The sequence below is a fragment of the Astyanax mexicanus genome, chromosome 1, assembly GCF_023375975.1.
Source record: "Astyanax mexicanus isolate ESR-SI-001 chromosome 1, AstMex3_surface, whole genome shotgun sequence".
Classification (NCBI taxonomy): Eukaryota; Metazoa; Chordata; class Actinopteri; order Characiformes; family Acestrorhamphidae; genus Astyanax; species Astyanax mexicanus.
Window position 1 is genome coordinate 56,237,338 of NC_064408.1, and position 144,179 is coordinate 56,381,516.

Consider the following 144,179-nt stretch of genomic DNA (forward strand, 5'->3'; position numbering starts at 1 on the left):
GTGTACAACAGCACACCCAACAGAACAGTAAATTATATACCAGTACACAACAGCTGTATGAGCTTGAGTACACATGTAGCTCATACCAAATTTCTGACGCGCATCAATATTTCATGAGTTTTACAGGAGCAAACGCTGAAGTTTAAAAGCATAATGTAGAGTTTGGTGAATATGTCAGGTAATATAGGCATAGGCCTTTATTTCCATATTTGCAGATTTGTTTGGCTTCTTATTCACAGCCACGTTTTCCCTGGCTGAAGTTGGTTTGATATTCGCAGCTGCCGCTTCTCTGAAGCACGTGAACTAAAGGGAGCGTTCACACAAACCCGGTGCTGCTCAGAGATTATATTAAACACCTCATAGACTAATACTGAAGGAGATTTGATGAAGGAAAGCAGTACAGCTGTTTATTAACCCTTTCATGCATAGATGTCACTACAGTGTACAGCTGTTTAAAATAGTTTTTTCTTTAAATATGCTTGCAATTTTGGGCACTGCTGCATATAGTCCACTGTAGTGGAAGCTATTGCATCATCCTATACAAAAAAATCCCATTGGTTGGTCATTGTAATGGGAAAAAGAAGTCAATGAAATCAAGATGGCCGGCAGACAGGGAAAACCACCAAACACCTTGGCTATTTTTGTTTCTACCTTTTATAAAATTATATCACTGCAGGTAAAAAAATATATAATTACATCAAGTAACATCTAAGGTGACATATTATGTAAAGATTTTCGAAATTTTGATTTTATATTTGAGGGAATTGTAGATTAATCATCTGTCCACTTAATTGTACATCATGCATCATTAGCTATTTTTCAACTTTAATGCAATGTCAATTACTTCCAGTGTTGTTTTTAAAATAATTCATATTGTTTAATGTTTTGGCTGTAAATCAACTTCTTTAATTGAGGAATGTCTGCCAGTACAGACAGTTGCAAGCAGAGAAGTAGGGTCAAGCAGTGATAGTGAAGGTGAGTCTGGAAATGTTACTGAGGGAGTTGAGGCTGAGGAACGGAGATGAAGGAGATGAGGCTGTTGAAACTAAGGGCACCCCAATATCCAGTATGCCCCTGGAAACCACTGGCCCCAGCTCAAGAAAGTATAAAATGCCAGCACACGAAGAACCAAGTACATCTGCATGCAGTGTCTTGTAGCTTTGTGCCCTGTATGCTTTGGCAACCATCATAGAAAATAGTCTCAGAAATTAGCAACAAGCATGATCTGACAGGAAATATGATACATGCTATAAAATACTATAAGAGAATATGCTCACTTAACAGTTCAGAGACTTGACAAGAATACAGTATGATAATACCAGTCACAATCAAGATTCTATAAGGTTCTACGGTTCAGAGACATTTTCTTGTCACAATATCCTCCTCAGTTCCACTATTCCAACAGAATACCATATTACAACTGTATAACTGAATTACATTTGTGTTTTTTTACAACAAAAAATGCATGAAGTACACTTGAGTGGACAGATAAATATTTCTTTATCGAATAAAGATAGAATATATATATTTTTCAAACCTTGTTTTACATCCCTAAGGATGTATAAAAACACTTAGAAAAAAAATCCTGACTGAGTTTATTATAATTCATGCATGAGAGGGTTAACATTATAAATATAAAATATGTTATTAAATATAATCTTATTTACACAATGTTCCATCATTAGTGTAATTCAATTAGTAAGTAGGAAATATTCTAAATAAAGTTCTACTCTCCTATATTAAGGAAATCATGGCATTAGCCTGGCCCGAGATGATTTTATACTTTTTGATTTATATTTTGATTTTTTTTTTATGTGAAATTATTAGTATAATAATTAATAATAAATATTATATATTTTTATACTTTAAAAACCAATGTGCACAAAAAATGAATCTACTGTGATTTTAAAGGACTTTTAAATCTTGGGCCAAAATAAATACATATCTCAATAAAGAGTTCTAGTTTTCTATTTTAAGAAAAAAACAGGAATTAGCCTGGCCTGAGCAGATTTTATATTGTAAAATTAATTGTCAACTTTGCATATCAAGCCATTTTCCACTAAATAAAATTAATATGATGCTGATGTTCCAGCACAAACTAACCAGACTCTCCAGCAAGAAAAAAAGCTGGGTCCGGTTAAGCTGCTGACTGCAGGACATTTCTGACCAGAAAAAGAAGCGAGAGCAAATTCAACTATTCCTACAAACTGTTCTCACCAGTTCCTTGTAAATAGCATTTTAATAATTATAATGAAAAGACAATAACTATATAAATAAATCAATCCTGTCTTGTTCTGCATCATGGCTCGATATGCCAAGTTGTCCTGTTGTGTACTGGTGTATAAACCACGGTCCTAGGGTTTACTGGCGTATAAATCACTGTCCTGTAGGGTTTACTGGCGTATAAACCACTGTCCTGTAGGGTGTACTGGTGTATAAACCACTGCCCTGTATTACTGTATAAAACACAGCTGCTGTACTGTTAACTGTGCCGGCACTCGAGCCAGCCGCTGTACTGTTTACTGTGCCGGCGCACGGATCACTGTGATGCTATGTGTGCCGGCGCACATTCCACTGTACTGTTTACTGTGCCGGCGCACGACCGCGGTCACGCCATCTGCACTTAGAAAACGCTCGGTCGCGCTATCCACACCGAAAACTGAAGTGCGCGTCTAAACCGTGTTTTACTGTAGCAGCGTGCACAGCGCACCCGGAGGAGCGGAGACTGGCGCTTCTCGTGCAGAGACTTAAAATGGAACAGAATTTTTACACCTAAATAAAAATGATTTAACGAGATCTAATCCACAAATATACACCAGAAAGACCACTTCTTATCTGTAGAACAGTGTAACGTTTTGAAAAGGTTTGGAGTGTTATTAAATAAGTAAATCAAATTGTTATAAAATCACATCCCTAAATTCTTAAAGATCTTATTCTCATGTATCCCAGATATATGTTTGAAGTGATATTACTGTATCATTTTTGAGTAATTGAATACCAAAACTATCTATTCGGTTTTGTATAAAAGGGATTTCGGAGTGCTATAAAACTAAAAGAAAATCTAATTCTTCTTAAATCAGAACATGAAATCCTTAAAGAATACCTTCCATACTATTTATGTCATGCATGTATACTGATTGTACAGTATCATTTTGGAGTAAATGAATACCAAACTTAGGAAAAATGTATATTCGGTTGTGCATAAACCAGATTTCGGTGTCCTATAAAACCTTCAAATCAAATTGTTATCCAATGAAACCAAGAAAGTCTTGAAGAAAACATTCCATTCTATTAATGACATGAGTAACAAGTGATATTACTGTATCATTCTGGAGTAATTGAATACCAAACATAGGAAAAATGTCTATTCGGTTGTGCATAAACCACATTTCAGAGTCCTATAAAACCAGCAAATCAAATTGTTATCCAATGGCACTAACAAAGGCTTGGAAAACACATTCTATACTATTAATAACATATATATCAAGAGATTTTACTGTACCATTTTGGAGTAATTAAATATCAAACATACAAAAAATGTTAATTCACTTTTGCATAAATCAGATTTCAGAGTCCTATAAAACAAGCAAATCAAATTGTTATCCAATGCCACTAAGACATTCTTGAAGAACACATTCCATACTATTAATGACATGAGTAACAAATGATATTACTGTATCATTTTGGAGTAATTGAATACGAAGCTTAGGAAAAATGTCTATTTGGTTGCGCAAAAACCTGATTTTGGAGTCCTGTAAAACCAGCAAATTAAATTGTTATCAAATGCTACCGAGACTGTCTTGAAGAACACATTCCATTGTATTATTGACATGAGTAATAAGTGATATTACTGTATCATTTTGGATTAATTGGATACCAAACTTAGAAAAAATGTCTATTCAGTTGTGTATAAACCAGATTTTAAGGTCGCATAAAACCAGCAAATCAAATTGTTATCCAATGCCACCAAGACAGTCTTGAAAAACACATTCCATACTATTAATGACATGAGTAACAAGTGATTTTACTGTACCATTTTGGAGTAATTAAATATCAAACATACGACAAATGTTGATTCACTTTTGCATAAACCAGATTTCAGTCCTACAAACCATTAAAACAAATTGTTATCCAATGCCACTGATAAAGTCTTGAAAAGCACATTCTATACTATTATTGACATGAGTATCAAGTGATTTTACTGTATCATTTTGAAATAATTGGATACCAAACTTGGAAAAAATGTCTATTCGGTTGTGCATAAACCACATTTCAGAGTCCTATAAAACCAGCAAATCAAATCGTTATCCAATGGCACTAACAAAGTCTTGAAGAACACATTCTATACTATTATTGACATGAGTATCAAGTGATTTTACTGTATCATTTTGGAGTAATTGAATACCAGACTTAGGAAAAATTTCTGTTCGGTTGTGCATAAACCAGATTTTAAGGTCCCATAAAACCAGCAAATTAAATTGTTATCCAATACCACCAAGACAGTCTTGAAGAACACATTGCAAACTATTAATGACATGAGTAACAAATGATATTACTGTATCATTCTGGAGTAATTGGATACCAAGCTTAGGAAAAATTTCTATTCAGTTGTGAAAAAACCTGATTTCAGAGTCCTATAAAACCAGCAAATTAAAGTGTTATACAATGCCACCAAGACAGTCTTGAAAAACACATTCCAAACTATTAATGACATGAGTAACAAATGATATTACTGTATCATTCTGGAGTAATTGGATACCAAACATAGGAAAAATGTCTATTCAGTTGTGCAAAAAACTGATTTCGGAGTCCTATAAAACCAGCAAATTAAATTGTTATCCAATGCCACCAAGACATTATTGAAGAACTCATTCTATTCTATCAATGACTTGAGTAACAAATGATATTACTGTATCATTTTGGCTTAATTGGAGACCAAACTTAGAATAAATGTCTGTTCGGTTGTGCACAAACCAGATTTTAAGGTCCCATAAAACCAGCATATTAAATTGTTATCCAATGCCACCAAGACATTCTTGAAAATCACATTCCATACTATTAATGACATGAGTAACAAATGCTATTACTGTATCATTCTGGAGTAATTGAATACCAAACTTAGGAAAAATGTCTATTTGGTTGTGCATAAACCACATTTCAGAGTCCTAGAAAACCAGCAAATCAAATTGTTATCCAATGCCACCAATACAGCCTTAAATAACACATTCCATGTTATTAATGACGTGAGTAACAAAGAATATTACTGTATAATTTTGGAGTAATTGAAAACCAAACTTAGGAAAAAATTCTATTTGGTTGTGCATAAACTAGATTTGGGAGTCCTATAAAACCAGCAAATCAAATTGTTATCCAATGCCACTGAGACAGCCTTAAAGAAGACATTTCATACTATGCATGACATGAGTAACAAAGAATATTACTGTATCATTTTAGAGTAATTGGATACCAAACCTAGGAAAAATGTATATTCGATTGTTCATAAACCAGATTTCGGAGTCCTATAAAACCAGCAAATCAAATTGTTATCCAATGCGACTAAGACATTCTTGAAGAACACATTACATACTATTAGTGACGTGAGTAACAAAGAATTTTACTGTATCATTTTGGAGTAATTGGATACCAAACCTAGGAAAAATTTATCTTTGGTTGTGCATAAACCAGATTTCGGAGTCCTATAAAACCAGCAAGTCAAATTGTTATCCAATGCCACTGAGACAGCCTTAAAGAAGACATTTCATACTATGCATGACATGAGTAACAAAGAATATTACTGTATCATTTTAGAGTAATTGGATACCAAACCTAAGAAAAATGTATATTCGGTTGTTCATTAACCAGATTTCGGAGTCCTATAAAACCAGCAAATCAAATTGTTATCCAATGCGACTAAGACATTCTTGAAGAACACATTACATACTATTAGTGACGTGAGTAACAAAGAATTTTACTGTATCATTTTGGAGTAATTGGATACCAAACCTAGGAAAAATGTATATTCGGTTGTTCATAAACCAGATTTCGGAGTCCTATAAAACCAGCAAATCAAATTGTTATCCAATGCCACCAATACAGCCTTAAATAACACATTCCATGTTATTAATGACATGAGTAACATAGAATATTACTGTATAATGTTGGAGTAATTGGATACCAAACTTAGGAAAAAATTCTATTTGGTTGTGCATAAACTAGATTTGGGAGTCCTATAAAACCAGCAAATCAAATTGTTATCCAATGCGACTAAGACATTCTTGAAGAACACATTACATATTATTAGTGACGTGAGTAACAAAGGATATTACTGTATCATTATGGAGTAATTGGATACCAAACCTAGGAAAAATGTATCTTTGGTTGTGCATAAACCGGATTTCGGAGTCCTATAAAACCAGTAAGTCAAATTGTTATCCAATGCCACTGAGACAGCCTTAAATAAGACATTCCATAGTATGCATGACATGAGTATCAAGTGATTTTACTGTATCATTTTGGAGTAATTGGATACCAAACATAGGAAAAATGTATATTCGGTTGTGCATAAACCAGATTTCAGAGTCCTATAAAACCAGCAAATCCAAATGTTATCCAATACCACCAAGACAGCCTTAAAGAACACATTCCATGTTATTAATGACATGAGTAACAAAGAACATTACTGTATCATTTTGGAGTAATTGGATACCAAAGATAGAAAAAAATTATATTCGGTTGTGCATAAACCAGATTTGGGAGTCCCATAAAACCAGCAAATCAAATTGTTATTCAATGCCTTTGAGACAGTCTTGAAGAACACATTCTATACTATTATTGACATGAGTAACAAGTGATATTACTGTATCATTTTGGAGTAATTGGATACCAAACTTAGAAAAAATGTCTATTCGGTTGTGCATAAACCAGATTTTAAGGTCCCATAAAACCAGCAAATCAAATTTTTATCCAATTCCACTGAGACAGTCTTGCAGAACACGTTCTATACTATTATTGACATGAGTAACAAGTGATATTACTGTATCATTTTGGAATAATTGGATACCAAACTTAGAAAAAATGTCTATTCGGTTGTGCATAAACCAGATTTTAAGATCCCATAAAACCAGCAAATCAAATTGTTATCCAATGGCACAGCCTTAAAGAACACATTCCTTACTGTTAATCACATGAATAACGAAGGATATTACTGTATCATTTTTGGAGTAATTGGATACCAAGCTCAGGAAAAATGTCTATTCGGTTGTGGAAAAACATGATTTCGGAGTCCTATAAAACCAGCAAATTAAATTGTTATCAAATGATACCAGGACAGTTTTGAAGAACACATTCCATACTATTAATGACATGAGTAACAAAGAATATTACTGTATGATTTTGGATGAATTAGATGCCAAACTTTAAAAAAATGTCTATTTGGTTGTGAATAAACCAGATTTCGGGGTCCTATAAAACTAGTATGGAATGTGTTTATCAAGAAGGACTTGGTTCCATTGGATAACAATTTGATTTGCTGGTTTATAGGACTCCAAAATCTGGTTTATGCACAACTGAACAGGCATTTTTTCCTAAATTTGCTATCCAATTACTCCAAAATGACACAGTAATATCACTTGTGACTAATGTTCTTGGTAGATTGGAATATTTTCTTCAAGACTGTTTTGGTTTTATTAGACAATTTGATTTACTGGTTTTATAGGATTTGGTTTATGCACAAACGAATAGACATTTTTCCTATGTTTGGTATTCAATTATTCCAAAATGATACAGTAATATGACTCGATACTAATAAAATTAATAATATAGAATGTGTTTTTCAAGACCTTATTAGTGGCATTGGATAACAATTTGATTTACTGGTTCTATAGGACTCTGAAATCTGGTTTATGCACAACCGAATAGACATTTTTCCTTAGTTTGGTATTCAATTATTCCAAAATTATACAGTAATATCATTTGTTACTCATGTCAATAATAGTATGAAATGTGCTTTTCAAGACTTTATTAGTGACATTGGATAACAATTTGATTTGCTGGTTTTATAGGACTCTGAAATCTGGTTTATGCAAAAGTGAATCAACATTTTTCGTATGTTTGATATTTAATTACTCCAAAATGGTACAGTAAAATCACTTGTTACTCATGTCATTAATAGTATGGAATGTGTTTTTCAAGACTATCCTGGTGGCATTGGATAACAATTTGATTTGCTGGTTTTATGTGACCTTAAAATCTGGTTTATACACAACTGAATAGACATTTTTTCTGAGTTTGGTACCAATTAATCCAAAATTATACAGTAATATAACTTATTACTCATGTCAATAATAGAATTGAATGTGTTCTTCAAGGCAGTCTCAGTAGCATTTGATAACAATTTAATTTGCTGGTTTTACAGGACTCCAAAATCAGGTTTTTGCGCAACCAAATAGACATTTTTCCTAAGCTTCGTATTCAATTACTCCAAAATGATACAGTAATATCCTTTGTTACTCATGTCATTAATAGTATGGAATGTGTTCTTCAAGAATGTCTTAGTGGCATTGGATAACAATTTGATTTGCTGGTTTTATAGGACTCTGAAATCTGATTTATGCAAAAGTGAATTAACACTTTTTGTATGTTTGATATTTAATTACTCCAAAATGGTACAGTAAAATCACTTGATATATATGTTATTAATAGTATAGAATGTGTTTTCCAAGCCTTTGTTAGTGCCATTGGATAACAATTTGATTTGCTGGTTTTATAGGACTCTGAAATGTGGTTTTATGCACAACCGAATAGACATTTTTCCTAAGTTTGGTATCCAATTACTCCAAAATGATACAGTAATATCACTTGTTACTCATGTCATTAATAGAATGGAATGTTTTCTTCAAGACTTTCTTGGTTTCATTGGATAACAATTTGATTTGAAGGTTTTATAGGACACCGAAATCTGGTTTATGCAAAACCGAATATACATTTTTCCTAAGTTTGGTATTCATTTACTCCAAAATGATACTGTACAATCAGTATACATGCATGACATAAATAGTATGGAAGGTATTCTTTAAGGATTTCATGTTCTGATTTAAGAAGAATTAGATTTTCTTTTAGTTTTATAGCACTCCGAAATCCCTTTTATACAAAACCGAATAGATAGTTTTGGTATTCAATTACTCAAAAATGATACAGTAATATCACTTCAAACATATATCTGGGATACATGAGAATAAGATCTTTAAGAATTTAGGGATGTGATTTTATAACAATTTGATTTGCTTATTTAATAACAATCCAAACCTTTTCAAAACGTTACACTGTTCTACAGATAACAAGTGGTCTTTCTGGTGTATATTTGTGGATTAGATCTCGTTAAATCATTTTTATTTAGGTGTAAAACTAGTTTCTGTTCCATTTTAAGTCTCTGCACGAGAAGTGCCAGTCCCCGCTCCTCCGGGTGCGCTGTGCACGCTGCTACAGTAAAACACGGTTTAGACGCGCACTTCAGTTTTCGGTGTAGATAGCGCGACCGAGCGTTTTCTAAGTGCAGATGGCGTGACCGCGGTGGCGCACGGCCGCTGTACTGTTCACTGTGCCGGCGCGCGAGCCGCTGTACTGTTTACTGTGCCGGCGCACGGCCGCTGTGCTGCTATGTGTCCCGGCGCACATTCCGCTGTGCTGTTTACTGTGCCGGCGCACACTAGTGATGGGTCTGACGACCCTGAACCTCGGCACATGCGCCGAGGTATCAAGGCGAAACCCCGTGTCGGTGCGCGTATCAAGTTAAGGAAAACCACGTGATCGATATAATTCCTGTTTCGTTTGATAGCGATGGGTCTGACGACACTGAAACCTCGGCGCATGCACCGAGCAAACAAGGCGAACCCCTGTGTCGGACAGCGTATCATTTTAAGGAAAACCACGTGACCGATGCAGTTCCTCGCACAGTTGCTTGCAATGACTTTCTCAGTCCAGCAGATGTCGCCATTAAGGGATACAGCAACACAGTTTCAACACAGTGTCGATACAGTTTGGGAAATGTGCCATACACCCAATGAGGCTTCATCTGCCCTTCACTAGCGCACACTCTGCTGTGCTGCTCCGTGTCCCGGCGCACACTCCGCTGTCCTATACTTCCGGTATCAGTGAGACGGAACAAAATGGACGGCACAGCAACATCGCGGCTATAACCGCTACTGATTAAGCTGCCAGCCTCTCATTGGCTGATAGTATTTGGAGTGTTCTCATTGGTTGTTTTTGTGATCATGTGTGTTTTAAAAGCTGGAATGCTATTAACTTTTAATATTTATGAAAAATTCACTTTAGTTCTGTTTTCATTCTGTTTATTCTTAAAGTTGGAAGTGTAAAACTACAATGTACAATGCTACAAAACTTACTTTATACTACAATAGTCAATTTAAAGATAGATTTTATGTGAAGATGAATAAAAGAATGTTTTTAATAATACAACGATACATACATACAACATACATATTACATGACAAAAATATGTGACACTTGAGGCATGTTTGGTTCAAAATGTGAGTGCATTCAAATGTTTAAGTTGGATTCATGCATAATATAAAAAGCAGGTCTTAAAAACTCATGTTTGCGCGACAGAAAAGTTTTTAATTCAAAACAACGCTTAAAGCACTTTATCGCTGTAAGGTGAGAGAGGAGCTCAAAACTATACGCAAAACGATTATCTCAGCTTAAACCGTCGGAAAACAGACTTTCAACACACAAATAAACCCAAACACTTAAGAAATGTTGAAAACGAGATGTTAGTGCATTTTACACAGTTATTATATGTTTAAGATGTTAAAAACTCATTTCTGATCGAAAGAGATGTTTCCATTTCAACTTGAAGCAGTTTATCGAGAGATGAGCTCAAAACTAAGCGCAAAACGCCTCTCTCAGCTTAAATCTGAAAAACTAACTGAATTGAAGGAGAAAGTGTGAAAACAAAATAATATTAAACTATAATGAATTTTTTTTTAAACTATTACAACCTTGTAAGTTACAAATTAATCTGTCTTAAAAAGGTTCCACCAGTTAGAATGTTATAATCATGCAGCTTTGGGCGCAGTGAGCTCCTCCACTTGTTTGCGTTTGACTTGCAGCGCTGTGTATCTGTTCTTAAAATATTTTTTGTAAATAGTAATTCTATGCTTCTTGCAGTGTTAATTAACATAATTCTAAACAGAGTTCACTCATTCAAACAGCCCGAAAAACAGCCAGTTTTGGGGTCGGGTCAGGCTCAGGCTCATAATAACATAATGGCTCATAATGGGCTCGGACAGAAAGTGTACGGGCTTTGTATTTGTATAGCACTTTTTATAGCTGATGTTGTCACAAAGCAGCTTTACAGAAACATGATCACAGGACAAAGAATCAGGCAAAACATTAAACATAGGAAATACAGAATACAGAACCCCCAGTGAGTGCAGAGGCAAGGAAAAACTCCCTCAGAGCTGGAGGAAGAAACCTTGGGAGGACCAAGAATCACATATAAGAGGGGACCATAAATTAATTTTAAAAAGTCTTTATGCACCATATAGGTTTTATATATAGGAGAATAGCAGCACCACTAAAGGAAGCAGTTAGAGTTCATGTAAGCTTGAATGTAATCTGTTGTGGACAGTGAGATGGATGATGGGCAGCTGATCTGTGGTTGGTGATGGAGAAGAGCTGACTTCCAGAAATTTCCATCGATCTGGCCGACAGGAGACATGAGATCCGGAAGGTCCAACTTCCATTGGTATCGGGGGTCAGACAGGTGGGCAGTCAGTAACTCTGAGGAAGGCAGAGAGATGGGCTGTATTCGGAATGGCATACTACTATACTGCGTACTGCATACTGCACTAGTATGTACTGCATACTACACACTGCCCAGTATGTAGTATTCGGTACTGCAACACTTTTGATTGTAGTACCCTACATGGCCCCATGACACACCAGTCAGTCCTCTGTAGTGCTCCGAATTCCTCACAGTGAGTTGTAAACAGAAACAACCCAAGAAAGTTCCAGTTATATTTAAATACGTTTTCCTATTTAGTTTAGTAGATTACTATTTTCATCTATGTAAGTACCATCAAGAAGAAAACATTTAAACAAACTCTTATTCATATTTACACAATCTCAACTATAAAAGAAATGAGACACGTTGCACAAGTGAAACAATTTTATTAATTTGTATTCAAATCATTCCCTTATTTAAAAGAAAAATATGTAGTAAAACTGAGGGAATTATTTATTAAATCAAAAGAACGATTTTTTAAACAAAGGTAATTATTTATTAAATTAACAGAACGATTTATTGGAATTATTTATTAAATAAAGAGAACGATTTATTAAAACAGAGGGAATTATTTATTAAAATAACAGAATAATTTATTAAAACTGAGGTAATTATTTATTAAAATAACAGAATAATTTATTAAAACTGAGGTAATTATTTATTAAAATAACAGAATAATTTATTAAAACTGAGGAAATTATTTATTAAAATAACAGAATAATTTATTAAAACTGTATGTTGCTGCACACTGCGGAGGGTCCCGGCCGCGGAGAGCGTTCGGCGCGGCAGCGGAGGGTCCCCCGGCCGCGGAGAGCGCTCGGCGCGGCAGCGGAGGGTCCCGGTTGCGGAGAGCGCTCGGCGCGGCAGCGGAGGGTCCCGGCCGCGGAGAACGCGCAGCCGCGGCGGAGAGCGCTCGGCCGCGGCAGCGGAGGGTCCCGGCCGCGGAGAACGCGCAGCCGCGGCGGAGAGCGCGGCCGCGGCAGCGGAGGGGCTCGACAGCGGTGAGCCGATACTTTCCAAAATAATTCCCTTAATTTAAAAATATATATATTTCCATAATTTGAAAATCTCTCGCACTCGCCACCATCTTGTTTTTTTCTGAAGCGAGCTGGAGGAGCCAGCCGCAATGCATGTTGGGATGCAGTACACCACGAAGACAGCTCTCCATGCACACTGCGAAATCGGAGCGGAGTAGTACACCATCCGGGTACCTGTAGTGCACTACAGATTCTCAGTTTGGTCGCATACTGCGTACTGCATACTAGCTTTAGGCAGATTTAGTACGCGAGTAGTATGTAGTATGCCATTTCGAATACAGCCATGGGACCAAACTGAGGATCTGTAGTGCACTACAGGTACCCGGATGGTGTACTACTCCGCTCCGATTCCGCACTGTGCATGGAGAGCTATCTTCGCCGTGTACTGCATCCCAACATGCATTGCGACTGGCTTCTCCAGCTCGCTTCAGAAAAAACAAGATGGTGGTGAGTGCGAGAGATTTTTAAATTCTGGATATATATATTTTTTTAAAATAAGGGAATTATTTTGGAAAGTAATGGCTCACCGCTGTCAAGCCCCTGCACTGCCGCGGCCGAGCGCTCTCCGCCGGCCGCGCGTTCTCCGCGGCCAGGACCCTCCGCTGTGTGCTGCGGAGGGTCTCGGCAGCGAGCCATTTCCTTGATGTAGTAAATAATTCCCTCAGTTTTAATAAATTATTCTGTTATTTTAAAAAATAATTCTCTCAGTTTTAATAAATTATTCTGTTATTTAAAAAAAAAATAATTCCCTCAGTTTTAATAAATTATTCTGTTATTTTAAAAAATAATTACCTCAGTTTTAATACATTATTCTGTTATTTTAAAGAAAAAATTCTTCAGTTTTAATAAATTATTTTGTTATTTTAAAAATCAATTCCCTCAGTTTTAATAAATTATTCTGTTATTTTAAAAAATAATTACCTCAGTTTTAATAAATTATACCGTTCTTTAAAAAATAATTCCCTCAGTTTTAATAAATTATTCTGTTATTTTAATAAATAATTTCCTCAGTTTTAATAAATTATTCTGTTTCTTTAATAAATAATTCCCTCAGTTTTAATAAATTATTCTGTAACTTTAATAAATACTTCCCTCAGTTTTAATAAATTATTCTGTTATTTTAATAAATAATTCCCTCAGTTTTAATAAATTATTCTGTTACTTTAATAAATAATTTCCTCAGTTTTAATAAATTATTCTGTTTCTTTAATAAAAAAATAATTCCCTCAGTTTTAATAAATTATTCTGTTTTTTAAAGAATAATTTCCTCAGTTTTAATAAATGATTTTGTTATTTTAAAAAACAATTCCCTCAGTTTTAATAAATTATTCTGTTATTTAAAAAATAATAATTACCTCAGTTTTAATAAATTATACTGTTCTTTAAAAAAAATTACCTCAGTTTTAATAAATTATTCTGTTATTTTAATAAATAATTTCCTCAGTTTTAATAAATTATTCTGTTTCTTTAATAAATAATTCCCTCAGTTTGAATAAATTATTCTGTTACTTTAATAAATAAATCCCTCAGTATAATAAAATATTCTGTTATTTTAATAAATAACTCCCTCAGTTTTAATAAATCGTTCTCTGTATTTAATAAATATTTTCCCCCGGTTAATAAATTGTTGTCTTTATTTAACAAATAATTCCAATAAATCGTTCTGTTAATTTAATAAATAATTACCTTTGTTTAATAAATCGTTCTGTTGATTTAATAAATAATTCCCTGAGTTTTAATACATATTTTTCTTTTAAATAAAGGAATGATTTGAATACAAATTAATAAAATGGTTTCACTTGTGTTGTGTAAATATGAATGAGAGTTTGTTTAAATGTTTTCTTCTTGTTGGTACTTACATAGATGAAAATAGTAATCTACTAAAATAAATAGGAAAACATATTTAACTATAACTGGAACATTTTGGGGGCTGCTGCTAAATGGTTCTTAGAATTCCCATGTAGGGTACTACAATCAAAAGTGTTGCAGTACTGAATACTACATACTGGGCAATGTGTAGTATGCAGTACATACTAGAGCAGTGTGCAGTACGCAGTATAGTAGTATGCCATTCCGAATACAGCCATGGAATTAGTTTTGACTGCATTTATGTAAAACAGAGATTATAAAACATTAAAATAAAATAAAACAGCCTAACTAAAGGCAGAGAGACAGAAAGTAGCATAAATACGGAGGCACCCTAAAACACTGGCATCCACCAACTCCAAGTCCACAAACCTGAGTGACTGAGTGCAGTGGGTGAACAACAGCACCAGCATTCAGTTTACCACAATTTCCTATGTCCGTGAACCCCTGGATCTGCAGCCTGATGTAAAGGGAAAAAACATTAATTACCGAAAGCTAGACCAAACAAGTACGTTTTTAGTCTAGACTTAAAGATTGAGACTGTGTCTTGGGCCCTGAACATATTCGGGAATGTTATTCCAGTGTTGGAGTGTTGTATAAGAGAAAGCGTTTCCTCCTGCAGAACTCTGAATTCTGGGAACTACTAAGTAACCAGCACCCTGAGATCTATCCAATTGGGGTGATTCATAATAGGAGATAAGGTCTAGCAAGAACTCAGGAGCGAGCCCGTGTAGGGCTGTATACTTTAACATGAGAATAGTCTGTGTGGACTTTGACGGCAAGCCAGTGCAGTTTTGATAGGACTGGACTAATAAGGTTAATTGTTTTAGTTTTAGGAAGGACCCTGGCTGCAGCATTTTGAACTAACTCTATCTTTAAGTTACTGTAGGAATATCCTGACAGTAGTGTATTACTATAGTCTAGCCTTGAGGTAATAAAAGCATGTACTCATTTTTTTCTGTGTCATGCAGGGATCAGGCATTTCTTAGCCTGGCAATGTTACAGAGGTGTAGAAAAGCTGTTCTAGTAACATTAGATGTGTGTTTAGCGAATGCCAGATCTGAATCTATGATAACGCCAAGATTTTTAGCTGCTGAAGCAGGTGTGATTGAGGAGTCGGCCAGATTCAACATTACGTCTGAAAATGTCTTTCTAGCAGCTTTGGGGCCTAATAGGAGAAATTCTATTTTATCACTATTTAATAGGAGAAAGTTGTGCAACATCCATAATTTCACATCTTTTACACAATCCTCGATTTTCTTTATTCTCACTCTGTCATCAGGTTTGGCTGATATGAAGATCCACAGAACAATGAAAATTAATGTCATGTTTTCTAATAACTTTGCCCAGTGGCAGCATATATAATGTGAATAATAACGGCCCTAAAATAGAGCTATAGAGAATAGAGAATTCCATATCTTACCTTAGTATAACTGGAAGGTTATCTTCACAAACTGATGTAAATATGATTTAAACCATGATAAGGCAGTTCCAGTGACACCGACCATGTTCTCTAATCTTTCTAAAAGGATAGTATGATCTATTGTATCAAAGGCTGCATTCAGATCGAGAAGTACCAGTAGGGAAACACAGCAGCCTTGGTCGGCAGATTGTTTGTTATTTTAACTAAAGCTGTCTCAGTGCTAGGATGAGGCCTAAATCCAGATTTAAATTTTTCATAGATCTGGTTTCTTTACAGGTAAGAGCAAAGTTGTTGGGCTACAGCTTTTTTTTTAAATCTTAGAAATAAACGGTAAGTTTGAAATAGGTCTGTAGTTAGACAGTACAGTAGGATCAAGATTTGGTTTCTTGATCAGAGGTTTAATAACAGCTGTTTTAAAGGCTTTGGGAACATGGCCTAGGGTGAGCGATGAGTTCACTATCATTAAAAGCGGTTTAATTATATCTGGTTGTATCTGTTTAAGTAATTTTGTGGGAGCTGCATCAAGTGTGTAGATTGTGTTGTTTGAAGAGGAGATAATTTTCTTTAGTTCTAGCTGTGGAAGTGGGTTAAAGACTTCCAACCTAACTTCAGTAACATCGGTGACAGAGAGGATGTGCTGTAAAAGACGTAATTGAATGTTTCATAGAGTAGCTAGGGGATGTATGTATATTATGACTAAGATGTAATTTAAATGAAATAAGGTAATGATCTGAAATTGTGGAGGTTGAAGACAAATATTCTATGCTCACACCCAGGGTCAAAGCTAAATCCAAAGTATGATAAAAGCAATGAGTAGGTCCTGAACAATACCAACTGGGTATAAAATTGATGTGAATGCCTTTTTTAATGGATCACCCAATTCTTCTAAATTCATGTTTAAGTCTCCTACTACAATCGCTTAATCACTACATACTGCTAAGTCAAAATCACTAAATTCCTTAAAGAAAATTCGAAAAAGGAGCCCAGTTTTTTGTAACTGGAATAATTATAGTGGTGTAAAGGAGCTCAAAAGAAGTAAAATTATCATAGTGCTTCTGACAGTCAGTTAAGCCTCTCTGTCCTGGTCCCGGCTCTGGATTATCAGCAGCTTCTAACACTACTCTGCCGACTAGCTAAAAGGCTATGTTCTATGCTGCACGAAAGTAAGGCAGCACCCTCCCGCACGGGGTGGACACCATCCCTACCTATAAGACCAGGCTTGCCCTCGAACTGTAGCCAGTTATCTATAAAATCCACATGATGTTCTGTACACCTTTTGGACATCCAGCAGTTCAGTAAAGAAAGCCTGCTGTAATCTTCATCACCACGTCTCACTGGAATGGGGCCACAACAGATAACCTCCTTGGACAGCGTCTGGGCCTGTTTGATCACTTCTTTAATATTAGCCTTTGTTACTTTACTAACAGTCTAAGGTTGCCACTAATGTCTGGTGCTCTGGCTCCCGGTAAACAAGTAACAGTTGCTGCTGGTGCCCCTAAAGGAGTAGCTAATTTCACGTGTTGGACAATAGAGTCTCCTATCCCCAGAGTACCTTTAACAGGTTCCTCAGTGTATTAAGAGACCACTTCAAAATAATAATAATAATAAGTTTCTCTGATTTATATGATCTATAGGAGGGCGGCACGGTGGCGCGGTGGGTAGCACTTCCGCCTCACAGCAAGACGGCCTGGGTTCGATTCTGGGCTAGGGCGACCCGGGTCTTTCCGTGTGGAGTTTGCACGTTCTCCCCGTGTCTGCGTGGGTTTCCTCCGGGTTCTCCGGTTTCCTCCCACAGTCCAAAGACGGCACGTTCAGGCTAATTGGAACTTGTTGAAATTGCCCCTTAGGTGTGAGTGTGTGAGTGTCTGCCTTGCGATGGCTTAGATCGTAGAACCTTGTGAATAAACAGTACCTATCCACGAAATAGCCGACGAGCTGATGTGGCGTTAAGCTCGACTACCCAACCCAACCCAACCCATATGATCTATAGGTATATGTATGAGCAAAATGAACATTGTGGTTTTATTCTAAAAACTACTGACATTGCTCCTAAATGACAAAAATATTGTAATTTAGAGCATTTAATTGCAGAAAATGAGAATTGGTCAAATTAACGAAAAAGATGCAAAGAAAACAAGTTCATATTCATTTAAAAACAACAACAATACTAAAGTTTTATCTAAGGAAGAGTAATTTTAATTAGGTAGAATAAGCAATATTTTTAATCACAGCTTTCATTTCTCTCGACATGCTCTCCACCAGTATTTTACATTGCTTTAGGGTGAACTTATCCCACTCCTGGTACAAAAATTCAAGCAATTCATCTTTGTTTGTTGGCTTATAACCATCTATCTTCCTCTTGATTTCATTCCAGAGGTTTTCATTGGGGTTCAGGTCAGGAGATAGTGTCATGGCCAGCCCAGTCTTGATTTGGTGGTCCTTCAATCACACCTTAATTGATGTAGCTGTGTGGAATTGAGCATTGTCCTGCTGGAAAAACAGTCCTCAGAGTTGGGGAACATTGAAAGAGCAGAAGGAAGGAAGTTTTCTTCCAGGATAAACTTGTATGGGGCTTGATTTATGCATCTTTTGCAAAGACCAAACTGCCCAATTCCAGCTTTGCTGAAGTGTCCCCAGATCATCACCGATCATAGTGGGTGCAAGTACACCTCTGCAGGTCTCCATCTAAACATTTTATGGCCAGGTGTTGAGCAAAGCTGAACATTGAACTCATCATAGAACATGACTTTACTTCAGTTCTCTATGGTCTGATTCTTTATGATGTTTTGCAAACTTCAGTCTGGCTCTTCTTTGCTTCTCACTGAAGTAGGTCCTTTGTTAGTGAGTCCTGCCTTAAAAAGAGATTGTTCTGAACTGTTATTTCCATCTGCCATTTTCCAGCTGCCATTGCCATTTTTTTAGAGGTCTCTTGATGTTATCCTGCGGTTGATGACTGACGTTTTAATAAGTTGAAATATATATTAAAATATTTACAAAAATCTGAGGGTCGTAGTGGAACATGATAATAAGTAAACATTTTTGTGGAATAGTCCACCTCCCCCAGCATTTTGAAATACTGTGCTTATAGTTGATGCTTCCAACAGGCTTACAATGCTAGCAATACAACCCGCAGTTTAAAAGCCTACATCTCTGATGTTATAAGGTTGGATTATGTATTTTTTCCTTACAAAGTTTATTGTTTGTGATTGCATTATACATACATCATCATGGTAATCTGAGTTTTTTATACTTCTGGACTATATTCAAATAAAATGAAAACTTCACATAAACATTCATATGTAACAGTGTGTCCTGTGTCTACACCACACAAAACTTTGTCCACATTAAACAATACTCTGTTCATCTTACATGTACAATCACTACAGGAACATACTCCAAAAATTCCAAAAAAGGGAAATACACAAGGAAAAGAAAGTTTACACTGGTTTATACTAGTCTGTGTCAGTGTCATTATACTGCCCAATTCCAGCTTTGCTGAAGTGTCATAGTGGGTGCAAGTAAACCTCTGCAGATCTCCATCTAAACATTTTATGGCCAGGTGTTGAGCAAAGCTGAAAATTGAACTCATCGTAAAGAGTCATCAGAACCACAACAGTCACATTTTAAAACTTTGAAAAGATTTATGATCTGTTTAGGCTGTAATGTAAGCCTTGCTAGCAATCAATCTAAATGTAAAAGGTAACTAATCTTATTATTAACTTTTTCACTAGTAATGTAATGGATGTTAAAGTTACTGTTAACATTTACTGATTACTAAGCATTACTACTCATTCTTCTTGAATAACAATTTGTAATATAGAATACCATGATGCTAAAAAGCCTTTTAATCTGTCTTTTTCCATGGGACTAGAGAATATCACTATATAAAACTACAGATTAAAGTAGCAAAATTGCTCAACGACAATTTAAGTTTAGTTTATAGAGTACTATATGTTATGCGGGTGTGTCATATGGTATTGACCATATGACACATATATACCATGGACCTAGTGATTTAAAAAAATGAATTGTGATAATAGCAGTATTCTTTTTTATAGCAGTCTATTATTTACTGTGATGCTTTAAGGGTATTGTTTGTAGTTGAAGTTTACATGCATGCACTTTAGTATTTTGGTAAATATTTTGTTATATTATGTTATTTTTGTGCTCCATTATTTTGTTACATTATGCTTAAAACCTTGTTTCAAAGTTTTATTTTTCCCTGAAATAAAATGCAACATTATTTTGTAGGAATACAAATAAGTAATAATATCAAATGATGTGCCTCCAGATTTCAAATCTTAGTTGTTTCTTGGTTTATTTCCCTGTGGTCACTTGCTGCAAATCATGTACATCTTCATTGCAGCTTTTGGCTAAAATTAAGTTTTCAATTGTTCGGCAGCATTTCATCAGGTGAAGGACAAGACACGCCATTAGAAACATTACCACAGCAGAACAAACAACAATTGTTCCTGCAAGACCTGCTGTGGACATAGATGAAGGTATCTCGGTTGGGGTAAGGCTTATTGGTGTAAACAGGTCAATTGTTGTTGAAGTTCCTGATCCGTTAACAATGTCTGTTTTTAAACATTTTGTACTACCAAAAACCGTAAACCCTTCATCACAAGAACAGATATAACCTCCAATAATATTTCTACAATGCTGGTCGCAATACAACATTTCACATTCATCAATGTCAGTGCAAATAAGACCTGTGGGTCTCTCTTCTAGAATAAACCCACGTGGACAGTTACACTGAAAAGGGTTGTTAGGGTCACAGTCCACAGCTGGGCACTCCCACTGTGGACAGTAAAGAGCACATATATGTCTATCCTCTGATGACACTTTGTATCCCTCCCAACATTCACAATGATAACTTCCTATGGTGTTATTGCAGGAGTGGTCACAGGGTCCAGACTCACATTCATCATCATCTATACAGATGTCCAGTTCTTTTTTAAAGCCATTCATACAGCGACACTCAAAGCCACCGATCATGTTGACACAATGGAAATGTTTTCCTGGACACAGTCTATCATCATCACACTCGTTAATATCTTTGCAAGTCTTTCCATCCACATCAAGGGCAAATCCACTGCCACACAGACATGCATAATCTTTTCCCTTTGATAAGCAGCTATGTGAGCAACCTGCTTTGTGACATGGGTCATCTTGTGCCTTTCCACAACTGACCGCATTACTTTCGAGTTTATAGCCAGGTGGGCAGGTGCAAATGTACGAGTTATTCCTTTTGTCGCAATCATGTTCACAACCACCCTTATACACTTCACAGTTCCAAGGTGCTTTAAGCCACTCGCCCTCTAAACAGATGTATTTAGTGCCCAGGTCCAGGCGTGTTGCGTTGCTGCTATGGGGCACTTCACCTAGGTCGTGTTTGGAAAAACCAAAAGGAGTTTCATACAACACTGATGATTCAGATGTGAGCTGTGTGCATTTGTTAGTGTTCTGGTGCTCACACAAATACCCCTCAACGTCTGTTGCATCATTACAATGTCTTTCTGCCCACTGTGGGTCATCTTTAGTTATTGACACGCAACGCTGAGAGCAGACGCTGTCTTTGTTTTTCCAGTTTTCGAAAAAAGTTAGACTGGGTTCGTCGCCTGTAATCCACGTGTATCCTTTGAGATCAAGGGACGGGTCTGAGCAGCTTTCACCCCTGTGTATTAGACCAATCCAAAAGTGCCCAGAAAATCCAGTTAGCAGGTTTGAGATGAGACTGTTTGCCTCCGGCGTTCGTACGGTCATTAAAGAGCCCCGTTTGCTCTCGCAGGACTTCTGCGCAGAGTTAAAATCCAGCGTGCCTGCGTGAGCTGTGAAGCAGCTGCTGTGGTCGCAGTAACCAATGCTCGGCTTTCCCCCCTCTACTCTCAGAAGCACGAGCGCGAGAATCACTCCCATGAAAATCTTCATCTCTGTGTAAAGAGAGCGTCGCGGGCTACGTTGTGAACGAGGTCAACTTCGACTAAACAGCAGCTTTCCGTTTGTTAGATCAAGCTATACTCACATCCCTGGAGTTTGTAGAGACTGCCATGTTTGAGGGACTGAGAGGAAGTTCGTTTCAGCTGGCGCAGCTCCCGCAACATACTTGGGAGTGTGGTGCCGAATTCTGACTCCCCGCCGGAATCCGACTCCCCTCCGCGTGCACGCGCAGTATGGGCGTAACAAATTACGCTCGCGATTCCAGTCGTTTCTCTTTGATTTGATGTAAAAATGATCAAACCGTGGCTGCGTTTTACTGATACCTTATTAATTCCTTTTTGTTTTACCTAAAGTAAGTAGTTTCATTACTGAACTTAAATTAAGTGAACGCACGTTTTATTTATCTATCTGTTTATTTATCTGTAAATGCGCTTGTAAAAACTGTTTTGATAGTCTGAAGTGCAGTACTAGTGTTAGTCAGAGTGCCAGAGCTCCCACTTGAGTGCGTAACAGTGTTCAACCTCTGCTCCAAATGGTGGTGTTGAAATGTGTTTCTACTTTCTCTCTGTACCCACGTCTGGCTGCTTTTATGGTTTTACAGAGAGCATTATCAATCTGATTTTCAAGTGCTAATTGATGGTGGCAGTAACATTTACTGCAATAAGAGTGACAAACAGTATACACTGACATAAAAACTACAAAAAACTGCTGAATTAAGTGGGAGCACTGCAGTCATGTCTTGCATCATCTTGGTCAAATATCTAAATTCTGTTAATATTTGCATCTCATTTTTAAGAATTTTAACTCTCTTGTTATGTTGATTTGTCAGGAACAGCAGTGGTGTTTCAGGGTCAATTTGACCGATGCATGTTTAACTATCCAAAAGCATCTACAAAAAACAAAAAACAAACAAAAAAAATCCCAACAAGCCGTGTGAATCTCTTTTAATTCTATCAATATTTAGTGCAACGTTGTTCCTTACCTCTAATGGTTCAATCAGGATAATGAACTCTTTTTTAAAAAAAAAAAAAGGTTCAAACTTTTTTTAATGTTTCACTACTTAATTACTTTTAGAAGACCAACATATAAAACATAATAGCTTTACATAACACAAAAAAATTAACTAATTGAGGCAAGCAGAAGAAGTTTCCTACTAAGTTTCCTAGATCTTCAAACTTTAAAACGGGTCATTTTGACCCGTTACATAACAGGAGGGTTGAGCAGGGCTGGTATATTTTGTTACAAATCAAAAATTTTCAGCTATTATTGTATAAAATGGCATGTGTAATTGCAGTTTAATTTATTTGCCTGGAAATGCTCTTATAAAAACTGTTTCGAATGTCTGAAGTGCAGCACTAGTGTTAGTCAGTAAGGGCGTTTTTACACCAGCACTATTGGGTCCGGTTAAAAAGTACTCTGGTTAATTGGTACCCAGTGTGGTTTGATTGAGTAGGTGTGAAAACAGTAATTGCACTCGGTTGAAGATCAAAACATCCGGACCGAGACCTGCTAGTGGAAGTGGTCTCAGTCTGGGCCCAAACGAAATCTGAAGCGGTTCACTTGTGGTGAGAAAGTAATCCGGTCTCGATCCGACCCAACTATCAAATATACTCCTTTTATTTGTGCCTGTGTGAAACCAAACTAAACTGTGGGAGAAAATGCGCCATGTAAACAAACTCATCAACTAATTCTGACCAAAGAAACAAACTCCAGGGGTGAAAAAGCCCTAAAAGTGCATCAAACTATAAAATTGGTCTACTGTTGTAGTTCAGTTTATTCATTCATTTGCTCCTCACATAGAATTTATTTGAAAGTTACAGTTTATAAACTGTAATAAAAGTGCTAAATGTGATTAACTGATGATATAATAAAACAGACACGTTTGATGACAAATCTTCTGTTTTTATTGTTTTATTTATAAAAATACATACCTATGTTTATTTATACTGGAAGAAAGGTGCCCGAATTGTAATTATACATAGATATGAACAGAATTATTTTGTGTGATTGTACCCCATATCAGGAAGGTGAGTTAAAGGTTGCAGGCGTTTTCAAGTTACCATCAGATATCAGTATTAATGGGTGCACACTCATGCCACAATCGTAACATGACATGACATGATATATATTAACACAAGAAAAGCAGTGGGACAGATGACTGAAAGAAGGAAACAAAAAGGTACTAAAAAGAACCTTCCTCTTATTGGAATGAGTAGCCAGCTGATGGAAGGCCCCCACACCACTTTTCGATGAACTTTAGTACGTCTTGACACTCTGGACTGTGACTGGTCTGCAAAACACACAAACAGCAGTCATCAACACCCCAGTCATAAAGACTGGTATAGTATGTCATTAAAATGAATGTGTGGCTTGTAAATAAAACAAATGTTACTTAAACTGCTTTTACTTAAACATATACCCTATTAAGAGAATGCATGCAGTTTTTTAGGACTCAAATGTACACCAGTGCAGTTGAAAGACTACATACTAAAAAACAAAAACCTGCTTCACACCTTGGTAGCCATCAGAAATTTATTCCAATCATCCTTGTTGGCTGCCATCCCTGGTCTTTTGAATTCAATTTTATTGCGTAGGACAGGGTAACCTGTGGACCATAGGCAATTGTGCAAAGGCAAAATTAATAGATAATCAGTGCATTTATTGGAGTCTATACCAACATACCTTCTTAAAACATGTGCTACCCAGTCATTTACATATACACAAATGAATTATCTCGCTCTCAAAAATGTACACAAACACACTCCCCTCTAGCTACAGCATGTACAGGGGTAAGCCCAAAGAATTTCCACACTTAGATTTAATAGAGATTGAAATGAAAGACGTGACCAACAGACTTTGCTAAACCCATCAATTGGGGAGCAAATGAAAAAAAGAACTAAAATAAATTTTAAAAAGTGCCTGTTAGTATCAGTTTCAAGAATGTGTTATACTGTTCGAGAGTTCATATGGTCTAACGTGTTTATCGACATTGTGATCTGCCTAATGGAATACTTAAAATGGTACCTATAACCAGGGCTGAATGGGGCTATAGGTTATGGAGGACCAAAACTGCCAAAATTAAAAATAAAAAAATAGATAAAACCGTAAGTAATTCATTAGGTAAAAGTATTATGGTAATTAAAACAGTAAAGAATAATTATAATTAATATAAAAATAAAAATAAAATAAAATAAAAATAAATACATATACATGCAGTTTTTTCTCTTTATTAAGATTAATTTAAGTTTAATTTTTCTTTTCATTTATTTATTTATATAACTATTTATTTTTGCATTAATTTATTTCCCAATGTATTTATTTCTGCATTTATTTATTTCCCGATGTATTTATTTCTGTTTTTCCTTGTCCTTATATGATAATAAAGGGGTGCGTTTTTCACGTACAGGCTTAGCAATCAAGCCCAGAGGAGCTGATATGAGAAGTGTTCAGGAGCTGAAATGTCGGGGTGAAGTTCGGTATTGAATCTGCTCAGAGATGCAGCTGCTTATGCTGCTCGCCTCTAATAACTGGATCAGAGTCTGTATTACAATTTAAGTAATCTTTTTTAAATAATTTTCCACGTTACCAAAGTTACAGCAAAGGAGCGAGACATGTACAATTGATCTAGGGTATCTGACATTAATCAACCATTAGGAATGCTAAGACACCGTGACATCATTGTTGGACAGCCCCTTCATTATCATTTAAGGACAAACAAAAAAAAAAAAACAAGGAAAAACAGAAATAAATAAATTGGGAAAATAAATGAATGCAGAAATAAATACATCGGTAAATAAATAAATACAGAAATAAATAAATTGGGAAATAAATAAATGCAGACATAAATAGTTATATTTATATAAAAATAGTAAATAAATTAATAAATGAATCAAAAGAACAATTAAACAATGTTAATAAAGAAACCCATGAATTATTAAGATATTTTATGTATATGTATTTATTTTTATATTAATTATAATTATTCTTAACTGGTTTAATCATCATATTAGTTTTACTGAGTGATTTACTTACGCTATTTATTTATTTATAATTTGGTTTTGGTCCTCCATAATAGGTAGGGCTGTGGAGAATTTATGCAAAAATGTACGAATTTACCTGTGATGATGCAGGGGTGTGAGCGGATGCTGGTGTTGGCAGCCAGCAGTGAGGCCTCATACGTGTTCCTCTCATCTCTGGGCAGGACCTGCTCCACACGCTGATCCATGGATACAGTCAGAACCCAGTCCCTGATCTCTTCCCTCTTCTCCACCTGGCACACATTTACCATTTTACTAGTTACATACACAGACACTGTTGTCTATACTAGGACTGATATCACAAACATTGAGTTTACATATTAATGTACATCACTCTACCACTAACACCACAAGATGGCAGACAGCACTCTATTTTATCAACAGTTTTGTAACTGTGATGTTTTGCCATCATTTATACTAACTCCTACAATTTTTCCACACTGCATTTGTTAGTCATTCTGTCTACATTAGAAGTCAGTTTATTTGTAATTAATTTTGTCTGATGGATTCCCCACAACCCAACAACAATAAAACACTAATATCCAAACACTTGCTCTACTCATACCAGATGAATCCAATTAAGATGCCACAACTGATGTTCCTGTCATGCTAAGAATTGACAATCACCTAAATAGTGTCTGTTCAGTGTCGGTCTCGATCCATTGGCAGATGGTATAAAAATAACACCAAATTTGTAGTCACTGGAAACATGAAATATGAATTACTTTGCTTAAGCAAGGAAAATGGCAGGCCAAGAGATTTCCCAACAGATGAAACCCCAAAAATCAATGTCTCAGAAAATTTGACCAATTGTTACTTTTGGCAGTATGCCAAAAAGTCCTTTCAAGTCCTGCTGGTCAATGAAATTCCCATCTCCATAAAAATTGTTAGCAGAGGTGCTGTATCCAGAAAAACACTGATATAATACAGTGGACCAACACCAGCAGATGACATGACTCTCCAACCAACACTGATCATGAGTACATTTTAAATTTAATTTGTAAATCAAGGGACCAGAGTCTGGAGGAAGAGTAGAGAGACACTCAGTCCAAGCTGTTTGAGGTCTAGTGTAAATTATCCACAATCAGTGATGGTTTGGAGATGCATATTATCTGCTGGTGTTGATTCACTGTGTTACATCAAGTCTATTTGTGGCATATAACTGAAAAGCTCCAACATAGGCAAGTAGATGTCCCCCAGTGTACAGTGTCCAGTTGTAATGCTCCGGAACCGGTCTTGGTTCAGACTTTTTTTTTCTACTCTTTACTTAAAGCTATTTTTTGTTTTGATACATAGGAATCACAAAAGTAGAGAAAACAAAACAAAACAAAAGGAAAAGAAAAGAAAGAACTTCAAAGTACAATCACAAATATGCACACACAAAAAGAAAAGAAAACATGCACAGTGGGGTGACGGTTCCCATAATTATAAGTCTTTTGCATTAGAGTTCTTGTAGGATGTCCATTTCTGCCAGCTCTGCTCAGCCGCATTTTTTTGGATACGCAGAAGGAATGTCATTTTTTCCATGTTATATATCTCTTCCATTATTTCCATCCATTGTTTTATTTTTGGTGACTCTTTTTTCAACCAGTTCTTTGTAATAACTTTCTTTACTGCCATAATCATTATTTTAAAGATATAAACATCCGCTTATTCAATCGAACCTTCCGGAATCAGGCCAAGATATAAAATCCTTGGATCTCTCGGAACTTCATATTGGAGGACTTCCTCTATTATTTCTAATACTTCCGACCAGAGTGGCTGTAATTTCACACATGACCAAAAAACATGCAGGTGATTGGAATTGATATGGCCACATTCTCTCCAACAAATCTGGTTTACTTTAGTTTGTTTACTTTTGATATAGGGGGTAATAAAGTACCTTAGTAGATTCTTCCAACCAAATTCCCTCCAACTTCTAGAGCTGGTTGAAGTGAGTTGTATTTTACACATCAAAAGCCAGTCACTCTCAGAGATATCCAATTGCATTTCTTTTTCCCATTTTTACTTTTACGGTGTATGTATTATTCCCATTGCAACTTTGAAGGCAAGAATAAAGTTTAGAAACAGTCCTAGAGGGCATCTGTTTGATTGAAACCAACAACATTTCCACTAGCTTGTTGCAGTTGTCCAATAATTGTGATTTCACCTGGGTATCATAGAAATGTCGTAACTGCAGATATCGAAACAGATCTTTGTTTTCTAATTTGAATTCCTTTTTAACCTTTTCAAATGACTTAAAGTTGTTTGCCTCAGTCAAAGTACCTATGGCTGTTGTGCCTTTTTCTGTCCATCTTTTGAATGTCTGATCCGTCTTCCCAAGTTTGGAGGTGCTAGTATATGAGGGCCAAAGGAATAATCTGCAATCTCCCTCCAACTTGTATCTCTGTACTATCTCTGTCCATATTGCTAGTGTTACTGTTACTGTAGTGTTATCGTCCTCCTGAAATCTACTCTGTTTCTCTCCCAGTCTGGCCTGTGGTTTGACTTTGCTTTGGGTCAATTCTATCTGTTTCCAGTATAGTCTGAGGAACAGCAGGATACAATATATCTCATTTGGGCAGAATAGAAATAATCCCTTAGGTTCGGTAGGGAAAGTCCTCCATGATCTTTCCCCAACTGCAATGTCTTAAATTTAATCCTCGGCCTCTTGCCTGCCCAGATAAACCTTGATATTTGTCTGTCCCAGATTGGGAACTGAGAGTCTGGGATTTGGACTGGTAGAGAGCTAAACAGGTATAACAATCTGGGGAGTATGTTCATTTTTATCACTTCTATTCTAGAACTAAAGTCCATTGGCAGTAATGACCATTGTGCTAGATCTCTTTTTAGGTTACTGTTGAGATTTGGGTAGTTTGCCATAAAAAGTCCCTTCAGATCTATAACCAACTTAACTCCTAAATATTTTATTGCATCCAAATCCCATTTTAGCTTTAATTTCTTTTTAAGTAATTTACTTGGACTGTAGTTGATAAAGTACCTGCGTTTTTGTAATATTTAGTTTATAACCAGATTTCTCTCCGAACTCATTAAGAATTGTAAAAAGCTTAGGAAGGGAAGATTCCGGGTTTTGGATGTAAGTGATAATATCATCTGCAAATAATCCTATTTTATGTTCTTGCTGTGCTATCCTTATGCCTTCAATGTCCTTGTTTTCTCTAATTTCCTGGGCCAATGGCTCAATAAATAGGACAAAAAGTGAGGGGCTTAAGCAGCATCCTTGCCTTGTACCTCTATAGAGACTGAATCTAGTTGAAAGAGTGCCATTGATCTTTATTCGAGCTATTGGATCCTTATAAAGGGCTTGTATACTCCTTATGAATTGGCCCATTCTCTCCATAACTGCAAACAGAAAGGGCCAGCTCACTCTATCGAAGGCCTTTTCAGCGTCAAGGCGTATTAAGACCGCGCCTATTTTTTGCTTATTGACTGTGTCTATAACTTGAATTGTCCTTCTGATATTGTCCTGGGTTTCACGGTATATTATAAATCCTGTCTGATCCTCATTTATCAAGTTGAATAGAAGCGTTTCCATTCTCTTGGCCAATATTGAAGTATAGAGTTTATTATCAACATTAAGCACAGAAATTGGTCGATATGACTCACAAAGTTCCTTGTTTCTACCTTCCTTAGGGATTACGGAGATTATCGCCTCCCTCCAAGATGGTGGAATGGTAGCTTTTTTAAGTGTCCAATTAAATGACTCTAGCAGTAGGGGTGAAACTTCCTGCCTAAAAATCTTGTACCACTCGTTTGGGTATCCATCACCCCCTGGACTTTCATTAGTCTTCAGTTTACTAATAGCTTTATCCAATTCTTCCTTTGTTATTGGGGAGGTTAATGCTTCACTCAAGTGAGGGTCTATGGTTGGGAGGTCCAATTTCTGCAAGTAGTTTTGAATTTCGGTTTCATTTAGGTATTCCAATGGAGAATATAGTGTTTTATAATAGTTCTTAAAGATTGTATGAATGTCCTCTGGATCAAAAGTTAATTTATTAGTAGAGGGGTCTTTGATTTTGTTAATAAAGTTCCTAGTTTTTTGTGTTCTAAGGCGCCTTGCCAGAATTTTTGTTGCCTTTGGTCCAGATTCATAAAATGTTTGTTTAGTAAATCGCAGATTCTTTTCAAGCTCTTCACATGCCTTTTGGTCCAGTGTTTCTTTTATTGTTTTTATTTGTTGTGCCACTTCTTCCCTGTGGTTAAGTTGGTATAGCTTTTCAAGTTCTCTTAACTGTTTTTGTAGGTTGTCATATTCAAGTCTCTGCATCTTTTTTATATAAGATGTTTTTGATATCAAGTGACCACGCATTACCGCCTTTACCATATCCCAAAGTATTGTAGGTTCTACTTCATCATCTTTGTTTAAGGTTATGCATTCTTTAATTTCTCTCTTTATATCCTGTACTACTGTTTTTCTATTTAATAATCCTATATCCTATAATCCTATATATATAAGTTTCCATTGAGTTTCTCGTCTCATGTCTTCTATGTTAATTGTCAAATATATAGTGTTGTGGTCAGAGATATCAGCAGTCCCAATTGAACAGTCACAGACCCTGCATCTATCCGTGATGTTCATTAAAAAGTAATCTATTCTAGAGTGAACTTTATGCGTTGAAGAGTAATGAGTAAAATCTTTTACGTCCGGGTTGAAATCCCTCCACACTTCAAATAGCCCATTATCCTTAATCAGGTTCCTCATGTTTTTAGATCTGTTTAGCTTATGTAGTCTATTACTTGTAGTATCCAGACTGTGGTTCAATACAGTGTTCCAATCACCTGCACAAACTAAAATGCCTTCACTCATGGAGAGTATTTTGTCAAAAAGAAGACTGAGGAATTTCAGGTCACTCTCTGGAGGTATATATACATTAACTTAAGTGAACACAACCTTATTACATCTGCCCTTTACAATAACATATCTGCCATTCTTATCCGTTTCTACTGTTATCACTTCAAAATTGACATTGTTAGATATTAACGTAATGACCCCCTCCTCCTACTATTCTTACATGAGCTGTAAAAAGAGTTAGTGAAGCCTAGTTTTTTACATTTTTCATGCTCATTTCTCGCTAAATGTGTCTCTTGGAGAAACACCATATCTGATCTTGTCTTTCTCAGCTTTGCAATTATTTTACTCCTTTTTATAGGGTTACCTAGGCCATTAACATTCCAAGACACAATTTTAACCCCCTGCGCCATACTTATATAGCAACGTAAGTGCTACAGACACCCCTTTAAACACTATGCATGTGTTATAGAAAACACAAACTGTAAAATGAAATCTAGAACAAATTAAGAACAAGCGGTACCTCCGATGATGGAGAAAAAAACTACCCTTCTCCATGACCCTGCTGGTGGGTAGCCAATCATAGTGAAAGGGCCCCACATAGGTGGTTAACAACAAGATATGCACCATCCTATATGTCCAGCGATCCATACTCTTTCTGGTGCTGCTCCCAGCTGTGAACAACTGAAGCTCCTTTACTCATCTGACCCGGCACTGCTCCCACACCTTGACTTGTCAGACCTTTCGAATCTCCGGAGCGATTCTTTAGCTCTCTCCGCGGCTGCCGATCGTCTTAATCTCCGGGACTTTTCCTGACGCTTCCAGCCAAGGACCTCCTCCAATCGGGTCCCAACCGAGTCCACCTCTTCCCTTGCCTCAGGTACGGCCACCGTAAATCCTCACCTCCTTAATTCCAGCCCTGCTTCATGTGCGCTGTTGTAGGTTTGGGTGCCGTCATCCAAGTGGATTCTCATATTAGTGTAAGGCGTCTGAAATCGGATGTTTTTCTCCTTTAGAGCTTTCTTTAGCCCGTTGGATTCTCTGCGCTTTTGAACGATCTCTGCGGCATAATCATGGTCGAAAAACAGCGTTCGGTTTCCCAGTTGAACTTTCCCTTTCTTCCAAGCCTCCCTTAGCACGATCTCCTTTGTCGTGAACTCCTGAAAGTTGAGAATAAGGGGGCGCGGGGGAGCCTCAGACCTTGGTTTGGGAGCGAGGGATCTATGGGCCCGCTGAATTTTTAGTTCCAGCTCCGCAGTCGCTGGAAATTCACGCTTTATAAGCTCCGACACAAAATGTGTTACCGAGCTACCTTCCTCTCCTTCAGGCACTCCAAATATGCGGATATTATTCCTCCTAGACCTCGATTCCAAATCTGTGAGTTTCCGCTGCATCTTTTCTTCCCTCTGCATAGCAGCCGTGAGGACTCGAGAAACTTCTGCGGCCCAGTCCTCCACCTGCGCCATGCAGTGTTCCATCTCCCCCAGTTGCTCCTTCAGCCCTTGCACTTCCTCGGTTAGGCTGTCTAGTTTGCTGCTCATCTCTCGACGTATTGAATCTATAGACTTTCTTAATTGGTCATTGTCCCCTTTGAGGTCGGACTTAAGCTCCTTTATGGCTTCCAGGAGATCACTCGGTGTTACCTCCGCACCAGTTAGCTTTGGTGTTTCAGTTGAGTTAGCATTAGCCAGTGAGGGTGCCTCGTTAGCTTTTGAAGTCTGGCCGTTTTTCTCCTTATTTTTAGGCATGGTCGGTTCCTAAAGCTAGCTTCTCGCTGTCCTGATTTCCCTTTTATTGTATTAAAACTCTCTCCCTTCCTGAAAAACGAGTTTTAAGTACGAAATTATCAAGTTTTGGCTGGAGCACGATGCACTCACGTCTGTCTACTCCGACCGCATACCGGAAGACCGGTTCAGACTTTTAGCTCCAACCCAGACAGAGAGCTTTGGGGCAGGTAAAACCAAAGGACATGGAGCAGATATGATATTCGGATTCGCACTGGCGGTATTCCACTTGCTTATTTATTAGTTCATACATTAACTAATGCAGCACCAAAGCACATTTATGGTGTTACAGAAATAAAATAAATAAAAGAAAGGAGCTAGATCCAGTGATCCTTGTGGTACAGCACAACACACACTCTGGTTCCCTATGCTCTCAGCGCATTTTCCCCCGAGGTCATTTAAATGCTCCTCCCCCATGCTCATCACCAAGCTGAGATGTTTACAATAAAGTAAAAAAAAGTTTCCTCTATCCAATTTGCATGTGTTAATGCATTCTTTGTTTCAGATACCCACGTTGGCTTTATCATCTCACAAATATACAAGTATATACCAATATTTTAATTGACTTCACTAATGTAAATATTATTGCATTTTACATTTCATACCTTCAGTCTTTTATATGCATTTAAATATCTACAATAAAAACATCTTAAGAAGAACAAGTGTGATTAAGTTGATCAATATTTACTAATAATATTAACCACTACTGAAAAAGGCCTTACAGTCACATGGAGCTTTGATGGCAGAGGGACTTCAAAAGGAATGTCTGTATCCTGAAAATCTGTATGGTCTAAGGCATCCAGTGAACCTTCATCAACACCCTGCAAAACATACCACAACAAATTTTCTCTTTATCAACCAACTGATTCCAACCCGATATGCTTTAATTCATACATACATGAAATTTGGCTCATATATGAAAACTGAACTTACATCAGCCAAATCCAGAAAACGATTAAGGAAAATAAAGGCCATGCTCTCCCACCCGACAGCCTATACAGAAAGCATTAGCAGATTAGTTTCCGACAGCATAAATAATAAAAAATGTCTAATGTTTCTAGACCAGCCCTACATTTAACAGCATAGAGAACATAAAACAATTATATTCAGTTTACATTATTGTGCTTCAAATTGTTTTGTACTGGTGCTTGATGACTTAAAAATGTAGAGACTTATTTTAGTTTATTAACTCTCTGTAATGCAGACCACAACAGTGCTGGGCATAGTGCTAGATGATATGGGCAAACACTTCTATCACAATGTATTTCTTAATGTCTGTACTCAGGATTCTGCAACAGCAATAGAGCTGTTGAACCACAGGCATACTTGGGGCTTACCTTGGCAGCAAGGCCAGCTTCATAAAAGACCTTGTCTGCTGGAATGACATCTGTGTGCCTCAGTAGTGAAATGGACAGCCTGGCTGTCAAAGTACTCTGGATAGAAGTGTAAAAAAAAAATTAATAAATTAAACTTAATACAGCTACAGTGCATCAGGAAAGTATTCACAGCGCTTCACTTTTTTTTTACATTACAGCCTTATTCCAAATTGTATTAAATTAATCTCTTTCCTCACAAATCTACACAAAATACCCCATTATGACCATGTAAAAAAAAGGTTTCTTGAGAAAATTGAGCTCAGGTGCACCCTGTTTCCAGTGGTCATCCTTCAGATGTTTCTACAGCTTAAATGGAGTGCATCTGTGGTAAATCCAGTTGATTGGACATGATTTGGAAAGGCACAAACCTGTCTATGTAAGGTCCCACAGTTGACTGCATGTCAGAGCGCAAACACCAAGCATGATGTCAAAGGAATTTTCTGTAGACCTCCGAGACAAAATTGTCTGAAGGCACAAATCTGGGGAAGAATACAGAAAAAAATCTGCTGCTTTAAAGGTCCCAATGAGCACAGTGGCCTCCATCATTCGTAAATGAAAAAGTGTGGAACCACCAGGACTCTTCCTAGAGCTGGCCGGCCTAAATTGAGCGTTTGGGGAGAAGGGGCTTGGTCAGGGAGGTGACCAAGAACCCGATGCTCACTCTGTCAGAGCTCCAGCGTTCCTCGGTGAAGAGAGGAGAACCTTGCAGAAGGACAACCATCTCTGCAGCAATCCACCAATCAGGCCTGTATGGCAGAGTGGCCAGGCGAAAACCACTCCTTAGTAAAAGGGACTTTGCCAAATTTTGCCAAATGGCACCTGAAGGACTCTCAGACCATAAAAAACTAAATTCTCTGGTCTGATATTGAATTCTTTGGTGTGCCAGGCGTCATGTTTGGAGGAAACCAGGCACTGCTCATCGCGAGGCCAATACCATCCCTACAGTCAAGCATGGTGATGGCAGCATCATGCTATGGGGATGTGTTTCAGCAGCAGGAACTGGCAGACTAGTCAGGATAGAGATAAATGCAGCAATGTACAGAGACATCCTGGATGAAAACCTGCTCCAGAGCGCACTTCAGACCTCAGACTGGGGCAACGGTTAATTTTTCAGCAGGACAACGATCCGAAGCACATAGTCAAGATCTCAAAGGAGTGGCTTCAGGACCACCCTGTGAATGTCCTGGAGTGGCCCAGCCAGAGCCCAGACTTGAATCCGAATGAACATCTCTGGAGAGATCTAAAAATGTCTGTGCCTAGACGTCTCCCATCCAATCTGATGGAGCTTCCGAGGTACTGCAAAGAATAATGGGCAAAACTGCCTAAAAAGAGGTGTGCCAAGCTTGTGGCAAGCTTGAGGCTGTAGTTGCTGCCAAAGGGGGTTCTACAAAGTATTAAGCAAAGGCTGTGAATACTTATGTAAATATGATTTCTTTGTTTTTTAATTTTAATAATTTTTTAAAACTCTCAAGAAAACTTGTTTCACATGATCATAATGAGGTATTTTGTGTAGAATTTTGAGGAAAGAGATTAATTTAATACAATTTGGAATAAGGCTGTAACATAACAAAATGTGGAAAAAGTGAAGCGCTGTGAATCCTTTCCGGATGCACTGTAAATGACACCATGTACAAAATAACATATCTAGTTATATATTATTTTTACTGCAATGTTTCATTAATTATTTAATTAATATCTTGTGCTGTTTCATTTTAGCTGTATTATCAAAAGCCTATTTTATAAATTGTTGCTATATTTCTGCATAAATTTGACCTAAAACATGATCAGATTTTCTTAAAGTAGATAAAAAGAACCCAGCTGAGACAAAATATTATACTTGGTTATTTATTTATTAACGTAAATAATTCAATGTTTTATTCGTGACTGGAAAAATTAGGTGCATCTCTGTAATATAAAATAAAGAGGAAGATGAATGATCACGAGCCATCAAAAGAAAGCTAAATTGCTTACATTTTTGAACCAAGAGTGGCGTTAAATCATCCAAAAGCAGTGAGAAAGACTGGTGGAGTGTGCCATGACACATGACTGGGTTATTCCACCAAATATAATACTAAAACATTAGTATTGTTGTATAGTATTGTTTCTAAATTAACACTAATAGTGCACATTTAAACCCTGACTACTATCAGATGCCTATACTCATCTTAGCTACAGAGGTGCTCTGTGCACGCTCAGTGCGTGTACACTCCCACCCCCCACTTGTTACACACATGGACACTGAATACTATATAAACAGAATACTATATAAAATAACAATAAAATAATTGCTGTTCCTGTAGATGACCTTCTCATGCATTTTAACAGCGAGAACAAGCTGAGCAATTTCCTCTGCTGAGAAGCACATAAGCGTTGCGCACCATTTGCTCCGGCCTAAATGAATTGGCATTGTGCATATTGAGCTGCGCAAGGCGTATCCTACACGATACCAAAGACATGCCGACACTGACACTGACATCAAGCTGCATGGTGCACAGTTGATGGCTCGCCTATAGATCTCTAATATGTGATCATTCTATTTTAAAAATGTAACACTGCAACACTGGTTATATATTATATACCATAACACAATACTGAGTAGCAATATTTAAAAGCACATACCAATTGGTCAACACCCTTGGCTGCTGAACGGGTAGCATAATAGTGAGATATAACTAGCATCTGCTCAAAGTCCTCATGGGCTGGAGAGTTGGCTTCTGAAGACTTGGTCAGGTTTTCACACTGGCCAAAAGAAAAAAATATAGGTTGAAATCCATTATACAAACAAAAACTTACCATAACAGCAATAACTCACCAGCAAATATAAAACATCTCTCAGGTCAGCCCACATCCTGTAGGCCTCAGAAATGTCCTTGTCAGGCAAGTTCATGCACTCCTGGAACAGGCGCTTGTAGATGTTGAAATTCTGTAACAAAAAGGAAATGAAAACCGAAATCTAGTAAGGTATGTCCTGTTTCCCTGAACATCAGAGAACATCTAATAACCTTTAAGTGTTTTGCCCCTTCATTTATTTATTTTTTTTCATATTTTTCACTCTTAAATGTTTCAGATCATCAAACAAATTTAAATATTAGTTAAAGACGACACAAGAAAACACAAAATGAAGGTATTTATTATTAAGGGAGAAAAAAATCCCTGTGTAAAAAAGTGTTGCCCCCTAAACCTAATAACTGGTTGGGCCACCCTTAGCAGCAACAACTGCAATCAAGTATTTGCATTAACTTTGGAGGCACTGTGGAGGAATTTTGGCTTAATTAATCTTTACAGAATTGTTGTAATTCCTCTAAATTGGTCTCCAAATTCCAAGTAAGTTTTAGCTTGAGGTCACAAAAAGATGGCCGGACATTTTCCTTTAGACTTTTGGTAGACAGTGGAAATCATGATTCCATTTAGCTCCTGAAGCAGCAAAACAGTCCCAGACCATCACACTACCACCATCATATTTTACAGTAGGTATGATGTTCTTTTTCTAAAATGCGATGTTGCTTTTACACCAGATGTAATGGGAGAAACACCTTCCAAAAAGTTCAACTTTTCTCTCATCAGTCTACAGATTATTTTCCAAAACGTTTTGGGGATCATCAGTTTCTGGCAAAATTGAGATGTTCTTTTTGCTCAGCAGGTGTTCTTGTCTTGGTACTCTGCCATGCAGGCTATTTTTGCCCAGTCTCTTTCTTATGGTGAAGTCATAAATTCTGACCTGAACTGAGGCATTTCTTTAAATGTTTTAGTGGGGTCTTTTGTGACCTCTTTAATGAGTTGTTTGTGCTCTTAGGGTAATTTTGGTCAGCTGCCCACTCCTGAAAAGGTTCATCAATCGTCCAAGTCACTGCGATTTGCTGGAGTCCCAAAACTTTAGAAAGGGCTTTATATATTTTTTCCAGACTGATAGATCTCAATTTTTTTTTTTCATGTATGTTTGCATAAGGTCTAGCTTTCGAGTATCTTTTGGTCTAGTTCGCTTTGTCAGGCAGGTCCTATTTAAGTGATTTTTTGATTGAGAACAGGTGTGGCAGGCCTGAGTGTGGCTAGAGAAATTAAACTCAGGTGTGATAAACCACAGATATGTTTTAACTGTAGGGGTAAAACACTTTTTTTCTCCCTTGACAATGAAACAAAATTTTGTGTTTACTTGTGTTGTCACTTTTTCACAACACTGTAGATGCTGCTAATAATAAATAAAAGTGAAGGAAAAAACTGCAGGAGACTATAATTTACTTGCTTACATGTTACCAATAAACAAGATGTCTTACATACAGACATGCACACAAAAACACAGAAGGGAGAAAAACTCGACTAATATTCTTCTGTTTAGCAGTTCTCTGATAAGAACTGTAAGCTGTGCTACATTATCGCCCCTGTGTACCTGTGGGTTTGCTGGCACGCCATGCTGAACATATAACTTGAGAACTTTCTCTGCTTCGCCTTCTTTGATCAGATGGGTGGCGTACAAAGCAAGGTATTTATGCAGGATCTTAAAATTCTGCTCAAGAGGAGAGAAAAAAGAAAGTAAAGGAGAAAAGGGAACATTCTTTACATAACAGGAAAAAAGAGATAAAGAGATTAATGGAAGAAGTAGCTGTGAAAAAAGGATACTGACACAGCGAACAGTTTTATTTAAAGGTGAAGCTAATGGAGCTTGTGAAAAAAACTATTTAAGTTTACAAATTTGGTGGCAGGCATATAAGAGATATATAGAGACAGGTGTTGGGGGTTTTGAAGCAAAGTCTTTGCTGTATGAACTTGGATTCAAAGAGTGTCAATAGTTGAAAGAGTGTGTCAGTGGTTGTGGATAAGATGGTGGGATGTAAATAAGAGTGCAGCATGTTGGGACATATAGGCTGTTTTTTTACACATGCTGCTGATATAGTGTGACTGAGGTTGTGTGCAGCCTTTCAAATTTAACAGGAAATATATTATGGACTGACAAGAATGACTACATGACTAGAGTAAAAAAAAAAAACACAAAGAAAAATCCTTGCAGTTCACATCACTTTGAACATAACACATTTCATAGACTGAATTTAGTGGCCAAGACAACAGTGGAATACCTGCTTAGATGCAGTATCAATGCACTTTTCCCACTGCCCCCTCTCAACGTATATGTCTAATGCAGCCATGACATCCACTCCAACCAGCTATAAAAAGAAACAAGTTAAAAAAGCATTCCTGGCTTCAGGTCATAAATGTAATCTGCCAGAAGACCCAAGCAACTGTAATGCCACTATAGAAAAAACTACTGCTAATAAAATTACAGTGTTTTCTTTTGTTTTAAGTAATTTAGCAATTCTGAACAATTCTATTATGAACTGAAGATAAAACAATTAGGTTATGCATCAAGACAGAAAAGCAAATGCAGAAAGTGTTGTGTAACATAGCAACAAACTTACTGAGTCCACCTTGCCTTGGTTCCTCAAGTGTTCTTTGTAGCATTGGTCAACATATCCTTCCAGCCTAGTGGGGGTAGTTAAGCAGAAGCTCAATGAGACACACAAACTCTCAAACTTGGAGAGTGACTGACACACACAAACACACACACACTCACTCCCGCTCACACTCACTCACGCATACACTCACACACTCACACTCACTCCCACTCACTCACTCACACACTCACTCACACACACACTCACACACACACTCACACACACACTCACACACACTCACTCACACACACTCACTCACACACACTCACTCACTCTCACACACATTCACTCACTCTCACACACATTCACTCACTCTCACACACACACAAACACTCACACAAACTTACTCACACACACTTACACTCACTCACACTCTCTCTCACTCACTCTCACTCACTCACACTCACTCACTCACACTCACTCACTCTCTCACACTCTCTCACACTCTCTCACACTCTCTCACACTCTCTCACACTCTCTCACACTCTCTCACACTCACACTCGCTCACACACACTCAATCACACTCACTCACTCTCTCACTCACTCACACTCACTCACTCTCACTCACTCTCACTCACTCTCTCACACTCTCTCACACTCTCTCACACTCTCTCACACTCTCTCACACTCTCTCACACTCTCTCACACTCTCTCACACTCACACTCGCTCACACACACTCAATCACACTCACTCACTCTCTCACTCACTCACACTCACTCACTCACACTCACTCACTCACTCACACTCACTCACTCTCACTCACTCTCACTCACTCTCACTCACTCTCACACTCACACACTTACACACACACACTGACTCACTCAAAGAGAGACACAAACACACAGAGACAAACACACACACTGACTCACTCAGAGAGACACACACACACAGAAAACACACACTGACTCACTCAGACAAACACACACACACACACACACACTGACTCACTCAGAGAGACACACACACACTGACTCACTCAGAGAGACACACACACACAGAAAACACACACTGACTCACTCAGACAAACACACACACACACACACACACTGACTCACTCAGAGAGACACACACACACTGACTCAATCAGACAAACACAAACACACTGACTCACTCAGACAGGCACACACACAAACACACACAGAGACAAACACACACACTGACTCCCTCAGAGAGACACACACAACACGCACACAGAGAAACACACACACTGACTCACTCAGAGAGAGACACAAACACACACAGAGACAAACACACACACTGACTCACTCAGATAGAGACAAACACACACACTGACTCACTCAGATAGAGACAAACACACACACAGACAAACACACACACTGACTCAGACAAACACACACACAGAGATACACACAACACACACACACAGAAACACACACACACACACACACACACACAGAAACACACTGACTCACTCAAAGAGAGACACAAACACACACAGAGACAAACACACACACTGACTCACTCAAAGAGAGACACAAACACACACAGAGACAAACACACACACTGACTCACTCAGACAAACACACACACACTAACTCATTTAGAGAGACACACACAATACACACACAGAGAAACACACACACAGAAACACAAACACTGACTCACTCAGAGAGACACAAACACACATGGAGACAAACACACACACTGACTCACTCAGAGACACACACAAACACACAGAGAAACACACACACTGACTCACTCAGAGAGACACACACAAACACAGAGACAAACACAAAAACTGACTCACTCAGAGAGACACACACACACAAACACACACAGAGACAAACACACACACTGACTCCCTCAGAGAGACACACACAACACGCACACAGAGAAACACACACACTGACTCACTCAGAGAGAGACACAAACACACACAGAGACAAACACACACACTGACTCACTCAGATAGAGACAAACACACACACTGACTCACTCAGATAGAGACAAACACACACACTGACTCACTCAGATAGAGACAAACACACACACAGACAAACACACACACTGACTCAGACAAACACACACACAGAGATACACACAACACACACACAGAGAAACACACACACACACACACACAGAAACACACTGACTCACTCAAAGAGAGACACAAACACACACAGAGACAAACACACACACTGACTCACTCAAAGAGAGACACAAACACACACAGAGACAAACACACACACTGACTCACTCAGACAAACACACACACACTAACTCATTTAGAGAGACACACACAATACACACACACAGAAACACACACAAACACACACACAGAAACACAAACACTGACTCACTCAGAGAGACACAAACACACATGGAGACAAACACGCACACTGACTCACTCAGAGACACACACAAACACACAGAGAAACACACACTGACTCACTCAGAGAGACACACACACACAAACACACACAGAGACAAACACACACACTGACTCAATCAGATAGAGACAAACACACACACACACACAAACACACACACACACTGACTCACTCAGACAAACACACACACACACACTCACTCACTCAGAGAGAGACACACACACAAACACACACACAGAGAGAGATACACACAACACACAGAGAAACACACACACACACACACACAGAAACACACTGACTCACTCAAAGAGAGACACAAACACACACAGAGACAAACACACACACTGACTCACTCAGAGAGAGAGACACACACACACACACACAAACACTGACTCACTCAGAGACACACACACACAGACACACACAACACGCACACAGAGAAACACACACTGACTCACTCAGAGAGAGACACAAACACACACAGAGACAAACACACACACTGACTCACTCAGATAGAGACAAACACACACACTGACTCACTCAGATAGAGACAAACACACACACAGACAAACACACACACTGACTCAGACAAACACACACACAGAGATACACACAACACACACACAGAGAAACACACACACACACACACAGAAACACACTGACTCACTCAAAGAGAGACACAAACACACACAGAGACAAACACACACACTGACTCACTCAGACAAACACACACACACTAACTCATTTAGAGAGACACACACAATACACACACAGAGAAACACACACAAACACACACACAGAAACACAAACACTGACTCACTCAGAGACACACACAAACACACAGAGAAACACACACACTGACTCACTCAGAGAGACACACACACACAAACACACACAGAGACAAACACACACACTGACTCAATCAGATAGAGACAAACACACACACACATACAAACACACACACACACTGACTCACTCAGACAAACACACACACACACACTCACTCACTCAGAGAGAGACACACACAGAAACACACACACACACACAGATACACACAACACACACAGAGAAACACACACACACACACACACACAGAAACACACTGACTCACTCAAAGAGAGACACAAACACACACAGAGACAAACACACACACTGACTCACTCAGAGAGAGACACACACACACACACACACAAACACTGACTCACTCAGAGACACACACACACAGAGACACACAAACACACACATAGAGAAACACACACACTGACTCACTCAGAGAGACACACACACAAACACACACACAGAGACACACACAAACACACACACACACAGAGAAACACACACACTGACTCACTCAGAGAGAGAGACACACACACACACACACACACAGAGACACACACTGACTCACTCAGAGAGAGAGACACACACACACACAGAGACACACACACTGACTCACTCAGAGAAAGACACAAAAACACACAGAGACAAACACACACACTGACTCACTCAGATATAGACAAACACACACACAGACAAACACACTCACACACACTGACTCACTCAGAGAGACACACAGAGACACACACTGACTCACTCAGAGAGAGAGACACACACACACACACACACACACACACAGAGACACACATTGACTCACTCAGAGAGAGACACACACAGAGACAAACACACACACACACTGACTCACTCAGAGAGAGACACACACACAAACACACACAGATACACACAACACACACACAGAGAAACACACACACACACACACACACACACACAGAAACACACTGACTCACTCAGAGAGACACACACACTGACTCACTCAGACAAACACACACACTTACTCACTCAGAGAGACACACACAAACACACACAGAGACAAACACACAACACGCACACAGAGAAACACACACACTGACTCACTCAGAGAGACACAAACACACACAGAGACAAACACACACACTGACTCACTCAGAGACACACACACAAACACACACAGATACACACACACACAGAAACACAACACACACACAGAGAAACACAACACACACACAGAGAAACAAACACACACACACACACACACAGAAACACACTGACTCACTCAGAGAGACACACACACTGACTCACTCAGACAAACACACACACACTTACTCACTCAGAGAGACACACACACAAACACACACAGAGACAAACACACACACTGACTCCCTCAGAGAGACACACACACTGACTCACTCAGACAAACACACACACACTTACTCCCTCAGAGAGACACACACACAAACACACACACAGAGACACACACAACACGCACACAGAGAAACACACACACTGACTCCCTCAGAGAGACACACACACAAACACACACACACAGAGAGACACACACAACACGCACACAGAGAAACACACACACTGACTCACTCAGAGAGAGACACAAACACACACAGAGACAAACACACACACTGACTCACTCAGATAGAGACAAACACACACACAGACTCACTCAGATAGAGACACACACACAAACACACACAGAGAGATACACACAACACACACACACAGAGAAACACACACACACACACACACACACACACACACACACACAGAAACACACTGACTCACTCAGAGAGACACAAACACACACACAGACAAACACACACACTGACTCATTTAGAGAGACACACACAATACACACACAGACAAACACACACACAAACACACACACACACACAGAAACACAAACACTGACTCACTCAGAGAGACACAAACACACATGGAGACAAACACACACACTGACTCACTCAGAGACACACACAAACACACAGAGAAACACACACACTGACTCACTCAGAGAGACACACACAAACACAGAGACAAACACAAAAACTGACTCACTCAGAGAGACACACACACACAAACACACACACTGACTCACTCAGATAGAGACAAACACACACACATACAAACACACACACACACAGACTCACTCAGACAAACACACACACACTGACTCACTCAGAGAGAGACACACACACAAACACACTCAGAGAGATACACACAACACACACACAGAGAAACACACACACACACACACACAGAAACACAAACACTGACTCACTCAAAGAGAGACACAAACACACACAGAGACAAACACACACACTGACTCACTCAGAGAGAGACACACACACAGAAAACACACACACTGACTCACTCAGACAAACACACACACACTGACTCATTTAGAGAGACACACACAATACACACACAGAGAAACACACACACAAACACACACACACACAGAAACACACACACTGACTCACTCGGAGAGACACACAGAAAACACACACACACACACACAGAAACACACACACACACACACAAACACACACACACAGAAACACAAACACTGCCTCACTCAGAGACACACACACACTGTGTCACAGAGAGACACACACAAAGACATACACACAAACTAACACACACACTGACTCACTCAGAGAGAGAGAGACACACACACATACACTGACTCACTCAGAAAGAGACACATACACACACTGACTCACTCAGAGAGACACACACACACACACACTGACTCACTCAGAGAGAGACACACACACACTGACTCACTCAGAGAGAGAGAGACACACACACACTGACTCACTCAGAGAGAGACACACATACACACACACAGACACACACAGACACATACAAACACATAGAGAGACACATACAAACACAGACACACACACACTCAGAGAGAGACACATGCAATCTGTGGAAGGTATGCATTTCCTAATATATCACCAAATCCTTGATGCAAGACAAAAGATTCTACAGAAGAATAATAACTCAAATCCATATCGAAATTCATCATGGACTACCTGAAGAAAAACTTACTGAACGGTCCTCACATCAGAGCATGTGTGACTATGGTTAAAAGAGTTGTCAGAATTAAATGATTTCTTCACAAGAGTAAAAAGAACCATGGGTGAAAAAAAATTGTCCAAGGATGGCCATGCTTTATATAATTGATATCTCAAATCTAAGTTGTTTTACTGTCAGGGATGATTAGCACACACACGACTTACCTTGGGTCTAGCTCTTTGGCCACTCTCTTGGCTTTGTTCCATTCTTCCCCCTCGATGAATGCATCTACAGCTTCCTTAATGAGATCAATGTTGAGGTAGAGCTCGGCAGCCTGTGGGGATGGAGAAAGTGGAAATTCATGAATATTATAGAGATATTTTCAGCAACAGCTAAAATCCTGCATTTCCACTTAATTATTTTTGCAATCTGTATCCATATTCTACCTATTAATAACTTAATTTAGAGATGGCTACTTCAAGGTACTGTGTGTATAAGAAGTTTCTTATTATCTTAGTACCTCATTTTAAATGTCAGGGCCTCTGTATTCTACCAATGAAGTATGGAGCAACTTTGAGCTTGTTAGTGGTGTAAAAAAGTGATTACTTTGTATGTGTATTAGGGGTGTGACGAAACACTAATATCACGAGACGAGATGCGATACTGGGTTCACGAGAACGAGACGAGGCGAGATTTTTAAATAAAATTTTAAAGAAAACATCAAAAATGAAAAATGGCTAGAAAACTACAGTTTTATTTATATATATACATATCACAAACTTAACAGACAAGTTTCTCTCACACATTGATTCTTTAAGAAATAGAAATACGAATAAGAATAAAAAATAAAAATCAAACTTTTCTTATATAGTGCAAACAGTAAGTGCAAACCACAACAAATCATAATAAGCCAATGGTTTGTGTTTTTTTCTCCTAAATTTCTTGTAATTTAACTATGCATAGCCATAACCAGTCATATTAAGACTATGGTTAGATTTTTTTTTCTCCTAAATCTCTTGTAATTTAATGCATAACCATAAGCAGTCATATTAAGACTATGCTTGAAGTGCAAACAGAGGCAGAATTTTTTTAAAATACAGTACAGAGCTAAGGGATTAGTAGGGCTGTGAATCTTTGGGACAGTAAGAGCACTGCCGCCTGGAGCTCATTAATTGTACCGCGGAGCTCATTAACTGTCGCGCGGAGCTCATTAACTGTCGCGCGGAGCTCATTAACTGTCGCGCGGAGCTCATTAACTGTCGCGCGGAGCTCATTAACTGTCGCGCGGAGCTCATTAACTGTCGCGCGGAGATTTTTAAATGTCCAGCGGAGCTTTTAGACTGTACCGCGGTGATTTTTAACTATATCGCGCTATGTCTTAATTGCGCTATGTCTGTATAACGCTATGTCTTAATCACTAGCATGCTAAGACTAAGGGAGCATCATCTAAAACCATTTTATTTCTGAATGCTGGGGTGAATGTAGGTGGGTCATTTGACACATTACTGATTCTATAGTTTCAGTAAACCCCAAATCCATTTCTTATGCAATGCACATACCGCTCTGTATTTTCTGTGCTGCACCAGGCATGGGCCGACAGCCTGGATGACATGAACAGATTTTTCACGTGATAAAAACTTGATGGCCAGTTCTGCTGCCTAAACAACATGAAACAGTAAAACATATTTTAGAGGTCTATTAATACTCTGTTACAATAAAAAAACGTGTTTAATATTGCTAAAATAAGTCTTGGTTTCTATTGTGGAGCATGCAGTCATGAATACACTACTGACTAGCTAATTTCTCACCCAATTTTCTCTGGGATGACTGGATTAAAACTTAGTTAGTCTAAACAAGACAAACTGTAAGCACACAGTATGCACAGAACTATTACCTTCATCTGACACTTCACCAACAGGGCTGTGTTGGAGGAGTCCTTCACCTTCAGGTAACAGTCTACTGCTCTAGCATATTCACCTGATTGCTCCCACTTGCAAGCCTGTTCCACCATGTCCTCAACTCCCCTGCATGCATGCATAAACATATACACTTAAATATAATGTAGAATACCTTGACTTCATTCAAAAAATCATCAAAAAGAGAAATTATTACTGAAGAGTTAGAGCCAACCTGCATGAAAAATGATTCATGTTAGGGTAGAACAGCAATTACCTTTTTCTCAGGATTTAATAGTCCTAGATTTAAAACTGCCTTATCATGGTTCAAATCATATTTAACCGAACATTATCAGTTTGTGAGGGTAAATGATATACCTTCCAATTACACTAAGCTAAGATATGGAATTCCACAAGGCTCTATTTTAGGACCGTTATTATTTACATTATTTATGCTCCCTTTGGGCAAAGTCATAAGAAAATGTGACGTTAATTTTTTTATTTCATAATTCACTGAGCTCAAACCAGACTCTGTTTTCCTAGGTGGTCGCAGTCAACGCTTGCAAGAACTGCGCCTCTTTCGAGAACTGCGACCTGCTTTCCAACCTGTAGTTCTAACAGTTCTACATGGACTACAAAAACCTGATTGGTTAATTCTTTACAGATGCTAACTAATAGTGATGGGCACAGCAGCTCTTTTAGATGAACTGAATCATTAGAATCTGATCACTAAAAAGATTTGTTCAATAGATTAGTTCATCTGAACGAATCAGTCGCAAACGACATAACACTATTTTTTTTTTTATATATATTTTATTTGTTCATTTTGTATTTTCCATAACAAACATCAACAGTTAAATCACAAACCCCAACCCGACAACCACAAATACAAACCACACAAAACAAAGGGAAAGAAAAGAGAATAAAAAAACAAAAAACAAACAAACAAAAAAAAACAACAGCTCGGCTCACTTTACTGTCCCTTGAAATAGTCCATTACGAGTTTCCAGGTTTTGTTGGGATGTTGTGCACCCTGGCCATGACTGCGTAAACGTTCCATTGAGGCGAAAGTAAGCATCTCAGACAACCAACGTTTAAAGGATGGAGCAGTGGACAATTTCCAGTCGAGGAGGATCAGTTTTTTGGCCACAACCATACCAGCCATTACCACTTGTTGTACAGGATATGGAAAAGCATCCAGTGATGTAGAGTAGCCACAAATTGCAGTTATAGGGTCAAAGTCCAACTGTACATTAAGAGCTCTTGAGAGCCAATTAAATACATTTGTCCAAAAGCCTTGCAGAACAGGACAAAATAAAAACAGGTGAGCCAAAGTACCCTCCTCTAATTTACATCTTTCACAAAGTGGGGATATTGAACTAAAAATTTTATGCAGTTTTACCCTCGAATAGTGCAGTCTATGTAAAACTTTAAACTGGATTAGTCTATACCGTGAACTTATTGAACATAGTGAAATCCTTTTTAAGCTTTCCTCCCATACCTCCTCTGTTATCTGACTATTAGTCTCCCTGGCCCAAGCCTCTCTGTACTGTGTGGAATCAGGAGTTGAAGACAAAACTGAAATAAATTGAGAGACCAGGTGTCTAGACTGGGGATCCACACAAAAAAAATTATATAGTGGATGATCATTTGGTTTAGATTCAAAATTAGGAATATTTTCTCGAACATAGTGCCGAAGTTGCAAATAGCGAAAAAAAATTTGAGAAGGAAGATTAAACTTAGCTTTAAATTGTATAAATGAAACAAACTTTCCCTTCATATACAGATCCCCTATGGATTTCAAACCTGCTCTTTCTAACAAAGAAAATGTCCCATCCATTTGAGAAGGTGGAAAATGGTGATTTTGAAGAATTGGAGTATAAACTGACGTTTTTGGCGCGCTTGTAAAAGATTTAATTTGATTTAGGATCCTAAGTGAATTATTAATTATGAAATTGTTCTCTATTAGTATTTTATTAGGTACTACTCTGGAAAACAATAAAACTGGTAGTGAGGACTTTGGGACTGAACTAGCCTCAAATTTTATCCACAATGGGGAAGAATCTGCTGCCAGTCCTACCGGCGAACCAAGTTGCCAAAAAGAGAGAGCCCTGGCATTTGCTGCCCAATAATAGTGTTTAAAAATGGGCAAACCAAATCCTCCATCTGATGCTGTTTTTTGTAGATGACTTCTAGAAATGCGAGGCGTCTTGTAAGCCCAGACAAATGGCAAAATAATAGCATCAAGCTGCTTAAAAAAAGAATTTGGCAAATAAATGGGGAGATTTTGAAATAGATACAAAAATCTTGGGAGTGTAACCATTTTTATTGCGTTTATTCGCCCAACCATAGATAATGGAAGTAATTTCCACTTGTCAATGTCTGCTTTAAGCTTATTAAGTGCCGATTGGAAGTTTAACTTAAATAAGAATTTGGGATTTTTGCAGATCTGAAGGCCAAGATAATTGAAATGCTCTCTAACTACTTTAAAAGGCAAGGAGGCGAGAAAATTATCATCTAAAGTTTCAGTAAGTGGCAAAAATTCACTTTTATTCCAATTAATTGTATACCCCGATAGCCTACCAAAGGAATCTATATAATTTAGAAGACAGGGAATCGAGGTAACAGGGTTTGAAACACACAATAATAAATCATCTGCATACAAATTAACCAGACTTTCCAGCTCTCCCATTTTAACTCCATGTATGTCAGGGTGTATCCGAATTCCCAGAGCAAGAGGTTCTAAAGCTATGTTAAACAAAAGAGGGGATAAAGGATCACCCTGCCGAACACCACGCTGAAGCAAAAATGGCCTGGACCGATCTCCATTAGTTAATATAGAGGATGACGGTTGTAAGTAAAGCATCTTAATACAATCTATAAAGGAGTCCCCAAACCCAAATTGACTCAATGTGTGAAACATATACGGCCATTCGATTTGATCAAAGGCCTTCTGAGCATCAAGTGAGACAATGGCCGCATTGTAATTGTTTTTGTGTGCTGCCGATATAACATTAAAAAGCAAACGCACATTACAAAAAGAAAATCTGCCTGGAATAAAACCAGTTTGGTCAGGATGAATAATTTCTGTTATGTGTTTAGCTAACCTTGAGGCCAATATCCTGGATAGGATTTTTTGATCCACATTAAGCAAGGAGATAGGTCTGTATGATGCAGGATCTGTTTCCTCCTTCCCTTTTTTCAATAAAAGGCAAATATTTGCTTGGTATAAGGAGTCAGGAAGCTTTTTGTTTTTGATGGAATCATTAAGCATCCTTAAAATAAGTGGACCAAGTTTAGCAGAAAAAGACTTATAGAATTCACAGCCAAAACCATCAGGGCCAGGCGCTTTACCAGTAGTAAAACTTCGAATGGCTTCAACAACCTCTGCCTGGGAAATTGGGGAGTCCAATGCAATTTTAGCTGATTCAGAAAGCCTTGGTAGAGTCAAATCATTAAAGAAAGTCTCCAAATCAGAATCTGTAGCTGAATATTTAGAGGAATACAAATTTGAATAAAATTCTCTAAACCTTTTATTGATCTCTTTATGGTTAGTGATTATTCTCCCTGAATGTGACTGTATTCTTAAAATTGCTTGTTTTGATCGAATTCCCCTAAGCTGTTTAGCTAGAAGCCTCTCAGGCTTGTCACCAAGTTCAAACTGTTGCTGTCTAAGTTTAAGTAAGAGATGTTCAACTCTCTGACTAAGGATAGAGTTATATTCATATTTAAGATGTAAAATTTTATTATAATCTGATGCAGAAAGAGAAGCTTGATAATTCTTTTCTAATATTGTAAGGTCATTCTCAATTTCAAGAAGCCGACGATTATTTTCTTTTTTCTTAGAAGATTCAAAGGATAAAATATGACCTCGAATGACTACTTTGAACGTTTCCCATAGAGTGGAATCAGACACATCTCCAGTATCATTGAATTCTTTAAAGTCTTCCAGCCAGATATTCATATAATTAATGAAATCAGGGTCTGACAACAGGTTCGGATTAAATCGCCAAGCATATGCCTGTTTAGGAAGGACACAATTTAGCTGGAGTGTGACAGGGCTATGGTCAGATATTAAAATATTATGATATTTAACACTATTGATCTTGGAAACTAACTCAGAAGATACGAGGAAATAGTCAATTCGCGTATATGATTTGTGTACATGTGAGTAATATGAAAAATCCTTAGCAGTTGGGTTATGCAGCCTCCAAATGTCAACCATATTTCCGCCTTTCATTAAATTGTTAAGAGTCTGAACTGAAGTCAAGGCGGGTGGAACCTTGGTAGATATTCTATCAAGATATGGATCTAGATAACAATTAAAATCACCCCCCAGTATAATGTTATCAGAAAAGGTATATGGAATTAAATTAAAAACCTTACGAAAGAAATCTGGGTTATCAAAATTTGGTCCATAAATATTAACCAGAGTAAGAGGAAGAGAGTTAATCTGACCAGAGACAATAATGTATCGACCCTGTGGATCAGCAATCATCTTCTCAAGGTGAAATGGGACACTTTTCTTAAAAATTATTGCAACACCCCTAGCTTTAGCAGAAAAAGGAGCTTGAAACACCTGTGATATCCAGTTGGCTCTAAGTCTAAACTGATGATTCGGGCCAATGTGTGTCTCTTGAAGAAAAATTATGTCAGCCCTTAAGGATTTTAAGTGTGAAAATACTCGTCCCCTTTTAACTGGATGACCCAAACCTCTAACATTCCAAGATGCTATCGTAACACCAGCGGTGCAAGTATCACTCTTAGATGTCATTTAACCTGGTGTGCGGATATAAGTTAACCATAATTGCAAGTGACAGAAACCGAGCAAACAAATAAACAGACAAACAAGCCAACAAACCCGTAGTACCACACCCCCCAAACCCATCCCTTAAACAGACTCACTTCCACCCAGAAGTGTCCGAAAATACCCAAATTATTAGGGTCGAAAGCCTAGCAGACTATATATCTAACTTAACTGCTAAACAGTAACTAAAACAACAACAAGGGGGCCCCAGAACTTAACAAAACAATGGAAAGAAAAATCCACTCAGTTATTATTACCCAACTACTTAACAATTACCTTCGAGATAAACATTGATAACCTAGCAATGCAGAAAAACAAACACGCATCCCAGTGTCAATGTACTTCCATAGCCAAAGCAGAAGAAAATACAAATGTAAAAAATAATAATAAAAAAATGGTTCGGCTATTTACCCTCTTTGTCGAGGAAGGAAAGCATCACACCCTGCATTGACTATAGGTCTGTACCAGTTGTGGAGTTCTTCAGCGCGGAGCTCACAAATGCCTTAGCTTCTGAACTCTCAGTGAAGCTGTGCGACCGTCCGTCGTGCTCAATGTGAAGCTTTGCCGGGTAGCGAAGCGAGTGCTTTATTTTGAGGTTTCTGAGCTCTTGAAGTACATCCACAAACTGTTTTCTTCTTTCCATCACGGAGCTTGTATAGTCCGAAAAAATCAAGACATTGTTACCACGGAATTGAAGAGGACTGCGAAGCCTCCGGAGCTGCATTATCTTCTCCTTAACTTGAAACAGGTGGATGCGGGCAATAATAGGACGAGGCCGGGCGCCCTCGGCCGGACGGGGCCGAAGCGACCGGTGCGCACGGTCTACCACCAATGGCAAGTTAAAATTTTCCTCACCAAGAAGCTTGGGCAGCAGCTCAGCAACAAAATCCGTGGGTCGTGTCCCTTCCGCTCCCTCTGGAACTCCAATGATCCGAATATTGTTGCGCCGTGAACGGCTTTCCAGATCCTCAATTTTTAGCTGAAGCGCAGTGTTGACTCCCTCCATTTTCTTCACGGCCGACTCCAGCGAGTCAATTCGCGCATCATGAACCGACACAGCCTCGGTGAGTGAACCCAAAGTTTCTTTAAATTCTTTCACCTCCGTCCGGACAGCTGACATAGTCTGTTCCAAGTTGCTCAGCCGAGATGAGATGTTGTCCAGCCCTCCCTGGATAGAAGTTTCCAGTGTTTTCGCCCAGGTTGGCGGAGAATCGCCAACCGCTCGACCAGACGCGGTAAGGCCGCATGGCGGCGAGTCTGAGGCTTGGATTCGCGTTTCGGCATCTTTGGAGGTTTTAGCCGTTTTTGGAGCCATTTCGAAGAAACAAGCGGTGCTAGATGTTATCAGAAGCAATTGAGTCTCGAAATTACTACTTTAGGTGGTGGAAAAAAGACCTTATATGAGCTAAATCTGGAGCCCCCCGCTAACACACGTCTACTCCATTTGGTGCTCTCTAGCGCCCCCCCACGACATAACACTATTAACTAACACACAGACACTATGGCAGAAGCTAAAAAGAGACCAAAGACGTCTGTTAAAGCCAGAAAGAGAAAATGAGAGCAGTACAGACTGGTTGTAGTTATTTTGTGCTTTTTACTTTCTGATGGAAAAAGTAGCTTATATTCAGGTGGATTTTTTCACTATTTTTGTAGCACATTTTAGTAGTGTTAACAGTCTACTGTAAATATATATATATATATATATATATATATATATATATATATATATATATATATATATATATAAATGTAAAAAAAAATATATATATATATGTATATGCGGTTTGTGCGTCTACATAAACAAAGGTTAGTGCACAAACTGCGTGTTGGTAAACAGCCACTGCTCCAAGGCGACAGAACAGCTGACTGTGAAGTGTCGCCCTCACTATCTGCCTTGTGAGTTTTCGGCAGTGTTCGTGATTGCTGTTTACATAGCACCATATGCTAATGCTAACAACGCACTGAAGGAACTTTATGACAACATCAGCTCGCTTTAGAACAAGCTTTCGACCACATCTCCATCATGCTGGTCCCCGCATACCACCCCCCGCTGCGACGCTCCAAAATCACACAGAAGATCATCACTGTGTGGCCCAGGGACGGCAACGCTGTGCTGCAGGGGTGCTTCGACTGCACAGACTGGCAGGTTTTCAGGGAGGCTGCTAAATGTGAGGGGGAGCTGGATCTGGAGGAATAAACATCTGCTGTTCTTGGGTACATCAGCAAGTGTGTGGAGGATGTCACTACCACCAAAACTGTGACTTGCTACCCAAACCAGAAGCCCTGGCTGAACGCAGAGGTGCGTTCTCTGCTGAAAGCCAGGGATGCTGCCTTCAGATCTGGAGACTCAGATTAACTCAGGAGGGCTAGAAGAGAGCTGACTGTTGGAGTTAAGAGGGCAAAAGCTCCATATGCTCAGAAAATCCAGGGACACTTTTCCTCCCAGGATCCACAGAGCATGTGGAAGGGCATCAAGTGCATTACGGACTACAAATCTAATGTTGCACAAAGCTCCAAAGACCCATCCCTGCCTGAGGCTCTCAACAAGTTCTATGCCCACTTTGAGAATCCTGACACCCCCCCAGCACCAGACTCCCACACTCACCAAGAAAGGTGCCCCTCAGCGTGACACCAGCAGAAGTAAGGAGGACACTGAGGAGGATCAACCCCCGGAAAGCTGCTGGCCCAAACAGCATCCCCGGAAGGGTACTAAGAGACTGCGCAGACCAGCTCTCGGACATCCTTGCCGATATTTTCAATGTGTCCCTCATCCAGGCAGCTGTCCCCACTTGCCTGAAGACCACCACCATCATCCCAGTCCCCAAGAACTCCGCAGTGACAGGTCTGAATGAATACCGGCCAGTAGCCCTCACTCCGATAGTCACAAAGTGCTTTGAAAGACCCACATCAAAGCCACCATCAACGTCACTGTGGATCCACACCAGTACGCATACAGGAAGAACCGATCCACCCCCACCTGGAGCAGAATGATTCCTACGTCCGTATGCTCTTTGAGGAATCATGGTGTTAAAAGCAGATGTGAAGTCCACAGACACTGATAACCAAACTCTCCTCATTCGGACTGAGCTCTTCCCTTTGCAACTGGGTCCTAGATTTCCTGACCAACAGGCTGCAGTCTGTGAGGATTCACAACATCTCCTCCCCCACCCTAATCCTCAGCACTGGATCCCCTCAGGGCTGTGTGCTGAGCCCCCTCCTGTTCACACTGCCCACATATGACTGCTCACCTCTCCATCCACACTGTCATATTGTGAAGTTTGCGGATGACACGGCGGTGCTTGGATGCATCACGAACAGAGATGAGTACAGCTACAGGCAGGAGGTGGAACACCTGAAGGATTGGTGCAGAGAAAACAACCTCTGCATCAATGTAAAGAAGACGAAGGAGATGATTGTGGACTTCAGAAGGGGCCAGCATGCCCATCTCCCCCTGCACACTGGAGGATCTGAGCTGGAAGTGGTCGACAGCTACAGGTACTTGGGTGAGCACCTGAGCAGCAACCTCACCTGGAGCAACAACACTTCCACTCTGGTCAGGAAGGCACATCAGCGGCTATACTTTCTCAGGAGGCTGACACGAGCTGGACTCGGAAGCGCAGTCCTCACCTCCTTCTACAGATGTGTGGTGGAGAGTGTTGTGTGCTCCAGCATCAACGTGTGGCATGGAAGCTGCTCTGCTACAGACAGGAAAGCTCTGCAGAGGGTGGTGAAGGCTGCACAGAGGATTGTTGGAGTCAGCTTCCTCAGCACCACGGACATATACACCTCCAGATGCAGGAAAAGGGCCACCCGCATCAGGAAGGATCCCACGCACCCAGCACATGCACTTTTTGTCCCGCTCCCCGCTCAGGCCGGAGGCTGCAGAGCATCAAGTGAAAAACAACCAGACTTAGAAACAGCTTCATTCCGGAAGCTGTAAGACTCTTAAACTCCACCTAACAACACACTGCACTGACACACAAGGACAAATTACTGTTTACAAACACTGTCACTTTAAACCGCACTGAGACACTTTATCTTCTAATGCGCTAATTCCATATCATGCTGCTATAGCAAAACTTGCACTCTGCACTTCATGTTGCTACTACCTGTCTACTCTCTCTATTTATTTTTTCTTTTTTGCGGCATTTATCTTATCTATTTTGTATATTCTATTTTTTATTGTATTCTTTATTTTATCTATATATCTATTTTAATAAAAGCTCCTTTTCTCCGTTTCGCGTTTACTCGCCATGATCACGCAGCTGAGAAATTTTTGTTTATTTAACACTCAAATCTTCAGCGTCTGCCTTCAGAGTGCTGATTTGCTCCTGGGAAATTCAGAAAAAAATCTGATTGGTTGTTGCATGGTTGTGGAGAGACATGCCGAGAGACGTATATAAAAAAAAGTCTTCCCCGGGTCCTGAGCAGTCCTGACTATCGCTAACACACAGAATGTGTCTAAACAATAAGCACAAATAAAACATTAAAATTTTGTCACCAGCGAGCCAGATACCAGAACCAGATAGGGCTAGCTGGACAAACTCAAACTTTTTAGCAAACGCAAATTAAAGTGTTATTTCCTCTGTAGAAAGGAAAAAAACAGCTGTTGGGTGGGAGGTGGGGTTGTGGGGTGGAGACAGAGGAGCAGGGCTAAAAAGGAAAACATGTGTGTCTGCTATGGCCCTTTCTCTCTCGTGGAGCAAAGAGGTTCAACTCACTGCTCTTCCTGCTCTGCCCTGTGCTGAGTGTAAGTGTCTCTCGAGCTCTGCCCTGTGCTGAGAGTGAGTGTCTCTCAAGCTCTGCCCTGTGCTGAGAGTGAGTGTCTCTCGAGCTCTGCCCTGTGCTGAGAGTGAGTGTCTCTCTCGTGCTCTGCCGTGTGCTGAGAGTGAGTGTCTCTCTCGTGCTCTGCCCTGTGCTGAGTGAGTGTCTCTTGAGCTCTGCCTTGTGCTGAGAGTGAGTGTCTCTCGAGCTCTGCCCTGTGCTGAGAGTGAGTGTCTCTCGAGCTCTGCCCTGTGCTGAAAGTGAGTGTCTCTCTCGAACTCTGCCCTGTGCTAAGAGTGAGTGTCTCTCAAGCTCTGCCCTGTGCTGAGAGTGAGTTTCTCTCATGCTCTGCCCTGTGCTGAGAGTGAGTGTCTCTCGTGCTCTGCCCTGTGCTAAAAGTGAGTATCTCTCAAGCTCTGCCCTGTGCTTAGAGTGTCTCTTGTGCTCTGCCCTGTGCTGAGAGTGTCTCTCGCACTCTGCCCTGTGCTGAGAGTGAGTGTCTCTCGAGCTCTGCCCTGTGCTGAGAGTGAGTGTCTCTCGAACTCTGCCCTGTGCTAAGAGTGAGTGTCTCTCGAGCTCTGCCCTGTGCTGAGAGTGAGTTTCTCTCATGCTCTGCCCTGTGCTGAGAGTGAGTGTCTCTCGTGCTCTGCCCTGTGCTAAAAGTGAGTATCTCTCAAGCTCTGCCCTGTGCTTAGAGTGTCTCTTGTGCTCTGCCCTGTGCTGAGAGTGTCTCTCGCACTCTGCCCTGTGCTGAGAGTGAGTGTCTCTCGAGCTCTGCCCTGTGCTGAGAGTGAGTGTCTCTCGTGCTCTGCCCTGTGCTAAAAGTGAGTATCTCTCAAGCTCTGCCCTGTGCTTAGAGTGTCTATTGTGCTCTGCCCTGTGCTGAGAGTGTCTCTCGCACTCTGCCCTGTGCTGAGAGTGTCTCTCGCACTCTGCCCTGTGCTGAGAGTGAGTGTCTCTCGAGCTCTGCCCTGTGCTGAGAGTGAGTGTCTCTCGTGCTCTGCCCTGTGCTGAGAGTGAGTCTCAGAGTCTGCTATCCTAAACAGTGCTGCTTCACTGCAGGAGCACTTGGTTACAGCGTTCGTTCGCTTTGTAAGTGCACGCACCGAACGGTTCAATAAAATACAGAGAACCATTGCATCCCTACTAAACACATATCTAAATGTTACTAGAACAGATTTCCTGCACCTCTGTAACATTGCAAGGCTAAGAAATGCCTGATCCCTGCATGACACAGAAAAATGAGTACATGCTTTAATTACCTCAAGACTAGACTACTGTAATACACTACTGTCAGGATATTCCTACAGTAACTTAAAGATAGAGTTAGTTCAAAATGCTGCAGCCAGGGTCCTTCCTAAAACTAAAACAATTAACCTTATTAGTCCAGTCCTATCAAAACTGCACTGGTTGCAGTCAAAGAACACAGACTATAAAATTGGGCTTGCTCCTGAGTTCTTGCCTGACCTCATCTCCTATTATGAATCACCGCAATTTCTTAGATCACAAGGTGCTGGTTTCTTAGTAGTTCCCAGAATTCAGAGTTCTGCAGGAGGAAACACTTTCTCTTATAAAGCTCCCCAACACTGGAATAATATATCCCGGACTGTTCGACACTGTCTTAATCTTTAAGTCTAGACCAGCGTTTCTCAACCTTTTTTCTATCACGACATCCTTTAAAAGTATGCAAAATGTCAAGGCACCCCAGTTTACAATGTATTAAAAACATATACTCACTACTTCAAGTGAGAACGAGGGGTGCTGGCGGAATATTTTATTTCAGGTGAGGGGGGGGGGGGTGTAATTTACAATTAGCGGGAAACCTGTTGACTTTTCAAACGAGTGAAATACTCTGATACACTCACTGCTGAACTACCACTGGATGAAGAAGTTAATGGCTCCGATTCAGAGTTATCTCAATCTGCAGTCTTCTTTTTTAAAAAGCGTTCGATGCTAGCTTGAGTGCTTCACACAAATCTCGCAGTGCATCGCGTGGGGGAAAAAAACTTTACAGTGTGTCCCAATTTAGGGGCCGCATCCTTCGGAGGCTGCATTCGAAGGCAGATTGCGTCACAACTGCACAGAAGTACATCGCCTACCTCTGTGGGTCGCATCCTCTAGAGTATGCTGCCTGTGAATGTTATAATGTTACCTCCGCTATGTAAAATATTGTGGGAGTTACATTAAATTAAACTATTAATCCACACATTGAAGAGAGAACAGAACCAGTTCAGGTGCTGTCCCTGTTTCAGGCGGTTTACCGGAGTTCGCTGTTGTTGTGCCAAAAAGAGTCCCCTCCCGATCGAAAAGGAAAAGCAGACATGCGCAGACTTGCTGTTGACGTCAGCGTTTTCAGAAACCTCCATTTTCCCCGTCCACACGGCTCTGCTGGAGCGGAGTTTTCAAAAATCTCCACCTTGGGAGACGATTTCAAAAAACTTCGTTTTCAGTGTGGACGGAAGGCCAAAATGGAGAAAAAACCTCTGTTTTCAAAAATGCCAGGGATTGTGTGGACAGGGCCTTAGTTAGGCTGTTTTACTCAGAACTGCCAGAGTCATTAACCACACTCTGATAATGTTTTATATTCTCTGTTTTACATAAATCCAGTCAAAATTAATTCCATCTTTTTGCTTTTCTGTTTTCTCTATCTATCTCTTCTACATATATCGAGATACCCTGTTGCCCAGCCTGGCTCTCCACTGCTCGCTGTGTTGCATCCCTGCTCTACGACCCTGCACTGATCAACATGAACACACTCAGAATCTGTTTCTATATTAGCCATAGCTCTTCATTATCAATTATGTGCTCATCACCTTTTTACATTGTAGCTTAGTACCTGTTTCTACATTATCCATATCTCTCCATTATGTGCCCATCACATTTTTACATTCATAAATCAGTACCTGTTACATTAGCTATAACTCACGTTATCTCTCTGTACTGTTGTTTTGTTTTGTTCTGTTATTTGTTTGTTGTTTGTTATTTCTTCGTACTGAGCAGGTACACCCCAGGGGAATGGGTTCCTCTGACTGAGTCTTGGTTCCTCTTATAGTTTCTTCCTTTTAAAGGGAGTTTTTTTTTTTTTGCCACTGTGTCCCACAATAATTGATATCTCTGTGGTGCTGCTCATAAGAGGCATGGGCCTGTTTTTCTCTGTAAAGCTGCTTTGTGACAACTTCTCTTGTAAAAAGTGCTATAGAAGTAAAATTGAATTGAATTGAAAACAAAAACATCGGAAAAGCATGCATCATACAACTGTACTTCAAGAAAAGAAGCAATTATAATTCCAAAGTAATTCTGCCTTTCATACCAATTTCCCTTTTTTGCTACCTCCTTTTCATACTCTTCTTGGAGAACAGCTAGTTGGCTCGGTAGGTACTCCTTACAGATACGCATAGCATCACTCCACATCTTAGCATCCTAGAGCAAAAAAAAAAAAAACACAAAGCAAGGAAAAATAAAAGTTAAAAACAAACTGTTATAGATTTTTTTGTAAATAATAATGTTAGACAGCAAAAGCAAACAAAGAAAAAAATATATAAAAAAACTTTTCGGTAACACCTCCTTACAACAAAAACATTTAAATTAAAAATAAATGCCAGCTTAACAACGGAAGATTTCATATTGCTAATGACAGTTTGATTTTCAGTGCTGATGCTGAAACTTAAAGTCTCAGAAAGGGAAACAAGCCCAGAAGACCAGAAAAACTGGGTGCCTCAGACATGACACACAGTAGGCTCAAGGCTGAAGGAAACAGATTAAGGGACACAGGTTTAAAAGAAAAACAAAAAAATACAGGGTAACTTTATTTCAGCCTGGTTACAGAAAAATATTTACTGTATATTAGATCCAGTACCCACACAATTACTTAAACAAGCACTGCCAAAGGTGGGTAAACCATTACTTAAAATAATCAATTCATCCCTTCGCATGGGCTCCGTACTCAATTCTTATAAATTGGTGGTGATTAAGCCCATTTTCAAAAAGCCAGATCTGGACCCCCGCAAGTTTACTAATTATAGACCAATTTCTAATCTTTCCTTTGTAGCCAAAATTCTATAAAAAATTGTGTTTAAGCTGCTGTGCTCCTATCTACAAAACAACAGTATTCATGAGGTTTTTCAATCTGGATTTAGAGAAAACCATAGCACTGAAACAGCTTTACTAAGACTGACTAATGATTTACTTTCTGCTCTGCCATCCTTGTACTGCTAGATCTTAGTACTTCCTTTTACCCCACAGATCACGCTATTCTGCTTGATAGGCTAGAAATGGTGTCCCACAATGGTGTCCCAGAATGGTTCCACTATTCTCTACTCTTTACATGTTACCTCGGGGTAAAATCATCTCTAGGCATGGTACTAACTTTCACTGCTATGCTGATGACACGCAACTTTACATATCCGCTAAATGCAACGCGGACCTCTGTCTTAATCAAATAACAGACTGTATTAAAGAGAGTACACAATTTTCTCTTACTTAAGTCTGATAAGACTGAGGTTCTTCTATTAGGTCCTAATATTGATAAAAACATAAATGTTAATTCTGTAGACATAGACAGTCACTTAATTATACTTGGTAAAACTAAGGGTCATCTTTGACCTATTTCTCTCGTTTGATGCACACATACGTAGCATAGTTAAAAATGCATTCTTCCATTTACTAAATATAGCTAAAATCCACAGTATACTCTCTCTCGAAGATGCTGAGAAGCTGGTGCATTTATAACCTTAAGGCTGGACTACGTGTGTTGTTGGCCGAAAGTCCATGTAAATTACTTCATAAACTCCAGCTAGTTCAGAATGCAGCTGCGAGAATGCTTACTAGAGCTACAAAATTCCATGACATTACCCCTATTCTTTCATCCCTACACTGGCTACCTGTTAAATTTCATATAGATTATTAAACACTTCTCCTGATGTATAAATCCCTCAATGGACGGCACCGCATTATACCATGTTCACTCCACTCCCAAGATGCTGGCCTGTTATTAGTCCCGCGTATTAGAAATTTGGAATAACCTCCCTATTAATATTTAATATACTTAGACACACTCTCAATCTTTAAATCTAGACTTGAAACATTTCTACTTGATCAAGCTTTTGAAGAATGTCTCACTGCAATTTCTGTAATTTTCCTCTTACTGTTGCCCTTCTAACTATTTGTCTAAAATTCACCCAGCAAATATAAACCCAGCCCTAATCAATTGCTTTCTCTTTTTCTCCCACATTTCCTGAGCTGCTGCTTCCAAGTGCCCATCCCACTCCAGCAGAGTTTTATAAAACCAATCTAACTACTTTTTCTTGCCCTCCCCTCTTTGTTCTCTCTCTCTCTCTCACATGTGCTAAAAAAAATGCCCGGCTGGCCGGCCTGCCTGGATGTGTCCATTGTGGTTCCAGCTTTCCATGATCAGCCCTGTCCTTTCCTACTCAGCAAAATTATTACACAACCGTTCTAACTCAGGCGTTTTTCACTTCCTAGCCTTTCTGTTTTCTTTATCTATCTCTTTTACATGTATGGAGATGCCCTGTTCCTGATGTTCCCAGCCTGGCTCTCCACTACCCACTGTGTTGTACTCTTACTCTACAACCCTCAACTGATCAACTGTTAATACACTCAGAATCTGTTTATACATTATCCATAGCTCGTCATTATCAAGTATGTGCTCATCACCTTTTCACATTGACACTGAATTAAATGAAATTAAATAATATACTAATATTTAATATTATAGAAATGTATTTAAGAATTATCAGAATTATCATTATTTGTACAAGTCTTGTTTGCAGAAAAAAAATGTGAAGAGAAACACAGTAAAGGTGCTTACTTTGTAGTACTTGACGGCCAGTTCAGGCCTCTGGGCACGAAGGAGGAGGGACTCTGCTTTTTGAAAGTCTTTCTGCTCAAAGCAGCATTTGGCTTGGGCCATTAGCACATCTGCCATGCTGTCTGGGTCATGGCCTTCAGACACTCTCTGGGCTCCACTCCAGTCCTTGACATGGATGTACCTGTACACCAAAAATCAGAAATAATTTTATAAATATTGTCAGTGCTTAAAGAATACTGATTAAAGCTCTGTTAATTTGTTCTGTTTAATTGGATAAACTGCTGCATTTTTTATATCCCAGTTGGCATTGGGCAGAAGGCAGTATACACCCTGGAAAAACCACCAATCCAGTAAACTCAGCTTCAGTCTTGTAAATTAATCTACTAGTTTATTTTTTGTAATTATGGTTTACTTAATTTAATTTTATAATATTTAGTTATAGCAGCCCCATCTTTAAATGTCAATCGCTCTTATTCTGGAGAGTACCTTTCGGTTTTGCAAACAGAGACATGAATGGATTAAGTTCTACATTTGCTTTGTATGACACTGTGGCAACCAGACCAAAATGTTTTGTGTGTGTGTTGTTCTTAAAGGTGCTTCACTTGCATTTGTAAGAAACAAAAAAAACAAGACAAAGGCATTCAGGATCTAAAATACACCATATGACCAAATGTTTATGAACAACCCTTCTAAAACCGATACAGATTTGCAAAGTAACACACACAGCTTGGGCCCTATCGTACACCCCGCGCAAGGTGTGTAGTGTGGCGCGTTGCCATCGTACACCCCGTCAACAGCCTATTTTTACGCCTTGCGCAGGCGTCCTTAAAATATCAATGAACTTCTGGAATATATTAACGCTGATGGATGTGGTGTTCTGGAAATGACGTGTGTTCAGGTAAATTTCTGGAGTGTTTCTATGTTGGCGGCGGAAAAACGCGTTGCGCATTTGATCCTGTAAAAGGACGTTGAAATTCAATGGTCAGTGGCGCACCAAAAACTGAATCACGATCACCCTGCGCTACAAAAAAAACCCATACCATCACTTCTTTACCACAGTAAAAAAAAAAAAAAAAAACCTTACCCAGAGCCTTCAGCAAATAACTATAAAAATAAAATATACTTAAAAATCTGCATGACAGTTATAAGGACTTATATTTATGTTCAGTACACAGACTTAATAACTGTAATTTAATTTCAGCAAACACAAGCATTCTGCTGTTTGAGAATTTTAACAGATGCTTATTCTCACTCAAATGCTGGAGTTTTAGAAATAAAAAAAAAAACCATAATGGACAAATCAACTAAACATATTTTTTTTTTCACTTCGCTATTATTTAACTAAAAATTCACTTTTGTTATTATTATTTTTTATATATCTAAAAAAAAAAAAAAAAAAAAAAGGACATTGTCACCCTGGCCTCTGGGGCTGTCCGTCAATTATATAAAACTTAAAACTTTTAAAATACACAGAAATATAAAGCTATATGTTGGCGTTCGTTTCTTATCACCAGGACAAATTTATACAAATATTATTATCTCTCTCTCTCTCTCTCTCTCTCTCAGCGCGGAGCTGAATTCAGCACGAGGCTGCAAAACTCAGTTTAGTTAAATAAAATAAGATGAGTAAGGACCTGTAAAGTTAATCAAATATTCTCAAATATAAAGGATAGGTTGAGGTTTTTATGAGCTGTTTCAATTAATTAAAACTGAAACTAACTGAAACTTTTATTATTCTGCGCACAGAAAGCCTGTTTTAAATTATTTTTTAAATATGTTTATATTTTATATTATTTATTTTTTAATTCATTTTAATTATTTTAATTATTTTATTGATCAAATTATATAAAAAAAATGTTGAACATTTATATATTTTTCCCATGATTTCCATGTTCTTCGTTTACTCATATAAATTTTATAATTTTTTATCATTATCATTTTACTTCATATTCACTACTATTATTTTTTTCTTTATAAGATATACATTCTTTATTTTTTATGTATCAATTTTATGATATTTTAAAAATGTCCTATTTTTTCTTTTTTATGTATATATTTTAATTGTCTATAGTAAATGTTTTATTTCTAATTTTTTAAAAAATATAAACAATAAACAGAATAAAGAATAAAATAATTCTGGGGCAGATAAACATGAACCTATTAATACCATGCCTAATACTTGGTGTGGGCTAGAGTATATAAAGCTATCCAGCAGTGAGCTGTGGAGTAGAGGAACTGTATAGTGTTACATTCAATACTTGTGCCATATGTGTGCTTTAGGTCCGTAGGTTTTCTGTTCCTTTTGAAATTGAAGTAAGTAAGTACGATTTATTTATTTTATGCACATTTAAAACAAACCTCAAAGTGCTGTTCAAAGAATCAGTACCATACACATGTAAATACACAATGCAAACACAAGTAAAGCAGCTGATAACAGTACAATGTGGCACATAGAGAGACTAAGCAGGGGTATAATTTTGATTCTATTTCGATTTATACTAGTTATATGTTTATACATTTACATATAAGTAAAAAAAAGTTTTGAAAGATAAGCATTTACATGCATGGCGGTCACTTACATCATCACAGCCTCCTTCGGTTTTCCTGCTTTGATGAATTCCACTTCTGCTTCATCGAAATTGCCCTTGAAAAAGAAACCTCACTGTTGCTCTGGGCATCATAAGAACATTAATAATATTGTCATACAAATATGGAAATTTAGTAAATACACACTGCATAATACAACACCGTAAAGAGACAGAGACATATCAGTAAATTATGACAGAAAATGCTGTGTACTGTGGGTATACTGCTCGAGCAACATGTATTAAATAGGCAAAGCAGCAATACCTCATCTTCTAGGAACATGGCATTCTTCAGGTGGATTTGAGGGATCTTCTCTTTCATTGATAGCCGAGCCAAATCAAAGGCAAAGTCAAATGAACTAAAGGGAAACATGATTATTACTGTTAACATTTAAAAAGATTTGTCTACGCATACAAGAGTCTATGAAAACTAAACTGTAAATTCTCTGCTTTAAATGTCATCATGACATTTAACTGTACATGCAGAATAAAGTTAATAGTACACATTTAGGTCTGGACGTATTCGGGCAGTCTTTGTAATTTGGCTTCTAGACACCACCACAAAGGACATAAAATAAGGTCATCAATAGGGGTGGGAATCGTTTACTATCTCACGATTCGATTCGATTCCGATTTTGGGGGCCACGATTCGATTCAAAATCGATTTTTGATTCAAAACGATTTGAATTATAAAAATTTCTGCTTCTGGCTTATGAATCTTATTGAAAAAAAACCCTCCATAATATACACTGGTCCTGGAGCAGGTAATGTGTTACAAAAACAATAAAATGTGCAGGAATGTGGGTCCTCAGTGACAGAGGAATCACTGGGATATCACAATGACGTTAATGAACAATAAATAAATAATAAATAACACTGCTTTATTACCAGGCTACTAGAGGTGGTGTGTAGGTGACGCTGCTGGGCTGATGTGATGATAGCAGTGGAGCGCTAAAGTTCAGGAGCAGCTGCTGATTAACTAGTTAATTTAAGGTCGTTGTATTTCTTCAGAAAGGGGGCAGGAGGTGGAGAAATTAATTCATATGGTCCATTCCTTAATTCCTCTGTGATGAGGAGCTGAAATTAGCTCTGATTAGCTTATTGTTATTTTTCCGTTCCGCCTTAAATGCTGCAGCCCGCTGCCACCTGTAGCGTTATTTAAGGTGGAACTGGAAAGTTAGCTAGTTAGCTAGCTAACAGTTACTGAAACTAACTACTAGCGATCTTTTTTATGCTTGTTATGAAGCATTCTGCCATAAAACATTGAAACTACACGTTAATCTAATGTAATATAGTGCTTGTTCTGCCATCTTACCGGTGATTCTCAAACACCTACGCTCTGTGTGTGTCTGGAAGATCTCCGTTTGAAAGGACAAGCGCTATCCCCAGGGTTGCCAGGTCCAACAAAAATACCCAGCCCAAAATCAGTCTAAAACCCGCCCCTCAGAATCGATTTTGGGACATTTTAAATCGATTCTGAATCGTAGTAAATGAGAATCAAGATTCTTATGTGAATCGATTTTTTGGCACACCTCTAGTCATCAATATGTGTTTAATGTGTAGACTTTTTTATTGAATGATGTTTATGTTTAAACATGCTTTCTATCAATGGTATGGAAACACAAACAAACTTTGTTGTATCTGGTTTGAGCAGTGTGACACAAAAAAATGTGTAAATATTTTATTATCCCACTTATTTGCATTGCATTTGGTATGTAATACCCTTTAGGCTGAAAAAAAAACAACAACCAGAGAGATAAATGGAAAAAAGGGACACTACGTCAGCAAAATAATATTAAAAAAAGAAGCAGTGCATTGTTGAGCTTCCTACAAGACCACATAATTATTTCCCCTGGGAAAAAAACTTCTGCCACATTGGTGTTGTAATGGAATGCTGTTGTATTAATGATACTAAGGGCTGTTTGTGGGGGAGGATTGACGCAGCAGGGATCCAGAGTTTTGGTCACGTGCACCACGTAGGAAACGCATCACACATTGGAGCCTAAGGGGTGGGGGGGCTGGAAGAGCATATAAAAATGCATGAGGGGGGTAGCTAGGTAAGCCAAATTCTTTGTGTTTAGCACTCAGCACTGTCTGCCTTCAATAAAACTTTGTTACTCGCTTCGATCCTGAATCAGCATTCAGCATTATTCTTCCACTCCAAACCACCATTTTCCCACAGTTTTTTAAACTGGTATTGTGGATGACTTTCTCTTTTGCTCTTTCATGATGCTTTAGGCTCTAGCCAGAGTACGGGCTGCAAAATCTCTGCATCCGACCTCAACTGGGAGGCACCTCACACTCCATCCAGGCTGCTAACCAGTCCTAAATACTTGGAGAGCTTCCTCTTCAAGTACGCTTCTTTCAAGTGGTCTTCACATGGGAATTTCAGCTTCAGCAGCACAGCTGGCTTGGTTGACTCACACATTATGACAATGTCTGCTCAGAAGGTGGTAATAGCGATGTGGCTTGGGAACTTCAGCTGCTGTTTAAGGTTTACCAGCATCCGCTAATCTCTAACAGTTGTCTGGATACCTGCCAGCGAAGTTCGGTCGAAGGCTTTGCCCACACAAGTCCAGTGCTGATGGCTTCAGCGATGGTCTTAGGGACTTGCCTCCACCGGTATTGTACTTCTCAAACTACTGTAGTGAAGCAACTGAGCATAAGCTCTTAGGTACCCCTCTTGGGACACAAGGAAGCATGCTGGTGTTTCTGCTATCCCCATTGTGTGTAGGTTAAATGAGCTTGGAAGCACATCAGATACTGCCTGGATGAGGAACTTGATGCAGTAAGGCTTGGCTTTCCAGATCTCATTCCCACTACCTTGCATGATCTTACCTCCTCCACAGCTTGGCCACCTTGAGATCACAAGAGTCCCTGTACTGCACTTTTCTTGGCTCTTAAAACGTTAAATTCCTCTGCCGAAGATTTAAAAGGCAGCTGCAGTTTGTGGTTGCACCCATAGAGTCCAATGCTGCTCAGGCTGACTTTCCTCTCTAAGCTCTCAACGGTGTAGACAAGGAGGGGCCACGAGATCCTAGGCAGGACGCCATGCTGGTAGACCAAGGCTAAAAGCCTTTTCAGGTAGACCAGATTGCCATGGATTTCAGCCAGCCAACTCAGCACAGGTTAACTGGGTAGAAGTTGAGTCTTTCAGAAAGCTGTCAAAAACCTTGTCGAAACTCTTGACTGGCTTCTCTGTTATCACTGAAACGGTTGTACTTGAAATGTAAAACTTAAAAAATATGTAGAACTTCTTCACCTTTCCTTTTCTCAGCACCAACAATCTTTAGTTGGCAGGTTTAAAATGCATAGGGGTCCACTTCATTATTTTCTTTGAACTCTTCAGGATCCACTCTCAGTTCATGCATGAATGTCCTGATGGGTGCTTGTCGTTGTCCAGAATTCGTTTGGGGCCCTCTGTACGCTGGTTCTGCGGACTTGGTGAGCAAATTCATGGCCAGGGAAAATAAAGTCACAGAGATGGCGCACCCTGTGATGATACCGATCTCCAACTTATATGCCAACTACATGTAGTTGCTCTGGAAGAGACCCTCATCCAGAATAATTTGAGTATGGAGAAAAAATAATAATGCAATCATGCTTCTGATTATCTGTTTAATATATCTTTGGCCAGTATGGTAATACATGTTAGAGCTGCAGTAAAGGTCTGATAAAGAATCTCACCAGAGGTATGTCATAATTTGTTGATATCCTTAGGTTGTTAACAGGTTACAGTATTTTTTTTATCAAATAAATTTTTAATTCTTATACACATTTCAGATTGTTGTAAAAAAAAAAAAACAAAAAAAAAAAAAAACACTGTCTTACCGGTTTTCTGCTGCAAAGTCGATGGCAGTCTCTAGTAGGCCAAATTTTTTAAGCAGTTTGACAGCTGCCTCTCCCCCCAGATTTTTGCCCCAGAGGTATGCCACCTGCTTATGAGCATTAGCTGGTCCATGGCTCTTTGACACCTGTCATACACACAATACAGCAAAAAGAAATGCTTTCACATGTGTAGCCTCATCCAAGTGTTCCAGTTCACAACAATCCCCTGTCTAAATTATTCATGCATCATTAACACATGCGGATTCTGACCATTTATTCTTTATCATAAACCAAAAAAGTTGGTTTATGATAAATATTAAGGCCAAAATACAGTACAAAGTACTTATAGTCACAGTTGTTGCCATTTTGTTCTGCATACCCTATGGGCTTCCTCCCACATGTCATTAGTGCCATACATGTTGACTGCAGCTTTCCAGTCCTGGCCCTCAATGTAGTGATACTCAGCTTCCTGAAATCGTCCTTCAATCTCCAGTTCCTGTGTACAGTACAGTGTTGTGTAGAGGAGCTGTTTTGACTAATGTTGAAACTCTATACAAATTATCAGAGCAGAAATTATCAGTACAGTTGTTGAACACAATATGTAAGGGTATTTGTTATCTCACCTTAGCTAAATGAATGTGAGTTTCTAGCAGCAGGTCTTCGTGGTATCTGGCAACCAGACGGATTGTGTCGTCATACATCTTGTTCTTCTTGTACATAGTGATCGCCAAATCAGGCTCACTGACTGTGATAAACAACCTAAAGAGCATGAAAAAAAATCTGCTAAATAAAAAAATCTGCAAAAAAAAAAAAATAATAAAAATAAAATAAAAAATAATACATATATATTGCTTTGTCATGTTTGCTGCCTTTGTTTCTTCAATTGACCCCTTTATTGAGCTATCTTAGGATTTCTTGCTCCATAAGTGAATTTATGTGTTGTCCAAGCTTTCTGGTGTATCACGGACTCAAAGAAGACCTTCCCTGTGGATTCTGTTATCATTATTGGAAATAACTGGGTGGACTAAAGTACTTTGACTAAGATGCAAGCAAAGGACTATTGGTGAGCTACATCCATGTTAAAGCTTTATACCTGGAAACATTGAACTTTATGGGAAATTCTAATGGGGACTGGGATGACATGACCAATACAGGTCTGTAAAGGTGCTTTTGTTAATGCTGCTATTGTTTTTTTTCCTCTTTTGTCCTTACTGATTGAATTTGTAAATATATAATTTGCTGTTGGCTACAATACAGTTTTTGTATGCAGTCTTAGACTCTTTCTCTATTTCTCCAGGGCAATTAAGTTGGTTTTCCTCCCTTACATTTAACAGTGTCTCATTTTAACGAAGAACGTTACAAGTTGCTTTGTCACAATTTGTAAAGTGTATTAGAGTTATTCATTATTTTGTTTTATCCACTAAATGTTACACACCCACTGTGTGCCAAGAGTTAAAATGATGAGGTTTAATCTTGGTCAAGTATAATAATAGTATAATAAAAGTAAAGTTTAGTACAAAAAAGCTATGTTCAGTAAAGATTGTCACATGTAAATGAGATATAAAAAGTTTTTTTTTATAATTTGAAGACTAAACTTCACTGAATAATGTATATAATGTAAAGTAATTTTAACTTAGACTAGTAGTGTCATGTATGGGTGCATACCTTTCAGCCTCTTTGTACTTCCCGGCCTGCTCTAACTCATAAGCCCGGCGTATGTAGAGAGAAGATACTTCTTCCTGGGTCATGCATTTCATGGCAAGCTAGGTCAAAACACAGGATTTTAAAAGAAACAGCGCTTTACAGTTTATTTCACAGTAATGGTGATTGAGAACCTTAAGCTGTCAGAAACCATGCCCTATTCACTAAATAGCACATATAAATCACCAAATGCACCATAATATGTAGTGTAACTATGTACCCTAGTGAACATGGAATACTCATGCATTATTTGGTGTGCATATCCATGTATAACTTGGCTGCTGAAGACTGCTGAAACACAATACGCTGTTGCACAAATAACAAGGTGTAGGAACTCTTTCACTACCTTGTCAAATGCTTTTCCATAGTGACCTAGATTTTCACATGTAGGCTTTAGGGAGTAGGTTTTGATTTGGCAAACTAAAAAGAATAAAGCAACTTTACCAACAAACAACTGTGTTCTGTGGTTCTGCCATTCAAAGACAGCTGTGTTGTGACCTCTGTGTATAGTTAAGTTCTCCAGAAAAAAAGTTCTTGCCTTGTGTGCTTCCTCCCATCTTCCCGACTGAGTGTACATGTCAATAGCTTCTTTGATATGGCCTCCTTTTACAAACAGGTGCTCTGCTACCTGTAGATGGAATGAAAGTAAAGCTGTTATAAAAAAAACACTTTAAACAAAAACATTTAAAAAAAGGTAAATAGAGTTAGGGTCTAAAATGTAAGAGTTTCTATAGACTATAAACACATACAGCAGGAAATAGCTCAAGTGTCAAGAAATATATATATAATAATAAATATTTAAAAATAATACAATATAAAAATATTATATTTTTTATAATCTAATATATAATACTATAATTAATGGGTTGGACAAAGAAACTGAAACACCTGGTTTTAGACCACAATAATTTATTGTCTCGACGGACAGTTCTGGTGGAAACAGGAGAGTTGAGGTGCACTTTGAATCAGTTAATCCTGTTGGATGTGGTTGGTCCTTTTTGGTGGTATGCTGACATTACCCTGGATACCGTGGCTCTTGATACATTACAAAGACTTGCTCTCTTGGTCACAGATCCGCCAGCAAGACGTGCACCAACAATTTGTCCTTTTTTAAACTCTGGTATGTTACCCATAATGTTGTGTGCATTGCAATATTTTGATCAAAACTGCGCTTTTACCCTGCTTATTGAACCTTCAAACTCTGCTCTAGATAAAGCATTAATTTTGAATTTCTAACAACTTGGTGCCGTGACCCGGATGGCATACTGAAACCTACTTGGTGAGTAAACGTCATTTCGAACTGAAGAGATGTTTTGGCTGGATAAAATAGGAGTTAGTAACTTTTCCTCTCTGAACTGAGAGATGTTTGTTTGTTACTTCTAGAAGCTAGGCCAGGACAATATTTCAATAACGGTTTTTATCGCGATAAGAAATGTTTCAATAATGGTGATATCATTTTTGTGGCATATCTATATGTATTATTTACAGAGTCTCTCACAGACAGCCGTTTTTTAGCGACGCAATCAGCCTCCTTAGCCGGGCTACGTCAGTGCGGGATGACGTAATCATACAGGCACGTAGCCGGCTAGGCTAGGCTAGGCCTGGGTCGGCTCCGGTCTGCTCTGCATCGCATCTAAAATGTCCTGCGATGAAGCGAAACGGACACTAACCGAGCGGATCTCAGCCGCGCTCCGCTCTGCACCTAGAATCTCCTGTGATTAAGCAAAACCGACCCTAACCGAGCGGATCTCAGCCGCGCTCCGCACCTAAAATCTCCTCATGAAGTTATTTATAGTTGATATTTGTTTGAGGTTTGTTTATTTGATGGGGATATCATGTTCCCTTTATGTATATAAAGGCTTTTTGTTTTCCCTATCCTGGTTGAAGCACTTTTTTTTTATTTGTTAAATTTGTTTACAAAAGAATAAGAAGCTCTGCCTCTCTTGTAATGTAAAGTTATTTATATTGGTAATATCTATATAGGTTATAGGTTTGTGTTTGACAGAGATGTCGTTTTTATTTTGCTACATGCTAATAAAAGTGAGCATTGATTTATTCTGACCATTTTTTATTTCTAAAGTATTATACAGTTTTTGTGAGAGGAGGCTTTAAAGACTTAAATTAAAATTTCAGATAGCAGTGTACAGATTTTCATTGCAGGGATTCTTAGCAGTTTTTCTAAGGCCTTCAAAGTTTTTATATAGATATCGAAATTATATTGTATCGACCGAAATTAAGGAATATATTTTGATATAAATTTTGGCCACATCATCCAGCAGTACTAGAAGCTTAACATTAGTAACTGTTATCCTCTCTGAACTGAGAGATGTTTGTTTGTTACTGCTAAAAGCTTAACATCCTGAATCCTGAATTGTCTGAGAGTGACCTCTCTGATGGGTCAGAATCTGTCATCAGATAAAGATTCTGGCCATGCTACTGGTAAAACACACTTTCCAATCTGTGTTAAAATGAGACCTGTAACTGTTGTATCCTCTGAGGTACTTAATAGGAGAAATGCAGGTGGTGAATCTAGAGTAGAAATTGGGCACATTCCTTTAGATGCAGCAACTTTGGACACAATATCCAAAGAGTTTAAATCTCCAAGGGAAATGGGGCTCGACTTCAGCAAAGATGGTAGACAACTTGCTAAAAAGGTGTTGAATGCTTTGGGTGACAAAGGCCAGAACCTTGACAAAGGGTGGGAAGCTTTTGATGACTGGATTAAATGTAAATGCCGTGAAACAACTGATTGGGGGCAGATTACCAACTGAAGACACAGAAAGGGAGAGTCTGCAGCAGACTTCTGTGAGAGGTTTGAAAGAGTTTTTCTGCATCATTCTGGTATTAGCTTCTACAATGCTGATAACCTCAACAATACAACTGATGGTCCCCATTTTAGACAGCTGGTTGAGTCACTTTAAACAGATCTTAGACAAGCTCTGGTGACTGCTGTTCCAAACTGGGGGAAAACTAAATGGGTTGATCTTAAGAATGAACTGGATCATTTGGATGTGGATCTTGAACCAAACTATGTTCCTGCATCCATAGACATCCTCTCAAGAGAAATGGATCAAACTTGGGTTCAAATCAAACATTCTCTAATCAGAAAAAAAGAGTGCCACTACTGCCATAGAATTGGTCACTTTTCTCGAGCTTGTCGTAAAAAGCAGGCAGATAGACGCAAAAATGGATGCCAGTTCTAGAGGCAGCACAATGGGAAATTCTTTTGGCCGGCTCTCACAGGAACAGATGATCAAGATTTTACAGGGTGTCACAGGGCAGTTGGCTTTGATATTCAGTGCTCTACAGGGAGTCACACGGATATCTACAATTTCTAAGAACTGGATTTCAATGGTTTCAAATCACAAAGTAGAATCTTAAGTGTCTTATGAACACGCTAAATTTACCTATCAGGTTAAGCTCATCATAAGCTTAGTAGCATGTTAACAACTCCTTATTGAGATTTGAGTGCACTTTTTGAACTGTTTTTGTTTTATTCTAGCAAGGGACTTGAGGTCAGTCCTGATTTAGTTATGCTGTGCTGGTGTACAACATTTGTAAATGTGCCAGGCACATTTAAAGATCTATGATACTGTAGGTCTTGCATTGTTTTTTATGCAAGAAAAAAAAAGTTAAAAGACTATATGATCAATTTAAAATTGTTATACATTGAATAAACCACTATACGATCAATTTAAGTTTTATACTATTCAGTTACAACCTGTAGTTTGAGTTCCTGATCAGTGGAACTCTGAATATGGCTGAACTGATGTCTTAAAAGAGATCCAGATGGTTTCTGGATCAAAGGGGGAAGCTAACATAGCTTTACCAAAACAATTTGGTCACAGTAGGGTAATTCAAATAATTTTCTCACCTGTGGTGAGATGAACACTCAGACAACTAACGAGATTAGAGCAAATGTCTTGTTATTTCTGGTCAATGGGTCATGGTGAGGAAATCAATCTACTCAGAGTAGAATGTCTCATTGAGTTTTGTTAGTTTCTGCTTGTACCCCAGAATTGAGATCTAGGGGACAGTAAGAGAAGATGTGGATAATGCACAGAGCCTCTGGGAAGAACTATGTTTTTCATGCCATGTGGGCTACCCCAGCAGGTGAAGACATTTCAACACACTGTGTATCATCATAGCAGCCTCTTCTGAGGCACAGATAGTGGGGATAAGCAGATAACCTACAAAAAAATAATAAAATACATAATCAACATCAATGAACAATTTACTGCTCAGTGTTTTCTCTGTTACAGATCTGTTGGAGCCAGTACTCCAGCCAATCCAGCATGGCGAGAACAATTTGTGACGTGTCTGATGCAAGCCTCAACAGTTGAAGAGACATCTGTGGTTCAAAGTGGACTTCCCAGATGACCTGCCTTTCACCGACGTTGAAGCAATCGCCATGGACATACACACACATCCACACACACACCCACACACTGTGGCTGCTCACAAGCTGAAGTTGTGATGTCATCACCACATGGAAGCAAGCCTCTTGGAAAACCATGGACAACTACTGGAACTTTCTTCTTTTTTTCCTTCAGGAACATTTTTGGGACCAAGTAACAGCCATAAACAGCTCCAATACTTCACTTTAACTTTTCTGACATTTATGGTACAATCACAGTTGCATAGTTACAGCCCCTTTAATTGTTTATACATATGAGAATTTATTGTACATAGTTTTGTGATTCTTCATGTTGGGAGAATCAGAGGGAGCAATGAGAGATTCAGTCAACAACAAATTGTACTTTTATTAAGTTTAACATTGAGAGATTCTGTGAATAGCAAATACTGCTTTCCTTAGGTTCTAAACTGTCTCACTCCTTAACACCCGCTATTCCCCTATACACTCCTAACCTTTTGTCCTCACCCTTATCTCTCACATACGTCTCCTTTGTTTTAACATAAGTTGATAGAGACACCCCAAATGATGACACCCCACACATACTCCATAAACCCTTACCCTTTATCCCCTGCTGTGTTCAAATCAGTTTCTACTGTATGTAAAGTCCTGCTGAAATGTCTTTGACTGACTTGTCTGTGTAAGACTATCTGACTGACATACAGAGAGGGAGCAACGACCAACTAAGCCTGTGCCCGTGTAGATTTTCTGTCTGCACGAGAATAAACTTAAGTCATCTCTCAAGCTGTCTCCTGACTGCTGAATCTAACTCTTAATTCCTGATGCCTGAATTTCTAACAAATGGAATCAAAGTGATTCTGTGCAACATACATGTTCCAAATAGGATTTTATTAACGAAGTTAACAAGATCTTGGGTAACAAGGGGGACAGATTATATTAGTGGTTGATTTTAACCAAGTAATCGATGCCACTATTGATAAATGCTTGTTCAGGGGTGATCTAATGCCCCGGGATAGGGCAGCAATTCATGCCTTAATAGAGGAAACCTGACTAGTGGATATATGGCGATTAACAAATTTTTTTTCTCATTGTCACAAAACATATTCAGGGATAAAGATAACATCAAGCTCTAAACAGGTAGTTGATAAAACGATTGCTTCAATTTTATAGTCAGACCACGCATCAGTAGAACTGGATGTGGATTTAGAAAAGGGGCAAAGAGGGAGGTGGCGAATGAATACCACATTATTACAGGATGAAACATTTAGTGATTTATTGGCCTGGGAGCTGACTTTCTTTTTTTAAAATCAATTTAGGGACCACAGAAAAGAAACTCTGTGTGGGAAGCCTTCAATGCATATATCAGAAGGATATTAATTGCTCAAACATCTGCAGTGGCTTGCAAAAGTATTCATACCCCTTGAAATTTTTCACATTTTGTGTGATGTGCAAAAGTATTCAGCCCTCTATATCAATACTTTATAGAGCCAACTTTCACTACAATTACAGCTGCAAGTCTTTTGGGGTTTGTCTCTACCATCTTTGCGCATTTAGAGACTAAGATTTTTGCTCATTCTTCTTTATAAAACAGCTTAAGCTCAGCCAGGTTGGATGGAGAGCGTCTGTGAACAGCAGTTTTAATGTTTTGCCACAGAAGTTCAATGGTATTTAGGTCAGGACTTTGACTGGGTCGTTCTAACACAGGAATATTCTTTAATCTGACCAATCCACTGTAGCTCTGGCTGTATGTTTAGAGTCATTGCCTTGAATCTCCTCCCTGTCCCTGCTGAAGAAAAGCCTCCCCACAGCATGATGCCGCCACCACCTTGGGGATGGTGTGTTAAGAGTGATGTGCAGTGTTACTTTTTAGCCACAGAAAGCACTTTGTATTTAGGCCAAGTTCAACTTTGGCCTCATCTGACCACAGAACCTTCTATCACATGTTTGGTGAACAAACAGCACTTCTTATGTCTTTCTTTTAACAGTGGCTTTCTTCTTGACACTCTTCCGTAAAGGACAGATTTGTGGAGTGCACGACTTACAGTTGTCCATGGGCCTCTTGGCTGCTTCTCTAATCAGTGCTCTTCTTGCTCGACCTGTCAGTTTATGTTGAAGGCCATGGTAGGTTTGCAGGTTTGAATACTTTTTCTATTTTTGGATGATTGACTGAACAGTGCTCATTGTGATGCCTAAAGTGTGGGATATGTTTTTATAACCTAACCCTGCTTTAAACATCTCCACAACTTTAACTTTGATCTGTCTGGTGAGTTTCTTGGTCTTCATGATGCTGTTTGTTCACTAGTGTTCTCTAAAAAACCACTGAGGTTAATACACAACAGCTTTATTTATAATGAGACTAAATTACACACAGCCACACTCTAATTTCTTATTTAGTGACTTTCTGAAGGCAATTGACTGCACTGGATTTTATTTAGGGATTTTAGAGTAAAGAGGGCTAAATACTTTTGCACATCACACTTTTAAGATTTTTATTTTATAAAATTTTGAAAACAATGGATCATTTTAATTTCATTTCACAATTATGTGCTACTTTGTTCATCACTTAAAATTTCCATAAAATACATTTAAGTTTGTGGTTGTAAAGTGACAAAATGTGAAAAAAGTTCAAAGTGCAGGCCACTGTAAAAGAAAAAAGAACTTGATTTAGCTAAATAAATTGGAAACAGAAATTGCAATGTTAGAAAAGGACTTTACTCAGAGACATTACTCAGACCACTTGTATCAAGATATCTGTAAACATAAATATAACCCGCATGACATATATAATAGGAAAGTAGAGTATGCACTTTTTGGAAAAGTAGTTTCTATGAGGGAGGGGAAAAGGGTGGGAAAATCCTTGCCTGGCAATTAAAGCAACAGGATACAGGTAACATTATTCCGGTTATAAAGAATGGGGACATGACTAATCATCAAAAAAAAAAATTCTGTCTTCTAAATATTTTATGCAAAACTATATAAATCATCTAATTCTAACCCAGAGAAACTAAATCAGTTTTTCAAAAAATGACTCCATAGTTAGTTGCCTACTTAGATTTGCCAGTTACTGAGGAGGAAGTTCTGAGCTCTATGAAAGTAGGAACATTACTAGGTGTGGACAGCTTTTCAATCAAATACTATAAAAAATACATAGATATAATATGCCCTATACTAACAGAAGCATTTGAATATGGCTCTCTACCCACAACAAAAAAGCTAGAGATGTGACAGATCCTTCTAGTTTTAGACCCATTAATGTTGATTGTAAAATAATAATTAAAATAGTAGCTTCTGGCTTGGAGGAAGTTTTGCCCAGCACAGTAAATCGTGATCAAGTACGCTTTATACAAGGCAGATCCTCAGTCAATAATATGAGAAGATTATTACAACTAATGTGGTAGACTTCCTCAAATGATCACATGCTTCAGTGGTAACCATTTTTCTTGATGCCCTTTCGCATTTTGCCCTTTCACATTTTGGGTTTGGCTCTAGTCTCATAACATGGGTTAGATTATAATATAAGAACCCTAAAGCAGTTTCTTGATTCTTTAGGATATCAAAAGAGATGAGGTGAGGCGGTCCCCTTTCACCCCAAAGCAATGCCAATATAGCTTTTCCCAGTATAATCTGCTTCGGCTTTAAATGGGTCCCAGTTAGAATAAAGTACCTGGGAATAAAATTTAGAAGGAACTAATAACAGTGTTAAACTATGAGGCCCAGCTATACAAGATAAAAATTAACTTGGATAAATGGCAGAAACTGCAGTTGTCTCTCTGGGGTAATGTAAATGTTATTAAAATGGTATTTGTGACCCAGTTTAATTATGTTTCTATGATAATACCTTTGAATATCCCTGTATCTATGGTTAATGAATATGACAATCATTAAATAATGATGGAATAGAAAGAGAATGTATAATCTGTCATTCAAAATGGCCAAATTAGCTTGGACATCCTCTCACAATGTACAGAGAAAACCTCAAATCCTATACTATCCCATGTCCCAAGACATGTTTGGACGAAAATACATAAAGTACTTAAACTATCACGTTTCAAGCAAGCAAATGCCTCACTTTGGCAAAATCCTGAAATTCATTTTGGTAAACAAACAGTCTACTGGAAATGATGGCAATCTAAAGGGATAAATACTTTAAGTGACCTTTATGAAAAAGGGGCATTTATGTTATACACTGATATTGTAAAGAAGTATGATTTTGTTGAGCCAGTGGCGGTTTTGGGAAATATTTACAAATTAGGCACTGTATCAAACAAAAATTTTGCAATAAAGATAGCAATCCTTTAACGGAATATTTCAGTATGCAATATGAGTCACATAAAGCATCAACATTTTATAGGATAATTAATCAGTTAAATAGCAACACATGCGTGAATCTTATAATAATATGTCAGAAAGACTTCATGATGATGCATGGGAGGGAATTCTGTCTAGAGTAGGCAGAGACATTAGAGAGGTTAAAGGGAAATCTATTTAGTAAAAGATTTTGCATAGGTACTATTGGACTCCATCCAGACTTTTCAAAATAGGTCCTGTTGATGATTTATGTTGGAAATGCCATACATAGATTGGTACAGTGTTTTCATATGATATGGGAACGCCCAGCAACATACCCCTTTTTGGATAGTATCGTCGAAGTAATGGGAGAATGGCTGGGACTTACATTACCATAACAAACCTTGCTTCTGCTTTCTTGGAGATCGAACAGAAATCAATAAGTAACAATGAGTGTGCCTAATTTGATAAAAGTTGGATTAATAACAGCCACACAGAGTACAAACTTGAGTGATAAAATGATTAAATTGCATTATATGAGGTCATGCTGGGGAGACTTAATGGCGAGAGGAAAGTGAAAAGCCTATAGGACAGCTTTAGGAACCACATGCATTTGACTTGACCTGTATATGCAAACCTTAACCTTGTATTATTATATTGGTTTTATATGGTAATGTTTTACTGTACAGTGTATGACAAAAGTGAGCATATCTGAATTACAAAAACCACCACCATGTTTTACATGCAGTATGATGTTGGTACTTTTGTGACCTTCTGGATGAGTTGTCCATGCCCATTGGAATAATTTATTTTAAATATTGATGGTCTAAACGGTCTAAAGCGCTGCCACTATGAGCGGGAGGATGCAGGTTCGAACCCCCGCTTATGCAGCTTTGCCATCAAGCTGCCGGCTTTTAGAGGGAGCAAAATTGGCCCTGCTCTCTCTGGGTGGGTAGATGGCTCTAAAATCACTAAAGGGCTTCTGTGAGCTGATATATCGGGACCAAGTCGCTGTGCTTTCCTCAGAGTGTGCTGTGATGCTGCTCGGCAATGCTGCATCAGCAGCAGCTCGAAAAGAAGCGGTTGCTGACTTCACATGTATCGGATAAAGCATATGTTAGTCTTCACCCTCCTGGTGTGTTGGAGCATTACTAGTGATAGGGGGGGATAGGGGGGAGTCCTAATGAGTGGGTTGGCTGTGCAAAATTGGGGAGAAAATGGGAAAAATTAGAAATAAATAAAAAGATATATACATATATATATTTGTGATAAGCCCACAGAAAATCTGGAAATTCTGTGATTGAGCTGAAGAAAATAAAACTGAACAGTTTACACTTCTAAACTGATGCAAATGCTTAGAAGAGCAACGCTGTATGTAAAGTTTGTAGCATTCATGTAAGCATAAACCATAAGCTAAACAAAGAAATAAGCTATACAGAGTGCCGGTACTGCAAAGCAGTTAATGACTAGCATCCATGTCTCCAGACAACACCTTGCTGAAGACAGCAGCATGTATGATGTGTGGGATTATTTATTGCCTAAACCAACAGCAGCAAAATACCAGTAACAGCAGTATATTGAGGGGAGAAATTACCAGCAGAGACTTTAAAACTAGCATTTAAAGTGAAATCTTGCCAACGAACACAGTGACAAACACTCTGGCTAACACAGGTCAGCAGCAGTACTCAGAAGATGCATTCTACAGACATGACAAATACCTTCCTGACAGTGTAAAAGATAAACCAAAGAGTGTCGTTTTGGATGACCAGCCCTTATCAATCCTTGATAATGTGTGTTTTCACTGACTACATGAACCTTTAGAACCAAGTTACAATCTACCTACTTAGTGCTAACTCACAGGCACCACTGTACTGTGGCTTACGCTGTTTGCTTACGCAGCTGACCGTGATCTGCTGGCCACACTAACAGCAAATCAGTGGGGGCTGCTCAGGAAAACGCTCGCTGTTCATGAGCCAGTAACCTGCGAGTTTAGCACCATGTCTGCCAACATGATCCCCGCTGTTACAGACCTCAAACACACTCACACACAAAAAAAACTAAAAGTGCACTCAGTTGTGACTAAATATAAGCACATTTCCCCCATTTTAGCTTAATTTTACTGGCTGCCCATATATTTTAGGGTTCATTTTAAAATTATTTTATTTATTTTTTAATCCACACATGGTCTTACCCAGTCCTTGCTTTCGGGGCTGCTACACACCTACATGCCCATTTACTCCCTTAAGTCAGCTGATCAACTGCTCCTGAATGTCCCTTAAACTAAATATAAGCTTAGAGGGAACCATGCCTTCGCAATAGCAGCCCCTAGATTGCTGTTTGTTTTTGATTTTTGTTTTTATTTTATATCTCACACTGATATCACTATTTACTTTATTTTATGTAAAGCACTTTGTCTTTTTTTAAGTGTTAAAATGCTATATAAATAAAGTTGTTTTGGATATAACCTAGACATAGACAGTTAAATATGTTTCTTAATAGCTAGTTTTTCCACTACATGTGTAGGTTTAGCTGTGTCTTTTTATGTATATAGGTTTGCGTGTGCGTATGTTGGCTGTATTATCTAAAATATCTGAGCCCATATTAATTAAGGGGAAAAGTACTTGCTACAAAACAATACTTAAGCACGATTTTGTGTGTGATCCCAAAACAACCACCAAATCACACGCACTGCTCCTAACTTGGTGTGGTGCAGTGGATACCACCACCGCCTGCCAGTAAGCTACCATGTGGGAGACTGGGGTTCAATTCCAGGTGTGGGTAACTATGCTGTGCTACACCAATAATAGTCCTTGGGCAAGACTCCTAACACTGCATTGTAATTACTTTGTAAGTCGCTCTGGATAAGAGCGTCAGCTAAATGTAATGTAATGTAATTAAAAGCAAACACACATGCACATAAATTTACAACAAATATCTTATTTTTTTAACTTTGCATAATTATAACAAAATATATAAAATTTTAAGAAACTAAGCCAATTAACAATTGAAAAATATTCAAAATAATACAACATAAAGTCAACATATTAACACTATAAAATAAATTATTTTGCATATAACAAGGTCTATAAATAAAGGCAACATCAAATAAACACAAAATTACCCATTTCACACTTCTGTATTGGTTAATACAGAAGCGTTGATCGTATTTCTGTCCGTTCAGAGATAATCATAAACAAATGTTCTGCTTTGTAAAACTTGTCTGCCATAATTTGAAAAAAAATCTTTTAATATGAGAACAGCACTTTAGCACTATCAGAAGAGCGCCTGCTGCTGTTTCTCACAGTATGAGTGCATTAAAAAAAAAGCAATTGCAAACAAAGCTTTCACAATTATTCACTCAGAAAAGAGATGCATGCAAATAACACAGTCCATCTACAATTTGGAAAAGGTTTCCCTCGTCCCCCAGATGAGCCCAGAACCCGTCCTGAATGTGGCATTATTTACATGGGACAAGTGATTAAACTCTATAAAATGCTGCACAAAAATACATATATAAGAGGTGCAAAAATACTTCCAGAACAGTATATACCTTTTGAATATTTTTTTAATGTGCGATAACATTAATGCACATTGAAATGTGGAATGTTTTATTCATTAACTGGAGAACAAAGGGAGTTGTGACTAAACAGCCATTTCAATACTTCAATTTCTTTACTTAAAGAATAACATATTGTAAATGCATATTAAACCTGTGTCTTACTTGTGCAATAGAACATTTGAAATATTCAGAGAGGAATATGATGATGCAGGGACTTTGCAAAAAGGTCAATAGCAAGCTAAAAATTAAGATTGACATGTTACCCACCGCTGCAATGTCACCATGATTAAGCTTGGAGGAAAGTCACCAACTACCTTACCTAATTAGTATTTTTTCAACTGTTTAAAATGATATGTTACTAAGATTCTAGTATATGTTGAAATAAAGAGAGGGACCAAAAGCAAATCAGACACATCATGGTGTGGGCCCCTCTTGCAGTTGTGGCCCTAAACAATCGCATAGAGGGTTTTTGCCAGCAGCCGTCCCTGCTTGCTGTCTTTGAATGAAGGTCAGCTAATACAGTTTATTTGTTGTAGGTATTTCACAAGCTGAGCTTTTCAAATGTGCAGCTACTCAACCATTAAATGCTTTTTTTGTGTATTGCATCTAATTTGGTAAATGGAATACTGCCTTTTATTGGTGTATGCCCAATTTAAATGGTGTGAAGAAAAAGGTTCTTAAAGAGTTCAGGCTACAAACTGTCCAAGAAAGAAAACAAATGGAACAGAGTTATTTGCTATTCTTTATCAGAATTTTGATACAAGGGCTCTCCTACCTCAAACTCCTGTATGGAGGCGTAGTGCTGGGCAATCTTTAGGTAATACTTGGATGAAGAGCTGTCCTCCTGCAGCTCCACGATATGAAGTGCTTTTTTCCACTGCCGGGCTCCTATGGCCGATTCTACTGCTTTAAAAGAGCACCTTAATCATAGAAAAAAGGATTAAATAAGAAATCAAAAAAGAAAGAATATTGGACACGGATCTGAGAGGATTTAGGCATGCTTTTTTGATCGATCTCCCAAAAGTCCTGTTTATGATTACAATATCTCACAATGTAAGTAAATATTTTTAATACATCTTTTCATGGGACAATACTGAATATATGACAGTTTGGTCCAATGTATTCAGTGTAAATCCAGTGGCAACCTGTGAAGCTCTAGTGGACTCCATGACCAAGAGAGTTAAGGGAGTGTTGGAAAATAATGGTGGCCACACAACATATTGATGCTTTGTGTACAATTTGTCATTTTATTTAGGGGTGTACACATCTTGTTGCCAGTGGTTCAGATATTATTGACATTTTAAAGACACAGCAAATCAACACTGTTATACAAGCTGTACACTGACTGTATTGTATCAAAAGTGTTATATGAAAAGATATAATAAAACATTTGCAAAAATGTGAGGCGTGTACTGACATCTAATAAAGCCTCTAACATGTACTCATCTCACTCAATATGTGTGTCAGTGCAGGTAAAACACTGATTAAAATGATACCATTTATTATTAAGCCTCACCCAGCTTCTATGTAATGGTTGATAGCAGCATCCATTTGTTTCTGTTGAACCAAGTAGTCACCCCAGGCCTCCTCCAAGTTTACTACTTCCGAAGGGAAGGCCACACGAGCCAGCTCCACAGCTGTAAGGACGATTACCCATTGAAAAGGTCTTACTAATATATCCAAGCAATGCATGGTTTAAAAGAAATCTGGCTGCACTTCTACACAAACAACTCTCTGGGCTTTAACGTTCCATTTACACTGTTTTCACAGAGACAGATGCTATACACAAAAACTGAAACATCATTTCGAAAAAGTTTACTTGAAATGGGGAAAGAGTCTCTGCAGAAGCTTTTAAATACTATTACAAACACATTTTATCTCTTGTTATATTCTATCAATGTCATCTGAAAGAGTTATAATGATCCCAGCTAATTTGCCATTGGGAAAATAATAAGTTCAAGATACAAGCTCACCTTTTCTGAAGCTTTTGCCCTTGCAGTAACAATCCAGGGCCCGTTGATTATTCTTAATTTTTTTTAAAAGGTCACCCGCCTGTTGTGGTCAGAAAAAAAATTAGACCTTTGACAACTACAACTCAGCAATATATAATGGCTGCTTAAATGCACAGTTAGCTATAATTTGACTGTGGTGTAAATAATAATATTGTTATTCTATGTTACACATTAAAATTACAAATTTCAAATACAAATAAGCTTACATGTATACATATAACCATATAACCTGGTAAGTAAAGAAGGTGCTAGGCTTTTTGTAGCAAAGTCTGCCGAAAGATAATGGTAATGGGCTGAATGTTGTTTGTTCTCGCTGTTCTTGTGGTAATTTGTCACATACGTTTGTCTAAAGGTCTGAGCAGTTGAGGCAGTGGACCTAGTGCTACTGAACATAGTGCTTCTGGATCCTTGTCCAGCCAGTATCAGACTGTAGCTGTTGCAGAGTTCTGCTCATGCAACCCTAACGCATAAATGATTGTGTACTCATATTGTGCCTAAGTAGTGTTCTGAGGATGGTTGTTTTTTTATACTGTTAAAGCTATTGAGCCCAGAATAAGTAGTGTTATCTATTTGTTGTTTAAATACATTGTCAGTCTTGGATACATTTCTCTGTGGGTCTGAATAATTGGCAGTTGAGGCAATAGACCATGAACATAGTGTTATGCTGTACTTCTGGATCCTTGTCAAGCCAGTATTAGATTGTCATTGTGGTTGTTGTTGTAAGTTGAGCAAATAATAATACATCCTGGCTGAGACCTATGCGTAACTCCAGTTGTTAGGCTCATGATTTATCATCTTCCAGTCTTATGTTACTACAGTCAATGTGATGTTTAGCTATAAAACAATATAAAAACAGATGGAAACAAAATATCATATATATTTACCCTTTCATAGAACTCTCCTTTGATGAGGGCAACAGTAATGCGGTTGATGACATCGTTGCTGGTCAGGACCTCATCCATGCTTATGATGAGCCAGGCAGCTTTAGTTGGAAGCCCTGCCTTTAGGTACAGGTTAATAGCCCCTGTGTAGTCACCCTCTTTTTCCTTCACCTCCCCTGCCATTTCGTTCTGATTGGTCTCAATCAGCCAGGCGTAGTAATTGTGGCGTAGACTGTCCAACTCAGGATGACCCTGGAAAATGCCAGCAAACCTGCATGATTAGGCAGGAAACAGACAGCAACTAGAAACCACCTAAAACCAGATATGTATTTCCTAAAGGAAATACTGGAGCTTGCAAAGTAAAAGTCATAGATTAGACTGACATTTATATATGGACAAAAATAGTATGAAAGATAGATAGACAGATACAGCAGCTAGAAAATGATGTGAACCTTTTGAATGCATGTTTTCTGCATATTTTTGTCATTAAATTTAATCTGATCATCATTTAAGTCAAGAGTCCTGACAAATATAATGTGCCTAGTAATAATAAAAAGAAACTAAAAAAGTAGGCTTTGAAAAAAGCTCACCAATAATGTTGAAAAAGTGTATAAAAAGCTAAAATAAAACTGTACAAGCAAAAGTACAAAAAAAAAACTAAAAACTTAAAATAAATGGCCATCTTAAACCCAGTGCAATCGAAATTTCACTGTTACCTTAAATATGTAAATAGTAATAGTTCTTAAATTTGACAGTACTGATTAAAGCAGTGTAGAGTCCAAAAATTGTGGCTAAATTGTGCAATGCAGATAAGTCTGGATAAAAGAGCAATGTCCACAAAAAGAGACAAAAAAAACAGAGAGAGAAAAAAACAGAGAGAGAGAACTAGAGAGAGAAGAGAGAAAAGAGAAGTACAGAGAGAAGTAGAGACGTAGAGAGAGAGAGAAGAGAGTGAGTGACGATTAAAACAAGACAAGTAGAGAGAAATAGAAAAAAGCAGACAAGTAGAGAGAGAAATAGAAAGAGTTAATGAGAGAAAAAAAGTATAGTTTTATCATAAAAAGCACAGTTTTATAAAATAATACTAAGCATATATTTTACTAAGTACATCACCAGTATAAAATCAGCACAGCCAAATAAAGTATACTTTTTCAAAGTAGACTGAAATACAGATTAAGTAGGTAAAAATATACGTATAGTAGAAGAAGTATATTTGAATTATTGCACATATAGTTCAAGTACACTATTATTATGTTTAAATACACAACTTTTTTTTTTTACAAGGGATGTTGCAACCAAACTCTGTGCAGTAAAGAGGCAGCTTCAGACTCGCCTACACATTCGGTAAAACAGGTAATAGTGTACTTGAACTATTTGCAAAATAATTCAAGAATACTTCTTCATTTTCTGCTTATACGTATATTTTTACCTACTTAATCTGTATTTCAATCTCTTTTAAAAATGTATACTTTATTTGGCTGTGATGATTTTATACTGGTGATGTACTTAGTAAAAATATATGTGATTTAAAGCGAGCTGTTCATGATCAAAAACCTCCAAACCTATGGGCTAAATAATCCAATCAAACGCAGCAAAATGTTAGCTAAAATAAAAAGGGAGAAGATAGATATAATCTTCTGGCAGGAAACCCATCTCTCAGATGGCGAGCATGACAAACTAAGAAAAATGGGATATAGGAATGCATTTTTCTCATCATATAGAAATGGGAAGAAAAGGGGAGTTGTTATCCTTATTTCAAACTCTGTTAGGTTTGAACTGCTATCTGAAACAAAAGATAAGGAGGGCAGATATGTTTTAGTAAAAGGAAAAATAGACCAAAAAGAAATAACTTTATTCAATATATATGCCCCCCCAGGGAACCATACCTCTTTTTTTAGACAGGTATTCAATCTCATAACATTAGAAACATATGGCACCCTTATATGCGGAGGAGACTTTAATCTGCTCCTTAATCCTGCATTAGATACTACAAATAAAGAGAGAAGGAGAAACCCAGTCGAAAAATATGTAAATAAGGTCATTAAAGACCTAGGTTTGAATGATGTTTGGCGTTCAATACATGGATCAGATCCAGGATACACCTTCTACTCTGCACGATATGCCTTACATTCAAGAATAGACTATTTCTTAATGTTTGCTAGGGACTTACATAGATTGAAGCATTGTAAAATAGGTTCGCGGGATCTCTCGGACCACTCAGGGGTTTACTTAAATGTACATTTGGATGGTAGACGGCGTAATACATTATGGAAGTTAAATGTTGGCCTATTAAATGACCCAATGTTTAAAGAATCTATGGTATCTGATTTACAGGCGTATTTACAGGACAATGATAAAGGAGATGTTAATCCCTGTATATTATGGGACGCAGCTAAAGCTGTCCTCAGGGGAAAGATAATAGCTAGGGCAGCACAGAGGAAAAAGGTAAAAAATCTAAACCTGCTGACATTGCAAGAAAAATTGAGAGAGCTAGAACAACAGCAGACTGTAACTAAGGGTCAGCATATCATATCTCAAATCAGAGCTGTGAAACAGGAAATAGATAAAATATTAAGTGAGGAAGTAGAGAAGAATATTAGATTTATGAAACAGCGGTATTACGAGGCAGGACCCAGGGCAACGAAACTATTGGCCTGGAGGCTCAGAAAACAACAAGCAGAAAATGCTGTCCATAGGATAAAGGACCCCACCACAAATAAAATTCTTAACAATCCGGATGATATAGAAAAAACCTTTGAAGCATACTATAAGTCTTTATACTCTCAGCCGTATGAGACTAACAGACACGAAATCACCGAATTTCTCAATTCTTTAGACCTACCTACAGTAGGCAAAGAAAACAATGATAAACTTATTTTACCCATAACACAGGAAGAGATAGATAGGGCTATAGCAAGACTGAATAACAATAAATCACCAGGTACAGATGGATACCCTCCGGAGTGGTATAAAGCTATAAAGGAACACCTCCTTCCTGTGTTGGAATCCTGTTTTAATTATATCATGAAAGAGGGTTTTCTCCCTCCCTCTTGGAAAGAGGCTTACATATCAGTTATTGCAAAAGAGGGAAAGGACCGGTTAGACTGCACAGGGTATAGACCTATTAGCGTCCTAAATGCAGATTATAAAATTTATGCCTCTATTCTGACAAAGAGGATGGAAATTGTAATGCCCTTCTTGATAGACGAGGATCAAACAGGATTCATAAAGGACAGGCAGGCTCAAGATAATATAAGGAGAACTTTGCATGTTATTGAACAAATTAATAAAGAGAAGATAAGTTCCATTGTCCTCAGTCTAGATGCCGAGAAGGCTTTTGATTCGGTCAGGTGGGATTTCCTTTATCTCGTAATGGACAGATTTGGATTTAGTGCAGATTTTATACGTTGCATTCAAGTACTGTACTCCTCCCCTACAGCAAGAATAAAGATTAATGGTAGCCTCTCTAATACTATAATGTTACAACGGGGATGTAGACAGGGTTGCCCTGCTAGCCCTAGCCTCTTTAATATCTTTATCGAGCCTTTGGCCAAGTCATACGCCAAGAGAAAAGTAAAAAAGGTATATTAGTGGGAGGAGAGGAGTATAAAATAAGCATGTATGCTGATGATGTGCTTAACCAAACTGAAAGATAGCCCATATTGACTTTTGATTTAAAGTAAATATATGGAATTGTCAAACCCAGCTATTCTGTGACCTCATGTGTCCTTTTTTTTTGTTTTGTTTTTTCCCTCTCCCTTTTTCCTTTTAGCTTTCTCACTCACCTTATTATTTGTTCCCTTTTTTGAACACTGTGTCAGGTTGTTTTGTATCTCAAAATTGTGAATAAATAAAGAGTATAAAAAAAAAACCTCCAAACCTGACTGAACTGGAGATGTTTTGTTAAGAAGAATGATCCAAAATACCTTCAACCAGAGGTCAGACTCTCATTGGAAACTGTAGGAAGCGTTTAGAGACTAAAGAGCATCTACTAAATATTGAAGTCATTTTTCTGTTGGGGTGCCCAAATTTATGCACCTGCCTAAATTAATTATTGCCTGCCTAATTATTGCACACTTTCTGTAAATCCTATAAACTTCATTTCACTTTTTAAATATCACTGTGTTCTTCTGCTATATGATATATTTAACTGAAATTGCTGATGCCAACAACCAATGATTTATAAAGGAAAATCATGAAAACTATCAGGGGTGCCCAAACTTTTTTATACCACTGTACATAAACAGATGGATAGTTGTATAAAAGACAGACAGACAGACAGATAGATTCAGTTTACTCTTTAAAATGCATGCTCTATAGTGTGTAGACTGACTAGGTTCGAATAATCAATGTATCAGGACAGGTCTCAGCAACAACACACACCTGACAGTCACATGTTCCAGTACTTTATATACCTGTAAGTACCAGAAAATAAAAGCTGAAGATGTTGATCTTTTGTCTTATATTGGTCTTTTAAAATAGAACGCAAATGTGTTCAGTTAAAAGTAGAAATAATGTGCTTCATGAACACATAAAAACCTAGGCAGCATTAAACAACCTCCTACATCAGTGACTCCATCAGTCTTTAACGGATAACCTACACACATCCATTATATATCTATAACCATATCATCCATATATCACCGCTACCCGAATGTTTCTATACACACACACATGCACACAGTCACATAACACATTTAACATTTAAGACGTTTAGCTATTTTTATTTATTTATTTATTTTTTGTTATTTTGTTTTTTTATTATGTTAGGGATGGAAAAATGAAAAAATATAGGAAGCTTTCTTTTTTCTTTTTCTTTCAAGGGTACAACTTCTTCTTTTGTTTGTGCGTTTTTTTCCCCTCTCTTATTTTCTCTCTCTCATCTCTTCCCCATTATCTTTATTTTCGATTTGGTTTATTTTGTACATATATACACATCGTTATGTCCTCCCTCTGAACAAAGACCTTAGTTACCAGAAGTTTGTATAGTTTAATAAAAATAAAAAAAATAAAAAAATAATGGACTTCCCTGTTCCAATACTTTTGGAGGTAATTGTATGTACACCCCCTATCTTCTCTATGTAACATTCAATAATACAATTTACAGACCAACAAGTTCTTAAGAACTAGATAACAGACTCTTTAGAAAACCTTACAATCTAACAGAAAAAGCTTGCTAGTTGGCATAATGATCAACCTCATACCTTACAGCGATTAGTATGAAATTCAGAGCGGAAATGATGCTCAACCTAGCTGGAAAAGTTTTACTCTGTTTGGAAGGAAAAGTCTTGTCGAGTATAATGGTCCTTCTCAAAAAATGTGCATATTGTGATAAAGTCCATTATTTTCTGTAATGTACTGATAAACATTACACTTTCATATATTTTAGGTTCATTACACACAACTGAAGTAGTTCAAGCCTTTTATTGTTTTAATATTGATGATTTTGGCAAAAAAGTAAAGAAAAAACGAAAATCCTTATCTCAAAAAATTAGCATATTTCATCCGACCACTAAAAGAAAAGTGTTTTTAATACAAAAAAAGTCAACCTTCAAATAATTATGTTCAGTTATGCACTCAATCCTTGGTCGGGAATCCTTTTGCAGAAATGACTGCATCAATTCGTCGTGGCATGGAGGCAATCAGCCTGTGGCACTGCTGAGGTGTTCTGGAGGAACAGGATGCTTCGATAGCGTCCTTAAGCTCATCCAGAGTGTTGGCTCTTGCGTCTCTCAACTTTCTCTTCACAATATCCCACAGATTCTCTATGGGGTTCAGGTCAGGAGAGTTGGCAGGCAGTAATGCCATGGTCAGTAAACCATTTACCAGTGGTTTTGGCACTGTGAGCAGGGGCCAGGTCGTGCGGAAAAATGAAATCTTCATCTCCATAAAGCTTTTCAGCAGATGGAAGCATGAAGTGCTCCAAAATCTCCTGATAGCTAGCTGCATTGACCCTGCCCTTGATAAAACACAGTGGACCAACACCAGCAGCTGACATGGCACCCCAGACCATCACTGACTGTGGGTACTTGACACTGGACTTCAGGCATTTTGGCATTTCCTTCTCCCAAGTCTTCCTCCAGACTCTGGCACCTTGATTTCTGAATGACATGCAGAAATTGAGCAACAGTCCAGTGCTGCTTCTCTGTAGCCCAGGTCAGGGGCTTCTGCCGCTGTTTCTGGTTCAAATGTGGCTTGACCTGGAGAAACCTGTAACCCATTTCCTGCACACGCCTGTGCACGGTGGCTCTGGGTGTTTCTACTCCAGACTCAGTCCACTGCTTCCGCAGGTCCCCCAAGGTCTGGAATCGGCCCTTCTCCACGATCTTCCTCAGGGTCTGGTCACCTCTTCTCGTTGTGCAGCGCTTTCTGCCACACTTTTCCTTCCCACAGACTTCCCACTGAGGTGCCTTGATACAGCACTCTGGGAACAGCCTATTTGTTCAGAAATTTCTTTCTGTGTCTTACCCTCTTGCAATGATGGCCTTCTGGACAGCAGTTAGGTCGGCAGTCTTACCCATGATTGCGGTTTTGAGTAATGAACCAGGCTGGGAGTTTTTAAAAGCCTCAGGAATCTTTTGCAGGTGTTTAGAGTTAATTCGTTGATTCAGATGATTAGGTTAAAAAGCTCGTTTAGAGTACCTTTTTGATAATTTTGTGAGATAGGAATTTTGGGTTTTCATGAGCAAAATCATCAGTATTAAAACAATAAAAGACCTGAAATATTTCTTGTGGTGTGCAATGAATAATAAATATATGAAAGTTTAATTTTTATTATTTCATTATGGAAAAGAATGAACTTTATCACAATATGCTTATTTTTTGAGAAGGACCTGTAGAAGGGTAGTTAGTAAGGTACTAAGTGTACCTGGTCTCACGAGAGTTCTCCTTAGTGTTATTTCCAAACTGACCAAGAGTATTTTGACACCTGTAGTTGGTTTCTTTGGTCCAGATCAGTTGAAGAATTTGTTTACCAGGAGCGTTTTCCTCCCCTTTTTGGTGTTTTTGCAAAGGCACAAACCTAAATGCAGCAAAATATGCACCAATAAATCACGCAAGCATGCTTTCTCCAAATAGCGTCCAAGGTAAAAAAAACATTTAAAAACTGTTTTCTTATATCTCAGTAATGGACTGCACAATTGATAAGCTACTCAAACATACATTTCACAAGATTCAGATCTCTTCACACTTGCTCTAGGTCACCTAAGACATTATTGAGAGAGCCAAGACGGTTAATTAAGGATTCAAAGATTCAATATGAACGTATTGAAATAAAACATAGGGGTATTATAGTATAGAGAAGTGTCTTTTATGGTAAATTTAAGAAGATATGCAAAATGTACTTATAAGTTTAATAATTATAGGCTGAGTATTCCTTGTAAAATTACAACATTAGTTCAGATTTAATACAAAACCTGTAATTGTAACTTAATAATTGTAATCTAAATGAATCACTTTCAAATAGAACTAAAACAAAAATTGAATAAAATCAGGGCCTCATGAATCGGAATTGAAATTATTTGGAAATCACAGGTGATACCCAGCAACAGATTAGTCTTTTAAAGATGTGATTTTACCTTTGCCTCAGCCACTGCTATGCAGTCATTCCACATATGCAGCTCCTGGTACATTTGCATCACCTCATTTATTGCGTTCTGCAGGAACAGCATGATATCAATTATTTACAGATAAATGTCTCTCGATACCCTAGACAGTTTAACACAAAAGTTTAATAAATGAGCAATAACCTGTTCCATGTAGTACATTTCAGCTAGTTTGTAGTTTTTGTCAAGCATTGCTAAACGTGCTTTTGCTTGGTAGTGTTCTGTGCCATCATCACACTATATTGGGGAAAAAAAATGATGAAAAATAAACCAAAAGAAGAACATGGCTTAACATATCATATATTCACAAAGTTTTTCTTACAAGTTATAAGTTTTTCTTCCATACATACAGCAGCCAACATTTAAATAAAAGGTGTAACTTTAAGATCTTGTGAAGTTTACTTTAGTTCATACTTCAATACTAAATTGTTAATACTATGTTGTCTCAGTAATAATTAAAATGATACTTTTCTACATACATAATCCTTCGAGATGGAATCAGTCATTTTGTTGGTTTCATTCAAAAAGCGAGCCTTGGATACATCACCCAAAGCTGCAAAGCACCTGCAAGGCAATAAGAAAATTCTTTATGTTCCATTGGTAAGAACATTTTGCACTGTGGCTTTTCCTTATTAGTATCATCACTTAATCTGAAAAAATTGTCGAGATGCTATTATAATAAAAATCAGTTTAAACCAGAAAAATTCATTTTAGCAAAATCATGGGCCAAAAGCCACTGAATGGTAAAATCCTTCTTTTTAGTCCTAAACAGCCCCACATTTTTTTATCCTTCCTCTGCTCACCCAAACCTTGGCCAAAAAAGAAACAGCTAATACTGTAAAAAATCATTTTCATACTACACAAATATTGAGCACATTTGAACCAACCTTAGCCATCAAGGCTGCCTCCATTTGTATGACAGTATTCATTTTGTCCAGCCTCAGGGCTACTTGCCCAAAGCCAAACAATACAGACAAAAAAGCATCCTTGGACAAGAAGGCAGTATCAGGCAAACATTAAATTAATAACTAAAGGTAAACTAATACATTGCTCTTCAATTCTTAGCCTGGAGTACCACTGCCCAGAATGTTGTTCTTTCTTAGCTCAATTGCTGCAGCATGTGTGTGTGTGAAAATGATTTAAGCACAAAAATAATTCTTAAATGAGAAAGTTTACAGCATGCTCTCTCTACCAGTTAAGGCTATTTACATTCTAAATTAAATTGAGAAAAACTATTTTTTATTCTGCTTTTTAGAAAAATTCTCTCAAAAATCTTGCTCAGAAATCTTGAATATGCTAGACATATGTAAGGTGCTGCAAGGCTGACCTTTCTGCAATGTGCAATTGTCGTGCTTCTAGAGAGAGCTTACTCAACGTCTTCCACATAGCCTCGGTTTCAGAAGACATTTCCAGGGTCTCCAGGAATGCAGTTGCTCTGTAGCACACACAAACAAATGTTAGGGACATATATAGCAGTGCAGACCAAAGGCCACCTGTTCTTTGAACACAAAATTCAAAAAATGTATTTACCCTAAAATTTTGAAAGGAGATTTCTATCCAACTCATTTGTACCCTTGTCTTTACCTAAAGTCTTTCCAGTAATTGTACATTCAAATATATATGTTCATAATTTAGAGTCTACAACGGTCTAGTGTTAGTCTGGTTTAATGTGTAGACTTTACTAATGCTAAAGATAAAGATAAAAAGTTTGAGTGCATTTTATGTCCAATTTACCAGTTCACACAGTGTTGCTATAATTAGGATAAGCTGACACTGTCAACATCAAATTTTGCAAATATTATTAATATTTTTTGTGGACACCATTCATTTTCAGCACTGCACTCTCTTGGGCATGGAGTTTAGTAGAGCTTCAGAGGTTACAATTGAAATTCTCTTCTACTCGTCCATGGCAACATCACCGAGCTTGTGGATGTTAGAGACCTTGTGCTCTTCCACCTGCTGTTTTAGGATGCCCCATAATAAACTCTAAGTAGGGCTTAGGTTTTGAGATATGCTTGGACAGTCAATCACCTTTACCTTTAGATTTATCTTCATTGCAAGGCAGTTGTCATCTTGGAGGTGTGTTTGGGGTCATTATGTTGGAATACTACTATGCCCAGTTTCTGGAGGTAGGGGATCATGCTGTGCTTTAGAATTTCACAGTACATGTAGGAATTCAGCTCCCTAGTGGTGGAGTCACTCATACTGTAAGCAATGTTCAGTTGCCATGACACTCTTCACCAGGAAGATACCAAACATGCTGGACACCATCTGAGCCAAACAAGCATATCTTGAGCTTGTCACACCACAAGACTGCAATAATCTATGCTCTTGGACTGCTTGTCTTCATCCTTTTGTCAACCTTTCTTTTTAATCATTCTTTTTTCATGCAGACAGAGTTTATGCAGTGTGTGGCGGATGGTCTGAGCCCTGAAGGCTCACCTCTCACTTCTTTAAGCTCTGTAAAAATTCTGGCAGCACTCATGCGTCTATTTTTTTTAAACCAACCTCTGGATATTACACTGAACACGTGGACTTAACATCTTGGGTTGACCCCGAGGAGAAATGTTCTCAATGGAACCTGTCCTGGTACACTGCTGTATTACCTTCGCCATCATGCTGTATCTCAGTTGTATGGCGTTAGCAATTTCCTATAGTTTAAACCATCTGTGTTAAGAGCAACAATTCTGTTTCTCACATCTTTAGAGAGTTTTCTTGCCCTGATGTGCCACGTTGAATATCCAGTGGCCAGTATCAGAGAATAATACCCAAAACACCAAATTTTAGGCCTGCTCCCAATTTCACCGGAGACCTTGTAACACTAATAAAATCACATGACATTGGGCACCATCAGCCCACTAACATTTCAGTGTTGTCTGTTATGTTTTTCTGGAATGCTGCATGCTTCTGTGACAAGATGTCATTTCGTAATCTAGTTTGATACTGATTTTTGAGATTGTCATTATATCTACAATGTCAGTTAATCGGTCTCTCAAACCTTCTGCATAGTGTGTATTATTTAAAATACCTGTTAAAGTCTTCATCATCGATGGCTGTTCCAAACTCAATCAGTCCTTCATCCAAAGTATAGGAGACAGTGTTCACTCCTTCTATGACAATGACCTCAGTTTTGCCATTGTTCCGTTCCAAATCCACAATATCACCCTGCAAAAGAATGCAAACTTGAGGACTGTGCAACTTCTAGTGTGAGAAGTGTGAGACCTCTATCAAATGGAGGTCTGAATAAATAACAGAAAAGTTAAAAGATTTAAAATTCTCACTCTTAGAGGGAACAGGGTCACTCTTTCAGGGCTATCGATGTTGTACCACACACAGAGGTTTCCACGATTTTGTGCAACAACAACATCGCTGCCAGGCACCCATTGAACGTAGGAGCAAAAGCTCAGCACAGTGGTCTTTAAACCACTCTCAATATCAAACAAGTTCAGCTAGAAACAGAACAAAAAGTTATTATATTATAATCCCTAACAATAAAAATCTAATTTGGGACAGTGGAAAAGTGAAATAAAAATATAAATGCAGTGTTTCTTACACACTGCCTGGCCAAAAAAAAATCGGCATCTGGATTTAACTAAGCAAATAATCTGTGGTTTCTGCAGCTGGTCAGGTCTAGGTTCAGAAACAGTATGTGCTGAAATAATGAGGTCAGCTCACTACCTGAAAATACTGAATATAGACCAGGTTATTCCATCAATTCTTTCCTGATGAGACAGGCATATTCCAAGATGACAATGCCAGGATTCATGGGGCTGGAATTGTGAAAGAGTGATTCAGGGAGAATGAGATCATCAATTTAACACATGGATTGTTCACCACAGAGTCCAGACCTTAACCTTTGGGATGTGCTGGCGAAGACTTTGTGCAGTGGTCAGACTCTACAATCATCAATGCAAGATCTTGGTGAAACGTGATGCAATCCTGGATTGAAATAAATCTTGTGACATTGCAGAAGCTTATAGAATTAATGCCACAGTGAATACATGATGCAATCAAAGCTAAAGATTGTCCAACCAAATTATTCTTTTTTTGATGGTCGCTTTTTTTTTTGGCCAGACAGTGGAACAAGCCTAACCTTGTTTTACTAACAAATGAAATGAAGCACATCAGAAAAATACTAAAATATTATACTGTCTGCAATGAAATAATGATAATGTGAAAGCACTGAATTTTTCCAACCCATACGGTCCAAACTGATTTGAGGTTATAGATGACTTAAAATAAGGAGCGAGGCTGTATCAGACTGGCAATATAGTCTTCAATCTATTCTTTGCCCTTTGTTCTGTAACCCTATCTTATGGCAGACTGTGAACATAATTTAAAAAAAATGACATGTACCCGAAGTTTCTTGTCCCTGAAGAGCAACTTCCGTCCAGTCTCATTCAACTCCAGCCAGTCAATCTTTGAGTCATGGCCAACATTTCCAAGGTTACATCCACCAGATAAGTCAACTAGGAGCAAAAGGGTCATGGATTTATCAGGTATTAAGCACCTTTTCTGAAGATTACTATGCAAGCTGTTAAACCATTAATACTGATGATGGGTTGGATATTCATAACTGTTGTGTTTAACGTGCAAAAACTGACATATACAGGGGTTGGGCAATGAAACTGAAACACCTGGTTTTAGACCACAATAATTTATTGTCCCGATGGACAGTTCTGGTGGAAACAGGAGAGTTGAGGTGCACATTGAATTCTGCTGTGATTTGGGCAGCAGTGTTTTTTTTGTTTTTTGGATACAATCCGGGTTAGCACCCAAACATCCATTTCAGACAGCTTCCTCTTGCATCCACAGTTAATCCTTGGTGGTATGCTGATGTATCGTGATATTACCCTGGATACCGTGGCTCTTGATACATCACAAGGATTTGCTGTCTTGGTCACCGATGCGCCAGCAAGACGTGCACCAACAATTTGTCCTCTTTTAAAAATCTGATGTGTCACCCATAATGTTGTGTGCATTGTAATATTTTGAGCAAAACTGTGCTCTTACCCTGCTAATTGAACCTTCACACTCTGCTCTTACTGCTGTAATGTGCAATTAATGAAGATTGGCCACCAGGCTGCTCCAATTTAGCCATGAAACCTCCCACACTTAAATTACAGGTGTTTCACTTTCATTGTTCAACCTCTGTAGATTCAAATAACTTGTAAAAATCCACTCCTGAACAAAACAAATCTTAGCATCTCAGAAACGCTTCAATATTCAGTACAGATCTTGCATGAATGACCACTCTGAGGAGATACATCACTTAGGGCAGGAGGTGGAGAATTTGAAAGGGAAAAACTCTTTCCAATTTGCACTTTGCAAAAAGAGTAGTAAAAAAAGGGACTCTGAATAATTATCATAAGGGGGCTGGAAGTACCAAAAAATGTTTTTCTGGCAGCCGAAATGCTTCATCATCCTGTTTTTTTCTTTGCACGGATTTTTCATCAGTTTGAGAGTGGAGCCAAAGACACCACTGGGAGTTATCAAATTCGTTATACTCATCAGAGTGGCAGGTGCATTAGAATCACAGCTGTCTATTGGCTGGCATAGTTACTGAGGTACATGTGGAGGGAGCGTAGCCCATAGTGTGACACCAAAATGAAAGTTTAAATGAGAAGTCATGATTACACTTCTTAAAAAGCATTTCAGTACCCATGTCTCAAGGAAATGTAATCATTTTCCAATCAGAATATTCAAATAGAATTGTTTGAAAGTGTCTGTGCATTGGTTGAAATAAGCAGTAAAAATAAGCAATGTCTAAAGTCATGGCTACACTGCACAATATTTTGTTTGGCGAGTAAAATATTTTGACTTAGTAACAGACACTTATTTACCTAAACAATAAAAAAACAATTACAGAACAGTCACACATGTCAAAGGTTATTTTCAGACTACACATATGTCTTAAACACTACTACGCTCTTGAACTTGTTTAATTAATATCTGAAATATGTTGATTATAACGGTAAAGTCAAGGGCTCAACTGCTTTTTCCTGATTTAAGGCTTGGCTTGGTTATAATATAATTTTATGCTGCTGTTTTTATTGGTGAATATCTTGTTTAATCTCAAACAGCTTAAGATTTATTTGTGTTCAACTTTTTGTGCAATAAATCATAAATGGTAAAATACTGTAACTGCATTAAAAAACAATTTTGTTTAGTCTGTAGATTTTTTTTATTTCAAGTAAATTATGTGTGTGAATCATGCAGTTTGCAGGCTGGTTGGATTACAACTGTAACTAAATGATTTTTAAGTTTTGCACTAAATTACTACAGTAAACCAACAATGTTGTAAACCTGCATTCTAGCTGGTAAGGTTTCACAGGTGTAAAATATGCCTCTCTTTATGCCATGCCCTCACTGCAGCCCAAGTGTCTGCTTGAGGCGTGAGCCTGCTCCCATTGGTGAGAGACAATTTAAGGTCTTAGAAGAGATGTGCAGGAAGACCATGCTGGAGAGATTGTGAACCCTTTTAGTATGGGGAGGTACTTTTTCGTGCCCATGCAGGTTTGAGACAGCTTCTTCCCCTAATAAAGTAGAGTAAAATACCAGAGGAACACAGTGTTAGGTCAAACGATCATCCAAATGATCATGGGCAAACTTAAGACGGGCTAGACATGTGCTGATTTAAGCAGGGGAAAGTTCTGTGCCACGCATGACTTTAAACTATGACGTCTTAGTGTATTACCCACAGTAACCTTGGAAACAGTGGTGCCAGCTCTCTTCAGGTCATTGACCAGCTCCTCCTGTGTAGTTCTGGGCTGTTTCCTCACCTTTCTTAGGATCATTGATGCGCCACGAGGTGAGATCTTGCATGAAGCCCCAGTCCGAGGGAGATTCAAATTTATGTCAAGCTTCTTCCATTTAACAATTGCTTCAACAGTTCTTTTCAACAGATCTTTTTTCACCAAGCTGCTTGACATTTGCCCTGTAGTCCTTTCCAGCCTTGTGAAGGTCTACATTTTTGTATCTGCTGTCTTTGGACAGCTCTTTGGTCTTAGCCATGTTAGTAGTTGGAGTCTTTCTGATTGTGCAATACTTAATTGCAGCAGTAACACATAAAATTATTATTTTTTAAACCATACATTGTGATTTCTGTTTTTTTTTTTTTTTTAGATTATGTCTCTCACAGTGGACATGTAGCTAAGATGAAAAGTGGGAGAACTTGCAAAGTCGCAGGTTGTACAAATACTTATTTGTACAACCGGTTTAAATTAGCAGCTTTATGTTGGGAGAGTTTCAGAAGTAAATATTTTGGAAAGTTACAGTCCTGCCCTCAATGCAATTGCAAATTGCAATTTGATCACAAACAAGTTTTTGGAAGCTTACTGAACATTTTTTTTAGGGACTTATTTTGACAATACGTGTCATATGTGTAAGTTAAAATTATGGTAATTCTAGGTCCAGCAGAGTTAATCTGATCTGACTTAATTGGCAACCATTCAGAATGTGGGTTTGCTGCTAATAGTAATGTGATAAGCTGTGACCACTGAGGCAATCACTATGAGTTATGTCAAGTGTGCTGAATCTAAAGTGGACGATTACAGTGCTTTATTTTTAACCATATTTAGCTTATTATTCATATGTTTTTCATTATTCAAGTTCTGGTTTCCAATTTCGTATTTCTAAAAATATGTTAAAATCTCATTTTTAAGCATTTTAAGGGTGTAATGCATTATTAAAGAGCAACATATTTCAGCTATTAATGTAAAAATATTTTAGAGTGTACTTTCTCTTGAATACATATTTGAGTAGCCTAGAATCTCCTGAAAAATAGTTTCTGGCATATATGATCTTGTAAATTTAGGATGAATAAAGGTGCATCAAACTATAAAAAACTGGCCTTGGTTGTAAGAGTATTTACAGCATCTGTTACTGACTGATGTTCATTACAGGGAGTTTATGCCAGTTATATCTGGTTTGTCAGAACGCATTCATTCTTTCAAATTAATCTCTTATCTAGTTAAGATAATTTGTATGTAAATCAGTAAGAAATGTATCCTAATGTTCAAAATCTAAGCATGTGTTGACTTACCAATTGCAATGGTTTTCATGTCAATTAGATAGGCTAACTTCTTGTTATCCTCCATGCCCCTCTGCCTCCTCTCATTCAGACGCACACTGCACACAAACCACAGCAAGTAAACACTGAGGATGCAGTTAAAGTGAGCAGGCCAGACCAAGCTATACAATAAAGAGTCAATACAGATGTATACGAAATTAAAAAAATATAACAGGATTATACACAGTGAGCTGGATAGTTGAGGAGTTGGGGTTAAGGTGTAGTGTTGATGATTCAACATCTTGACATCAATAACATTCTTGTCAATTATTGAAATCAAATCTTCAGTGTGCCAAAATCTAGTAGAAAGTCTTACAGTAGACAGTTACTCAAACACAAGCAGGATAAACTTTCTTTAAATACCCTTGATTTTAGTAGAAATTAACAGGTGCCCCAATATGTCTGTCCATACACTATAAGCAGAGAATACCTGATAAGGTGGGGGTTCATAAACTCCGTGCGAACAGATCCCAAAATCTCATTGTTGCCATACTCCACCAGGGTCAATTCTCCAGCATTGAAAACCATACACACCTGTCCCAAAAAAAGCCAGTGCATTTTCAAAAAACAACATCTGAAAAGTACAGCTACACAAATTAATGTGGTGTTTTACTTGTTAATGTAAAAAAAATGCTTTACTTGTAATGTCTACATTTCATGCAACAGTAACATTAAATAATGCAGTTGTTGCATGTTTAATAATTTTACTTGAGTATTGTTAATGTATTACCTCATGTCTTGTTCATGTTAACTAATGCATTCATTTATTTTAGTTAGTCAACTTAACGTAATTAATGTAAAGTGTATGAACATTTCAATATGACAGTGAAGAGTAACACATGCCTCCTCCAAAATATGTGAAGTCACCAACCACTTGAAACAGCCAGTGGAAGGGGTTCAAAATTAAACTGCTCGGCGTGAGTACTATTACTTGCTGTAAGAATTCTCTCACGCAATTGCTGTTGTTTTTAGTTGTCTCCACAGGTGGACAAAGAGGCTGCGTGTGAAAACATACACAAACCATGGCAGTCTGCAACAACACCCAGAGGCATTAATCGCTATATATATATATCCACATCACAATGGATTCCACAATGACTTCATTCCATTACCAGATAAAACATAACACCTGACCTCCTGTATACCAAGTAATTCATACACTGCGATTCCTCTGCATCCACTTGTAAAATCAGGTTTTTACAACTGTTACAAGAGAACAACACGGGGGAGGAAAATCACTGGTAGAAACTGAAGCTGTTGGAGTTGTGTTGGTACCAAAAGCCATGCAGAGGCACAGAATAGGGATGATGACTGGACTGACAGAAGCAGGTGAGGCTTCAAAGATAAGACAAATATGGCCACAATTGGCAAACAGGAAACATACATGCATTGGTCAATAATCACGAAAATTTAAACATACATCCACACAGGCACTCTCTAGTTAACTATAAATTATAAACTCAGTTAGCCACGAGCTCTGTTTTACAAAAACGTATTCCCAAAGTTGAAATGGTAGTATACAGTTGCAAGAAAAAGGTATGTGAACCCTTTGGGATTACTTGGATTTCTGCATAAATTGGTCATTAAATGTGTTCTGATCTTCATTTAAGTCACAACAATGTGGATGTGATGAGATTGGATGTGTTGGTTAAAGCTGCTCTGCCCTATAAAAAACACACACTAGTTTTGAGTTTGCTGTTCTTAAGAAGCATTGCTTGATTTGAATCATGCCTTGCACAGAAGAGCTCTTAGGAGACCTACGTTTAAGAGTTGACTTGCATGAAGCCGGAAGGAAAGGGTAACAAAAGTATCTGTAAAAGCCTTGATGTTCATATGTCCACGGTAAGACAGATGGTCTACAAATGGAGAAAGTTCTACTCTCTCTAGCTGTGGTCATCCTGTAAAGATGACTGCAAGAGCACAGCGCAGAATGATCAACGAGGTGAGGAAGAATCCTAGAGTGTCAGCTGAGTGTCAACTTACAGAAATCTCTGGCACATGCTAACATTTTTGTTGATAAATCTACAATAAGGAAAACATTATACAAGAATGAAGTTCATAGGAGAACACCACGGAGGAAGCCACTGCTGTCCAAAAAAAATCAATGCTGGAAGTTTTAAGTTTGCAAAAAAGAACCTGGATGTTCCACAGCAGTACTGGCAAAATATTATGTGGATAGATGAAACCAAAATTGAGTTTCTTGGAAGAAACAGACAACGCTATGTGTGGAAAAAAAAGGCACAGCTCACCATCATCAAAACCTCATCCTAACTGTGTAATAGATCAGGAGAGTCTCTCGAGGTCTTTAAGAAACTCCTGAAGACAGACTCTTCAAAGAGCACTTACTCTCCTAACACTCCTAACAAACTAACTATTACATTTTCTTCTTTCCCTCATTTACTCCTCTATCCTATTATTTCCCTTTGACCACCTTTAGGCACTATTTAAATATGTTTTTACCTTTACCTTTAACTTCTAATGTAATGTAATGTAATGTAAAATATGGTGGAGGGGGCATCACGGTTTGGGGCTGCTTTGCTGCATCAGGACCTGAACACAAGGCCAATTTTGCTCCCTCTGAGCGCCAGCAGCTGATGGCAAAGCTGCATGAGCGGGGCTTCTAATCTGTGACCTCCCGCTCATAGTGGCAGTGCTTTAGACCACTGGACCACTCGGCGCCCCCTTGATGTTAGTTTTAATTCTGTTTGTAAAATACAAAAATATATAATAATTCATATCTATCTTTAGGACTGGAAAACAGCTGAAATCCTATGTGCTTTACTAATAATCAACCTAAAGACTCTTCAGTTTGTTAAATTAAATAATTGCACCATGAGATGCATGAACTTGCCATATATTGCTCCCTGTCATAAGACTCACATTAACCCTCCCTTCTGTGTATTTATATGAAATGTTCATGCCTTACATCTATTCAATATACTACATACATTATATAGAATACTACATTCAATATACATCAATTTACAATATAACATTGACATGAAAGATGTTAAAAAGGGTCCAATACATACTGTTTCATTTTCGAAGAAAAACTTTTCATTTCCTCCAGAGCCTTGCCACACTACCTAAAAAACAAGGGCAATGTTTTGCAAGAGTGAAATAGTGGCATTCAATTTTCATGTTACATATTCACACGCAAAACAGGTAGCCACGCCATTATCCTTAACGCCACATTATGAGCAAACTGAACAACATCGAATTAAAAAAAAAAAAAAAAAAGTTAAAATTTCTCAGCACTCTCCAGAGAAACAGAGAAAACCCTAGAGGAACGTTTGTCACCTTACAACCCCAAACTTAAATGTGTTTTACTGAGATTTCAAGTGATATATCAACACAAAGTAGCACACAATTGTGAAGTAGAACAAAAATAAAACATGATTTAAGTAAGACATGTAAAAGTATGCCCCTTTACTCTGAACCCCCTAAATAAAATCCAGTTTAATGCCTTTAGGAGTCACTTATCATCATCATCATCATGAAAAAAAGCTTGATTGCAGTTGTAATTAATTAGGATTGGGGGCAAACACTTTTTCACACAGGACTAAATTGGTTTGGGGGGTGTTTTTCCTTTAATAACAATAATAATCTAATACTGATAATCTGAAAAATGTCAGTATAACAAAAAAGCCAAAACAAAAGAAATCTGTAGGGCCTAAATGCAAAGTGCTAAGTGACAAAGTAACACTGCTTGTCACTCTGAACACACCATCCCCACTGTGAAACATGGTGGTGGCAGCATCATGCTATAGAGATGTTTTTTTTTCAGCAGGAACAGGGAAGTTGGTTATAGTTATTTGGGAAGATGAATGACATTAAATACAGGGCAATCCTGGAAGAAAACCTGGTGGAGACTGCAAAGTAACACTGGGAAGGAGATTTACCTTCTAGCAAGACAATGACCCTAAACATACAGCAAGAGCTACACTGGAAAAGTTTAGAACAAATAATATTAATTTGTTAGAATGACCCAGTAAAAGCACCAGTTGATAAGATGCACTGTCGATTTCTGGTACATTTAAAGAATTTTATGTGCGCCTTATCGTGCAGCTTTATTTGCAGTGAAATGTAAAATACATTTAAATTTGTGGTTGGTAAGGAGACAAAATGTAAAAAAGTTCAAGGGTTATGAATAATTTTGCAAACCGCTGTATGCCTAAGGAACAGCTTAGACAGTTTAGCCAATCCTTAGGATGTAAAAGGCACTGAGCATAAAACTGTATGTACCTTGACGTAGTTGTATACTGAGAGTTCAGTACACAAAGGTGATATTGTTTTTCTTTTTATCCACAACATTGTCTTAAGGTGAGTACTTTCCTAAATGCAGAGCCAAACAGAAGGAAAACGGCAAAACCATGGGTAAAATTTTCAGCTTTACTACCTCACTCAGTTTGTTGCATCCCAGGTCTCCCAGAAGCAGAGTGTCAGAGGTGTGTGCAACCAGGTAGCGGTCCTTGCCCATGATTTTCACTTCAACAATTTCATAACCATGATGTGACTTCAGGACCACTCGTGTGCCTGTAGAGAGGTTCTTCACAATCACCTATGTCACAAAAAAAACATAATTGTCCATAAATCATCAGACAAAAGTTCTAATAAATAATAAATATGTTTAACAGTCTATTAGAAATGTAAGGAGTTAATGCTGTGAAATGCATTGCATCATGGAGCTTGTAGGGAATCTAGTTGTCGTAGTCAGGTGCTGAAATGGAGCACAAAATGGCCCCTTTCTCGCTTTTGCAACCTTGCTTATTTCAGAGCATATTACACACAATTTTAACCCTTACATTCTATCTGGGAAAACTTCCAGTATCTGGAAACAGCTATTGTTATTTCTCTGCATAAAAGTGGTGACCACAGTCTTCTCTGGAACACTTGCATATGATCGTTTTTAACAATAACACAATACAGTGGGCCCAAAATTACCTCTGGGTACAGTCATGGGTACAGTAATTACTACCTTCTACTCATTTAGCAAATACATATTTAGGAAAATCTAAAAATTACAAATTGTTCTAATATTTGTGGATTTGTTAAAATATTCCAACAATATAAGTATCAAAATATTTACCAGAGTGCCCTGATCAAGATTTATTAAAACATATTGATTTTTATTAACATCGCTCGATCTAAACACAGTCTTTGATACAATAGATCATACTATCCTTCTAGAAAGATTAGAGAACATGGTCGGTGTAACTGGTTTAAATCATACTTTACCAATCGTTATCAGTTTGTGATAAATGATATACCTTCCAGTTATACTAGAATTTATAGTTATAGTTAGAATTCGCTAAACACACATCTAATGTTACTAGAACAGCTTTTCTACACCTCTGTAGTCAAATTCTACATAAACTATAAAATTCTCATGTTAAAGTATACAGCCCTACACGGGCTCCCTCCTGAGAATTTGCAAGACCTCATCTTCTATTACGAATTACCGCGATTGCTTAGATCACAAAGTGCTGGTTTCTGCAGGAGAAAACGCTTTCTCTTATAAAGCTCCCCAACACTGGAATAACATTCCGGAATATGTTCGGGACTCAGACACAGTCTCAATCTTTAAGTCTAGACTAAAAACCTACTTGTTTGGTCTAGCTTTCGGTAATTAATGTTTTTCCTTTAGATCAGGCTGCAGATCCAGGGGTTCACGGACATAGGGAATTGTGGTAAACTGAATGCTGGTGCTGTTGTTCACCCACTCAGCCACTCAGGTTTGTAGACCAGTCAAATCCAGTCAAAACTAATTCCATCTTTTTGCTTTTCTGTTTTCTCTATCTATCTCTTCTACATATATCGAGATACCCTGTTGCCCAGCCTGGCTCTTCACTGCTCGCTGTGTTGCATCCCTGCTCTACGACCCTGCACTGATCAACATGAACACACTCAGAATCTGTTTCTATATTAGCCATAGCTCTTCATTATCAATTATGTGACCTTTTTACATTGTAGCTTAGTACCTGTTTCTACATTATCCATATCTCTCCATTATGTGCCCATCACATTTTTACATTTATAAATCAGTACCTGTTACATTAGCTCTAACTCATGTTATCTCTCTGTACTGTTGTTTTGTTCTGTTATTTGTTTGTTGTTTGTTATTTCTTTGTACTGAGCAGGTCCACCCCAGGGGGATGGGTTCCTCTGACTGAGTCTTGGTTGCTCCTAAGGTTTCTTCCTCTTAAAGGGAGTTTTTTGCCACTGTGTCCCACAATAATTGATATCTCTGTGGTGCTGCTCATAAGAGGCATGGGCCTGTTTTTCTCTGTAAAGCTGCTTTGTGACAACTTCTGTTGTAAAAAGTACTATAGAAGTAAAATTGAATTGAATTAAATGAAATACATCTCTAGCCCATTTAATAAGTGATTTATAAAAAAAAAGCATGTCTGTGGTTTAGTAAAGTAAAAAACGAAAAAAAAAAAACACTCGAGCGTCATGTTAAAAAATATATATTTCTAATCAATGCAGTTGCCATATAAAAAAATCCTATTTTTATGTGGCTGCCATTTTAAAATTAGTCCTGGATGTGAGCCAAATTCATTCCTCGCACTGAGAAAATAAAGTTTATAGCTTCTGCTTACTTGCCCTTTTTAGTCTTTGACTAAAGCTCATTCCATAAATTCGAAAAAACTTCCCTTAAAGTTCCGCACTTTTCAGCATAACAATTTCTTATGCATCTTCATTTAATAGGCATAATTCGGTCTAATGTAGTATGCTCTTCATTTATTCCAATGTCAAATAAGTTCACTTTGACTTTGACAGAAAATAATTATAAACATCAGACATAATTAAAACTACATTAAAGTTTAAAAAAGAACCTACCTGATTAAGGCCCACATAAGTAATCTCAAATTTGTTCTTGTAGATGCTTCTGCGAAGGCAACAGTCAAATTGCTCCACTCCACCACACAGCGTACCCTGGTCAAAAATAAGGATAAAAGGTGTTGCTTCAATAATGTACTACAACAGAAGCCAGCCTTTTTTAACAGGCAACTTTAATACTCTGGCTGGTCTGTGGGTAATCCAAAACACACCGTGCAGAGCCGTGAGCCATCTTTTTTCCACGCAAGAGCCGTAATGGTGTACAGGTTGGGAATTTCTTTGGGAGATGCCTGATCCCAAGCACCTCTTTGAGGACTCCAGTTGAAAACCCTTAATCTGCAGGACAATGCAGGAAAATGTTATTAAATCTATGATACAATAAATTATGATTAATTCTTATTATTTAACATTTAACATACATTATTATATGATTCTAATTCCTTCCCCTAGCCATTGTTGTTTAGTTATTTTTGCAACCAACAAATGTGAATTGGGTGTGGTGAAAAGAGGAAGGGTTACACTTCTGCACAATTACTTTTTTTTTCCACTCATGAGAAAAAAAAATGTTGTTGCACTCCACAGATGATTTAATGTAATTGTACTCGTGTGTATGTATGCATGCAAACAGTACAGTATATAACTTTTAAAAAAAATCAATTGCAACTACTTGAGGATTAAACTAAAGTTCCATGGTGTGACCGAACGCATGACATTAAAGATTTACTAGAAAACGTATGGAAAATAGCATGTAAATAGCATACTCACCTATCATAACTGCCCAACACTACTGACTGTCCACTGGGGCTGGTGGCTGCAACAGTAAACTCCTTCTCTGAGCAATCCCGGCTGTAGTCAAACATCTGCAGAACATGGCCCTCCTTGCCATATGCCACAATCTTCTTATCAGACCCAGCCACAATAATGCTGTTGCTTCCCCATGCAAGAGCATATGGTGGGCAGGTGTGTGTGAGCAATTTGCCCTTAATAAGCACAAAAGATTCCAGTTAATCTTCTACTATGTACCGTCTTATCCAAAAGGAACAGTGAGACCAATCACTTTCTTTCTGCTGCTAGACTGATTTTTCATCTTCTCTTAGCTTTACAATTGCTTGTTTTTATCCTAGTCAGTTCTCTGGTTTTCATGTTGGTTACTCCTGTAACTACAAATTCACAGTCTGCAAAAAGGGGGACTGGCCTTACTGTTTCATAGTGTAAATGTGCAAAAACAATATTTAGAACTTTTTTGTATTCATTTTTTTGTACTTATTGTTTTTGGTTGTGATACCTGGGATTCACCAGAACCTTCATCCTCAAAGAAATACCGCACAACAGTCCCATCTGCATGGCCTGAAAGGATTCCTTTACCGGAGACACTAACACATACAGTTTGGGATAAAGTAAGTATGTGCAAAACCAAATATAATACAAAACTTCAAAAAGATGGCAGAGGTACAGAGAACTATAAGAAAAACATATATGGGCATACTTTGAAGTCAGCGAGACAACATAGGATTCTGTTCCATAGACTGTAGATGATTTGTTGTTTTTTGTGTTGGCCACACGAATCTGCATGTCAACAAAATTATTAATTAATGATGCAAATGCATTTTAAACACATTTTTTAAAACGTTCTGTAAAACTTAGGGCACCTACTTTTCCCTCTGCCAGTCCAAAAACTATAGAGTGTTCTGCTAGCCAAAGCAGACATATTACAGCACTCTGTAATAATGGAATAAATGAGAAGTTAACATACCGTGTTATATGTAGAATGTTGTCATTTTACTCCATATTTATAAATCTACATACATATAACTTACTGTCTGTACAAACTTGTTGCAGATAACTTTTTTGTCACCCCTGTCATTAAGATAACATCAGGTTATAGAGGCAGACATTTTGGTTTCATGTTAATTTAAAGATGGTTAACATAAATATAAAATTTATATCTAAGTAACATTAAGGATAAACTGACATACTTACCAATCTTCTCCAATTTTGTATACAAATATGATATTATCAGTTTGGGCAATGGCGATCTTGGTGGAATCCGGTGAAAATGCTATAGACTTGACCATGTAGCTTTTCTTTCCATACTGTAAAAAATAAAATAAATAAATAAATAAATAAATAAAGCATGCACTGGAGAAAGGACAGGGCGCAGCTGCTGACTATACTGGCCAAAAACTTCTTGCCATGCTTCCTAAAAATAATGACTTCATTCTGAACCAGGAGTAGAAATGTCAAGAGTAGAAAATACTTAGATTTGAAACCATGTGTACTGGGAGGGTCAGATAATCTTTTATATGATTCCATCCCTCCTAACAGCATTGTTATCCAGAGGCTTGGTGTTCTCAGAGGTAGGGCGGACTCTGACCTTCTTTCTTTAAAAAGTGAGTATGAAGAACTCTTTCCTGAGTGAATTATTTAAATTAATAAAAACAACAAACACACACCAGCTGAAAACTCCTGCTGCTCCTACTTTGACTGGACACGTGATGCTGGTTGTCATGGTAACGTTTACACTACGTGATATTCTATACAATTCAAATTTTTCGATCAGATTACTTAAATTACAGTACATGTACACGGAGATTTTATTAGATTGTTGAGTAGTCTGTACCTATAAACACTTCAAATTATACAATTGAAATTATTTTTTCGAATTGCAGATCTTACATTTGAATCTGTATCGCAAAGAGGCATACTCAGGAAAAAAGCAAGGGTACGGAATGAAGCGTATCGTGATATGAAGAAAAATATACGTTGTCAGATTAGTAAAAGGAAAAGCAGTTAAGTCGCCCCACACTTATCGTACTTTGGAGTCTGCAGGCTTGGTTGAAAACTTATCCCGTCTCTCTCCCTGTTCGTCGTACAGCAGAACTACCCGGTCAACGGTGCACACGGCAAACTTGGCGTTGTTCGGTGCCCATGCCATGCAGGTCACTTTGGCAGCCCCGTCCTGTCAGAAAATAAAGAGTTTTACTGGACAGCCAGAAAAACCGACCTGAGATATATTGGGTCGTGGGATATAAATGCGACTGGTTGCATAAACACTAGCTAAGCTTTTTTGTTTTATTACAAAGGCCAGCGTTAACTCTTAGTAACTAATTAGAACACATTTACGTTGGGGGTTATCTACATATTTAGACCAGTAACTTAAGTTAATTATTTTGCTGACTAGCAAAATATGTGTTACCTTAGTGGCATTTTATTGGTTCCCGTATGCTAACCTAGCTAACGCTGTGTTAGATAACTAGGTTTAATTTCTACCCTCACCCCAGTTTTCAGGAAAGCTAAACGCCAGCTATTCCATTTAGTAGTTAGGTTGGCTAGCTAGATAACGCTAGTTAACCTACTGTTATGCTGAATCTGTAATACGAGACAATCGAAAAGGCTACGCTAACGTAGCTAGCAATGTTTTATCCTATCAGTAGCCGTGGAACACTGCTAGCTAACCTCATCAGCTGTCCTTTAATATTACCTGTGGGGTAAGAAGAGTCTTCAGGTGTTTGAGCTGCATGCTGTATATTTTATAAAGAAGTTTAATATCGATGGTGATATTTGCTAAATCTCCGTTCCTGGTTACCGTCGTCAAGACGCACGAACCACGAAGAAGTGACAGAGCCGGTTTATGGGGAGGCCTCCCACTTTCGTCGTTATAGCGGAACATTACCGCTAGAGGGAGCCCGCAAGTGAGTACAAAATGAATAGGGGTGAATAGAGTTAACCGACTAAAAGAACTAAAAACAGTAACTAACCTCTAGTCCTAGATATTATTTGAAACTTTAAATGTAGACATTTAATGTGATGTGTATTTTGCTTAAAAGCAAAGAAAACATACCTTGTTTTTTTATATTCCTTACAGTGCTTTCTTACTGTTTCTTACTTAAAATGTTGTTTGTTTCTACTGTGTTGTGTAACTGCTACTGGCTGCTAATTTCCCTTCAGGATCAATAAAGTATCTATCTATCTATCTATCTATCTATCTATCTATCTATCTATCTATCTATCTATATTGGTTAGCTGATGCTGGAGTGATGCTGCTGATATTAAAACGTTTATAAAATGATGTCTGCGGCGCTGAAACATATTATTGTTGGTAACATGGCATTGTTCTATGTTAAAAAGTAGAACATTTTACCGTATAAAATAATTAATCATTAATTAACTCTGATTTTCCCCACATTACTTTTAGACTGACTCAGAGGCTTCCTTTGGTGGTGAAACAAACCCGGAGGAGATTCTAAAGTGGGTTTTCTCCCTTGAAATAGAGAGTCTCTGGTTAACCGGGTAAGAGGGAAACTGCAAAGACGCCGGCGTGACGCAAATCTCCATCGTGCAGTTCCCCATCTATGTAATGCTGCAGGCCGGAGCCCAAGTGGGCGTGGCTAAAGGGCGGAGCATGTGTCAATCATTGTCGACTGCAGCCAATCAGATACTACACTTTTGTTGTCAATCACTTTTTATTAAGCCAATCCTCACACAGACCAAACTGTCCATCATTTTTTACTGCAGCCAATCACCTTAACAGATCTGTTAAAAGAAGGCGGAAACTGCGTTGCTACTGGTTAAACATAGCGCGATTTAAACTTCTGAACAGTAGAGGTGGGCGATACCGGGAATTTTGGTATCGATATGATACCAAGTAAACGCAGGGCCAGTATTGCCGATATCGATACTGATACCGATACTTTTTAATATTTAAGCTTTATAGATCCAAATGATCCAAAAACCTAGGATATAATTTCACCAAACATTGATAACAAAATACTTTAGTATCACAATCAACATTTTTTGTTTAGAAACAATGGAACAGTAACAAAACAAAGTTTAAATATAAAATAAAAAAATATAAAAAAATAAAATAAAAATTCTCCCCTCACTAGACATCTTTTCTAGTTCTTTGTTTCTTTGTTTCTTTTTTTTAATAGAATTGTCATTTGGAAAAACAATAAAAAAAATAAGGAATTGTCTTCCTTTCAGTGCAATTCAAATGCAAGTTTTTCTTAAATAAACAGAGTGTAAAAAAATATCACTCAACACAAATCTCCTGAGGTAGAGGCGTGTCGACTCGAGGAGAGCGCTGAGTGGGCGGGGCCAGGCTGAGCCTACCTGCGTGGCGGTTTGGCTGGCTTTGCTGAGCCATGTGACGCATGTGCAACAACAAGAGACCAGAGAGTAGACTGAAATTAGATTAGAAAAGCCCTGACTTTAGATATTTTTAAATCAAAGATTAAAATACTCGTTTTTCTGGAATGGCACTTTCGTGATTTTTTTCCTTTATTGCGGTAATTCCAAAATTTCTCCTCGGGGATCAATAAAGTGTCTGTCTGTCTGTCTTGCATTAAATTGTGTATACGTATGTGTACGTATATATATATATACACACACACACACACACACACACACGTATACACGATTTAATGCAATTACTACAATAAAGGAAAAAAAAATCACGAAAGTGCCATTCCAGAAAAAAAAGTCAGGGCTTTTCTAACGTTTTCATTCAGTTACTTCTGTTTAAGAGCGGCATATAGGCAGGACTAACTACAGTAGCACATAAATGTGTTTAAACTGTTAATGTAGTATTGTGTAAAATACTTATACACATTCAGCTTCACCGCTGTTCAGAAGTTTAAATCGCGCTACGTTTAACCGGTAGCACCGCAGTTTCCGCCTTCTTTCTTCTTCTTCTTCTTCTTTCAGGTTTATGGCGGATGGCAGACCAACTGAAGGTGCATTACCGCCACCTACTGAGCAGGAGTGTGAAGTGTGATTTCGGGAAGTGACATGGCCAATAATAAACAAAATGTAGGTGAAAGGAAATTCATAAATAAGTACATAAAAATAAAAGAAAGTAAACGAGAGAGAGAAAAAAAAATTAAATAAAGTAAAATATACCAATAGCTTTCAAATATTGAAAAACCAGTTTGTGAACCGAACCCATCCCTGCCCCATAAGAAAGCAATCCTGTCAAAGAAAATTCTTTGTGACCCTTGTCTTTAAGAGAAGAAAACAAAATTTTCCTTTGTACAGCATATTTATTGCAACAAAAAAGAACATGGTCCACGGTTTCCCTCTGCGGACAGTGGCGACAAAGCCCTGTGGAGTGTTTCTGTATTATTTGCAAAGAGGCATTCAGCATACTGTGACCTACTCAGAGCCTTGTTAGTACAATTTCCTGCCTCCGACAGTACCCTCCACTCCCTCCAAAACCAACCGGTTGTATTGCAAACAAATGCCTTCGGTTCATGTTCCCAATTAGTCTGTCATAATGTTCTAACATGTTGCTTTATAACCACTCTTGCCTCAGCTTTGCTAAGAGGGATATCAAGGTCATATCTATTTTTCTTCAGGCATTGTTTAGCAGCTTTGTCAGCAGTCTCATTACCGTCCACCCCTACATGTGCTGGAACCCATAAAAACTGAACTAAAATAGTCTGCATGTGTAAACGAAATAATGCCTGAGATATTTCTAAAATTAGGTCTTGTCTACATTTAGATTTGCCAGACTGGATGCTTTGTAAAGCAGACAAAGAATCTGAACAAATCACCATCCTCATAGGGCAAACAGCCTCAGCCCACTGCAATGCTAAAAGAATGGCGACAAGCTCGGAGGAAAATACAGATAGGTTGTCAGACAGTCGCCTACTAATGATCACATGAAATTCTGGCACAAAGACCGCTGCTGATGTGGATCCCACAGTAGGATCCTTAGACCCATCAGTATACACCTGCAGAGTACCATAATAATTAAGTGCCAGATGTTGTTCTACCATAACAGCTGTACTTCCTGCATCACTCCATTTTTTATTAAGGAGGGAAAAATCAACACTAGGCAATGGGAACATCCAAGGTGGTACCACTGATATAGGAACAGTACTGCCGAAAGCACGAGCCTGCAATCCCATTTCGCCTGCTTCTGAGTTGCTCAGAAACCCAAAACTCCTTGAGGGACCATGAAGAGGAGTACTGCAATCATGTAGAACAGACACAGCTGGATGGCTCTCTATGTGCCCCTTCAGGTTGGACCAATATACTGTAGACAATGCAAGTCTTCTTAACTGCAAAGGCATTTCTCCTGTTTCAACCTGTAGAGAAGCCACTGGGGAGGATCTAACTGCACCACAACACAATCTCAGTGCTTGTGCTTGAATTACATCAAGTAATTTTAGGTTTGACTCAGCAGCTGATCTATAGGCCATGCAGCCATAGTCAAAAACCGATCTAATTAGAGCATCATAGATGCACAGGAGAGAGGAACGGTCAGCCCCCCAGTCACTTCCCGTCAAGCATTTAAGGACATTTAATCCTTTTTTGCATTTGTCTATGCTCTTCATAATGTGATGCTTCCAGGTCAATTTCGAGTCCATCCACAGACCAAGAAACTTGACTACCTTCACCTGTTCAAGAGTCTGACCATACAATTTAAGCCCAAGTTCATTTGTTTTTGATCTCTTAGAAAAATAGATGACCTGGGATTTAGCCACAGATAACTTGAATCCCCATTCATTTGCCCAGTGTTCAACCCCAACAATTGCCTCCTGCATCTTTCGCTTAACAAAAGATAGATTCCTCCCTCTCTTCCACAGAGCCCCATCATCTGCATACAAAGATTTTGCTATGTCAGGACTAACCCCAGAAAAGATGTCATTGATCATAATGTTAAATAAAATAGGGCTACAGACACTGCCTTGCGGAGTCCCATTTTCAATAGAATACACCTTAGAACAAGAAGTACCCACCCTGACCTGTATGGACCTATTCATTAAAAAATCCATTACCCAGTTGTACATCCTCCCTCTGATTCCGAGCACAGACAGCTTAATTAGCAAACCTTCTTGCCACAGCATATCATAAGCCTTTTCAATATCAAAAAATACAGCAACAACCACTTCTTTATGAAGCTGTGCCCTCCTGATATCTGCTTCTAAACCTAGGATTAAGTTCATTGTCATTCTGCCTCTACGAAAACCACTCTGATAAGGAGAAAAGCTATTCTGACGCTCGAGAAAGTAGGACAACCTTTCTGTTATCATGCGTTCCATAAGCTTACTTAAATGTGAAGTTAAAGAAATAGGCCTATAACCAGCTGTATCAGACAAGTCCTTTCCTGGCTTTCCTACCGGTACCACTATGGCCAGTTTCCAAGCTGACGGAAGTTGCCCTGCTGTCCAAACTTCATTATAAAAGTCCAAAATTATACTAAGAGATTTGTCTGTGAGATGTTTAAACATATCATAACAGATATTATCTTTACCAGGGGAAGTTCGGCCAGATCTCACTATGGCTTGTTTGAGTTCTAGTAAAGTAAGATCACTATGTAAAACACTATCAAACACCAACTTTTTATTTAATACCTCAGGGTTTTGTGCAAGGACTCTACTCCTGCAGGCCACCAGCTCACTACTTAAATTTGCAGATCCATGAACCTGTACAAAAGCTTGAGCCAGAACTTCTGCCTTATCCACATCAGTCACAGCTTCCCAGTCTCCCTTCTGTAAAACAGGAATCGTCCCAGTTTTCCTAATGCCCCTCATTTTCCTAATCATAGTCCAAATTTCAGTCACAGGAATGTCAGTCCCAATACTACTACAAAAGGACCTCCAGTACTCCTTCTTTGCAGATTTTACAGTTTTCCTGACCACAGCTTGAGCTTGTTTATAAATAATTAGGTCAGATGCCAATAAGGTTCTTCGCACCACACGGAGGGCAGTATTACGCCTTCTGACTGCTAAAGAGCATTCTGGAGTCCACCAGGGAACTGCTGCCTTCTTACCACCAAACTTCTTTACAGGTATGGATTCCTCAGCAGCTCTATACAGAATTCCACACAGCTCCTCATTACATTTATTTACATCTCCAGACATAGACCAGTCCAACAATCTGAGTTCACACAGTTCAGAGAATTTGTTCCAATCAGCCTTATCAAAATTCAACCTATGCAAGTATCCTCTTTGTTCTGAAACAACCTCTGTTCCCAACTCACAAAAAATAGGATAATGGTCACTACCCAGAGAAGTAAAATGCACCACATCCCAAGTACTCATGCCAGCCAAATCAGAAGAAGCTAGTGTTAAATCAATAGCAGACTTGGAATGAATATTCATACTAAACCTAGTAGCCCTACCATCATTTAAGCATACCAGGCCCTCTTCCATTAAAAACTCCTCAACAGCCAGACCATTTCTATCAGTAACAGAACTACCCCATAGTGAGCTATGCGCATTAAAATCTCCACACCACAGTGCCTTACCCTGTCTTGGTCCTGCCATTGTCGACAGAACGTCTACAGAAAGTTTATCACACGGGTTATATATATTGACAATCTTGAATTTCCCACTCGTGCCCCATACCTCCACCACCAATGACTCAAACTCACTGCTTAAATGCTTAACTTTAAACCCAATTCCTGCCCTAATAAAAGTAGCTACACCTCCACCATTACCCTTATCCCTATCCCTTCGAACGACTACATAACCTGACAAAGTAAAACTTAAATGGGGTTTAAGCCAGGTCTCTTGCACACACACAATATCAGGTACACGTTTTCTACTAATCACAAATTTCTTAAAATCTTGTCCATTAGCAATCAAACTCCTTGCATTCCACTGTAATATTAAAATTCCCATTACGGGCCATCACTAGACTGCGAAGGTTGAACCCTCCCAGCAAGACTCGAGCTAATCACTTCCCAAGTCAAACTTTTAATATCCAGAAACTTTTCTGCAGATCTAAGAATGATTTTAATTCTTTCGGTCCTACTATTAGTCTGGGCAGTACAGTTGACCACATCAGCCATAAACATAAACTTTATCTTATCAACTACCAGAGTATCTCACGTGATCGGACAGTGCGTTTGGTGGCTCAGGGCGGCTCTAGGAACATCAGTAACTGTGCGCGCTGATCTAACAGCACTGCCTTCAGGAGGAGCAACCGTATTAACCTTCTTTTATAGCTGCAGCATAGGTTAGCCCCTGCGTAACTCGAACTTCCTGGACTTTAGCAGCTCTTTTCCGCACTTCACATGCGCCATATGCAGCCTTATGATCTCCCCCACAATTGCAACATTTGGGTTTAACCCCCTCTGCACAGTGCCCGTACTCATGATCTCCCCCACATACACCACACCGCTTCTTTCCTCTACACGCTGCAGCTAACGTTACATGTCCATACCTCTGGCAGTTAAAACATCTAATAGGTGGAGGGATGTAAGCCCGTACTGGACAGCTAATATATCCCAGGTGAACCCTATCCGGTAAAATGTCACCATCAAACAGAATCATCACAGAAAGGCTATCTCCTTTAACTCCATTCCTGAAGCCTTTAAGCCTGATGGCCTCAGTACCTCCGGACAGATTATGTTTGAGCTGATCCATAGATACATCCAATGACACCCCTGTGACAACCCCTCGCAGCCTCTGCTTATCCTTAAACAATCTCGGTATCACTTTCTTACCCCCTAGAAACTTCATTTTAAGTGCTTTATCCCGTTGACGCTCATCCTTACATGTTATCAGAAGCTTACCTCCTCTCAACACCTTAGCTCCGGCCACATCCCCTAGAGCTGATTTGATTTCAGATGTCAACCTGACCGGATTCAGCACACCAGCAGATTCAGATTCAAACTGGATCAAAATGAGGTATTCATCCTTACGACGCTTCACAGTCTCTCCACGCACTTCACTGCCGCTAGAATCTCTATCCTCAGACAAACGTCTGCTCTTCTTAGACCGCACAACCTGCCATTCTCCTCCCTCACCGGCCCTATTCCCGCTCCTACAACCAAACGAGTCTGGCTCACTGCCAGATCCGTCATCACTTCCGTCCATCCTCACTTCAGTCACAGCTCAGTGCTGCCACCACCTCCAGTTCGCCAGTCTTCTTCTTCTTCTTCTGTGGGGTTTTACGGCAGCCGGCATCCAACTTGTTGCATTGCTGCCCCCTTCAGGATCATTCCTCCTTTACCTCATATCCTCTTAATGAGGCCAGTATCTCTGAAATACTTAAATAACCAGTACTTCCCCTTCCCAGCATATCCCAGTTCTAGAATTTTACCCAAAGACACTACTAACATACCCAATTTCCTCAGCTCTGTAAAAAGTACTTGCCTCTCCGTAGTAAATTTAGTACAATCCAAAATCACATGCTGTACTGTCTCTGGTTGCTGACACTCTATGCACAGCCCATCTTGATGCTTCCCCATACAGAGTAGAGTATGATTGAGGTAAGTATGACCAAGTCGTAACCTATAGAAAATGACCCCCTCCTCCCTCTTCCATCCTCTGCCCTTACAAAGCGCCGGATCAGACACGCTTTTATGTAATGAGAACAAATGCCGTCCCTTAACTTCTCCCTCCCATTGGTGTTGCCATTGTAAAATAATCTGTTTCCAGACAATACACCGACCTTCCGCCTTAGATAGACTAATATGGACATCTATACTGCCCTTCCTCACCGCTGCCTTCGCTAACCCATCCACCCTCTCATTCATTGGAATACCTACATGAGCAGGAACCCACATCAATGTTACCTCATTTCCTCTCAACATCATCTCCCTGATCGCCAAAAGGGCATCATAGACAATGTCCTGTCTACTCCTGGACACACCCGTCCCAAGACTACGGACAGCTGTTACAGAGTCACTACAGACCAATACTCTTTGGTTTTCCAACTGAGCTGCCCATTGCACTGACATTAAAATAGCATACATCTCAACGGTAGACACACTCAAAAAATCTGATGTCCTCTTGGCCAAACTAAAATTATGACCTTGAACAACAAACGCCGCTCCTGTCGCATCTGTTTCTGGCTCCTTTGACCCATCTGTAAATATAACAACATGATCCCGATAATTCTCCATCACATGGACATAGAACTCACTAACTAGATCACCATTTCTATTGTCTGCTTTAATGTTAAGCAAGGATAGATCAATCTTAGGAGCTTCTAGCTGCCACAAAGGAACAGCAGGCCACATTACCACGGGGCAGAAGACCTTATCATGAACTTTCAATTCTTCAGCTACTTTGTTACCCGTCCAGCCAAAGCTAGACAGGTCTGCTACTTCTCTTTCCCAGCTTGATCGATTCATGTTCTTAACTGGGTGACTCTCTGTTTGGCTCATCACATTTATCCAGTAATTTGCCTGAAGTTGTTTGCGACGAAGACGAAGTGGCATCTCTCCAGCTGCAACTTGGAGAGCACATACGGGAGACGTTCGCACAGCACCAAGCATTATCCTAAGAGCCATAGCTTGGACCAAATCCAACCAGGATAAAACTGTCTTGGAGGCAGACCCATATACCAAACTACCATACTCCAATCTTGACCGTATTAGATATATATATATTCTTTTCAAGGACTCCATATCTGCTCCCCAATCTGTTCCCGCAAGACATCTCATTAAATTCAATACTTTTTTGCACCGGTCAACCACTGTGTTCACATGACGCCTCCATGTCAATCTAGTATCAAAGAAGACTCCCAAAAACTTAAAACTGTCCACCCTTTCCAACGCAGTGCCATACAAGGACAACTTCACATCTTCATCTATTTTCCTCCTTGTAAAAAACATAATTTTAGTCTTTTCAATAGAGAACCTAAAACCCCATTTCCTTCCCCATATTTCTACCTGCATAATAGCCTCCTGCATTTTCCCCACTGTGAAGGGCACATTCCTCCCCCTTTTCCACATACTCCCATCATCTGCAAACAGAGACCTCCCAATCCCTGGATGAAGCTCAGAAAAAATATCATTAATCATAATATTGAATAATATAGGGCTCACCACACTCCCTTGAGGGGTACCATTCTCTACCAGACACTTCCCCGATAGTACTGAGCCTATCTTAACCTGAACAGTCCTCCCACTTAAGAAATCCATCACCCAATTAAACAAATTCCCACTTATGCCCATCATATGCAATTTAATTAAAAGGCCATCTACCCATAGCATATCATATGCTTTCTCAACATCTAAAAACACTGCCACCACAATCTCTTTATTAACCTGAGATTTTCGTACCTCATCCTCTAAACACAGCAGTGCGTCAGTGGTGTTTCTCCCTTTCCTAAACCCACTCTGGCAACTGCCAATTAGCTCCCTTTCTTCAACATAGTGCATTAATCTCCCAGTAACCATTCTCTCCATCAACTTTCCAACATGAGAAGTCAACGCTATTGGTCTATAATTTATAGGTCTGCTGGCATCCTTCCCTGTTTTTTTAATAGGGATAATAACAGCCTCTTTCCAACTTGAAGGAATCCTGCCTTCCTCCCATATTTTATTATACAATTTCAAAAGCCTCTGAAGTCCCTCATCACTCAGGTGATTCAGCATGGAATAGCATATGTCATCTTTCCCCGGGGCTGAGTCCTTACATTTATCCAAAGCATTCTTCAACTCCCTCAGGGTAAATGGTACATTATACTTGTCCCTGGCTCTATCCTTCCTGCGAATAACCTCAGCATAGATTGCTCTCGTTCCTTCCCGACCCCTCCTCTCCTCTTCCGAAAGATTAGAAGAGCTATGTATGTTACTCAGGGATTCCACCATCAGTTCTGCTTTCTCCGCGTCTGATACTGCTACCCGCTCACCATCAGAGAGGACAGGATAACACCACTCCCTCCTACCTCCTTCCATTCTCTTAATCATTCCCCACATTTTATCAACAGAAGTCATATCCCCAATAGAGCCACAAAACTCCCTCCAGTATGTTCTCTTAGACTGCCTCACCGTCTTCCGTACTACTGCCTGCAACTTTTTGTACTCTATGAGACGTTGAAAGTTATGAGTCTGTCTTAAAAGTTTGAAAGCCAGATTCCTCTTTTTAATTGCTTCACCACACTTCTCAGTCCACCACGGCACAGCTTTCCTCGCACCCTGTCCTGAGCTCTTAGGTATAGTATCCAATGCAGACAAATATAACTTCTGCCGAAGTTCAGCTTCATATTTCTCAACATCAATGTCTTCTTGCATGACATTAAGGTAAGAATCACATAAATCCCTAAATCTATTCCACTCAGCTTTTCGAAAAATCCATCGTCCAACACCATTCCCTACACATCGCAAAATATCTATACTTAGTCTACTCACAACTGGATAATGGTCACTGACTACAGTACTCTTTTCATACACATCCCACTCACATTTCAAAGCCAACCTACTGGACATCAAAGTAAGATCTAAGACTGACTCTTTACCACTCCTCACATCTATTCTCGTCTTCCTACCATCATTTACACACACTAAATTTCTCTCAGCTAACATCTCTTCTATCACCTGACCATTACTGTCTGTCCTATCACCCCCCCACAATGTACTATGGGCATTAAAGTCTCCACACCAGATAATATTTACGTTATCTTGACCTTCAATCTTCTCCAAATCATTAAAATCTAATTGCCTGCATGGGTTATAAAAGTTTATTATCACTATTTTCATCTCTCCTGCCCACACCTCCACCACCACATATTCCTGATCCTGTCCTATTCCAAGGATTCTGTAAGGTACTCCCTTCTTTATAAAAGTCGCACATCCTCCCCCACTCCCTTGCTCTCTGTCACGCCTCACACTAACATAACCATATATCACAAAATCTAGCCTAGGCTTCATCCAAGTTTCTTGAATGCAAATAACGTCTGGAGTCTCACTTCTACTATCTATAAACTTTTTAAAATCCTGTCCATTTGCCAGTAAGCTTCTCGCGTTCCATTGTAGAATCAACATATCACTAGAGTCAGCCTATGCCATATCCCTCCTGACTAGTCTGCACACTGAGTCCATCTCTTATCTCTTCCCATTTTAAACCCACCATGCCCAGGTGCTGTATGGCTGCTTTTGCAATGATCTGAATCCTCTCTGTTTTAGATTTAAGACCAGCTGTTGCATTTATAATCCCTGCAATAAAAATAACAAGGTCTCTTTTTTCCTCCCATGCCTGTTCTTCCTTCTCTCTAAGCAGTTCCCGCTTCTTCGTCCATGCTGTAGTTGATGCAACCTCCCTCCCAACACTTTCTCCCCCAACTCTCCTCGTTGCATCCAACCTTCTGAGGGCTTCTGCATATGATACTCTCTCCTTCACCTTAATATTGTTAATGTCAACTTCTCTTTTCATTACCTCACATCCCCAATATGCAGCACTGTGTCCCCCACCACAGTTACAACACTTTGGTCTCACCCCCTCTCCACATTCTCCATATTCATGGCCCCCACCACATTTGGCACACCGCCTTGTTTCCTTACACACTTTAGCTATATGGCCAAACTTCTGGCAATTGAAACATCTTAAAGGCCTACGGTTAAACTCTCTAACCTTATATCTCAGGAATCCAAAGTAAACTTCCTCAGGAAGATCTTTCACACTGAACTCTATCAAAACTGATTCAGTATCCATCTTCTCAACACCCCTAGTTAAACGTTTCACATCAACAATTGCCCCACACCTTGACCTAAGATTCTTAATTAGATCCTTCATATCCACATTTACAGGAATCCCAGAGATGACCCCTTTACTACCATGCTCTCCCAACCTCAGCACCTTAGTTACCACAGCTTTCCCAAGAGATTGCAGTCTCTGGGCCTTCCCACGCTGCTCTTCCGAACTGCACCCAACCAACAAGTTTCCATCATTCAAGACTCTCGCAAACTGCACGTCTCCAATTTGATTTTTAATTACTTTCGTGAGCTTCAACGGGTCTAAATGTTTAACTCCCCCTCCTCCTTCTTCAAATCTCACAACAACATTAAACTGACCTCCATCCATTGCGCCTTCTTTCCTTATCCTCTTCGCTCCTTTACCCGTTCTCCCTGATAACCAACTACCACTCTCGTTTTCCTCCCCTACTATATCCATCTCCCAACCACTACCTGCCTGTTCCCCCGCCATTACCACGAGTAAGGGACACCCGTGAGGGAATCATATGCCAGACCTATACAGGCCGTCGGCCGATCCCTGAGCCGGGGTCGCTACAGCACTCCCTCTCTACCTACTGTTGTGTGTGTATGTGTCTCAGCAGATCAGCAAACTTCCCAATCAACCTACTACCGACCGCCGAGCCTGTCTCAAACCCGGTCTGCGCAACCACTCCTTCTTCCAGTTCGCCAGTCAGCTCTTCCACCTTCTTTTAACAGATCTGTTAAGGTGATTGGCTGCAGTAAAAAATGATGGACAGCTTGGTCTGTCTGAGGATTGGCTTAATAAAAAGTGATTGACAATGAAAGTGTAGTATCTGATTGGCTGCAGTCAAAAATGATTGACACATGCTCCACCCTTTAGCCACGCCCACTGGTGCTCCGGCCTGCAGCATTACCCTTCTCTGCAGTTCACAGGACAGTTCACAGCAAGGCTGCCAGTGTGTCCCAGGCTGTGTCTCAATTCAGGGGCTGCATCCTTCGAAGGACGTGGTCTACGAAGGTGTGTCCTTTGAAGGATGGGTAGGCTGCGATGTCAGTACTGAAATGGGACAGTCTACCCTACAGAGTATTTCCTGTTTCCTGTTTGAGATTCTACCCGCCACAACCAAAGTCATAGCTGAGAAATGAGGCAGAGATTTTGATTCTCGTTTTGCTTCAGACCACAAAATACCAAATAAATTAAGTCCAGGTTAATTAACTGTGCAGTTACCTTTAATATTTTAAATGTGAACGGGTGGAACTGAACATAAACAAATAAAAGGGCGTTTAAAATGAAGTTGGAAAAAAGAGAATAAATTAGAATAAAGTATTATGTTATATTATTTTATATATATATATATATATATATATATATATATATATATATATATATATATATATATTACATAATACTATATATATATATATATAGTATTATATATATTATATATATATAAATACTATATATAAATATATAAACTAAACAATACATTAATACATACACACACACACATATATATTATATATTATTTAGTTTATGTAAATAAATATATAAGTATTTATATGTCTATAAACTAGTACATAATACTACATAATACAGCCGACTCATCTGCTGACTCCGCCCTTTTCGCGCTGAAATAAGCCGGCGCAATGAATCTTGGGATCCTGTAGGCTGTGAAGGATACACCCGGTGCATCCTTCGTTTCTGAGGAAAAGAAGGCTGCATTTGTCGGCCGCATTCGAAGGAGTCTTTGGCTGTATTCGGAATGGCATACTACTATACTGCGTACTGCATACTGCACTAGTATGTACTGCATACTGCACTAGTATGTACTGCATACTACACATTGCCCAGTATGTAGTATTCAGTACTACAACACTTTTGATTGTAGGACCCTACAAGGCCCCGTGACACACCAGTCAGTGCTCTGGAGCAGGCCCCCAGCTTTTCCCTTCCAAAACGTGCCACCGGAAGTGTGCTGCTGAGGAATGAGAGGACCATTAGAGCAAAGCTATCCATTCACTTCCATTCATTTCGGGGTGTCTTTGAACCAATAATAAATGTATTTCCAAGCCGTTTTCGATTATGACACGACCCGTGTTCTTTTCTACAAAGAACGGATTTTCTGCAATTTGATCCATAAGATTAATAATCTGTTCATGGCTTTAGAAAATAACATTTTTACTATGCTAACGATGACGTAAAAAGACAGCGAAAATACCCAAAATACCGTGCTGTAATGTTTGGAGAAGTTGCTCCTCTTAATTTAAAAGTACAGAGCTGATTGAATTAGAGCAGGGTCAAAGTAACCTCTTATTATGCAAATATAATACTACTACTAACAGTTATAATACATTGTAGATAGTAAGATAGTAGTAAATAGAAATAAGATAGACTATGACAATTATAATGTATAGATATAACTGTAATTTATATTACACGTATTATTCTCATTACAGAGTTTCTAAATGCTTGTTATATAGACAAACTATGAATATTCTTCAGTAAATCCGTGGACTAATATTGGATATCAGTAATTCTAGTTTTTATCTGCTGTTTATTGAATAAAAGCCCTATTCTGGGACGGAATTGAGCTTTTCTCACTGTGGAGTTAATAGTTCTGTGCAGCTCCTATAAACAGTACGGTTGTTTGCACGGCACGCGGAAGATTCGCGTCATGCTGGCGCCTGCGCAATCTCTCACTTTCCCGGTTAACGCCCCACGAGAAGCCGATCAGGAAGTGACACGATTGGCCTCACCTGGCTCCGTTGAAATCAGCGGGATGGCTTGGTCCAGTTAATATATACTGTCAATGCTCTGGAGTGATCCGAATTCCTCAGCGTGAGTTGTAAACAGAAAGAAAATGAAAAATGTCCTACCTTTTCATTATAAAGACTAATGAGATCTGCATACTGTCCAGAACAGCAATTGCTGCTTTTATTTTAGAGTTTAATGTAAGTGCAGTTAACCCAATTCTAACAACCAATTAGCAGCAGCCCCCACAACCCAAGTACTTTCCAGTTATATTTAAATATGTTTTCCTATTTATTTTAGTAGATTACTATTTTCATCTATGTAACAAGATAACAACATAAACATGATACTACAACAACAAGAATAAAACATTTAAACAAACTCTCATTCATATTTACACAATCTCAACAATAAAAGAAATGAGACATGTTGCACAAGTAAAACAATTTAATTAATTTGTATTCAAATCATTTCCTTATTTAAAAGAAAAATATGTATTAAAACTGAGGGAATTATTTATTAAATCAACAGAATGTTTTATTAAACAAAGGTAATTATTTATTAAATTAACAGAACAATTTATTGGAATTATTTATTAAATAAAGAGAACGATTTATTAAAACTGAGGGAATTATTTATTAAAGTAACAGAATATTTAATTAAAACTGAGGGAATTATTTATTAAAGTAACAGAACGATTTATTGGAATTATTTATTAAATAAAGAGAACGATTTATTAAAATTGAGGGAATTATTTATTAAAGAAACAGAATAATCTATTAAACCTGAGGGAATTATTCATTAAAATAACAGAATAATTAATTAAAACTGAGGGAATTATTTATAAAAATAACAGAACGATTTATTGGAATTATATATGTTACGGTGAATTCAGTTCCCCCTGTTCCCCCTTGTGATGACTTGAGGGGAGGTTATAGATGAGGCAGAGAGAGGTTATCTATTGTTATTTCTCTTTATTTGTGCAGAGCTTCACCCAAACACTTCTGGATCAACAGGCTTCCATTTCTGTGCTGAGTCACTACTTTCTCTACTCTAACTCAGAGTGCAATTAAGCTAGGAACACTGTAGCACCACTTACTGGACAATTAATGCAACTGCATCTGTGGTTATTACATCCCCTTCCCTCTGATAATACTAGTCTAGTTATCACAATGCCAGTATTATTTCACTGCTGTCCAACAATAACAATTACATACAGACAGTAACTTCACTAAGCCAAAACACAACAATAACATATATATTCTTTTTTTTTTTTTTTTATTAAACAAGAACACTTCTAGGGATTTCGGGTAGACTGCCTCCATCCCTCCATTCTAGTCCTGTGGCTGGGGGAACTCAACACTAAACTAAGTATAGTCCTTTAAGTAACTTGGAGGTTTCTTTTTTCTTTGTGATCTTCTCAATTCTGGTTGTTCAGTCTCTACAGAAGAATTGGACGCGCTTGCCTCCAGCATTGGTGCGTTTGTCACCATAACATCTTCTGAAGATGACATGTTGGGAGTCTCAGGAGTTGTAGTTGGAGTGACGACTTCCACAAGTAAGAGATCAGGAATCTCAGTTTCCATTGGAGACAGTTCAGAGTACCTGCGTCTCACTTGATCAATGTGTCTCATCACCAGTCTTCCATTTCCAAGAGTGACACTGTAAGACACAGGACCAGTTATTTTCTCCACTGTTCCTGGTATCCAAGTGGGACCTGGAGCGAAGTTTCTTGTATACACTCCCTCACCAACCTGAACCTGAACATTGTTTTGTACCTGTCTTAGGAAATCAGGATGAATAAGATCCAGTACAGATCTCAGCTTCCGGCCATACAGTAATTCTGCTGGAGATTTACCTGTTGTGGATTGTGGAGTAATTCGATAGCTGAACAAAGCTTGTGCTACTTTGGTTTCAATACTATCTCCTGTACTCTTTTTCATCAATCCCTTGAAGGTTTGTACAGCTCTTTCAGCTAAGCCATTTGACAATGCATGGTACGGAGCTGTAGTTACATGAACGATGCCATTTCTTTACATGAACTCTGAACTGGTGAAACAATTTCCATGGTCTGAAACCACCATCTCTGGTATCCCATGTTGGCTAAAACTCTTCCTTAAGCACTCAATGGTTGTAGCTGATGTAGAATTGTTCAGGGGGAAAGCTTCCAACCATTTAGAATGGGCATCAATTAGAATGAGAAACATTTTACCCATCCAAGGTCCAGCATAATCAATGTGTACCCTTCTCCAAGGCTTCTCCGGCCACTCCCATGGGTGTAACGGTGCCACTGGAGGAAGGTTTCTGTTCTCTTGACAGACAGCGCATGACTTGACAATGGTCTCGATCTCTGCATCCATGTTAGGCCACCAGATATAACTTCTGGCTAACCCTTTCATTCTTGAAATTCCTGGGTGAGACTGATGAAGTTGTTTCATTACAGCTAATCTTCCTTGCGGTGGAATAATTACTCTGGCTCCCCATAACACACATCCACCCTGTATGCTTAGTTCATCTTGCCGTTTGGCATAGAGACCAAAGGAAGGATCGTCCACTTTCTGTGGCCACCCTCGAAGGACATACTCTCGTACTCTGGTAAGAATTGCATCTCTATCAGTCCATTTTCTCACCTGCTCAGCTGTCACCAAGGGGGCATCACTGTCTGCTAGCAGAAGTACTCTCTCCTGATCCTCCTCTAGTGGTGGTTCTCCTTTTTTCTGGAGTGGCAGTCTACTCAAGGCATCCGCGTTGCTGTGCTCCTTTCCAGCCTTGTACACGATGGCATACTCATATGCTCTCAATGTGACTGCCCATCGCTGGATGCGAGGAGATGCCATCTGCGGTACAGCTTTCATCTCATTAAAAAGTGAGATGAGAGGTTTGTGGTCTGTCACAATGGTAAATTGTCTTTCATACAGGTAACTGTGAAATCTCTTCACCCCGAAGATGACTGCTAATCCCTCCTTATCAAGTTGAGAGTAGTTCTTTTCAGCTGCCGTCAAGGTTCTTGATACAAATCCAATGGGCTGCTCTAACCCGACAAAACTGCTCCTAAGCCATAGGGCGATGCATCACAGGCCAGAATGAGCTCTTTCTTTGGATCATAATGTACCAGCACAGAGCATGACTGCATCAAGACCTTGGAATCATCAAAAGCTTTTTGTTGTTCTGTCTCCCATCTCCATTTTTCCTCCTTCCTTAGTAACAGGTGAAGAGGAGCAAGCAGTGTAGACAACCTAGGCAGGAATCAATGGTAGTAGTTCAGGAGACCTAGGTAAGCCTTTAATTCTGTCACATTGCTCGGAACAGGTGCATCCTTGATTGCTGTGACCTTGTCATTCACAGGATGGAGGCCCATAGCATCAATTTTGTGTCCTAGAAAAATTACCTCTTTTCCCAGGAAGGTGCATTTGCTTTTTTTGAGCCTCAGACCACTGCTCTCTAACCTCTGCAATACCTCTTCCAGGTTCTTTAGATGTTCTTCCTCAGTTGACCCACTAAGTAAGATATCATCTAGGTACACTGTTACATGTGGAATGCCCTGCAGGATCCCTTCCATTGTCCTCTGAAATATAGCTGGGCTAGAGGAAACTCCAAATGGAAGTCTTGAGTAAGTATACAATCCTTTGTGTGTGTTGATTGTGACATATTTTCTTGAACTCTCATCCAGCACAATTTGTTGGTAGGCATGGCTCATGTCAAGTTTAGAGAAATGCTGTCCTCCCGCTAAGTTGGCAAACAGGTCTTCAATCTTGGGTATGGGGTACTGCTCTAAACTGGACACTCTATTGACCGTGAGCTTGTAGTCCCCGCAAATCCTTACAGAGCCATCAGGTTTCATAACAGGAACAATTGGAGCTGCCCAGTCTGAAAACTGGACCGGTTGGATGATTTTCTCTTCCACTAACCTCTGTAGTTCCTGCTCTACCAAGGGTTTCACTGCATACGGGACTGATCTCGGCTTGTAGAACCTTGGTTGTGCTTCACTGTCTACTTGGATTTTGGCTTTTGTGCCTTTTAGCTGACCCAGTTCTTCTTTAAATACTTCAGCATGCTTTTCTAGCACCTCATCTAGCTTAAGTTTGGACTTCACTTCCACCTTGTTGACTGGTTGAATCTCCATTGAAAGCTCTTTAAGCCATCCTCTTCCAAGTAAGTTAATGGCCCATCTCCATCTACCACTATTATGGGCAGTGTTTTTACAGCTGACTGATTCTCTACTGTCACATGTGCCATGCCCAGCACCCCTAATTTCTCTCCTGTGTATGTCTTCAGCTGCATGGAGGAGTTTTCCAATTCTGGAACTATGCCCTTTTTCCACAGCTTGAAGTACTGCTCTTTGCTGATGACTGTTACTCCACAGCCTGTGTCAATCTCGAATGTCACTTCTGTTCCATTCATTTTGACTGTTTTGGTGATGGGTGCCACTCTGTTTAGCTCCTGCCTAACACTGTAAATAGTGTGAATTTCACCAGCATCTTCATCATTGCTCTCTCTCTCCTCTCTCACTAGATGAGCCCGTCTACTTTTGCCTGTTGTTTGTACTCTTCCTCCCCTTAGAGCCTTGGTCGCTCCTTTCAGACTTGAACTGGTAGTAGCTTTACTCCTACATGCACGTTTTATATGAGCTCGCTTACCACAGTTGTGACAAATCACTATGGCAAACTTGCATTCAGCTGCTGCATGTAGCCCTTTACACCTGTAGCATGTTTGGTCTCTCTGCTGTACCTTGTGCTCTGCTGAGAAGACACGATGGACAGTTGCATTCCCCTTAGGAATCCGTGCTGAAGCCACTGACTCATCCAGAAGGTTCCCATGTAGGTCTCTGATATCTTTGTTTGCAGATTCCATTGCTTGGCTTATTTTCAAGGCTTTATCGAATGTTAAGTCAACCTCTGCCAACAGCCGCCTTTGTATCCTTCCATCACTCACGCCACAGACCAGCCTATCCCTCAACATTTGTGTTAGAGCCTCCTTCCTCAACTCAGCTACTAGTCAGCCACACTTTCTCCATTTCTGCGAACTCTTGAATTGAACTTGAATCTCTGCATGATTTCGCTCGGCTTTGGATTAAAATGTGCTTTGAGCAAATCCACCAACTCTTTGTATGTTTTGTCACTTGGCTTCTGTGGGCATAGCAAACTTCGCATGAGACTGTATGTGGCAGCTCCTACACCACTCAGTAGAATGGCCTTCTTTTTATCATCATCCGCAATGTCATTAGCCAGGAAAAAATAGTCCAGCATTTCAGAATATTCTTCCCAAGACTGGGAATTGCCATCAAAAGGATTCACTGACCCTAACATACTCATTTTGTTGTGCTGTAGTTGCTGGTAGGCCTGTGCAAACCTCCCAATGCTGCTCTGTTCCGGGGCTCTCTTTAACTGCACACCACAGCTTTTACTCCCACCATCCGGAGGCCATCCATTGTAATCCTCGTCGCCAAATATGTGATGACTTGAGGGGAGGTTATAGATGAGGCAGAGAGAGGTTATCTATTGTTATTTCTCTTTATTTGTGCAGAGCTTCACCCAAACACTTCCATTTCTGTGCTGAGTCACTACTTTCTCTACTCTAACTCAGAGTGCAATTAAGCTAGGAAACACTGTAGCACCACTTACTGGACAATTAATGCAACTGCATCTGTGGTTATTACACCCCTTCACTGCGCATGTCGAAATCATGACGCAGCGCAGCGCAGAAAGGCTCCATTTGATCGCGTTTGCGCTAGTTTTTTCTGTTTCTTCGGGACGGCGACTTTTTACTTCTGTTGTAAAAGAGTGTACACGTAATTCCGTACTTTCAAGTATTAAAAAAGTAGTTAGATAAGGTGTAGTAGGGTTGGGAACAGACTGGTTTTAAATAAATAAATATATAAACAGTCCATTGGCGCCACCTGCTGGAATCATGTGTAATGGCTAGTAGGAAATAAATTAAGGTAGAATCGATCTGCAGAGATTTAATTTTTATTATTATTAGATATATTTTTTTTCCTTTTATGTACATCAGTGGGATACTAACAGGGTAAGTGGGTTTTAAAAGCATTTTCTAATAATAAAAACTTAATTTCTGGCGCCATATCAGGCCAGCACCTAATAAGGGTTCACTTCCGGTATGGGGAAACAAAGGGGGCAGCTGTTGTTTGGCGTGCATGCTGGCGCTGTTGTGGGACCGGCTCGGTTGGTGTGTCGTCGCTGTGGTGGGAGCTGAGTCTGGTAGGTTTTAATGATTAATTCAGCGCATGTCTTTTTATTTGGTATGCGTAAAGTCAAGGCTTAGATTAAATATATATTTTTTTATTATTTAGGAGGTAGACCATAGATGCAGCAGTAAGCCATGTTAGGAATCCAACATAGGGTGACCAGATGTCCCGCTTTGTGCGGGACAGTCACGCAATTTCATTACTTTTCATGCGTCCCGCAAATTGAGACGCTGTCCCGCATTAGTGGCAATCAGACTCCAGTTTTAAAATGCGTGTTTTGTAATCTGGCATTTATTAAACGGCTGTGTGGGGAAAGCAGTGAAGGCTGTCAGCAGGGGGCGTGCTGCCCTGTTTTCTCTCTTTTTTTCCAAAACGCGATAAACGCCAGTCTTGTTTTCCCGCAGAACGCCACATCTCCACTCATCCAATCACAGGGCAGCATTCCACGAGCTATCTTATGTAAACACGGGCGCTGTTGAGCGTGCCGGTATTTCGTGTAGCCTACTTTCAGTTTCGTTTTTCACTCTCAAAGTCCGCGAAAATGAGCGGTTTTGATGGTATAGAGGAGCCTGTTCGTGAAGCAGTTATTGAAAAAAAAGAGAAAGCCATCAAAAGAGTCTCCTGTACGAGAAAAGGTAAAGAAAATGAGGCATTCAGGAGGGGGGAAATGCCCGCTGTCATCTGCAGTTCACACAAACACACACACACACACACTATACTACACCACACAGTGTGGTGTAGTATAGTGTGTGTGTGTGTGTGTTTGTGTGAACTGCAGATGACAGCGGGCATTTCCCCCCTCCTGAATGCCTCATTTTCTTTACCTTTTCTCGTACAGGAGACTCTTTTGATGGCTTTCTCTTTTTTTTCAATAACTGCTTCACGAACAGGCTCCTCTATACCATCAAAACCGCTCATTTTCGCGGACTTTGAGAGTGAAAAACGAAACTGAAAGTAGGCTACACGAAATACCGGCACGCTCAACAGCGCCCGTGTTTACATAAGATAGCTCGTGGAATGCTGCCCTGTGATTGGATGAGTGGAGATGTGGCGTTCTGCGGGAAAACAAGACTGGCGTTTATCGCGTTTTGAAAAAAAAGAGAGAAAACAGGGCAGCACGCCCCCTGCTGACAGCCTTCACTGCTTTCCCCACACAGCCGTTTAATAAATGCCAGATTACAAAACACGCATTTTAAAACTGGAGTCTGATTGCCACTAATGCGGGACAGCGTCTCAATTTGCGGGACGCATGAAAAGTAATGAAATTGCGTGACTGTCCCGCACAAAGCGGGACATCTGGTCACCCTAACCACACTACACTACACTACACTACAGCACATTAATGTAACGTGATTTTGGGGATTTTATAGTGTTAATGTCTTGTTCATTAATGAAATTTTGCACTTTTTTGAAAAGAAATGTTTTAAAATTTGTGTTTTTAGGCCCAATGGTTAAACTATTATATTCAGATGTACAATTTACTGTTATTTAGTATTGTATTTTGCACATAATTAGTAAAATATATATATATTGATGCCAAAGGATATATAAGACATTTTGAAAAAAAAAACTTGGCATGGATTTATTGCGTTTTGCGAAAAAACGAATTATTTTTCAAAATAAATCTTTAAATATTAAAATCTTGATTTGATTTTTTTGTGTTATTTTAACCTTAGTATGGTATTTGATAGTTTGAAACAGAAAACGGTGGTTTTCAGCCTACCACTTTCTTGCTAAAGAAAACCCTTTTTTACTCAAATTGATAAAAATGGATTTATAGCGTTTTGGAACCAAACTCTTCATATATATATATATATATATATATATATATATATATATATATATATATATATATATATATATATATATATATATATATATATATATATATATATACATACATACATACATATAGGCTACACACATTTTTTATTTGTTTCGACTGCCTCGATGCATTGGTGTCCCACATTGTCCCACACAAAAATAGTCTTTGTCCCACATCTGTTGAATTGGAATCTGGTCACCCTAATCCAACACGGGTTTTCCTTCTGCCCGGTTGTTTGGTGGTGCAGTGGTCCAGTGGTGGAGGGCCATCTAATTAAATAGAGCTTTAGGCTTCACGGCCAAAGTATAGTAAGTATGGTTGTTTAATTGGGGGTTGTGTAGTGTAATATATCTCCTGGTTATAGAATGTGTTTATTGATTATTATTAACAATTATTATTTATATAATGGTGTTAATATTGAACTATATGCTTTAATTTTAGCACAGACTGAGTATTGTCCAGCCTTCCTTGTCCACTTGTGTTGGAGTGTAGCATTCTACAACTTAGGTGGGTGTTTTAATTATTTCATGACTCTGAGGGTTCCTTATAGCTAGGCTATCCTAGTGCTTGAGTAGATTGATTAATGGGTATATTTGAATTTGCACTGAAAATAAATTATTATAAGGGTTATACTTTTACTGTATTAAAATCTTAAGAACTGTGCTATTTATAACTGGGGGTGGGTAATTTTGCTATGCTTTAAAACTGCATTTGCTATGTTTTGAGTACTGAGGATTAAGTGTTGTGTTGTCTGTGTTGCAGTGGAACTGGGCCTTGTTGTCTGTGAGCCACTGTTTTCCTCCTACCACGTTTTTATTTATTAAACACTGTGCAATATCTCTGAGCCATCTTGTTTAATTGATTCTGTACTGACCATTCAGCAGTTCTTTGTGAGCTCAGTATTTTAACTTGTATTTACTGTGTTTAGATAGACACGGCTTCTAATATCCCCTACTGGGCCTTATGTATGTAACTAATAGTGGCATTGGATACTGACTCATGGTGTTTTGTTAATTTGGTGTACACCTGTAGCCTCCTTTATTTGATGTCAAAACTAGTTTTGTTTGTAGAGTGATTTATTTTGTTTGTGGTTGTTTTGGTTGCTAGTGTGCGTAATAACAGATTTATTTATTTTTTTATTATTTTCTTTCATTTGAGGTGAATGATTTGCTTTCAATAACTGAAGTGTTGCAGGTGTTACACTCTTTTGTTTATTTTCTTTTTTTTGTCAGGGTCAGTAATAACATTATTCTCTCCATTTTTGGAGTTTCTGGTTGATGTAACCATAATTGCTGCTATTGTTTAACTGAAAGTGCCAGAATTTCTCTCTTTATGGCGCCTTTGTCTGTATTACTATAATTGCTGTTACTAGCTAACTGAAAGTGCCTTAAAGTATTTTATGCTTGTGTTCTGTTGATTTTATACAATAAATGATATATATTTTTGTTAATCAGCCTTGATTCTCATTTATTTGAGACAACCATTGGGGATCCCTTACCCTGTATGATAAATTAGGGTGGCATAGTCTAAGTTGATTGGTTGTTGGTCTGGTTTCCTACATATAGTGGGAGAGACCCACCAAAATAGATTGACTAGATTTTGCTCCGTTTTCCGCTCCGTGCAATAGACGGAGTTCAGCTGATCTAGTGGATTTAGCCATACTGTTTATATAAAGCTACCTTATACTGTTCAGACTTCAGTAAGTTTATTGGGATTCTCTCCACAAATTGGGTAAATACATGTGTAATGTTTTAAATAATTATTGCTGATATAAATAAACTACATTACATGGCACATCAGTTAGTATGTGGTATTATTAGGGTTCAAGCACCGAAGGTGCGTAGAACCTTCTTCTTCTTCTTCTTCTTCTTCTTCTTCTTCTTGTTCTTCTTGTTCTTGTTCTTCTTGTTCTTGTTCTTCTTGTTCTTGTTCTTGTTCTTCTTCTTCTTCTTCTTCTTCTTGTTCTTCTTCTTCTTCTTGTTCTTCTTCTTGTTCTTGTTCTTCTTCTTGTTCTTGTTCTTCTTCTTCTTGTTCTTCTTCTTCTTGTTCTTCTTCTTGTTCTTCTTCTTCTTCTTCTTGTTCTTCTTCTTCTTGTTCTTCTTCTTGTTCTTCTTCTTCTTGTTCTTCTTCTTCTTGTTCTTGTTCTTCTTGTTCTTGTTCTTCTTGTTCTTCTTCTTCTTGTTCTTCTTCTTCTTGTTCTTCTTCTTCTTCTTCTTCTTCTTCTTCTTCTTGTTCTTCTTCTTCTTCTTCTTCTTCTTCTTCTTGTTCTTCTTCTTCTTCTTGTTCTTCTTCTTCTTCTTGTTCTTCTTCTTCTTTAAAAACAGTTGTGCAGCCTAAACCGTAAGTCATACAGAAATGAAACTTGGTAGGTAGATGTAGGATCAGTGCATCTCGGTGGACAACAAAAATGGCACCGATTGGTCAAGTGGTGGCGCTATAAACAAGGAAATTCATTTTTCACAATTTTCTCAATAACTCAAAAACCATAAGACCTACATTCAAAATTCTTTTTTTGATGGATTCCTTGGGTCAATACCAACAACTTTCCAATTTGGACCATGCACTTCCGTCTATATAGATTTTGTGCTAATTTGCATAATATGCAAAACCTACTTTTGCAAACTAGTCCTAGGAATTTTGACCAATCCTGGCATGTTTGGTATCAAAACACTCGTGAGAGCATGCGCTTCAATATTCATTAAGAAAAAGTTGAAATATGTAAACAATATGGCCGCCATATGCAAATTAGTCCTTCCGGATATATGCCCCATTCACTTCAAGAGGTAAATTTGGAGCACTGTTTCTCAGCAACCGTGCAACCTAGCAAGTTGAAACTTTGCATGCAGAATCTATCATACAGCCTCTAAAGGATGTTCAAAGGGCAACTTAATCAATCAACATGGCTGAACACCATCAGCCAATCAGCATTCAGCAGACATTTTGGCAGGATGAATGTTGCCCAATCTGGATGATATTTGGCAGTTATGTTCAGGTGGAGACACTGTAGTGACCTGCAAAGTGCTGAAACAATCCGCCCACTGGGGGGCGCTGTTCCAAAAAAACGAGTATATGTCAATCATGCTGTACTATTTTGACATCTAATTGTTTTTGCCATATTTAGTACAGTGGCTCTGACAAATTTCTCAATACAACTATGTTTAAAAAACTATGTTGTTCATTCATAATTGCTAATTGTTTGAAAATAGCTATATTGAAACTACTCTCTGGATATTTGGCCTATCACCTCCATTTCAGTCTTGCTGCACACTGTAGAGTCTCTAGGTAAATGTTCATTAAAAACATTTGTGAAAATTTCACATACAATACTCTCCAGGCATCAAGCAATCTGCGCGTCCTTGGAATTTCTAACCTAAATTGCTGTAACTCTGCAGTATTTGCTGTAATCTCACAATGTTAAAGACCTCTGTACAATATCACTCTGATGAAGCGCCATTTAATACAGAACTAGATTAAGAATAACTTGACATTACATGTCATATCAGAACATTCACTCCTTTGTGCCTCTTCTCAACATTAATAACAGGTGAAAGACTTTTGATCATTTCTAAATGTGACAGAATGTCTCCAATTGTGTTAGACCTTCTTACACATCACCATCCTATGCTCTAGTAGGCACCATTGTGCTAGTTGGTGCTTGATGAAGCGCCATTTAATTCAGAACTAGATTTATAATAACTTCGTAATTACATGTCATATCAGAACATTCACTCCTTTGTGTTAATTTAAACTTGTTTGGTCAAACATTTCAGCTTGTTCTGCAAAGGTTCAAAGGTCAATCTGAATACCACTTTGTGAACATTCTGGTTGAAGCCACCTGATCAATACCAATAACATGTAGACGCCTTTTGACTAGTTCTAACTCACTTAATGAATATCCTACAAAGTTCACTAGATTTACATGTGAATTTAAGCACTGATCAGGTTGAAAGGCCTCTGCTCAACATTAATAACAGGTGAAAAACTTGATAATTTCTAAATGTGACAGGGCATCTCCAATCATATTAGACCTTCTTACACATCACCATTCAATGCTCCAGTAGGCACCATTGTGCAAGTTGGTGCTTGAACCCGATGATTGCCGCTTGCGGCTATATTTTTTAATTAACTTTGCTACTAAAATTACACCTTGAAAAATGTTTCCCCCCCACCTTTATTAAGGTTCTAGTGCATGTACTTCTCACTTGTGCAGAACTAATGTGGCTTATTTTATAGTTTTTATACATACAGTTGTATACAGCAGAATACTCATAGAACAGAGTTAAACTGTAGTGGGTTTAAAGTACAGTAATAATGCTGATAAAATATATCAAGACTACAATTTCACTCTGTAACTTTAACACTATCTGCACCACTTTTACATTGAAAACACAGGGGGAACATATTTAACTAGAGTCTAGAAAAAGTGGTTCCCCTATAGTTTAATAAAGCTGGAGTGGGTTTAAAGTACAGTAATGATGCTGATAAAATATATCAAGACTACCATTTCACCCCTCTGTTTATTACAGCTGGAGATGGTTATGGGTACAGTAGTCATGTTGATAAACTGTGTGTCCATTACTATTTTACCCAGTAACTTTACTCTCTATATACCTCTTTAATTCTGAGAACACAGGGGGAACATTTTTAACCAGTACTTAAGAAAAGTTGTTCCCCCTCTGTTTCTATAGAGGTTTATTGGCATGATTACTGTATTTTAAATCATCTCCAGCTGTAATAAACAGAGGGGAACCACTTTTAGAGTAGTGACCACATTACTATATCTAATGCTGCTCTGATAGTAGCGACCACATTACTGTATCTAATGCTGCTCTGAGAGTAGCGACCACATTACTGTATCTAATGCTGCTCTGAGAGTAGCGACCACATTACTGTATCTAATAAATCAAACTTTATTGCATGTGAAGGACATACCTGAGCTTGTGGTTCTTGTGCAGGCTCTTGTTCGATACCTTTCACGAGATTTGGACTGGATTGGACCTGTGGAAAAAATATCATTATCAAAATAGGATTAGAAACCACACTACTGTATCTAATGCTGCTCTGAGGGTAGCGACCACACTACTGTATCTAATGCTGCTCTGAGGGTAGCGACCACACTACTGTATCTAATGCTGCTCTGAGGGTAGCGACCACACTACTGTATCTAATGCTGCTCTGAGGGTAGCGACCACACTACTGTATCTAATGCTGCTCTGAGGGTAGCGACCACACTACTGTATCTAATGCTGCTCTGAGGGTAGCGACCACACTACTGTATCTAATGCTGCTCTGAGGGTAGCGACCACACTACTGTATCTAATGCTGCTCTGAGGGTAGCGACCACACTACTGTATCTAATGCTGCTCTGAGGGTAGCGACCACACTACTGTATCTAATGCTGCTCTGAGGGTAGCGACCACACTACTGTATCTAATGCTGCTCTGAGGGTAGCGACCACACTACTGTATCTTATAATTGTAACTAGATAACTGTGTTTTTATAATTAAAGCAAAGAATAGCTCTGAAAATGTATATACATAAACAATAGCTTACTAATGCTGCTGCTCTGAGAGTATTAGCTACAAAATCGGTTCAATGGCTAACCTCTCTTAAACCTCAAAGAGAGTAGAACAAGTTATGCAGACAGTACTTATTAATATTCAGAAATACTGTTAGCTACTAAAGCTAAAAAAAAAAAAAAAACCTATTGTTGGGTAACGTTAGCCATTTAAGACACAACCACCAGCACAGATAGCCCTGTAATGTGATAAAATAATGATAAAACAGATATTTTTACTGTTTTTAAATAACAGAGGGTGAGCATTTTTTAGCAACTGAATGTGCTTAAAATGTAAAAAATAAAACTTACATTTTCTTTTTCAGCAATACAGCTAAATCCAGCTATTAAAAATCCTGCAACATCCCGTCTTCAGTTCTCCAGTGATTTAGCGCCAGATTTCAAACGCGTTGCTTCCGGACATAAGCTCTCACAACCAGATCAGATCCAAGCTTGGCTGACTGGGCGCAAACCAATGGCATTTAGGAATGTGTGTAATAGGGGCGGATACCCGTGGGGTAGACCCACCCCCGTGGTGCTGCTGAGGGCAAAAAACCCAAACGATCCATCGCACCCGGAAGAGGAGAGTCTGGCGCTTCTCGTGCAGACTTAAAATGGAACAGAAACTAGTTTTACACCTGAATAAATATGATTTAACGAGGTCTAATCCACAAATATACACCAGAAAGACCACTGTAGAACAGTGCAACGTTTTGGAAATGTTTGGAGAGCTATTAAATAAGCAAATCAAATGGTTATCATATTACAGCACTAAATTCTTAGAGATCTTATTCTCATGTATCCCAGATATATGTTTGAAGTGATATTACTGTATCATTTTGGAGTTATTGGATACCAAAACTTGGTATTCGGTTTTGTATAAAAGAGATTTTGGAGTGCTATAAAACCAAAAAAAATCTAATTGTTATCATATCAGACAATGAAATCCTTGAAGAAGACATTCCATACTATTGATGTCATGCAGACAAACCAAGTCTCCCTGAAGCTGTGGGAGTCTCCCGCATTTTGGTAGTGGGTCCTTGATGCCCGCGAGTCACATATATATCAGAATGAGTGCCCCAAACGCGCACGCAGGCGACAGACTTTTTTTTCTCTAATTGCGTGTGGGAAGGAGAGAGAGAAAACAGAGAGGGTTCTGATTGGCCTGTTCTCTGCAAAGAGTCTGTGAGACAGCCAATCAGTTTTTAGTGTGGGCGGGTAATGTTTTTCCCCCCTCCCGGACAGGATTTGTTCAGTGAGTGAGAGAAAGCAGATCATGGCGGAGGCAATATTAATAATTATTGTAATATGATATGAAATGTTTTTGATGATGTGCAATTTTTTGTGATATTGTAACTGTCAATTTTTGTCAAATAAAGGCTTTTTTCCAAAAAAAAAAAAAAAGGAAAGCAGAGGCAGGGCCTTCCAAAAAGAAAAAAAATAAATCTTTCACCTCTGAATACTCTAAATTTAATTTAAAAAAAAAGTCAAATTAATTAATATAAAAGTAAAGTTTCGTTATCCTTTGGTGTGTGTGTAAGTTTTTTTTTTGTTTGTTTTTTTTTTTGGGGGGGGGGGGGGGGGGTGGGATGTCTGTGTCTGGCATGTCAAGTGATTTTACTGTATCATTTTGGAGAAATTGGATACCAAACTTAGGAAAAATGTCTATTCGCTTTTGAATAAACCACATTTCAAAGTTCTATAAAACCAGCAAATCAAATTGTTATCCAGTGCCACCAAGACAGCCTTAAAGAACACATTCCATACTCTTAATTACATGAGTAACAAAGAATATTACTGTATCATTTCGGAGTAATTGGATACCAAACTTAGGAAAAATGTTTTCGGTTGTGCATAAACCAGATTTCGGAGTCCTATAAAACAAGCAAATCAAACTGTTATCCAATGCCACCAAGACAGCCTTAAAGAACACATTCCATAATATGCATGACATGAGTAACAAAGAATATTACTGTATCATTTTGGAGTAATTGGATACCAAACTTAGGAAAAATGTCTATTCGGTTGTATCACACCAGTGACATTACCATTTTCTGCCACTAGATGGCAGTAATAGCTTCTGCTTGGCTGATGTATATAAGAGAAGAAGGAATTTGAACGGTGGAGGGGGGAGGATGCGGAGAGGAGGAGGGGGAAGTATGGGCGGAAGTCCCGGAAGACGTAGTAGTAGATTCAGGAAGTGATCTCGAGCAGTCAGGTGGACAAGGTGTAGTTGAATTTGGATGGCAACAGGTGGAAAATAGGACTGCAAAAAGAAAGAAAAGTTCTGAACATGTAGTACAGAGAAAAGGTTGTAGAGAGTATAAAGTGATGATTAAGATGTTGTCTGAAAATGTTGTTAGCTTAAATCCGTTTAGGCTGACAAAAGATTTAAAGTAAGCTCTGGGGGATATAGTTTATGCTAAGCCTATAAAAGATGGAAGGATTCTGTTATGCTGTAAGGACAGGAGACAACAGGACCAAGCTTTAAAGCTTAAAACACTAGCTGGTCAGAGAGTGGCTTGTTCAGTTCCTTCGACCTCGGCGTGGGTCAAAGGAGTTTTAAGTGGGATTCCGTCTGAAATGTCTGAGGAGATGATTAAATCTGGGGTAAAAGGTGCTAAGGTGAAGGAGGTGAGACGTCTTAAGACAGTTAGAGATGGTACCAGGGTGGACAGTCTCTGTGATGCTGATTTTTGATCAAGATAAGTTGCCTGATCATGTTTATCTAAGTTTTGTGAGCTATGCAGTGAGGGCGTTTATTCCTCAACCACTCAGATGTTTTAAATACCAGAATTATGGACATGTAGCTGGAGTATGCACGGGTGCTAGATGTGGGGGAGACCATGAATATGGAAAATGTGCTAAAGGAGTGAATCCCAAATGCTGCAATTGTGGAGGACAGCATAGTGCTGGATACAGAGGTTGCTTCGCTTATCAGAGTGCTGTTGAGAATTAAAAGGTTAAAACATTGTCTTATAATCATGTAAACTATCAATTAAGGGTTAAAACAGGGTTGCCCTATAATCATACAAAATACTTAATGAAAAACCAATCAGTATAATCCATTAGTGATTTTAATAAGGTTTAATCAATATGTTAATCAACCAATAAGTTACCTGTATTCAAAAGGGAATTATTTAGCCCCTTGTAATCTTTATTCATGTTGGTGATCATATGTTAACAGACACAGTACTCTTTAGAATCATATAACAAATGTAGTTTAATTAAGTCTGCACAAGACTGTTTCATAACACATGTGTAGCCATCTGTGGTTAGACCTTGAGAGTGAGGAAGGCTGACCCGTCCCCTCAGACCAAGATAACGAGGGAACTTCAACTGAATTTATGTTGCCAGAACCAGGCGGGAGGACAATAGATTTATTATACTGAAGACGCAGGTGCCAGGGAGGCATGGCGTCATGTTAAGATAAGATACAGTTCATGGGACCAAGGACAAATCCCAAAAAAGGTTTGGGGGACTGTCCAGCCTTCTTCACTCACACCATAGTGGGATGATCTATATAATCCTGTGTATGTCTTTTGGTTTTCGAACATTCTCCTTGACTCTGAGCGGAGTATTGTTCCCGGAAGGTCTTCTGAAATAAACTGTTAATTTTGCTGAAGACTTTGGTATCCTGACTCCTCTTGACTTCTCTATCAACCATTTAAAAAGAATTCAG

The 144,179-nt window shown here is 38.6% G+C and overlaps 3 protein-coding genes, 1 long non-coding RNA gene and 1 pseudogene across 5 annotated transcripts; 1 reads left to right on the forward strand and 4 right to left on the reverse strand.

Moving 5' to 3' along the window:
* Positions 1-18,151: 18,151 nt before the first annotated feature.
* thbd (thrombomodulin) lies at positions 18,152-22,271 on the reverse strand. Its single transcript, XM_007241393.4, has one exon. The coding sequence runs from the start codon at positions 22,058-22,060 to the stop codon at positions 20,447-20,449; it is 1,614 nt and encodes a 537-aa protein (XP_007241455.3). The 5' UTR covers positions 22,061-22,271; the 3' UTR covers positions 18,152-20,446.
* A 1,679-nt stretch (positions 22,272-23,950) lies between these two features.
* Positions 23,951-112,400, reverse strand: ift172 (intraflagellar transport 172). The gene is made up of 48 exons (XM_022662765.2): positions 112,243-112,400; positions 111,577-111,720; positions 110,742-110,854; positions 110,579-110,618; positions 110,415-110,480; positions 110,248-110,327; positions 110,047-110,134; positions 109,527-109,741; positions 108,974-109,097; positions 108,762-108,857; positions 106,318-106,479; positions 104,951-105,004; positions 102,349-102,452; positions 101,892-101,977; positions 98,204-98,316; positions 97,129-97,296; positions 96,876-97,012; positions 95,175-95,282; positions 94,327-94,411; positions 93,992-94,084; positions 93,821-93,898; positions 86,247-86,495; positions 85,324-85,402; positions 84,867-84,987; positions 84,126-84,270; positions 71,668-71,757; positions 71,094-71,191; positions 70,052-70,187; positions 69,808-69,924; positions 69,432-69,574; positions 65,866-65,959; positions 65,595-65,659; positions 63,016-63,196; positions 60,499-60,608; positions 47,617-47,746; positions 47,282-47,380; positions 45,947-46,056; positions 39,464-39,527; positions 39,125-39,211; positions 38,440-38,556; positions 36,868-36,978; positions 36,675-36,794; positions 34,017-34,112; positions 33,613-33,672; positions 33,402-33,500; positions 26,186-26,339; positions 24,583-24,674; positions 23,951-24,359 (listed from the first exon to the last, which is right to left on the reverse strand). The coding sequence occupies exons 1-48, from the start codon at positions 112,279-112,281 to the stop codon at positions 24,270-24,272; spliced, it is 5,250 nt and encodes a 1,749-aa protein (XP_022518486.2). The 5' UTR covers positions 112,282-112,400; the 3' UTR covers positions 23,951-24,269.
* A 1,765-nt stretch (positions 112,401-114,165) lies between these two features.
* On the reverse strand, positions 114,166-120,445 carry LOC103024580 (uncharacterized). 2 transcript variants are annotated; one of them, XM_049480372.1, is made up of 2 exons: positions 119,290-120,445; positions 114,166-114,511 (listed from the first exon to the last, which is right to left on the reverse strand). In XM_049480372.1, the coding sequence occupies exons 1-2, from the start codon at positions 119,591-119,593 to the stop codon at positions 114,363-114,365; spliced, it is 453 nt and encodes a 150-aa protein (XP_049336329.1). In that variant the 5' UTR covers positions 119,594-120,445; the 3' UTR covers positions 114,166-114,362. The 2 variants fall into 2 exon arrangements, with proteins under 2 accessions (XP_049336329.1, XP_049336326.1); XM_049480369.1 differs by having other exon boundaries at positions 114,166-114,514.
* A 7,600-nt stretch (positions 120,446-128,045) lies between these two features.
* Positions 128,046-132,608, reverse strand: LOC111194724 (uncharacterized protein K02A2.6-like; annotated as a pseudogene).
* Positions 132,609-135,148: 2,540 nt separating this feature from the next.
* Positions 135,149-135,784, forward strand: LOC111190027 (uncharacterized). The gene is made up of 3 exons (XR_007439550.1): positions 135,149-135,248; positions 135,382-135,447; positions 135,703-135,784. It is a non-coding gene; the product is annotated as an uncharacterized LOC111190027 (long non-coding RNA).
* Positions 135,785-144,179: the final 8,395 nt, after the last annotated feature.

What these genes read in the sequence shown, in the direction of transcription:
- ift172 (XM_022662765.2), bottom strand. Translation starts at nt 112,281, where the DNA reads ATGCAGCTCAAACACCTGAAGACTCTTCTTACCCCACAG. An exon ending in GGGCAAAAGCTTCAGAAAAG is followed by an intron (nt 84,988 to 85,323) that starts GTGAGCTTGTAT and finishes TCGTCCTTACAG; the next exon opens with CTGTGGAGCTGGCTCGTGTG. An exon ending in GCGTGCCAGCAAACCCACAG is followed by an intron (nt 36,979 to 38,439) that starts GTACACAGGGGC and finishes TTTTTGTTACAG; the next exon opens with AATTTCAACATCTACAAGCG.
- LOC103024580 (XM_049480369.1), bottom strand. Translation starts at nt 119,593, where the DNA reads ATGGACGGAAGTGATGACGGATCTGGCAGTGAGCCAGACTCGTTTGGT. An exon ending in AGCTAAGGTGTTGAGAGGAG is followed by an intron (nt 114,515 to 119,289) that starts GTAAGCTTCTGA and finishes ACTCCTGCTCAG; the next exon opens with TAGGTGGCGGTAATGCACCT.
- thbd (XM_007241393.4), bottom strand. Translation starts at nt 22,060, where the DNA reads ATGAAGATTTTCATGGGAGTGATTCTCGCGCTCGTGCTTCTGAGAGTA.